Below are 144179 nucleotides of genomic sequence, written 5' to 3'. Positions count from 1 at the left end.
CTAACAGGTGCCGTGATGAAGAGAATCAGTGTTATTCACTTCACCTGTCAGGGCTCATAATGTTATGCCTGATCTGTGTATATGAGATGACACATATACTTCGCAAAGATCTCGTTTTGATATGCACATTTTCAACTGGAACATGTATTTTTGCATTTGCACATCAGCAATGCTTTCCTAAAATGTTTCCAGCCAGATGTTAAATAGACATTTGGAAAACGTCTTTAAAGTCGGTATGAATTGGAAGTTGTGATAGTCTTTTCTTCCCTATTGTGACGTATATATGAGTGAAACGGCTTCTCGAGTAGTAAGAACTTGATTTTGTCTGTGGGGAATTGATTGGATGGTGGTGGTTTGCTATTGGTGGATCTCATGTGAGTGACAGGTTGTCCCGCCCTCACGCCACCAGTAAACATGCCATCAGAGAAGAGAAGATATAAGATGTAAATAGCAACCGCGTTATGGAGAATGATCAGATATTTCTTTTTAATTTTATGGACTTGTGTTTACGTCATTCAAATGGCACTCTTGAGAAACTGGTAGCCAGGCAGCAGACAAGTGACCAATCCTGAGTGACGACGTCACTTCATGCATACACCAACCGTAGCCAACTGTGCTAATAATAGAACAGTTTGTGATTGTGTGTGTATATGTGTGTGTGTGTATGTGTGTGTATGTATGTGTGTGTGTGTGTATATATATGTGTGTGTGTATATATATATATATATATATATATATATATATATATATATATATATATATATATATATATATATATATATATATATATATATATATATATATATATATATATATATATAAAATCTTTTTTTTTTTTTTTTTTTTTTTTTTTGATGCTAGGTAAAGGTTGTGATACTTGGCCAGGACCCGTATCATGGGCCAAACCAGGCTCATGGGCTTTGCTTCAGCGTTCAGAGACCTGTGCCACCTCCACCAAGGTATTGTCTTACAGTCGTCAAGTCAGGGTTTTTTTTTTTTTTTTTTTTTTTTTTATTGCACTTTTCACAATTCACATCATTTCAAAGCGGCTTTACAGATTACTATGTTGTGATGTGTATCAATTAGTAATTGATTTGTTTTGAACCATTTGTTTTAAACCATTGATTTTGATCCTGTGAACCATGAATCAGTGTCTAATTGGTTTTACCTGATCACTTTATAAATTTGTAGAAATGTTTTATGATTTTCCCAACACTACATATTTTCAAACTCTTCCTAATCAAATACACCTGATTCAACTCATCAGCTCATCAGTAGAGACTCCAAGGTCGGAAAGAGATGAGTCAAGGCTGGCCGCACACTTGAAGATTTTAAGCCCGATTCGCACCCCTGAACGATTGGAGGAGTGTGGCCAGTTTCAAGGCTTGTCACAAAAGATTTTTTTTGTCCAAAAAATGCTCTTGTGTGGTGTCAGTACGATTATTTAATTGCTCCCAATTGAGACAGAGCGTCCCCGATCTCAAATCGTAAATATCAAACGTTTAATATTTATGACTCCTGATCGGGCTGCCTCTGATGTGATACCCACGATAGCCAATGAGAGTGAGCGAGCGTCACCTATTGGATGTTGCGTGCTTCTTTAGCTGAAACTTGGCAGCCACAAACATTCCACGAAAATGGTGTATTGAGAAAGAAGATCGCCCATATTCTTTTTTTTTTTTTTTTTTTTTTTTTTTTTTTTTTTTTAACTGTAAAGCAGAATGTGTGGCAGGAGTGCCTGCTGACAACGTTGATTGTTCTCCATTTGTTTTTTGTTTTCTCTCAAGTCACGTTTGATCTCACGAGTCTCTGTGAGATCTCTCTCACTGTGAAAATATTACTACAATTCAATTGACCGGTGTGTGATTTAACTGTTCGGTCGAATCATCTAGTGTGTGCGTTCAGAAGATTATAATGCTAAAATCAGCTGAAACTGTCATTGGGCCCTATAATACACCCGGCGCAATGCGACGCAAGGCGCAGCGCAAGTGTGTTTGCTAGTTTGCGTCCGGCGCCGTTCGCGTTTTCCCGTTCAGCGCCACGTCCTTAAATTAGTAAATGCATTTGCGCCAGTTAGTGCTCCCATGGGCGTGCTGGTCTAAAAAAGAGGTGTGTTCAGGCGCATTGCCGGCGCATTGCTATTTTAAGGAGCTGAAAATAGACTGCGCCATAGACCAACTCAAACCTGGTCTAAAGTCTAAAGTCAATGGTGCAATATTTTTTTGTTAGAGCGCGTTGGTAGAAACTGCGCCTCTGGGCGCGTCCACAGTGCGCGTTGACTTTGCTTATTACACACAGGGATGCGCATCACACAAACATGCCAAATATTAAAAACAAAAGGATTACAGTGTAAAAGAATATTATTGTGTAGGCTACATAAATATAAAAATGTAATGATGAATAGTCATTGCGCGTATTAGAATTAGGCTACCTATTTTCAATTCAGCCTATTACTACTTATAATGATGAACGAAATTGATTGGCTAATTAATTGAACAATCGTGCCAATACACACACATATATATATTAACTGACTCATCGCGTGTACGCCATGTAAATAGCAATCCGCCATGGCGCGAGCGCATCTTGCTCTTAAAGGGAATGGGAGATGACTCTCTGATTGGTTTATTGAATGTTACGCCCATTACTCATTAAGAGAATAGGGACAACCCATTTCAAAAATGCGCCCCGGCGCACGGACCGTTTTTCCGTCGTTAAAATAGCAAAAGTGGATTTGGACACGCCCTGAGTGCACCTGCTCCGTGCGCTTTACATAGGGCCGTTATGTCTGTAGTCTCCCACAGTTTTAAAATTGGTTAAGATTGAAAATCTTCTAGTGTGTCCCAGGCCTTAGGGAGACATCCAAAATGTGCATGTTGGTGTCCCTCCAGGAACAGGGTTGGGAAACACTGTATTAGATAATTTTTTAATTGCAATTAATAGATTTCACTTTCAATAGAACATTTGTAAATGGTGTTTTATATATGCTTATACTGAGCTTTCATTGCATTTACACTGTACTGATCAGCTGATGTCACCAGCGTGTGGCATTTCAAGCACTTTGTTCATTTTTTTGAAGCAATTTGTTCAATTGATTCAAAGTTTCAAAAGGCTCCCATCACTAGGTGAAACTACACTGGGCAACCAGTCCTCTTTTGGTCAGTGGTGTCCATTCCTGCACCTGGAAGTCCAATATCCTAAATTGTTTTGCTCCATCCTGCTCCTACACACTTGCCTGGAAGTTTCTGGTAATCCTGAAGACCTTTATTAGCTGGTTCAGGTGTGTTTCATTAGGGTTAGAGCTAAACTCTGAAGGACAGTGGCCCTCTGGAAGCAGAGCAAGATATGTTACTGTATTGTTCTTCCTCTAAGAAGTAAGCGTTTCTGAATTTTGTTCCGGATTTACAGATGAGTATATGCAGGTTTAGGTTTGGAAAATCCGTCTGGATCAAGGCAGGCCTGGTGCCCTCGATAAGAACCTTAAAGTTATGTTTATACGACAATGATGTACTAAAAATGAAAAAGTTTAACCTTTTAACCATTATCAAAATGATCCCCATTCACACGAATCAGTGAAAACGACTAAAAATGCTGTATTCTATTTCTATACCACCAGGCCAGAAGCTGTCCCTTTGTAAAGAAACACTACGTGCCTATAGACTAAACGCGTAATATACGTGCGCGTGACGTCACCGTTTTCACAAATTTGTGATTAGGTAGTTTACATGGAGATGATTACGGTGTCGTTTTCAAAAATGCACTTTGAAATCCGTTTTCAAAAGATGGCAATTTCAGGCCCCCAAAAAGCTGTTTTCCATTTTTAGTTGAAAATGGTGTTGTGTAAACATCCCCTAAGAAAGGTAGTCAAAAGACACATTCCTATCAGACATAACACTCAGGTTCTTAACTGTAGAAGGCAATTTAACAAGACACTGTTTGACAAATTATATTCTGGCAGCTTATGTTTAATTTAAACCTGTTATTTTGAATGTCATTGAACATATAAGCACAAGAATGTTGCACATTATTATAAGAGCTAGATGATTCTTTGTTTTTGGATGCATTGATTTTATGACACTTTTGCTGTTCGCAGCTTGGTGAACATATTCAAAGAACTGGCTTCAGACATTGATGGCTTTGAGCAACCCGGTCATGGAGATCTTACTGGATGGGCAAATCAAGGTGTGCTTCCCCTGCTTTCTCCTTTTTATGGCGTACACTGTAATGATGACACTGCAAAATATGTCAAGAAAGAGTCTTATGACCAGTGCTGTCAGTGCAGATTTTGGTTTAGAAATTACACTTTTTGTCTGCAATAACCACATTTCATTGCACAATAATCAGTAAGAAAAACATTACATGGTGAAAGGCAAATTGTGAAAAGTCATAAAATCCAACAGACTGTCAGCCATATTGTTGTAGGTGATGTTGTAAAATATGATGCATTAGCGCTTCTGGTGACGCAGTTCGAGTTCTGTGGCTGGTTGCATAAACTGCTTGGACTTGTCTTACAAGTTAGTCATTCATTTTTTCTTTAAGATTCCCCGCCATTGATGAGTTATTTCTGTGTTTTCGCTGTTATAACTTCTGAAATAGTATAGTATCTCCGGATCCAAAAACAAGCAAACAAGAATGGGTAAACCAAAAGGAGTGGATAGAAGCTTCTAAATTCTTGCGCACAAGTAAGCTAACGTAATCATCAAACATTCAACAACATATAAATCAAAACTGTGAGAAAAATTGTCGAAACCACAAAGAGGCATATGAATGGACTCGATCTACTCATTCTGAATTAGTTCTGACAAAGTCTTTGACAAAAACACGATTTTCTCAGCTGTTTTCTAAATAAATAAATGAGTGAAGCTAGAATAAAATGTTTTGCTCTGTTCTCTCTTTTGATAATACTATTTACATATTCATACAACAAGATATTCTGGGGACCATGAAAGTTATGTGAATGTGATCAAGATGCTGGTGCTGGCTGGCAACTTTTTTTTTTAGCAAACGCTGGCAGGGAATGAGTTAAGACCGTCTTAACCTAGAAGCTATGTTCATGCAACTGGCCCCACTGGCTCAAGGTCCTTTCCTGATCCCGTTGTCCTCCCTCTTCTCCCTTTCCTTCCTGTCTTCTCTCACTCTGAAAATATAAGTTAAAAAATTCAAAAGAATATATAAAAGAAATAGACGACAGGAGCTAATGCCGCGTTCCAGGCAACCCGTAAACCGTGTTTTTCCAACCTTCTACCCGTGAAAGTGCACTGGAACAGCAGTCCAAGCCATGACTTCCCATCCGTGAACTCGTACTAGATCGATGTACCCGTTTTCCTCCTCTGTTTCCCTCAAATAAGCAAGGAGTAAGCACCTTTGGCGATAGAAATAATTGTTAATTCACGTTACCAGTTGTTTTGCAATTCACATTAATTTATCTATTATCCAGCAGTTAGTCTCTATGTGGTCATTTTATAAGTCAGGACAAATGTCTGATCTATCCATTATTTTAAATTTTAAAGTGAGGAAGCAAAATGGCACCTTTACCTGTTATAATTATTATTGGGTGCTACAATTTATTGGGCGCAAATCATAAGAAAATGTTGGCCAGTCCCTCAAAAATACTTTCCTCCCATCTGACCTAGTGTTCCCTTTTACAAAGTCTTGATTTGGCTCTACTAGAACAGGTTTTCATGCTTGAAAGTTATAAAAAAAAAAAAAAAAAAAAACTTTTTTACACATTTTACATTGTTGCAGCACCTCTCTTCCAAGTCTGTCTGTAACAGGGCTGCATTTCTCAAAAGCATCGTAAGCTTAAGTAGATCATAGAACCATTGGCACCCAGTAGCCGCTTTTCCACTGTCGGGCCAGTGCGAGCCAGGGCTAACAGCGTGCCGGGCTGGGCCTATGGCCGCAGACCTTAGGCACCGAGGCCAAAATCAAATTGCGTTTCCACTGTCGGTCCGCTAGCTCCGCAGCGCTGATCTAAAAACTGCCCTTAAACACACCTCCCTTGATCAAACGTCACACAACCCAACCCATTTCAGCGTGTAGACCATCACCTGACTACGATTAGCTCCGCCTTTCACCTCGACCGCGCCTCAAGCCCCAGCTGGCCCGCTTTGGACCAAGGTTTTCGGCCCGAAGAGGCACGATCAAGCCCTGGAAGTGACAGTGGAAACGTGACCGGTGTTATGAAATATTCGGTGTCTGAGATTTTCGGTGACACTGGGCGGAGCTTACATGAATATTTACGAGTTTCCTGTTTTGAGTTAAAGCGCCACTGAAAATGTTAGTGGACTGTCCTTGGATCACAGAACTGTTTTCTGTAACGTGATTGTGTTTCCGCGTCGAATGAATTTATGATTCTTTTTTTATTAATAACGTTTATGTATATGCTCAATAGTTTGTAGGTTACATTTTGTCGTGAGATATACTTTAGTAGTGATTACGGCCACTGGTGGTCTATCGTTAGGGAATTAGCCAACATCGAGTTTGTTTGTTTTAGTAGGCTACAACTGTTTTGATTTGATTTTAGTTCGTTTGAGAAGATAACTTGTATAAATGTAGGCTATCTGTGGTTGCATAATAAAAGTTTCAGTTGTGATTGTGTCATTCCCTATTGCTTTCTCAGATAGCCTGCGTAACTTTAACCAGACATTATTATTTTTAAAACACATTGAGAGTTAGATATGTTCCGTTTTGTTTTTGACTTGCATTAATTAATGTAAACCTTCTTTATCCTTTTTCTGCAAAACACACAATGCTCTCTATGAATAGAAACATGAGACAGTGATATTAGCTTCCCTGCAGCACTTTCACAAGGTTTTATTTTAATGCGCTTTCCACAACAATTAAAATGTTAAAATTGAATTACAAGTGGTTAAATTGATCAGCTACAAAACCAAAAGTTACTAATGCAGGTTTTATTTAAAAATATTTAGGCTATATGGAGAAGACAATTGTATGAGGAGTATGAGGAATATTATTGTTATGTGGATAGTCAGACATATATACATACCATTGTGATTGTTCTGTCATTTCTTAATTGCTTGCTCAGTTGGTAAATATTTTTAAAGAGACTTTATTAAATCCTAAAGTTAAGTGTTATTTTTTTCATATTATTAGGAAACATTCTCAATCTTTTTTCCCACAAAATGATGCATTTCATTGACAAAAAAAAATTTAATGTGGAAAAAACATGAAGCACTGTGAATCAGGATTCAGTTTAACACAGTGTTGATATGAAACTATATGGAACTAAAAGATCAAACCTGCAGTATATTCACAATGAAATGTATTAGTTCTATTCTACAAGCTTTCCATAACAATTAAAATGTTATTTATGTTAAATTAGCTGCTAAAATAATAGACCATGTAGTAATTTGCATATCTGTAATATCAAAGATGAAAGTAAATAATGAGAGTAGTTTCACTTTGAATAAAAAAAAGAGCAACTGATTCTGTGTTGGTATTTTATTCACAAATGAGAAGAAGTCACGACATATGACATATTTAATTAGCAAAAACACTTGTATTTAAACACACTTTACAAAGGGTCTTGGGATCCCAGACAAATAAAAGTTTGGTCTGCTCTTGTGATACCAGCCTTTGCTACTGACACATTCAATCTGAAATATATAATAAAATGACATTACAACAAACATGTATTATTAAAATTTTTAATACACTGTTATGTTCAAAACAAAGTGAAAAATAAAAGTGTCTGCTTTATCTGGTGTACAGGGATATTTATTGGCAAAAGTCCTATTTGGGAATGAAAGAATATTGGCTATAGATATTATATTAGTTATCACATGCGTAATTCACTGTGGCCTATTTGGATAATAAATAAACTATATATAAAGTACATTAACATGTTTTCTAGCATGTGTGCAATTTTTGAAACACATTTCATATAGAAATTCAAGTCTACCCAGATTAGAAGTGCTTCTGCAAACTAGGAAAATTTACTGCTGCCTTCACCACAGGAGTTTACAATTAATATTATTATGCTACCATACATTTTGGCAAACTTTCAAAACTATATGTTTAAAAGACTCAAGGTAATACACAAATAGGCTACTTAAAACGCTATTGGCTCGTTTAGCGAATCCTAATGACACCCCTGGCGAATCCTTGGCTGTGTTCGTATCAAACATAGCTAACACATGACACGATATAACACAATATAGCTTATATATAAAACCGTGTGCATCAATAACAGTTAGAATATAAGCTTGACTTCGTTTAACGCTGAAACATATGCTAATTACCTTTAATGTAAGCCGAAGAGCGTGCACTAACATTTTCAGTGGCGCTTTAACTCAAAACAGGAAACTCTTGAATATTCATGTAAGCTCCGCCCAGTGTCACCGAAAATCTCAGACACCGAATATTTCATAACACCGGTCACGTTTCCACTGTCACTTCCAGGGCTTGATCGAATATTTCATAACACCGGCCCTGGCACGCACTAGCACGCCCGCCTTTGGCGCGGCAGTGGAAACGCGGCTATTGTGTCTAAGATCAACATCCCTTATGATGCTTTTGCAAAACGCTGCCCTGTTTAGTTCTTGTCTCTATGAAGCCCCTCCTTCCGAAAACCACAGTGTGCTCTGATTGGTCGGCTGGACCAGTGTGTTGTGATTGGTCATCTGCTTCAAGCATGTTTGGGAAATGTTACGCTCCTTACCATAACCTCAAGTTTCAACACGCTACTAAAGCAACTCAACCAGGACCCGCCCCTTTATATTTTCATATGCCTTGGGCAGGAATTATTTAAATGAGGATCATTGAGACATGTTCGTTTCCGCCTCTACTTCAATGGAGGCATTTCAGGGAGTTCAGAAACAATAACACTGATATAGAGAAGAAATCCCGCTGGAGGGACTTTGTGCTTTGTAACTTTGTAGAGCATTTTTATTTTATTTTTAAGGGTTAGTTCACTCAAAAATGAAAATTATCCCATGATTTACTCACTCTCAACCCAACTGGGGTGTATATGACTTTCTTCTTTCAGTCAAACACAATCTGAGTTATATTAAAAAATATCCTGGCTCTTCCAAGCTTTATAATGGGAGTAAATGGTACCCTAGATTTTGAAGCCCAAAAAAAGTGCATCCATCCACCATAAAAGTAATCCATAATCGACTTCAGGGGGTTAATAAAGGCCTTCTAAAGTGCATAAAAATGGATGCATAAAAGTAATCAAAATCTAGGGCACCATTCACTACCATTATAAAGCTTGGAAGAGCCAGAATATTTTTTAATATAACTCTGATTGTGTTCATCTGAAAGAAGATTGTCATATACACCTAGGATGGCTTGAGGGTGAGTAAATTATGGGATAATTTTAAATTTTGGGGTGAAGTAACCCTTCAAACAGCAAGTTTACACAAAAGAAATTTGAAAAATAAAAAAGCATAATAGGACCCCTCTAATTTAGGCTAATTCTGTTGTCTACTGTTGTTATATTGCATAGCCATACAAGCTAACTCGTGCATGTAATGTTTAATGACAACCCCTTAATAAATGTCTGTTGTAGGAGTTCTGTTGCTGAATGCTGTGCTGACTGTGCGTGCACACCAGGCCAACTCTCACAAAGACAAGGGCTGGGAGATTTTCACAGATGCTGTGGTACACTGGCTCAGCACTAACATGGAGGGTCTTGTTTTTCTTCTCTGGGGCTCTTATGCTCAAAAGAAAGGGGCTGCAATTAACAAGGTATGTTGGAAACCTAGAACTTGATGTGTCTGATTGTTTCAGTTCATAACTGAACATCTACAGGTGCTGGTCATATAATTAGAATATCGTGAAAAAGTTCTTCTTTTTTTTTTAATTTTTTTTTTTATTGTAAATTATTTTAAAAAATGAAACTTTCATTTATACTAGATTCCCTACATGTAAAATAAAACATTTCAAAAGTTTTTTTTTTTTATTTATTTTTTTTTAATTTGTTGATTAGAGCGTACAGCTAATGAAAGTCCAAAATCCAGTATCTCAAAATATTAGAATATTTACATTTGAGTTTCATTAAATGACCATCCCTACAGTATAAATTACGGGTATCTCTTGTTCTTTGAAACCACATTAATGGGGAAGACTGCTGACTTGGCAATGGTCCAGGAGACAATCATTGACACCCAAAGAGAGTAAGTCACAGAAGGTCATTACTGAATGGGGTGGCTGTTTACAGAGTGAAATATCAAAGCATATTAAATGCAAAGTTGACTAGAAGGAAGAAATTGGGTAGGCAAAGGTGCACAAGCAACAGGGATGACCACAAGCTTGAGAATACTGTCAAGTAAAGCCGATTCAAACACTTGGGAGAGCTGCACAATGAGTCAAATGAAGCCGGAGTCAGTGCATCAAGAGTCACCACACTCGGACATCTTCAGGAAAAGGACTACCAAGCCACTCTGAAACAAAAACAACGTCAGAAGCATCTTACCTGGGCTAAGGAGAAAAAGAACTGGACAGTGAACAGTGGTCGAAAGTCCTCTTTCAGATAAAAGTAAATTTTGCATTTCATGTTGAAATCATGGTCCCAGAGTCTGAAGGAAGACTGGAGAGGCAAAGAATCCAAGCTGCTTGAAGTCTAGTGTGATTGATGATTTGGGGGGGCCGTGACGTCTGCTGGTGTTGGTCCATTGTGTTTTATCAAGTGCAAAGTCAATGCAGCCATCTTCCAGGAGATTTTGGAGCACTTTATGCTTCCATCTGCTGACAAGCTTTATGGAGATGCTGATTTCCTTTCCAGCAGGACTTTAGCACCTGCCCACAGTGCAAAAACCACTTCCAAGTGGTTTGCTGACCATGATATTACTGTGCTTTATTGGCCAGCCAACATGCCTGATCCCTGAATCTATGGGATATTTTCAAGAGAAAGATGAGAAACAGTCGATCCAACAATATACAGATGATCTGAAGGCTCAATAGTGCCTCAGCAGTGCCACAGGCTGATCACTTCCATGCCACACTTCACTGATGCTGTAATTTGTGCTAGGAACAAGTCATTTGCTGTCATATGTGCTGCCAACCAAGTATTGAGTGTACTTTAAAGAACTTTGAACTTTTCTGTTTTGAAAATCCATTTTTTGATTGATCTTAGGAAATATTCTAATATTTTGAGATACTGGATTTTGGACTTTCATGAGCTGTACGCTCTAATCATCAAAATTTAAAAAAAAAAAAAAAAAAAAAAAAAACTTTTGAAATGTTTTACTTTACATGTAGGGAATCTAGAATATATGAAAGTTTCATTTTTAAAAATAATTTACAATAAAAAAAAAAAAGAACTTTTTCACGATATTCTAATTATATGACCAGCACCTGTAGAATTTCCAGCTTAAATATGTGAAAATATACGCCAGTAGATCTGATAAATATTCCAAAACAGTTAAACATTGTTATCTGATTGTTGACTGGTAGAAACGACACCATGTTCTGCAAGCTGTCCATCCCTCGCCACTATCTGCTCACCGTGGCTTCTTCGGATGTAAACATTTCTCAAAGACCAATGAACTGCTAAAGAAGTCAGGAAAGAAGCCCATAGACTGGAGCGCTTTGTGATGGTTTCCCTCTCTTGTAGATGGAATGCTGTTTGTCCTGTTTCAAAAGTAACCTGTTTGTTTTTATTTCATTTCCTGCAAAAAGTGATCAGTGTGTTGGTTCTGAATACATATATATATTTTCCTATTCCAATAAATGTTTTCCATACCCGAAGAGTAGGTAAATAGTTTATTTTAATTACTTTTACTTTATTGCTGTTCATTTCCATCTACTTTTCTGCATTTATCCCTTTGATGTAGTCAAATGTACAACACTAACAACAGTGAATGTTTTCGTGTTTATGTTTGTTAACACAATAAACTATTTTTCTACTGAATGTTATGTGCCCTTGCTTTGTCAATCTAAATTTGTGTGTTTATAGAGCAGTGTTGGGGAAAGTAACTTTTAAAAGTAATGCATTACAATGTTGCATTACTCCCTAAAAAAAGTAACTAATTGCATTACTCAGTTACTTTTTATGGAAAGTAATGCGACGTGGACAGGAGAGCTGTCAGTCAATAAATTGGAAAACAAAGTAACTTGCGTTACTTATTTGAAAAAGTAACTCTGATATTTTGTTGTAAATTTAAAAGTAATGCATTACTTCACTAGTTACTTGAAAAGAGTAATCTGATCACATAACTTGCGTTACTTGTTATGCGTCATCCCCAAGACTCTGATAGACTATTAGTGCTTCAAATCCAGATTGTAATATCGCGAAGCGGCTTTTTCAGCAAAGAATATCACTGCCCGGTTTCACAGACAGGGCTTAGATTAAGCCAGGATTAGGCCTTAGTTTTTTAGACATTTCAGTAGCTTTTTAAAACGTGCCTTAGAAATAAAACATTACTGATGTGCATCTTGAGACAAAAAAATGGCACTGACATATTTTAAGATGTCAGTGCAAGTTGCTTTCAGTTAAAACACCTCAAACATGCATTTTAGTTTGGGACTAGATTTAAAGGGTTAGTTCACTCAAAAATTAAAATTATCCCATGATTTACTCACCCCCAAGCCATCCTATGTGTATATATGTATCTACTTTCAGACGAACACATTTGGAGATATATTTAAAAATATCCTTGCTCCTTGAAGCTTTATAATGGTTGTGAATGGGGGGGCCACATTTTGAAGCAAAAATAAAATGCATCCATCCATAATCAAAGTAATCCATATGGCTCCAATAGGTTAATAAAGGCCTTCTAAAGTGAAACAATGAGTCCAATATTTAAAACTTAAAGGATTAGTTCACTTTCAAATAAAAATGTTTCTGATAATTTACTCACCCCCATGTCATCCAAGATGTTCATGTCTTTCTTTCTTCAGTTGAAAAGAAATTAAGGGTTTTGATGAAAATATTCCAGGATTATTCTCCTTATGGTGGACTTTACTGGACTCAATTTTGTAATTTTGAAGGTCAAAATTACAGTTTCAGTGCAGCTTCAAAGGGCTTTAAATGATACCAGACAAGGAATAAGGGTCTTGTCTAGTGAAACTATTGGTCATTCTCGAAAAAACTGTAAATGAATATACTTTATAAACACAAATGAATGCCTTCCAAGTGGTTCCGCCAAAACCGTATTTTCGTATTCTTCAAAAAGCTTACGCTGTATGTCCTACGCCTTCCCTATTCAACTTATGGAAAAAATGGAACTGGTGCTGTGTTTGTTCCGTAAGTTGAATAGGGAAGGCGTAGGACATTCAGCGTAAAGGCCCCGGTATACTTCAAATAAAGTTCTTTTTCGTTCTTTGTTTAGGAGTAAAACGAAGTTCGAAATTCGTGACCAGCGATATACTGGAAACGAACATCTGACACCGCCCACACTGCTGAGAGCGACGGTTAGATGAATATGTAATTATGTATGTATAGTATAATGTAATGTAAGTCGCTTTGGATAAAAGCGTCTGCCAAATGCGTAAATGTAAATGTAAATGTGATGTACACTTTCTTCTCAGTAACAAAATAAACACAACAAAAATTAGAAAACAGCAAGCATTTATTATAGAAAGCATAAGAAAAGCGTCTGATCATAACAGCATGGGAATTTTAACACAAGCTCTGCAAATTAGCACTCTAGTCACGTCACGTTACGTTATCATCACGGACCAATGGTAGACCGAAGGTGTTTTGCAGCTGGAGCGAACTTTTCCTGAGAGTTCACTTTGGCAAGCCATTTCGAACTTCCAAAAAGAACACAAAACGACCTTCGTTTTTGGCCTGATTTTGTTCTAAATGACGTCACATCAGTTTGTTCTTCGATTTTGTTTGAAGTATACAGGGGCCTTAAGCGTTTTGAAGAATGCGGAAACCGGAAGTACGTTCAAAGCGATAATTTGTGTTTATAAAGCATATACAGTTGTATTTTTTTTCTAAAACGACTGATCGTTTCCCTGTAAAAGACCCTTATTCCTCGTCTGGTATCATTTAAAGCCCTTTGAAGCTGCACTGAAACTGTAATTTTGACCTTGAACTGTTTGGGTTCCATTGAAGTCCACTATAAGGAGAATAATCCTGGAATGTTTTCATCAAAAACCTTCGAATGAAGAAAGAAAGACATGAACATCTTGGATGACATGGGCGGTGAGTAAATTATCAGGAAAATTTAATTTGAAAGCGAACTAATCCTTTAACTATAATATCACATGACGCATTGATGAACGCGGAAGCTCAAAAGGATAGAGTAGCACCGGAAGCTAGTTATTTGAATTCATAAAGTTTTAAATATGGATATTTTTTCCTTACAAAAATGCATCGCTTCGCTTCAAAAGGCCTTCATCCAGAACACACCAAGCCGACGAACTAGTGGAGACGAAAGCAGACTGCAGGGTTTGCTCACGTCGGCAGCGTCTGTGTCCAAAGTTGCCCTGCCACACCAAACCGACGCAGCACGTCAGTTCTGCTCCTGCGTGATATGAAATGCCTTTCCGAAACAGCAGGCGGCAGTAGCTGAACAGCCAATCAGAATGATCAGATGGCCCGACGAGCTCCAACGCCGATTCAACATTTCGAATCGGCCGAAAAAAGGCAGACGAGGACCAACTTCAGCCAACTGTGCGGAATACACTGAGAAAACTTACGCCGCCTTTCCACTGCACACGACATTCGCATCCGATTGTCGCATTTCGCCCCCTAGCGGCAGTCGCACGGAACTTTGAAATTGGTGTGTTCCAGCCTTTACCCTCGGCTTATTCCAACCCAGCAACCACCATGGTAAACTGAACGATTTTAATGCATGCATGAATATATCCATACAAAGCAAATGACCCTCAATACATCTGAAATAAAAACAAACTAGTAGATTTTATAGAGCTTCAACGTAAAAAATTATTTAATAATAAAATATCTTTTTTTTTTACATAATTATTGATAACCACCATTTTAAATAAATAGTGTTTATATAATAACGTTAAAGTGTTAAAATATTGGTAATTCTAACTTCGTGCTCATCGTTTTGACTAGAATACATCATATCCGGTCGGCTGGTCGCATACGGTCTAGCCGCAAAAGTTCAAATATTTCAACGCATCCGAAGCTCAAATCGGATCCGAAATTTCCGCATTCGCATATGATCGGAACTCCACGCAGCCCCCGTACTACTCTCCATTGGAAATGAATGACTTCCGGTCCAACGGCTGTCGTTTGTCGTGTGCAGTGGAAAGGCGGATTTAGTCGGCCAACGACGAAAAACTGCCCGACGGCCGACCGTCGGCTTGGTGTGTTCCTGCCTTTAACCTACTGTAGCCGTATGGATTACTTTGATTATGGATGGATGCATTTTATTTTTGCTTCAAAATGTGGCCCCCATTCACAACCATTATAAAGCTTCGAAGAGCAAGGATATTTTTTAAATATATCTCCAATTGTGTTTATCTGAAAGAAGATACACATATACACATAGGATGGCTTGGGGGTGAGTAAATCATGGGATAACTTTCATTTTTGGCTGAACTATCCCTTTAACAAAAGTTTTGATTGACTTGCACAGTTGTTGCCCTCATAGTGTTTCCCAGCGTTAGTGGGTGTGCTTTCGAGCCAACCAATCGCGATTGATTCTGTCATCGCGACGCAACGACCGTCTTGAGTTCACCAAACCCCTTCAAGTTACAACAAGAGATAGCATGCTGGCTAATGTTGAGGGCGTGCAGCGAAGTCGGGACATTTAAATAGTTTAAAACAATATAAATTAACCCAATATCAATGGATGAAGAACGTGGCATAATGTGAAGTATCGCCAGTGCAACAATTTCAGCAAAAGTCGAAGCGCCCTCTTTTAACATGGCTACTCGAGAGGCACGGCAGTACCGAAGGGCTGCTATCAAGCAGGAGCAGGACGACGACTCTGACGCAGAGGAACCGACTATTTCGTTAAAGAAAACTGACGGACGAGAGTCGCAAATCATCCACAGCGGTCATTTTATGGTGTCTTCTCCTCATACCGACCACCCCCCGAAGAAAGGTTACGACTTCGACACTGTAAATAAACAAACCTGCCAGACGTATCATTTTGGAAAGACTAGCACGTCGCATCTCTCTATTGATGCTTCCCTGACGAAGCTGTTTGAGTGCATGACCCTTGCGTACAGGTGGGTTGGTTAGTGAACAAAAAAGCAATTTACAAGCTCTTTAAGCGAAGGCTTTAGTTTATGTTATTCCATCATTCCCATAAAGATATTAGCGCACTGCTAGCTGGGCCAAAAGCATGCAGAGAAACTAGCACGGTTAGGCATTTAATTTCTTCTTAGTCACACAGGAGCTGGAAACATTCATCTGTTGAGGTCTTGAGTGTAGTCTGAGGTGTTGTTTGTGTTTTAGCAAGCTGTTTGACAGCCGTCAATTGCTAGTTTTTTTCTTTGTTGTTGTGGTTAGGCACAAATACAATTGTATTAGCCATTTAAAGCGACAGTTCACCCCAAAATAATAATGATAAAACAAAAAAAAGTCATCATTTACTCAACCACAAGTTGTTCCAAATCTGTATGAAGATCTTCTGCTGAGCACAAAAGAAGATATTTTCAAGAATGTTGGTAACCAAACAGTTGATGGTCCCCATTGACTTCCATAATATAAAATAAATATTATGGAAGTCAATGGGGACCATCAACTTTTTGGTTACCCAAATTGCTCAAAATATCGTCTTTTGTGTTCAACAGGACAAAGAAACTCATACAGGTTTAGAAACACTTGAGGGTGAGTAAATGTTTCATTTTTGGGTAAACTATCCCTTCAAGTTTGTATTTTTACTTTGGATAAAACAGCGTTGACTTTGATCATAGTGAGGACATATACCTATAATTCTAATATAGTGAACCTGTTTACAACATTAGATGACACTTTTGTCAGGAAGTGTTGAACATTTCCCCCTCCCAACCTTAGCAACCAACTACACAAACAGATAGTTAAAACGTTTGCATTTTAGAAGGAAATGTGAAGAGTGACTACAGAAATACAGGTCAATGACATGACGCTCATTTTCAGATCTGTTAATTTATTTAGAAATGCATTCTAAATTCATACATGCAATCATTGACTTCGATTTTTCTATTTTTCAGCAAAATTACTAGTATGTGAAAACATTCTTTGCAACAAAACTTGCTTCATGATTAAACATATAGATATGTTCTGATCATTATCGTGCTGTTTTATCATGCTATATACAACTATATAATGTTGACTTTGTATTTAAGAAATTTCTTATATGCTTTTAGTAAAGTACCTTTTACAGATTTTAGCTTTGGAAATAAGCTCAAAATGATTTATCAAGATTAGTACTTGCCCAGAATACACTAAATTATGATGAGTGATAATATGGATAGAATGTAAAACCGTTTAATAGTATGTAATTACTATGCAAGTATGTTTCATTGGTTACACTTTATTTTAAGGTGTCCTTGTTACAGTGTAATTATAGTACTGAGTAATAATAAACTACATGTACTTACTGTAGGGTTTGGGTTAATTGCATGTAATTATGCATAATTTATAGTTATTACTACAGTAACAACATGTAAGGTGTAACAATGACACTGTAAAATAAAGTGTTACTGTTTCATGCGTAATTTTTTGTCTTTCATCTTTAATAGCTGAATTTTAGCTTTAGAGAATAAAAAACCCTCAACAGACTTAAATCTGACATCAAGTGATTTAACTGTGCTATTAATTGTCATTTCAAGGGTTGTTCCTTGTTTTCTTTTGGTGTAGGGTTTTCATGTTATGTGAACAGTGCAAGTCTGTTGTGCTATTAAATTTAGTATGATAGCAAAACAGTCCAAGTTTAAACAGTCACTTTAGAAATCCTCAGAAATGCTTCTGTCCTAAATATCCTTTTTCCAGCATTGCTGTTGGTGGATGTTTCATTACCAATCTCGGTCCAACAACAAACTCTTGTTTTCAGTCAATTATGCTTTCACCAGCATCTGTTCAAGTCAAAGTGGCACATTTAAATTGACACCTAAATTCTGTGGTTGGTTATCTTTTTTCCTTTTTAGATTTCTGTCTTCATATTTAGAATTTCACAATTCAGACCCAAATTTCACAATTTTTTTCTGCCCTGTGGAAATCACATGACCCCGCTATCTTATTCAGATCTTGCTCTCATATAGTTTTGTCAGAATTAAGTTGTGTAGTTGCATGGACTAAAATGTCAGTTTTTTTTCCTTGTTTGGTTGTATAGCAACATAAAGCTTATGGCAAAAAAATAAATAAAAAAAATCCATAATTGTTGTTCTTTTCATTTGTTACTGTAATCATAATTATTATTATTAATTTGAATAATAGAATTTACATAAATATTTTTTTTGGGGAAAAAAAGTAGTTACTTTATGCTGTATACTGTATGTATAAATGCTACATATCCAAAACAAGTGGAACACTTAAGTGTTCCTTATTTACATTATTGCTCAATCAAGGCTTTGACTTTAAGGTAAACTTTTATTTTAACAAATAAGGTTACAGGGTTAGTTCACCCAAAAATGAAAATGATGTCATTAATGACTCACCCTCATGTTGTTCCAAACCCGTAAGACCTCCGTTCATCTTCGGAACACAGTTTAAGATATTTTAGATTTAGTCCGAGAGCTTTCTGTCCCTCCATTGAAAATGTATGTACGGTATACTGTCCATGTCCAGAAAGGTAATAAAAACATCATCAAAGTAGTCCATGTGACATCAGTGGGTTAGTTAGAATTTGTTGAAGCATCGAAAGTACATTTTGGTCCAAAAATAACAAAAACTACGACTTTATTCAGCATTGTCTTCTCTTCCGGAATTCTTAATTCAATATGTAATAATAGAGAATAGATCATTGCATTATTTGAAATGACTGCTTCCTGAGGTGCTATGACCACAGTGCAATGCGATCCTCTCATGAGGATTAACTCCAAGTTTGCTCCAGCTGCTCGTGTTTCTTTTAACCAGATTAGTCACATTTGACTGATATGTAAAGGCCTATATGGCACAAATATTAAACACAACATTAAATAAAACAAGACAACAGACTCAAACCAAGTCCTTGGCGATTTATGATGATAATCATTTGAAAATTGAGATAACTGGGATTATTGTGCACTTCAAAATGCTCCGGTTTTACCGGGGGCGGAGATGGGTAGGTTTAGGGATATGTAAAGTGGGAGGAGTTGGATCCAGATCCAGGGGGTGGAGATGGGTACGTTTAGGGATATGTAAAGTGGGAGGAGTTGGATCCAGATCCAGGGGGTGGAGATGGGTAGGTTTAGGGATATGTAAAGTGGGAGGAGTTGGATCCAGATCCAGGGGGTGGAGATGGGTAGGTTTAGGGATATGTAAAGTGGGAGGAGTTGGATCCAGATCCAGGGGGCGGAGATGGGTAGGTTTAGGGATATGTAAAGTGGGAGGAGTTGGATCCAGATCCAGGGGGCGGAGATGGGAAGGTTTAGGGATATGTAAAGTGGGAGGAGTTGGATCCAGATCCAGGGGGTGGAGATGGGAAGGTTTAGGGGTATGTAAAGTGGGTGGAGTTTAATCTGGATCCAGCCTCGACCCCTGGTTGTCGTGTTCTCCAGTGAGGACCATCTCAAATTTTTTGGGCTTTAATAGGTCAGACCATAATAATGCATGAAGTTTAATTTAGGTCAGAAATATTTTATTATTGCCACAGTTTTATAGTATTCATAACAGCAACACCAACAAATATAATAATGTTCACACCTTATATTAGCTGGTGGCCTTTATCATTTGACACAATTTACTTATGTACATACATTTTGGTGCATCGTAATGATATTTAAAGTATTTGCATTTGATTAACATTTGTAACTGTAACCCAACCATTACCAATAATTACTCCCTATAATCCCAACCCTTCCTTTACTCCTAAACCTAACCATACCTCAAACTCATTAGCAGTAAATGTGGGAATTTTCCCGAATATGTAGATACGCAGTAAATTCATAGTCTTGTAGATATTTAATCTTAGTACATAGTAATTAAAGGGTTAGTTCCCCCAAAAAATATCCCATGATTTACTCACCCTCAAACCATCCTAGGTGTAAATGACTTTCTTCTTTCAGACGAACACAATCAGAGTTATATTAAAAAATATCTGTATTCCCCCAAGCTCGATGATGGTAGTGAATGGGGCTCAAGATTTTGAAGCCCAAAAAAGTGCATCCATCCATCATAAAAATAATCCATATACGGCTCCAGGGAGTTAATAAAGTGAAGCAATGTGTTTTTGTAAGAAAATATCCATATTTACTTATAAACTTTATAAACTATAATAACTACCTTCCGGCAGACGGCCGGAATTTTCATTTTTGGGTGAAATATCTCTTCAAGGCCACCTAATTTAAAGTGTGATCATCATAATAAATTCAGGTTGACTGGGTTCCAAAAGTATAAGTGTGAATAGTGGAGTAAAGTGGATACAAAAGCAAAATATTCAAAAAATTTAGGCTTATTCTATCCCTTTGCAATATTTGTGTATCTATGTACAATATATGTATTAAGCTTAGACTGTAAGTGACATGAACAGACAATTAAATGATTAATTGCAAGTATTTGTATCACCACCCCAAAATGTCATGATCTGATTGGCCTAACAAACACATATTTGTTCTGTGTCCATAAGTGGAAGGTTGGTGTCACCAAAATGGAAGAACTTCAAAGGCCTCAAGCTGCTGTGGAGGGACAAGATTCGCCTCAACAATGCTATTTGGAGAGCCTGGTATATGCAATGTAAGACCAATAATATAACATGCATACTGCTGAGAAATGTTAAAATGCAGGACTTTGTTGATTTCTGTTTGCAATGCCTATGTTTTTTTCTGAAGATGTAGAGAAGAGACAGAACCCTGTTTGCCATTTTGTTACACCTTTGGATGGCAATATGGATTCGGGAGTACATCGCCCAACAGAGGTGAGCATGTCTGGAGTGTCGTTTGACTACACGTTTTTTGATCTATAGATCTGAAGGGCTAAAAACATCCACACCTGTTTTTTTCCTTGAAAAATTTGCACAGTTCATTTCTTGAGTTAGATCACTTTCTCTTGGTACCGCGTTCTTCTGTTTCCTAGGCAATAGCAACAGAAGGCAAGTACTGGAAAAGGAGGATTGAAATCGTCATCAGGGAATATCATAAATGGAGAACATATTTCAAGAAAAGAGTATGTTTATGTTCCCCTTACATTGAACTTACTTACAATACTGTGAAACTTAGATGTTATGTATAAATGTCTTATATTTACAACATCAATACACCAGTTAATAAGATTTCATTAATAGCACTCACAAATTTGAATTTAAAGTTACAGAAGCACAAGGATGAAGACCTGTCCAGCCTTCTCAAGGTAATTTCTAGAATGTTCTCCACAATTGTTGATAAAGCTTTGTTTCAAAGTAATTTTGCATCAAAGTATAAAGTGTGTACATGCATGCTGTTATTGCAATTGTTTTCTTTTATTAGTCACATGAGCTTTGTTGTTCATTTTTAATTAATTCATATGAAGAGATCAGCACTGCCTAATAGTTTAGTCAGGGTAGATTAATTTAACACAAATGCAAACAAGACTGTGAGGTGAAAGACATTAAGTTTGTTTAATAGGTTGAGCCCTATTCGGACGGGATTAGTTTTACATGGAGAGGTGGGGTAAAGTAATTATTACCAGAGCTTCTCAGTGATTTTAGTCTCGTCTGAATGTGCCATCTCAGTAATTATAACAGACAGTATCAGTAAAGATTACAGCGACTTTTACTGTCTGTAAAAAGGTCTGGGAAAATGACCTCAGGTAATACTAATCCCGTCCGAATGTGAATGTCTGTGATTGCTGATGTTTTATTATTATAATGCTTCTCCTCTTGTGTTTTTTGACCTACCTGAGCTACCGTTTGCACACCAATCCTTAGCATGTTTTCATTTCATTTCAGTATGGATGATATCTAATGAAAAAATAAAATGATAAAATTAATAATAAATAAATCATTTTAATATCAGTGTCAGGTAAGAGTAAGATGCTTGTCTAGGTTTCGTTGCTCACGTATGCAAGTTTATTATAAACAACCACTTCTATAAACTTGTGAAGTTTGCTTTAATAGTTTTTTTTTTTATTTTTTTATTTAAATTATATTAACAAGTAATAAATGAAAAGCCATACAGTACAGTCCAAAAGTTTGGAACCACTAAGATTTTTAATGTTTTTAAAAGAAGTTTCGTCTGCTCACCAAGGCTACATTTATTTAATTATAAATACAGTAAAAAACAGTAATATTGTGAAATATTATTACAATTTAAAATAACTGTTTTCTATTTGAATATATTTCACAAAGTAATTTATTCCTGTGATGCAAAGCTGAATTTTCAGCATCATTACTCCAGTCTTCAGTGTCACATGATCCTTCAGAAATCATTCTAACATGCTGATCTGCTGCTCAAGAAACATTTAATGTGTACAATTGTACAAAATATTTGTGTACAATATTTTTTTTCAGGATTATTTGATGAATAGAAAGTTCAAAAGAACAGTGTTTATCTGAAATCTAATCTTTTGTAACATTATAAATGTCTTTACTGCCACTTTTGATTGATTTAATGCGTCCTTGCTGAATAAAAGTATTCATTTCTTTAATTTCTTTAAAAAAAAATAAAAATTCTTACTGACCCCAAACTTTTGAACGGTAGTGTATAATGCTACAGAAGCTTTGTATTTCAGATAAATGCTGTTCTTTTGAACTTTCTATTCATCAAGGAATCCTGAAAAAAAAAGTACACAACTGTTTTCAACATTGAAAATAATCATAAATGTTTATTGAGCAGCAAATCAGCATATTAGAATGATTTCTGAAGGATCATGTGACACTGAAGACTGGAGTAATGATGCTGAAAATTCAGCTTTGCATCACAGGAATAAATTACTTTGTCAAATATATTCAAATAGAAAACAGTTATTTTAAATTGTAATAATATTTCACAATATTACTGTTTTTTGCTGTATTTTTAATTAAATAAATGTAGCCTTGGTGAGCAGATGAAACTTCTTTTAAAAACATTAAAAATCTTAGTGGTTCCAAACTTTTGGACTGTACTGTATATGTCATACGTTACCCTCTCTAATACCCACATCTAGAGCTAGAAAACACACTCCCACCTCTGGAATAAACACAGAGATGTTAGTCCCGTCTGAATCAGTACATGAAATCACAGACGTCGAGTGAAAAAAAAAACATAGTTTGGAAAATGAATCCTATCCGAATAGGTCTTTAATATCTTTAATAATTTTACAGTGTTTCAATGGTTCAAATATACATACATTTTCATTTTTACATACATGCATACATACATACATTATATACATTATACATACTTATATTATGTATGTATGTAAGAAACTTACAAATATAGAGTTTTTATAACACTATTCATCCAAACGAGAATGCAGTATGTTAGAAAGTGCTGCAATAAAAATGTCCAAAATTATTAGAAGTTAGAAATATATATATATATATATATATATATATATATATATATATATATATATATATATATAATATAATTATATATTATATAATTAGAAATTAGCAGAAATCTATAGGCGACAGAGCAACAGTGGAGTAAAACAAACTTTTTTGAATATAGTTATGTATTACTATATAGAATATATATTTAAGTTTAGTTTGAAGCCACTAAATGGACACATTGATGGAAAAAAAATTGAGATGGGAGAAAAAATGATCTTTCAATGCTTTTGCATTCACTCGCAAAATTTTTGCATTTTGTTGCAAAAAAAAGTATTGTTTTCTCGTAAAAGTATTGCATTCCCACAAGAAGCTTCAAGTTTGCTTGCAAAACATTTGCGTTCCCACAAGAAACTTTGCAAAATATAGTTTTTCTCCCACCTAATGTCAATCACACAAGTTTTGTGGGCAAAAGCATGTTTTGCAGTAGTATTTACATGAAGAGAGGAGATGTATATAATATAGGAGAAGGTAAAGTTGACTGTCTTCAGGTCTCAGTCAGTGAGGAACATGGTTGGTTGGCTGGTGATGACTGGAATGAAGTTGGTTTTAATTAAAGCCAAATGGAAATTCCAAAAGGCTAAGTCAATGACAAGAATGTGCTGAAGGCATTTACCAAGAACTGGAAGAACCATGAACATGTGATTTGTCTTTATTTTTATTGAATTATTAATTCAAAATCTCAGGGATTTCTTCAAGTAAATATTTTATGATAAAGGGGTTCGGCTGACAGAAATATTTTGGGAACCTCTGGTTTAACCTTTAGAGAAACAAAGTCAGTTGTGTCCTAACTTTTGACTGGTAGTGCATATGCTGCTAATACACATTCTTGATGCTTGCATTTTACTCTGCATGAACCTCAAGTGTGTCTGTTGACCTTGCCTGCTTGTTGCATTTTGGCCTCCCAAAGGGTGCGGAGGAACAGTTTTCACTCTTTGGGGAAGTGTGTCCAGACACCTACCGTGTCCTCTTCTGCCAGGATGAGGATATCAGTGTGGGAGGTCGTCGTAGGTCCCGCAAGAGTCGCGATTCACCTGTTCCAATGGAGATGGACTCCCTTTTTGACATGGACGTGCTCATGTCTGAATTCTCAGACACGCTCTTTTCCACACTGGCCTCTCATCAGCCTGTAGCATGGCCCAATCCGAGGGAGATTGGTGAGAAATGACAGTCGAGTTGTCCTTGTTAATGTATTTTATCCTTGAGTAAGATGAACTGACTCCAAGCCCTCCTGTCTTCTTAGCCCATGCAGGTAATGCAGACATGATCCAGCCCGGCCTCATCCCACTGCAGCCCAATCTGGACTTCATGGACACTTTTGAGCCTCTGCAAGGTGTGAGCACAATTCCTTTTGTTAACTTACAGATTAATGATTGACTTGTTGACAGAATGACTAGTTGATGAAGAAATGTTGTTTGTGCAGGTATGGCCTTACGTCTACTAGGGCTGAGTATTGACACACATTTCACAATTCGATTCTGTTTCGATTCACTAGCTTGCAATTCATTTCCAATCTCAATCTCATTTAGATTCAATATCGATTAATTTGGATATTTATCAGGTACAGTACATATCAATTTTTCTCAAGGTAAATCTCTTAAATAGTGTTGTAAACTAATAGAGTGCAACAGTGCCAGAAGTATTTTTTCATTCATTTCTCCCATAAAGATTTCAAAAACCGTGAACCAAGAATGAATCACAACATTACAAACTTTGATTTGTAGCAAAAAAATATTCGAAAATTGGTAGCATTTTGATAGCGTAGGGAGACCTGACTCAATTACATCGTGCTTCATGGGAGTGGGCGGAGCTAAAGAGATATTTTGCCACATTTTTCTTGTTTCAACTCTCTGGTGGATTTTTGTACAGCATTATGGGTAATGTAGTTTTTCACCACAAACGGAAATTTTAAAAATATTAACTCTCTAGAGTTAATATTTCTAACTAACTATCAAGCTATGGACATTGAATGGCTTTAAAATGTAATGTTACATGACGTTAGGGCTGTCAAAATATTAATCGCATACAAAATAAAAGTTTGAGTTTGCCTAATATATGTGTGAGTACTGTGTGTAATTATTATGTATATATAAATACAAACACATTCATGTATATAGTTAAGAGTGTTATAGACTGAGCTATGGTTTATTGACCTGTAGGGGGCAATCTATTATATATCTTATTTATGAACAAAATATTTTAATTTATATATAAATAAATAAATAAATACATATACTTGTAAATATTTCTTAAATATATACATGAATGTGTTTGTATTTATATATACATAATAATTACACACAGTACTCACACATATGTTAGGCAAACTCAAACTTTTATTTTGTATGCGATTAATTGCAATTAATCGTTTGACAGCCCTACATGACGTAGTTTACAAGTTGATTTATTGATGTAATTTCTTAGTCATTTGAAACTGAGTAATTACACGAGACATGATATATTTCAGTAAGCTGCACTGTATCTTTCAACATTCATGTTTATTTCATGCTATAACTAGTAGTAAAGAGGAAGAGATGATCGGTTCATGTGCTGCTTGAACTGAAGCACTACAGAGATCTGTCATGCCACATTATGCCAAAATGGTATTTGTTTTAATTTCATGATAAAATTGACATTTTTTTCATATTAATAGTAACAAAGCACAAAGTTTATAGTGATTGATTTAATTAAATTATGATTAATTTAAATTAAAATTTGAGAAATCTATATGCAACCCAGTCCTAACATCTACTGGTGAGATCTGGTTTTGTGACTAAATCACTCTTTTAGCTGTTAATTTTGAATTCATGAATCAATCATATAATTTTGTGGAACATTCTTCATCAAAGTCAGAAATCAGTCAGAAATTCAACGAATTTACAACAAATTCACTCAGTCTATTCACTGAGTTAACCCACTGGATCAAAAGTCTTTTTTTCCCCCCCACTAGATTTGTTTCACACCCTGCGTCAGCCAGTCTTCCCCTCCACTTCCCCCACTGCCCCACCAGTCACCCCCCTAACCAGCAGCAGCTCCCAAACACAGGTAACAATCCTGAACATGCATACACAGATTTGTAGGGCTCTAAGCTCTTCCTGTTTTGTATGCACTTCCTGTCCTCCACCGCAGATGCACAGTTGCTTCATGTTAATTACAAACTCTTTACAATTGACAGTAGGGATGGGCTGTATATGGCTTCAAAATAGCTTATTGAGGGCAGTACTAATTTAAAAAAACATGCTATTTTTTGTTTTACATTTTGTTAAAGGTGTCCTAGAATTAAAAATTGAATTTACCGCGGCATAGTTAAATAACAAGAGTTCAGTACATGGAAATGACATACAGTGAGTCTCAAACTCCATTGTTTCCTCCTCCTTATATAAATCTCATTTGTTTAAAAGACCTCCGAAGAACAGACTGTTACGTAACAGTCGGGATCATTAATATGTACACCCCCAATATTTGCATATGCCAGCCCATGTTTAAGGCATTAGACAAGGGCAGCCGGCATTAGACAAGGGCAGCCAGTATTAACGTCTGGATCTGTGCACAGCTGAATCATCAGACTAGGTAAGCAAGCAAGAACAATAGCGAAAAATGGCAGATGGAGCAATAATAACTGACATGATCCATGATAACATGACATTTTTAGTGATATTTGTAAACTGTCTTTCTAAATGTTTCGTTAGCATGTTGCTAATGTACTGTTAAATGTGGTTAAAGTTACCATTGTTTCTTACTGTATTCACGGAGACAAGAGCCGTCGTTATTTTCATTTTTAAACACTTGCAGTCTGTATAATGCATAAACACAACTTCATTCTTTATAAATCTCTCCAACAGTATAGCATTAGCCGTTAGCCACAGATCACAGCCTCAAATTCATTCAGAATCAAATGTAAACATGCAAATAAATACAATACTCACATAATCCGATGTATGCATGCAGCATGAATGACGAACACTTTGTAAAGATCCATTTTGAGGGTTATATTAGCTGTGTGAACTTTGTTTATGCAATGATAGAGTCGAGAGCTCGGGAGGGGGCGGAGAGCGTGAGCAATTAAAGGGGCCGCAGCCTGAATCGGCGCATTTCTAATTATGCCCCAAAATAGGCAGTTAAAAAAATGAATTAAAAAAAATCTATTTGGTATTTTGAGCTGAAACTTCACAGACACATTCAGGGGACACCTTAGACTTATATTACATCTTGTAAAAAAAAAAAAAAAAAAAAAAAACGTTTGATGGCACCTTTAAAGTTATTAACACTTCACAGATTCTGTCACAACTGACCCAGACTTTATATTTTTAACTAAAACATTTTATAGTGAGGACTTCCATAAACAATTTTGACACACGTGTGGTTCAAATTGTAGACACTATTAAAATATGTCTGTAACTCTGTCATGCTTGCAAGTTGTGACATAAAAAGGGGCCTTAAAATTAACATACTGGCATGAGCTATTGTTCAAATAAAAAGTGCATTAAATCCAACATAGGCTCATTGAATAATCTGCCTCTATCTACATTTTTGCAAAACTCCAAAAAGGTACCTGTGTGTAAAATTCATTGTGTTTTACATTGACCAGGTTAACTCTTAGGTATGAAAGGTCATATTTCTCTGCTTCCAATAAAGCATACAGCAAGCTCTATGAAAACACTCTCAGGTCAATCTGAAGTAACATGGATTACCTCGTTTTGCACAAATGTGTGTCAAAATATTGGATCCATGTATTAGGTCTGGCAGTTTGAATGGAGTATAATATCTGCAAATACCTATTGCTGATTTTTTTGTGTGTTGTTAATATTAATTTAAAGAACAATAATTACCAAAAATGAAGAAACCACTCACTGCTCTTTTAGCTTTAATGAGTATTATATGTTCTACCACATTTGCAAAGTAATAGCAAAATTATTGCAAATATTTACTATATGGTCTATCCCTACTTGTTAGGTTTAGTACTTTTTTTTTTTTTCTCAAACAATGATATGCACTTGTATGCATTGTGCTGATATTCATATCTGTTGTTTGCTAGAATCCCTTGCTGTCATCCATGCCGCTCTCCTCAGAGCTTCCCTCAATGCCACTGGACTACCGCCTCCTCCCGTCTTCTCCACTGTCCAGCCATCTTTCCGTCGCCAACCAGGACAATGGTAATGCTGCTGGCACATCCTACCAACAATCCTACATGCGTCTTTTCACCGAGCAAGTGACCCCCTCCGTCCCATCTCTCCTGCCACCACCAGCTCCACCTCTCCCACCAGCCCCACAACCTCTCCAGTGTGGAGGTGTTTCTACAGTCACTACAGTCCCTCAGCCCACCCCAAGCCTCACATCTCCTTCTGTAATAACGCACTCCGCCCCTTCCACAGTAACTCCCACTGACGCAGCCACTACTTTCAGTCGCAGGTCAAGCTTTGAGCTGCCTGCCGCACAATCTCCACAGCCTGCGGCCTCAACCTCTGCCTCACTGAACTCACAGCCAGCCAACTTTGCCTTGCCCAAATCCATTCTGCCTCCTGTTTCTAGCAAAAAAGCCAGACACCCACAGAGAGCGATTGTCCCGGCCAATCCACTGCCGCCATCTCAACTCATACTCACAGGTTTGTGTCTCTCCTCAAAGCAGATTTTGTAACATGCTTACTAACACAAAAAATAATGTTAAATTTGACTTTACAGTAGAAAGTACAACTAGGGCTGGATGATATGATCTAAAATCAAAATATCGATTAATTGAACATTTTACCTTGATTATAATTATTTTGTTTTTGCTTCCCACCCCCTCATAGTTCACTGACAAGGTTTGTACTGTAAATATGCCTGACTATTAAAAGTGGGATATTTGAAAAATTAAAAGTGCTCCGACATAACAGCTCACTTTCAGCAGTTATTTTATCTATGGTTCGTAACATTTCTTACAGATTTCTGCTCATTGTAAATCAGATACAGATAAAATAGCACAGTACCAGTTCATATTTGAATGCATTAATGAGAGAGCGATTGCGTGTGTGAATTAGTCATACCGTCTCTCTATTAATTGTGAAGCTGTGGGATGTAAGTAGTTACTTCAAAAGTAGAAAATATATGCTATAACCTCTGAGTTTCTAAGCTACTTTAGTGATAAATCACAGGACAGCGTTGACAACGTGTTTCTGCGCTCCTTTCTCTGTGAGCGATCTTCACGTGATGTGCAGCTACTGTCTGTATGAGTGTTCGTGTGCCGCAATGCATCAGCACAGTAGTTCAATATACTGATACACATTTGATGGTTTAAAATCACTTGAATTTCCAAACTGGCATGCCTTAAAACACATACAATTGACAAACTTTCATGAGGACGCATCATCTCACTTCGGGGATCGCGCACTGTCTTTGTGTTGACTCCATTGTTGCTTCCATGCCGCTGACTGGATGGGGCGGAGTCACGTGACTACACACACAGTAGTATGTTTGGTCCCACTTTATATTAAGTGGCCTTAACTACTATGTACTTACATTTAAATTAATCATTTGATACAATGCACTTATTGTGTACATACATGTTTTTACATTGTACTTATATTTTAAAAACACCTGCATGTAATTACATCTGTAATTAATTTCTGTTATTACATTTATAATTACACTGTTGACCCATCCCTTACACCATACCCCCACCCTTAAACCTACCCATACCACCAAAGCTTTCCCTAACCTTACCAGTATCCCACCTCAATAGCAGCACAAGTGTTTTGCAATTCAATATGAACCCAATAAGTACATTGTACTTATTTTTTGATGAAAGTACATAGTAGTTAAGGCCACTTAATATAAAGTGGGACCGTATGTTTTTAAGGGGAAAGTATTGGGAAAGTTATGTCGATTAGAGGTTCTAAATTACGGCTTCGATTACTTTTTGATTAATTGTCCAGCCCTAGTCGCAAAATTTTAAATTTTACAGATTGAACTTAAATTTACAGAAAAATATTACCATAAAATGTATATGTCATTGACTAAAATGGTTAATATACTATAATCTTTTTTTTTTTTAACTTTTAAAATATACTGATATCCACTTGATTCAAAGTTCAAAGTAAATACTAATATATATATAGAAGGTGCACAGTAAAGCGCACACAAATACAAAACACCATCATGGTAACACACAACACTAAAATAATACAATTAATTTAAAACATAAGCTGTAACAAAACCCTAATGTACATAACTGACAAAAAAAAAAAAAAAACTAACAAGAAACAAGGTTTTCATTGAATAACGATCAAATGTGAGCTGTCACACAAAGAATTCTGTGAATGTCAGTTTACTTTTTTTAACTGTAAATTATAAGATGCCTTGTTCTTTTTCACTTTCAAGAACTGTACATTTAACTGTATTTCATTATAAAATTACATAAAATGTCTTTTTAGATCTATAAGTTTTGGACCGTATAAAGTAAGGGAACTTACTGTTAAAGTGCCCCTATTATGCTATTTTAAAGGTTCTTAATTTTGTTTTGGAGATTTCCTATAACAGGTTTACATGCATCAAGAGTAAAAAATCACTTACGTTTAAGGCTGTCAAACGATTAATCGCGATTAATCACGATTAATCGCATACAAAATAAAAGTTTGAGTTTGCCTAATATATGTGGGTGTACTGTGTGTAATTATTATGTATATATAAATACAAACACATCCATGTATATATTTGAGAAATATATATATATATATATATTTCTCAAATATATACATGGATGTGTTTGTATTTATATATACATAATAATTACACACAGTACACCCACATATATTAGGCAAACTCAAACTTTTATTTTGTATGCGATTAATCGTTTGACAGCCCTGCTTATGTTGCACATCACCACATTTTTCATTGATTCTCAAAAGACTCATCCAATGCTTCAGTCTCTCTAAATCTCTCCTTTCTGTGAGCCTGCTTTGCTCTGATTGGCCAGACAGTCCAGTCTGTTGTGATTGGTCTACCGCTTGCACAGCATGCGGAAACTAACACCCATTAACATAACTAATTCAGTTCCGGAGGCTTCCGGAGCTCAGCAGTTGTACACACTGTAAAGACAGTAACGATGGCGTCGATTTTACCATATCAATCCGAGCATGAATCCGATGATGAAACTAGTTATTCAACCTGAACCTCCATTGCAAGAACGTCTTGAGCAGGACATTTCTCAGTTATGCACTACTCAGTTTGACGTTCATCGTGAGATGTTGCAACTGTAATTCCTCTACATCGGCATTAACAAGTGTGTGTCCATCAAACTGATGTGTATATTTCTAATTTATTGCGGTGCACATGTGGGAACTTGTGGGAACGTTAGCCAAGCACCAACGTGAATGACTGATGTAACATTAAAGTTTGTAAAGCAAATCTTGCTCCATCCTTTATTATTACTCAGAGTAGTAAGAACAACAGACAATCTGCATCAGTGGACACAATTTTAGATTATAGTGGACCACTGCTGATTTGTATTTCAGTAAGACAGTAATAACATGAATTTGCCGGTTAGCTGGAGGCCTAGCACAATATAAATCACAAAACTACATATTTTGAACACCCAGTGAAAATACATATACATCAATAATGAATCATACTTACAGGCTGTGATTCTGAGAACAAATTGGTCCAAATAAAGTGACTATTGTCCTTATTTTAATTGTGTTTTGTAATGTAATTCTGCTGTTGTATCGCTGTGGTAATTTTAACCACTGACTCTTTACATCCTCATCCTTTGGGAGTGTTTACAAAAAGAATTTGATTTTGCTGAGCAGAAAGAAGCATCTTGTCGACATGTATACAACAGGAACCAGCTACAGCGTTTGAGGGCAGGACAAAGTAGACATTGTTCGCAAGCAGCCAATGAAGATCATAAGCAGGCATTAGGCAAATTTGTTACCCAGTGACGTGTAGCCGTCACGGAAGTGGGATTCGAATTCCTAACGTCTCGTTCAGGCTGTTCAGAGTCGATTCTTTCTTTTAAGAGACAATAACTTTATTTATCGTGCACTTTCGGCTTTCACAACTTTGCAGATTGTTTACATTCACAGACAGCTACATTACACATTGCATGAAAGGTAATATTCAAAAAAGCATAATAGGGACACTTTAACCAATGAACAGGTTTTAACTGTAGCATTTTACAATCTTTTGCCATTATCACTGTATGACACAGAGAATGGTAGTCATTTTAGACATTTTCACTTATTAGTAATTGATGGAGAAAACCTCTTCCTGTTGGTAATTAAGATTAATTGTGACTGAATATTTCAACCTGTCTGGCGGTTCTAATTAAAACACACATTTACTTCAAACATTGCAGAAGCTGTTGATCCGCCACAAAGGTACAATGGTAAAAATTCACACTTTTTAGCGTGTTCATCTACTGATGGATCATCGAATGGATCCCCAAAAATCATCCAGAAAACTGATAGTAGGCTAAATATCAACAACATTGTCAATGCTGAAATTTGTTCTCATCATGTACATATCCCATCATAACCATTCCCAGGTTCCACCCACGCTGTCCTTGTTACTCCTGCCCCTCTCAACACTGATGTTGTCCCCACCACTGGTATGGTCATTCCCTCCTCCAGAATTCCTTGTGTAAGCTTTTCACCCTTCATGTCCTATCATGTTTGCAATTGGGTAGTCTATATAACAGGGTTGTGTATCTTTCAAAATTGATTTAAAGAAACCTTTTCATTTTGAATTGAGGTTGCAAGCAGGATGCAGAATTATAATTCAAATTTGAATGTAAGAAAATAGAATTGAAATTGGATGAAATTTAAAGAACTGCATGAAATGGCTGTTAGTAATTTTTATACAATTTTCAGTGTATATTAATCAAACATTATCATGCATGCAACATGTGTATATACACTAGCCTACAGGTCAAAAGTTTGGGTTTGGTAATATTTAGTTTTTTAAATGTTTTTGAAACATTTTTAAGTATTTTCTGCTCAACAAGGCTGCATTTATTTGATCAAAAATACAGTAAAACAGTAATATTGTGAAATATTATTACAATATAAAATAACTGTTTTATATATTTTACATTTATTTTTGTAATAAATGTCATTTATTCCTGTGATGCAAAGCCAAATTTCAGCGTCACATGATCCTTACGAAATCATTCTAATATTCTGATTTAAAACAGTTGTGCTGCTTTTTCAGGGTTCTTTGATGAATAGAAAGTTCAAAAGAACATCTTTTTTTTTTAATAGAACAGCATCTTTTTTAAATAGAAATACATTTTGTAACACTATAAATGTTATCAATTTATCAATTTATGATAAGATTTTTTAATCATATCAATTTAATGCATCCTTGTTATATAAAAGTATTAATTTAATTTAAACAAAATCTTACTGACCCCAAACTTTTGAATGGTAATACATGTGTTTTGTTAAGAATCAGCTCATGCACATATATATAGTTAGTATTTCTCTTCCATGAAATCAGACCAAAATGATTTATCTGCACTCATGGATGCGTTCAAGTGTTTTCTTTCTAGAGTTATACAACTCTCTCACCTTAAAGGTTTAGTTCACCCAAAAATTAAAATTCTGTCATCATTTACTCACCCTTATGTCGTTCCACACCCGTAAAACTTTTGTTCATCTTTAGAACACAAATGAAGATCTTTTTGGTGAAATCTGAGAGCTTTCTATCCCTCCATTGAAAGCTCTTTATGAACTTTCAAAAAGTTCATAAAGAGACTAATCCATTGGAATTGAGTGGTTTAGTCCAATTTCTTTTGAAGAAATTCGATCATTTTATATGATGAACAGATTAAATTTAGGCTTTTTTTTACAAGCTCAACTGAACCTGATTGATGCGTGGAAGCTCAAACGTGCTGCGTAACATGAGAATGAACCTCATTGGTTCTTGCTGAAGCTCAAACGTGATGCGTAACACGAGAATGAACCTCATTGGTTCTTGCTGAAGCTCAAACGCGCTGTGTAACACGAGAATGAACCTCATTGGTTCTTTCTGAAGCTCAAACGTGATGCGTAGCATGAGAATGAACCTCATTGGTTCTTGGTGAAGATAGAATTTAATTTTTTTGGTGAACTAACACTTTAATAACACTTGTCTCTGACTAGCAATAATAAGTAGCAAAGGATGCACAGCTGTGATGTAAATTAAAGGACAATTTTTATAAACGTAGACATTTTTTTTTGTGGTTTTTTTTGTTTATAAATGCCCTGTCCCAACTTGCTAATTCAATAGGGTTAGGAGAAAATTGTGCTTAAACAGTTTCTTGGGAATTTTTAAACAGAAAAGTTATAATTTCTTGTCCATTTTTCTGTAGTGTGACTTAAATTTCTTCGTATTTCAATTCACTAAATTTATCTTCCTATCATTCTATTTCTGATTTATGAATTGAAACGAGAGCCAATTCTTAATTTTGAATTCCACCCAACCCTAGTAAAGAATAATTTCATCCCCAAGCAATGCATAATTACAATAAAAAATTAAACACTGCTTTGCAGGTTTCTGCTGGTTTTCATATTCTCCCTCAGACACAGAAGTCTCCCCAACCAATCGTACCCAAAGAGGAAACTGCCACAACTGTATCCAACAACAAGACATCAGTACAGTCAACAAGTACAGGTTAGATTCAGCCTAGTCTCCTTCAATTTATGCTGAAATTGCTTTGTGTTTTGTTGTTTTGTTTGTGAATTTAGGTTTCTGAGCAAGCTTTTTTCATTTTTCTTTAGCACACGATGGGCGGGTCTCAGGTCAAGGGTCACCATTGGGACCAGAACAGGTACCAAGCCCCCAGTCACCTCTCAACACCAGTGCAGGCATGGGCAAAAATGAAGCCTGTAAGGTACGATTCATGAAATTGCACTCTACTAATGTTGTCCAACTGTACATTGATGCAATGTATCCTGCAATTCAAAATGTTAATTTACATTACTAACAACTCTCTTAATTGGCCAGTTGAGCATAATTGCCATAAATTTTGATGTTGAAATATCCATATCTCTACCATTTTCTCAGCCTGTCCCTGTTTGTAAATTTTTTGTCGTTTGCTTTGACAGAGTCGGAGAGTTACTCACATATCTGCTGAGCAGAAGAGGCGATTTACCATAAATGTCTGCTTCAAGACATTGTGTAATCTTGTGCCGACTCTCAAGTCTCAATCAAATGTAAATCTGCATTCATCTTTCTTACTTGATTTTCAAAATCCACATTAATTTTTTTTTTTTTTTTTTTTTGTAGATCATGTAATTTGCTTGAAGTTGTCTCTGCACAACTGTAATAGGAGAAAGTATTTTAAAAGAGGCTGTATGATGTTCATTTAAAAGGTCATTATTTTGTTTATTGGGTTTACTAGAACAGATTAAAGGATTAGTTCTTATTAGTAATTATCCCAAGATTTGTTCACCCTCAAGTCATCCTAATTGTATATGACTTTCTTCTTTCTGATGAACACAATCGGAGTTATATTAATAAATATCCTGACGCGTCCAAGCTTTATAATGGAAGTGAGCGATACCAGCGAGTATGAGCTGAAGAAAGTGCATCCATCCATCATAAACGTACTCCACACGGCTCCAGGGGGTTAATAAAGACATTCTGAAGTGAAGCGTTGCGTTTGTGTTAGAAAAATATCCATATTTAAAGGGAGAGTTCATCTAAAAATGAAAATTTGATGTTTATCTGCTTACCCGCCCGGGCATCCAAGATGTAGGTGACTTCATTTCTTCAGTAGAACACAAATGATGATTTTTAACTCCAACTGTCAGTCGTATAATGCATGGCAATGGTAACAAAATCTATAAGAGTAAAAAAAAAACATGCACAGACAAATCCAAATTAAACCCTGCGGCTCATGACAACACATTGATGTCCTAAGACATGAAACGATCAGTTTGTGTGAGAAACCAAACAGTATTTATATAATGTTTTTACCTCTAATACACGACTATGTCCAACTATCTTGAGCGCGCACACAGCATCCGGTGCGTGAGGTGTTTGTGCGACTGGCGTAGTTTAAACATGGTGCCTGTAGTTCAACAGTTGTTATACAAGTGGAAGTAAACCACTAAAAAACATGGTTTTATTACATCAAAACTTCATTTTATTTTGTCACTTTTCATAAGGGCAGCTTTACAAATAAAAAGGACACATACAAAGATCTTGTTCACATACCTCAGTTGGATGTGGAAAAACCATAGGCACAGCTGATGAAAAACCATAGGCACAGCTGATAAACATCAAATTCAAACTATCCCTTTAACAAGTTATAAAGTAAAATATCTAGCTTCCACCAGACCGCCTTCCGTTTTTGTAAGCTGAATAGGGAAGGTGTTTTGGTGGAAGCTAGATATTTTAATTTATCACTTGTTAAATATAGATATTTTTCTAACACAAACGCATCGTTTCACTTCAGAAGCCCCCAGAGCCGTGTGGAGTACTTTTATAATGGATAGAGACACTTTCTTCAGCTCATACTTGTTGGTCCTGTTCACTGCCATTATAAAGCTTGGACGCATCAGGATATTCATAAATATAACTCTGATTGTGTTCATCAGAAAGAAGAAAGTCCTATACATCTAGGATGGCTTGAGGGTGAGTAAAGCTTGGGGTAATTTTCATTTTAAAGTGAACTAATCCTTTAACATGCTTTAAAGGTCCCGTTCTTCGTGATCCCATGTTTCAAACTTTAGTTAGTGTGTAATGTTGTTGTTAGAGTATAAATAAAATCTGTAAAATTTTAAAGCTCAAAGTTCAATGCCAAGCGAGATATTTTATTTAACAGAAGTCGCCTACATCGAACGACCAGTTTGGACTACATCCCTCTACTTCCTTCTTTAATGACGTCACTAAAACAGTTTTTTGACTAACCTCCACCCACAGGAATACACAAGAGTTGCGTTTGTAGAGTGTGTTTGTCGCCATGTCGTCGAAACGCTGTTATTTTCATCCCGCAGTCCAATCACCGGGTCTGATTCCGGCTCAAATTGATAGGGTAAAATTACAGACATGTTTACAAAAACACTGAGCGCGTGCATCTCCACGTTATGGTAAGAGGCGTGACCTTTCCGGGCAAGGTTCGCTAAGCTGCTGTCGAATCACAACACAGGAACCGCTGGCACAATCAGACCTCGTTACGTATTTCTGAAGGAGGGACTTCATAGAACAAGGAAGTCATTTTTTATGACAGTGGAAACAGCGGTATACAGATAAGTAAATTATGTGAAAAATACTGTGTTTTTTTACACGCGAAACATGAACACATGTTATATTGCACACTATAAACACAATCAAAGCTTCAAAAAACCACGCACAACGGGACCTTTAATGTAAAAAGAAAAAATCACATACTGTACATTATTGCAGCACCTCTATTCCTAGTCTATTTGAAACACTCTGATTTCTACAAAGCCCCTTGTTCCAAAAAAGCCCAGAGTGCTCTGATTGGTCAACTGACCCAGTGCGTTGTTATTGGCCTTTACCATAATCGTGTGTGTTGGAAATGTAACGCCCCTTACCATAATCGCAAGCTTTAGCTTTTAAGGCTTCTAAAGCAATTGTAAACACAAACAGTTAATAATGTCTTTGGATTTTGCCAAATCAGTTCGAGTTAAATTCTGAAAATGCAGATCGATCAGAAACAACTTTTCAAGCACGGCTAGAGCAGAACCAATCAGAGTGCATATGGCTTTGGCTGGGCAATTTGCTAATATTAGACATTGTGACGTAGACATTTGCAGAAGTAATCTGCACTTCGATCAAGGTCGTTTTAGGCAAGTGTTCTCTGTTAGAATACATTTTAGAAACACTATGAGCTTTGCAACTTTGCAGATCTTACACATGCAAAAAGACACTTTGCACACTGAAGGAAAAGGAAAGCATTAAAAAGCATCATATGACCTCTTTAATATTGAACAATAATGTAATTACTGTTTAATTTTGGCCCTTAAACGGCATCATACACTAGTGATGTAACTTTATTTTTTGTCACCCATATCTGGGTTTTCAGATCAGTAATGCTGCAACACTTCAAAAGACGGTTGACTACATTGGCAAACTACAACTCGAGAGACAACAGATGCAGGAAGAGACCAAGAGATTACGAGAGGAGATTGAGGAGCTTAATACATCTATAAGGTACGTTTATTGTGATCAAGTGTTCATTAAAAGTAAATATTGGGAACTAATTTCTTTTTTCTATTTACTATTTGAACGTATTACATTTGGAAATTCTTTCTTCTTTGAAAGTGAACTATAAAAGATGCCCACTATTTATTGCAGCTTGTGCCAGGAACAGCTTCCTGATACAGGGGTTCCTGTCGCACGTCATCGCTTTGACCACATGAGGGAGAAGTTTGAGGACTATGTGAAGAACAGAACTCTTCAGAACTGGAAATTCTGGATAGTATCCTTAAGCCTGAAAATAGTGAACTGAATAGTCAGAATGTTTGTACTGGATTGGACTCCTCCACAAGCTTATTATTTTCTTTAATACTCCTCTCTCAGTTTAGCGTCATTATTCAACCTCTTTTTGAGTCCTTCAATGGGACAGTGTCTACCACCAACAACACAGAGCTGTGTGAAACCACCATGCAGTGGCTGGATCGTTACTGTGCCCTCCCTGTCCTCCGACCTAGTAAGTTGACTGGAGAGTAGTAGTCTTGCGTAGCCAGACCTTCAGACTGAGGGCAGAAGGTCTGGACTCCATAGCAGCTTTCATTGGCCGCCCAAGAGGCCGCCTGACCAACATGTAAAGCAACCAATCACAGTTTGTTTTGTTCAGCTTCATGTTTGGGGGCATGAAAATGTAAAGTCGATGTCCCTACAATAACAGACAAGTTTGTGCAAATTTACTTCCACAATGCCGCCACGAACTTCACATACTTTTGAGAATCCAGCGTTTAGTTGATCCTGATAAGCGCTCATTAGCTTTCCATCCATCTATTTTTATGAGCATTTTGGGATATGCATTAAAAAACACTGGATGTAAACGCCATGAATATATAAATTCTAAAAATTAGCATTAAAAAAACGAACATATGCACATAAATTATGATGGAAACAGTTTTACCGAATAAATTCCTTGATGCATATCAAAAAATGACTATGCGATGGGATAGCATAACTGGACCAACCAGTAGACACAGCATCTGAAATGTTGTTTTGGTCATTCTGTAATGCCTGAGCAAAGTCTGTTGTTAAAGTGTTTCGGTTTAATTCTCTCCCAGAAGCGCCTCACACGTTCGCGTTCACAAACACCAGGCATCTGAATGCAAGATAACATGACAGCGTTTATTGCGTTTCGTCTGCGTTCTCTGAGGCGCAAGTCATTTATTAAATACGAAAATTATTATATACAGTGGCAGCTATTGCTGCAACTTCCCATTTTTCTTAGTGATATTTAGCGGCAGTTTATCAGGAAGTGACTATTTTGTTCTCTTCGACTTACTGGATGGAAACGGTGCTTTATTCGCAAATGTTTTATGCAAATTTGTGCACAAGTTAAATTCTCAACTTTGGATATTGTCACAGTTGTAAATATGACAGCAAGGTGAATGTTGAGACAGAACAGTCCACTAGGTGGCAATACGCACAGTTGTGATGTACCTTGCAGTAGTCAGAAAAGAGTGCGTTAAGAGTAGGGCTGCACGATTAACCCAAATGAATCTAAAATTTTGAATATGAAACTGTGAAGGCTGCGATATCGCAGTAAATGCTGCTCCGCTCTTGCAGAGAAGCGCTGTGAGTTTGTTTGAGTCACATATTAGGGCTGCACGATTTGGAGAAAAAATCTAATTGCGATTTTTCTGGTTAAAATTGCGATTTGCCATTTAAAATGTGATTTTATAAAACAAATGATAACACAATACATGGTTTATATGTTTTCTTCAAGCCTTCTTGGGTACTTCCATAATAATGAAGTATATTTATAATCCAATGCTAATAAAAATGCTATTTCAAACACTCAACTGATGTTATGAAGTGAGTTTGGAGTAAAAACACATTAAACGTTGTCTTTTGTCAGAAAAGAAGTTCATAAAGGCTTCTCATGTTTGTAAAGTTTGTATATTTGACGCGTGTTGCTTTTTCTAATGCAGTGCTCTCAGATGGAGCGTCATTTACTACTGATCACAGAGCAGCTCTTCACTAACACGCTGTGTACATATTTATATCATTAAAAATCGCAGCCTTTGCGATGTCATAATCGCACTAAGCCAAATCGCGATTTCGATTCAATTACGATTAATCGTGCAGCCCTATCACATGTAATGTGCATTTGCAACAGCAAAATGCGCCAAACATCTTTACAAACTTGTAATGAGAACGGTTACAAACCTGTTGTCCAAAAAAAGGGAACATTTAATGACGTGTTTACTCCAAACTTACTATATAACGTCAGCTGAGTTTTTGAAATAACTTCCTTTTGAGATCTGACGTGGCTTCATTTCACAGAATATGGCTATGTCGATTAGCATTGCATTATAAATATACTTTATTCTTATGAAAAAACCTGAGAACACAGATAGACCATATATTGTCACAATCGTATATTTATTGTCTCCATGTTTTATCAGTCAAAAAATGTCTCTATCTGCATTTTATTTTGATACAGCAATAGCTGGATACCTTTGTCCATATAAGGGATTTCCTGGGATTTCATAAGCTTTATAACTTCTATGCGTCTCACCTGTGGACTTTCTGCTCGAGGGTGCCCTCCGGCTTCCAGTATGAATGAAACACATTACATTACATGTGTGTACTCATTAAAGCCGCGCACACACTTAACGATTGTGAGGCCAATTATGAATGTAAATTGATACTTATGACTGATCGCGCTCAAACGCGTCCAGTCAGAGCCAGTTGCATTCAGTCTGTGATTACAGTCGTTGTTCAAATTCCATGTGTAAGTATTTAAATCTGCTTCAGTCGCAGGAAGCAATACCTGTATGTTGAGCACAGTCTTAGAATGTTTTAGTTAAATGTGTGCCCAGCTTTAAAGGTTAGTTCACCCAAATTTTTCATTAAGTACTCACCTTCATGTCCTTCCAAACACATAAGACCTTCGTTCATCTTCAGAATACAAATTACTATATTTTTGATCCCATACAAAGCAATGAAATTATAACATTCAAGGTCCAGAGATGTAGTAAAAACATTGTTAAAATAGTCTGCAGTGGTTCAACTTTAATGTTATGAAGTGACGAGAATACTTTTTGTGTGCAAAAACAAAAAAATAACTTCTTCATTCAACAATTTTTCCTCTTCCTTGTCAGTCTGCTACGCAGTTGACGTAGTGAATGCAGTGCAGTGCAGAGCTTCCCTGTTTTGCGTCAGTATGCCGTCTCTTTATTCGCAACTCAAATCGCAACTCCATTTTCTCCCCAAATCGTGCAGCCCACATAAAGAGCGATACAAAACAGTAAAACAGTTTTTGTTTTGCTTCTTGTTCTAAACTTTGCATGCAATGGCGGATCCGCTAATTTTCTTCTTCTATCCTTCCAAGCGAATGTCCTGAAAATGACACGACTCAGTACTGCTCTCTGAGCTTAGAAATTTTGGTAATAGTGTATTGGTGGTCTGAAATGTAAAATTTTTTTTGTTGTTGTTGTAACCTGCTGCTTTCTATTTCTATATTTCCTCATTTTGTTGTAGTGTCTTGTATATCTGTGTATTATGTTCACTGTTTTCTCTCATCGTCTTTGTGTGTGTTTTTTCTGTATCCTACAGTGGTACTCAGGACATTACGACAACTCTGTACCAGCACATCCATCTTAAGCGATCCTGCACTTTTACCTGAGGAAGCCAAAAAAGCTGTTCTCAACCCAAAAAAACATTCCTCATGATCTTAGTTTTAACCCTCCAACATCTAAAATGTGATTTTGAGAATTTTTATCCAGGCGTATCAGTCTTTGGGAGCCTTGAAAACAATACCTTGTTTTGCCTGTGGTGAGATCTTTGCTTTGTTGTTACTCATTTAGCTTGAACTCCATTCAAAGTGGTGGAAATGCAAGACTGCTTGATTTGTCTTAAATATGTTCATAGAAGTGTTATGGACAAAATGGAGAACTCCACGTACATGGTCAAATCCCTTTTGTATACTTCTCTTATGTACAGGAAGATACAAATGGACGCTCAGTCATGAAAAGAATAAGCTTCCCCCTTTTTTTTCTTTTTTTTAGATTTTAAGGCAAGAAATGACAAACCAAAGTCCATCTCTCTTGTTTACGTTTATCATCTTGAGAGGCATACAGCTGGCATGTCTCCAAATTCTTTGTGTTTCTCTGACTGTTTTGTTTTATTAGAGCTGTTGCCTTGAGACTTTTTGGACTTTACCTCTCAGGGTGTTTTTTTGTTTTGTTTTGTTTTGTTTTGTTTTGTTTTTTCATATGTTTGGGTGTCTTCCATGTTTGATGCTGTTATTCTGATTATTTAGTGCCCTTTTGGAAATCGATCCTTTGTTCACCCAAAAACTGCAGCACCATTGAACAAATACAGGATATTTGAAGCATTTAAGTGCATAGACAGATGCACGGGCCTGTAAAACTATCTGCGAAAATGACAAATAGAAGTACAGACACAAATATTTATATTCATATAAGTGTGAGGTGCATTTGTTATTTCATGAGATGAACATGTAAAAGACCATTTAATAGCATTTGATTGGCTGATTAGTGTGTTTTCTCTCGGGGAGGACGTCATAATATCAGACACCTGATTCAGCAGTTGATATTAAACGGCCCACAGGTCTAAAATGTAAGGACGTAGCATCTATTATTACATATTAAAAGTTATTTTTCACTGTGTGCTCTGAATGCTGATTTACTCAACATTTTGTTTCTGCATTTACTTGGTGAATAAAACAAACAAACAAACAAATTAACCTTTCCAACTGTGGACTGTTCCCAATAAAAATGTAAGATTTTGCATTCATTTACATGCAAGGCGTTTAACTACATGTCATTTTAATGGAAAGTTGGAGGTTATTTTCACTAATCTGAGCAAAGCAGGTCAAGATAGAATTAACTTATTTACAGTACAAACAGTGCTGTCTTCTATTAGTTCAGGCTTCACTTTCACAGAGTGAAACCACATCATTTAAAGTGTTAGTTTACCCAAAAATGAAAATTCTGTCATTTATTACTCACCCTCATGTCATTCCAAACTCATAAGACTTTCGTTCATCTTTGGAACACAAATGAAGATCTTTTAGATGAAACTTCAAAAAGTTTAGAGATTGTAAAACTATTCCATATAAATTGAGTGGCTTGATGCGCAAGAACAAACCTCTTGTGGAAACTCAAAAGTGATGCGTAACACGAGAATGAACCTCATTGGTTCTTGCTGAAGCTCAAAAGTGATGCGTAACACAAGAATAAACCTCATTGGTTCTTGCTGAAGCTCAAAAGTGATGCGTAACACGAGAATGAACCTCATTGGTTCTTGCGGAAGCTCAAACGTGATGCGTAACACGAGAATGAACCTCATTGGTTCTTGCGGAAGCTCAAACGTGCTGCGTAACACGAGAATGAACCTCATTGGTTCTTGCGGAAGCTCAATGTGATGCGTAACACGAGAATGAACCTCATTGGTTCTTGCGGAAGCTCAAATGTGATGCGTAACACGAGAATGAACCTCATTGGTTCTTGCTGAAGCTCAAACGTGATGCGTAACACGAGAATGAACCTCATTGGTTCTTGCGGAAGCTCAAACGTGATGCGTAACACGAGAATGAACCTCATTGGTTCTTGCGGAAGGTCAAAAGTGATGCGTAACACGAGAATGAACCTCATTGGTTCTTGCGGAAGGTCAAAAGTGATGCGTAACACGAGAATGAACCTCATTGGTTCTTGCGGAAGGTCAAAAGTGATGCGTAACACGAGAATGAACCTCATTGGTTCTTGCGGAAGCTCAAACGTGATGCGTAACACGAGAATGAACCTCATTGGTTCTTGCGGAAGCTCAAAAGTGATGCGTAACACGAGAATGAACCTCATTGGTTCTTGCTGAAGCTCAATGTGATGCGTAACACGAGAATGAACCTCATTGGTTCTTGCGGAAGCTCAAACGTGATGCGTAACACGAGAATGAACCTCATTGGTTCTTGCTGAAGCTCAAACGTGATGCGTAACACGAGAATGAACCTCATTGGTTCTTGCGGAAGCTCAAAAGTGATGCGTAACACGAGAATGAACCTCATTGGTTCTTGCTGAAGCTCAATGTGATGCGTAACACGAGAATGAACCTCATTGGTTCTTGCTGAAGCTCAAACGTGATGCGTAACACGAGAATGAACCTCATTGGTTCTTGCTGAAGCTCAAACGTGATGCGTAACACGAGAATGAACCTCATTGGTTCTTGCTGAAGCTCAATGTGATGCGTAACACGAGAATGAACCTCATTGGTTCTTGCGGAAGCTCAAACGTGATGCGTAACACGAGAATGAACCTCATTGGTTCTTGCTGAAGCTCAAACGTGATGCGTAACACGAGAATGAACCTCATTGGTTCTTGCGGAAGCTCAAACGTGCTGCGTAACACGAGAATGAACCTCATTGGTTCTTGCTGAAGCTCAAACGTGATGCGTAACACGAGAATAAACCTCAATGGTTCTTGCGGAAGCTCAAACGTGATGCGTAACACGAGAATAAACCTCATTGGTTCTTGCTGAAGCTCAAACATGATGCGTAACACGAGAATGAACCTCATTGGTTCTTGCTGAAGCTCAAACGTGATGCGTAACACGAGAATGAACCTCATTGGTTCTTGCTGAAGCTCAATGTGATGCGTAACACGAGAATAAACCTCATTGGTTCTTGCTGAAGCTCAATGTGATGCGTAACACGAGAATGAACCTCATTGGTTCTTGCTGAAGCTCAAACGTGATGCGTAACACGAGAATGAACCTCATTGGTTCTTGCTGAAGCTCAATGTGATGCGTAACACGAGAATGAACCTCATTGGTTCTTGCTGAAGCTCAAACGTGATGCGTAACACGAGAATGAACCTCATTGGTTCTTGCTGAAGCTCAATGTGATGCGTAACACGAGAATGAACCTCATTGGTTCTTGCTGAAGCTCAAACGTGATGCGTAACACGAGAATAAACCTCATTGGTTCTTGCTGAAGCTCAATGTGATGCGTAACACGAGAATAAACCTCATTGGTTCTTGCTGAAGCTCAAACGTGATGCGTAACACGAGAATAAACCTCAATGGTTCTTGCGGAAGCTCAAACGTGATGCGTAACACGAGAATAAACCTCATTGGTTCTTGCTGAAGCTCAATGTGATGCGTAACACGAGAATGAACCTCATTGGTTCTTGCTGAAGCTCAAACGTGATGCGTAACACGAGAATGAACCTCATTGGTTCTTGCTGAAGCTCAAACGTGCTGCGTAACACGAGAATGAACCTCGTTGGTTCTTGCTGAAGCTCAAAAGTGATGCGTAACACGAGAATAAACCTCATTGGTTCTTGCAGAAGCTCAAAAGTGATGCGTAACACGAGAATGAACCTCATTGGTTCATCAGGCAGACATGCTTGAGCTTGTTTACCACACCTGATGTGAGAGTTGATGAATGTTTATATGTGAATAAAAGCCTAAATTCAAACTCTTCATCATATAAAGTGAATGTCTCTCTTCAAAATTGTGACTAAACCACTCAATTCATATTTTAAAATCTCTTTATTAACTTTTTGAAGCATCAAAGTGTCAGTAGCTGTCAATGGAGGGACAGAAAGCTCTCAGATTTCATTAAAAAGATCTTCATTCGTGGTCTGAAGATGAATGAAAGTCTTACAGGATTGGAACGACATGAGGATGAGTAATTAATGACAGAATTTTAAACCTTCGGTTTTAAAATGTTTGACAAACACACTATGGAGGATTTCTACTTTTTGTTTTTGAGTGAGTTCATAAAAACTGTTAAAGGCCGTGTTCTTGCCTTACCCCAACCCTTCATAGTAGACCTACAGTAATGTATTCAGAGCAGTCAGGTTGGATTTGGTGGCAGTTGAAAAAGTCACCGCTCACAACTGCAAAGGTACAATATGATGTTGTATTTTTCTTTTGTGAATCTGCACAGAACTAATCACCGGTTAGAAATGTGTCCCAGTGTGGTCTGACTTTCTCTGAATGTCAAAAAACTCAAGGCGCCGTACCAGACAGTGCAGTTACTCTCCCCGGCCGCACTGACTAAAGGTATGATGGTGACTTGCTGACGACACATCTTAATGCTTATTGGTTTAGACAACCGTGATGTTATCTGTTTTAAAGTGTTTGACTTTTGAATCTGATATCATGTTTAATGTGTATAAATTCTCTGTGTATATTCCCAAACACTGATAGTGCATTCTCTTTAGGCATGAGTTATCATAGAAAAAAAAAAAAAAGCCTGAAATACGTCTTCTTTTTTTTTTCTTTTTTTTTTTTTTTATAAAAACAAATGGGAAAAAACGTCATAATAATCAAACTTTGGGTGTCTTGTTCATTTTTATTTTCATTAAAAAAGCAACAAAATTTTAAATTATATCCAGTGTAGAGAGTGATGCAGGGATGACGTAATTTTGTGGGCTGGAAACTAGTCAGCATTTTAACACCTCCGGTTCCATTGTCCTGAAATCAGTGGGGGTTTTTTTGAGTGGGATTTTGTTTGAAAGCCTGAAATGAGATAGTAGAGGTATTTTCACGTTTTATTCTATGGCATGAAACACACCAGTATACCCCACTCATGATATTTTAAAGCTTTTACTTGTCTTGAAAAAGGTTTTTGCTATAACAAGTGTCAAAACGGGACTACAGAGGTTGTCGAGTCATCAAACATCGACCCACTAGTCACTTTCACAGCCTTGTTGTGTGTATAATCATGCCTTTGCAATACTTTCATGGATTTTTTTTTTAATAAAGACTGAAAGAGTTTACTGAAGCCGAAGTCTCTTTCTAGGAAAGTCTGTTCTCTCGAAAATAGGGTAACACTTTCTATGAAGACCGTGCTTATAATGATTTATAGGCCCATTTATAAGTAAGTATTACTATTCTATAAATATATCTATAATTATACTGCATTATAAGAACAGTTATAGATACATTTATATTATTTTTAATAGTTACTTATAAGCCATGCATTTGCTTTTTTAATGTGCATGCTCATAATCCATTATACACTGATTTATAAATGATCATATATAAAATAGTTCTTGTTTGCTGTACCAATTAGTTATTTATTATGTCTTTAATGGCTAATGTTTGCATTAGAGGTCCTGAATTTTATCTCCTCAGCCAAATGCATGGTATTGCTAATAGCAGTTTGGAATTATACTTTAAAAATATTGTTGCAGTGTTTTGCAAGTATGTAACATTAAAAAAGATTTTTTTTTTTTTTTTTTTTTTTTTTTTTTTTCCCCCAACTATTTGTATTAATGATTTCTTTTTTTTTTTTTCTTTTTTTTTAATTATTATTATTGTTATTGTTATTATTATAACAGGAATTATTGTTCATTAGTTACATTTACAAGTAAGCAACCTAAAATGTATAATGAGCACATCTTCATAATTTCTTAACATTTTCTTTAGGAAAATTGCTTCCTGTGTTTTCACTGTTTGGTTTAAAAGCCAACAACGATGCATTTATAGAGAGTAGTAACTATTATTACTCACAATGAGTATTGATAAGAACAAAACACGGCTATTAATAACAAGATATTCACTTATTTGACACAAATAAATCTGAATTACTAATAACTATAATATAATAACATTATAGCAATGCAGGTTGCATCTTCATAAATCTTTATGAGCATGAGCATTGAAAAAGCAAATGATTTAATGACTTTATAATAATAATAATTAATAAGAATAATTAATTATATAAATGATATAAATGTAACTGTTCTTATAATGTGGTATAGGTCTTAATAAGTCTTTATAAACTTAGCTATAATTCATTATAAGCATGGTCTTCATAGAAAGTGTTACCGAAAATAGTATTTGATTAACAAATTATACTTTTAAGATTATTTAAAATTGTAAAAAGTACTTCTTTTTTTTTTGTTAAATTTATTACAAAATATTTGAGAATGGAGAAATTATACTGATTAATTTTGAGAACTACCATTATTGCAATTAACTAGTCGGAAATCTGGGTTTTTTTTCCAGCATGCTTTGACAAGGACTGTTTATTGTGGAGTTTTGTGTTTTTGAACAAAATAAATTTAAGAGGAGATCTGTTAGTTTTCAGTTATGTTGGATTTTACAGGGTTTCTGCTATGTTGCTGCCCTGTAAACCTGAATAAGTTGGCAAAACTAAAAAAAATTGAGGTAATCAATTACATTAATTTATTTATTTTTTTTTTTTTTTTTTTTTTAAATAAGAAATTCAACGTTTAAGTATGCAGAACTGGCAGATTTCAATTTTGTACTCATACATTTTAATTGCTCTTAACTTGAATTTTTTTAGTAAGTTAACTAATACATTTAACTTAAAATAGTCATGTAATCTCAACTTATATTTTTAGTAGTGGAAATTTAGCTAGCTATAACTAGCTAATTCAGCAGGTAACACAATGCTTTGATAAAACTGAAAGAGTACAGCAATATAGAAAATATATCATATACCTTTGATTAAACTAAGCTCATGCTCCACTCGTCACCATAACGGTAACCCTCAAAAAACCCACATAACAGAAACTCTTCTAAATTGGGAAAGCAAAGCATTAAACCCTACTAAATCCCCCACTTATCATTAATCTTGCACACGCAAAACATTCTCCCTTTCGTGTGTCATGGCAAAACATGCTGGGGAATAGAAATCCCAGCACAGTTTCAGGTCAATTTAAGTTTGTCTAAAGTAAAAGAAATAAGTTCATTAAACTCAAAACAATGATACATAAAATGTGTCAGTTTACTGAGAAGAAAAAGAAAGTTCTAAATACTCATAAACGTTAATTTAATTGAGCTAATTTGTTTAATTTGAGTTTGCCCTACTCAAACCAATAAATTATTTTGCGCGTTACGGTTTACAGTGTGTTTTAGGGGGTTACCGTTGTGATGAAGAGGGACGGGTCAAGAGATTATGATTAAGACCATAAAGAAACTGCATGTTGCTGTGTGTGTGTGTGTGTGTGTGTGTGTGTGTGTGTGTGTGTGTGTGTGTGTGTGTGTGTGTGTGTGTGTGTGTACGCACCATTGCAGTGATACTCTCTAGTAATGTTAGCACAAACCACAGACTGCGATTTCAATGAAAGAGGAGTAATTTAATTCCAAATAATAATCAGATGATGTATGCACTGTCTATTCCCATGTTCAAATGTTCAGATATCATATTCAGCATGATTTCACGTGACATTGTCTGAGAGTGTACAAAAGTGGAATAGCTTGAAAACAAGCATGATCTCAAACCTTTAAACATTACAGGCCTCTTTCCGTGGCATACAGAAATGTTGCTACAAAGCATTATTGAATAAATAAATAAATAAATAAATAAATAAATAAAACACAATAAATAAAACAAAAATAAATAATTTCAACAAATAATTGAACCAGCAAAGACATTTAGCAGTTGTCTTTGACAATCCATTTTACAAAAAGCGCAAGTATGCTTCTCACCTTTTCTATAATGTTGTAATGTTTCTCAGCTTTTTGGAAGACTACCTCAGAAGTGTATGTGACATTTGTGACATTATTGCTGCAGTGTGTAATTCTTAGATCCTCAACACGATGTCTCATATCTTTCAGCTTCTTGCGTAGCTCGTTGTCTATTACGTCAGATGCGAGATCAGATGCTGCTTTTAAGTAAGAGCTGAATGTGCCGATTAGAGTGCAGTTGAGGCATTCATCCCCATTCGGCTCCGTAATGGATCCAACCGAGTAGGGCTCTTCGGATTCCTTCAGGGCTGGTCCAGCCTTATTCTCCTTGGGGGAAAAAGGGCAACCAGTCACTTTTTAAAGCAACTCAAGTTATTCTCTAAAATCTGTGCAACGCCATCATATAAACTAAACTGTCGAGAAGCCAGAAGAGTAACTGTTTTATTTCATTTCCTGGTTCACAGCCAGCAATGCTTCTTATCTATGCCCTAGATAATGTTCCTTATCAACCCAATAGTAGATGATGGTTGCTCAACCAGTTAAAAAAAAAAAAAAAGTTTATGCAACAGAAACAAGTTTTTAAAAAAACTCACCAGATGTGCCAGCGCATCTTCACCCAAGCGTTTCATTATATTCATAGCCACAATAGATGCAGATTGATTGGTTTGTAGTAAAGACAGCAGCAGGAGTAAACCTACAAATCCAAGAGAAACATTCAAATCACACAATTTAAAACATTTTTACTGCTGTTTCATTCTGTTGAAGTTACAAATGAACACTCTGATGCTGAGACAATAATGTATGTGATATATGAACTTGACTTCATCTTGTGCAACAACTTTTAACTGCGCCTCTTTCCTTGCGAAATTAAGTGTAACAACTTACAGACAAAGTTCTGTCTCTGACTTACCAGCGGTACAAAGTTCTTTTCTGTAAGCCATGTCGAGACTGTTTGTTAATGTGTGTAGATGTGTTTAGCCATATTTATGCTGTCAAATTCTTATCTTATCTACAGTTTGGGTTTTTTTTACATGATGCATAGTGTTGATTCATATTTTTTCCCCTCCAACGTTTAATTAACGTTTCCAAACTAATTGGAAACTAATTTTTCAGTATAAATCTCTTTCAATTTTTAGTATAATTCTGTTTTTGTCATTTCATATATATATATATATATATATATATATATATATATATATATATATCCTATGATGAGAGGATATTTGCACTTAAGAGCACACAGAGATAGATACTATTTACCAAATATCTGTATTTAGCTGTTTTTATTACAATATTCATAAAAAACAATATTTTATTTTGCACTAAGTGTAACTAGTAGTCAGATGTTAGAGCAAATTAGATACTATTTGAACCTCAATGTATTGTAGTGGGCTACATTGAAAAAAACAGTGCGCAATAATAATTTATTGTTACATAATTGCCTTTTGGGACCTTACTTGTCCTTGTCCCTCTAAAGCCCACCCCTACACTCACCTCTAACCCAAACAGTACTTAAACTGCTTATCAGTAAAAGTGTCCTTAAAGTAGCAGGAATGAAGTTGCAATTTTAAGTGTAGTAACACTTGCAACATCAGATTTCATTTATAGGCCTATTAATAACCTGTTAGGCACTTTTTTCCCAAAATATTTTATTTATTTTATTTAAGATAAACACCTTTCCGAGCTGATTGCAAAAGTAAGAAGAATTGGTTCGGGGTTGGTCACATCAAAAGCTAAATCCACTGTCCTTACTCTCCTGTTACTGTTACCAGAAAGGTTTCTTTTTTTTGTCACTTAGTGCAAATAGACACGACAAATATTGTACCATGGCATTGTACCTTTTTTTACAATGTACGATACTCATTTTGTACAACTTCAAACATTTACCTGAGAAGAACAGCCATTACCTACCATGTGCAGCCATGTGCTCCACACCCTCCTACCTCCACTCTCTCTGACGAGTCTACGTCCCCTCTGGAACCTGTGTTCGGTTTGTGAGCGTACCTCATGGTACCATCACAGAGAGGCACAAAATCACTTTCCAGAATGTTTTCGTTCACTGTTCCTTGCTGGTGGAATGATCTTGCAAAAAAAAATCTGAACACCTAAATCCCTTACAATATTTCAAGAAACATCTGAAAACTCGTCTGTTCCAGCTTGAACTATTCTAGACATGCAATGTTTTGGGTAACACATTACAAGCAAGTGCAGTTCTTGGCAGCTATAGAAGGGTGGGCTGCCAGATATCCAGGGTGTTTTTTTTTTGTTGTCGTTTGTTTTTTTACAGTAGATGGACGGACAGATAGATATCTTAGTTATTCTTAAAAACTGTATATTTATACTGAACATTTTATATGACAGCTCTCCATGATATTTTTTTATAATATCATGGATATATATATATATATATATATATATATATATATATATATATATATATATATATATATATATATATATATATATATATATATATATATATATATATATATATTTTAAGCAGGTGCAGTTCTTGGCAGCTATAGAAGGGTGGGCTGGCAGATATCTTGGGTGTTTTTTTTTGTCCAGACAGACAGACAGACATCTTAAAGGGTTAGTTCACCCAAAAATGAAAATGATGTCATTAATGACTCACCCTCATGTCGTTCCAAACCCGTAAGACCTCCGTTCATCTTCGGAACACAGTTTAAGATATTTTAGATTTAGTCCGAGAGCTTTCTGTCCCTCCATTGAAAGTGTATGTACGGTATACTGTCCATGTCCAGAAAGGTAATAAAAACATCATCAAAGTAGTCCATGTGACATCAGTGGGTTAGTTAGAATTTTTTGAAGCATCGAAAATACATTTTGGTCCAAAAATAACGTCTCGGTTACAAAGGTAACCCTCGTTCCCTGAAGGAGGGAATGGAGACGTACGTCGGACAGACCGACGAATAGGAATCTCGCCAGAGAGGCCAATCTACTTCGAGTGTAACTAAAACGAGCCAATGCACATTGGCATGCAATCATATGCATCAGCTGCTCGCCTCGCAGCGCGGGTATATAATGAGCAGCAGGTGCGTTACATCTTCAGGTTTTCGCTGAGGAGCCGAACTAAGCAGGCGGCAGCATCAGCAGGACAACGACTGTGGTGACGGGACGTACGTCTCCGTTCCCTCCTTCAGGGAACGAGGGTTACCTTTGTAACCGAGATGTTCCCATTCAGTCGGTCACGTTCGACGTACGTCAGACAGACCGACGAATAGGAATCCCTACCAAAGCGCCACAGGAGCTGCCCTCCTCCTACGCTCTGTTGTAAGCCACCTGAACCCCCTTGCCTGCGGACGGTGGGACAGGGCTAACACACAGAGAGGGTCGATCACTGTTGTTCCCAAACCCATTCAGTGAGATTGTTGGATAACGCTGGGAAAGTGTAACCTTTCGTTAGAAAAGGAACGCTGCGGAAGCCACATCCTTCCCCGAAGGAGTTATGTGGAGAAGTACATATGGACTAACCCTGCAGGGCTGTGCAACATATGGAAGGACTGGGGTGACTCCAACTCGGTTAGAGATGGGTTCTCCCAGAGGGAAAGACACGGGCTTCGTTTAGGAGCAACTGTGGAGAAAACCATATGGGATCCCCGTAGGGTCACACATATGGAACCCAGCCTAAATCCGGTTCTCAGGGATGCAACGGAGTATAGGCCTGGCGCCGGACGCTCCGCCACGTCGGCTGCCAAAGGGTAACCGGAGGACTCAACAGGGTCTGCCCGTAGGGACTCTCTGGAGCAAAGAAGCGCATGCAGCGCAGCAAGCCGACACTAAGCCGGGGCCTCTCCGTGCCTCTGACCTGAGGCGAGAACACGGGAGGAGGCCGGCTCAACACGAAGGCTATAGTATCTAGCGAACGTGTTAGGTGTCGCCCAGCCCGCAGCTCTACAAATGTCTGTTAGCGTGGCGCCACGAGCCAGCACCCAGGAGGATGCTACACCTCTCGTGGAGTGAGCATGCAACCTGAGAACCAGCCCTTGCCACCCCGAGATACCAATTGCCGCTTGTTGGTGGCCCTGGAAAGCATAGCCATCATTTCCGAGTCCGAATCAGGCATAGTTGTCACTCCCGAAGGAGGCAGCTGCGCCGAATCGTCATCCCCAGAAACGTTAGGCTCACCCTCCGATGCAGCGATCGACATCCGGTCGTCTTGGGGAGCTCCGAAGGATACGGATGGTACACACCTCTGGGGCGGTCCACCGCGCTCCCCCGGCAGCTCTACTGGCTGCGGAGTGCAGGAGGGGTGAGGGTTCCTAGGGGGTTGGTTCCCCGAAGGAAACGCGCTCACCGTAATCCTCAAGTCACCAGCGCCACCGCCCGACGCAACCCTCTGGGGAGGATTGGAAAGAGGCAGCGGCACCGGGACTCCGCCCCTTTGCAGGAACTGGAGCCTAGACCGCAACTCCGCAACGGTCATCTTCCCACAATGGGTGCATGATTCGTCCACAAACACCGCCTCAGCGTGCCTTAAGCCCAAGCACGCGGTACAGCGTTGGTGACCATCCCGAGGCGCCAGGCAACGGCCGCATCCAGCAGCACACAAGTAGAACGACATCTTTAAAAAGACGCGAACTACTCGTGTAAGCTCTTTCAGGGACTAACTCTTTTAGGTGCCGAAGCACGCAGGGGAAAAGCCGCTGCAACACAGACAGGGAATGTGCAGCCTGTCGTGTGCACTCTCCTTATAGACGCTGCCTCTTACCAGCTGTAAAAACAGCTTTTTAAGCGCTCTTAAGCGCACCGTTACCAGCCGTCAAAACGGCTTTCACAGCTGGGAACAGCTTTCTTTGCTCAAAGAAAAAGGCAAAAGAAAAAAGTAAAGAAAAGGAGAAACGAAATCGGCCCCGCTGCTGTGCTGTCCTCCTGCACCGGACGAAAAAGATCAGTCACAAGAGAGAGCTGACTCGTTGAAGTCCGTCTTCAAACACTCGCTTGTAGATACCACTGTGTTTGCAGTAGTTCGGCTCCAAAGCAAAAAGCTGAAGATGCAACGCACCTGCTGCTCATTATATACCCGCGCTGCGAGGCGAGCAGCTGATGCATATGATTGCATGCCAATGTGCATTGGCTCGTTTTAGTTACACTCAAAGTAGATTGGCCTCTCTGGCGAGATTCCTATTCATCGGTCTGTCCGATGTACGTCGAATGTGACCGACTGAATGGGAACAAAAACTACGACTTTATTCAGCATTGTCTTCTCTTCCGGGTCTGTTGTCAATCCGCGCTGGCGAGATGCCTCTATCTATGGGCACAGTGCAACCTTGGCTCCTTGAGGGTGGTGCACGTGCCATGCTGGGAGATCTTCAGGAAGGCAGAGGTAGACCTCTTTGCCTCAGAAGACAACTCTCATTTCCCAACATACTTCTCGAAGGAACAAGGCATGGCGGCACACAAAAGACCAAAGGCTTGACTGTACGCCCCCAATTGCTCTGCTTCCTCAGGTCATCAGATGAATCAGGGAGACCAGATGCTCAGTTCTACTGGTGGCTCGTGGTCCCCTGAACTGATACATCTGTCATTGGCATTTCATTGGCCGATTCCGCTGAGTAAAGGCCTTCTCTCTCAAGTGAGAGTTTCCCTGTGGCATCCGCAACACGAGTTGTGGAGCCTACATTTGTGGCCCCTCGACAGGGGCCATTGCAACTCCCCTGTGAAGGTAGCCAACATTAATGCGGAGGCCAGAGCTCCGTCTACAAGGTGCCTCTATGCCCTCAATTGGTATGGTGTGTAGTCCGAAACAAAGACCCATCCTCTCGTGAGGTATCGACCATTCTCATTTTACAAAAGCTACTGGATAAATGGCACACTCCTTCCACACTCAAAGTATACATGGCGGCTATCGCGATGAAACACCCTCATGGCCAGCCAATCTGTAGGAAGAAACGACTTAGGCCTGGGCTTTGTCCAGTGGAGCTTCCATTGGGGATATTTGTGAGGCAGCCGGCTGGTCATCGCCATCTACCTTTGCTAGGTTTTATAACCTGGATGTCCCTGCCCTTCAGGCACGGATCCTGTCCGCTTAATTGTCTTGTACCAATATTCAATGGTCTAGACTATCTTGACTGAGTGCTCCGGTCAGTGGCCTAAGCCTCACTAGTTAGCCTATGTTTCCTTGGTTCACTGAGATAACGGGAACGAATGTTGCATGCCCTGCCATGCTATACAGCTGCACGTAAGTTGATGCTCCCGCTTCTTAGTTGAAAGATTCTGATAAAATGGTATTCAGCGCAGACGTTTATAGACAGTTGTTTTGGCGGGCTGAAATGCCACAGCTCCACAAACATTAACAAATCAGGCTTCAGTATTTGGAGGAAAACAGAGTTTCCCCCAAGCGTGATTCAACGCAACGCTCGTTCCTACTATTTCAGGGAACCAAGGTTATGTCAGTAACCGAACCGTTTTAACCGCAAAATGCATTCTGCATACATGGCCCATAACTAATCAAAAGATAGTGTTGTCATTTAAGCAGACAGTTCTTGCTCCATCCATGTAATAAATGGACAATGTTAAATGAGCAAGGTTTTCTAGAGTATTTAAACCACAAACTTTTACTACAAATGTCATTTACAAGTAAAAATGAACATATTCATGAAGATACATTAAACGTCTGCAAGGCAGACGTTTGGGTGGGCTCCGATGTGAGTTACGTAATCAGACTACTTTTTCAAGTAGGCCTAAGAATTTAAGCAATGCATTACTTTTAAATTTACAACAAAATATCAAGAGTTACTTTTTCAAATTAGTAACGTAAGTTACTTTGTTTTCCCATTATTTAATGTTACCTTTCCTGGCCTTTATATTTGCCAAAAATAGATTTTTTTTTACACTCAGGAAAATAGGTACAAAAGGTTTTTTTGTGTCATGAAAAAGTATGTAGGTGCCTCCCTGCTTGTAAAAGACAGTAAAGAGACTGAATGAGGCTTTGATGGTGGGTAAACGTGCCCTTTATTAACAGCTGTGGTACAGATGAGGGGATGTAAGGAGTGTGGAGTGTTCTAACATACAGTGGAAAGCTGTTAAGGAGCCATGGTCATCATCACTGCCCGGGACAATGAGTACATTAGAGGACCTTTGGGTCCCCCATTCTGGGACAACATTCCCAGTTGTTCAGTCCACCTATAAGTAAACATACTTACTCAATATCTTCTGTTAACACACACACACACACACACACACACACACACACACACACACACACACACAAAAGTAAAACCTTTTTTAAACCTTTTATATTTTAGTTTTGTGTCTTTTTCTGTGACAGAGTTATTTTAGTATGACTGATATAGTATTTTGTTAATATTTTGAATTAGATTTTATATTTTCTATATAATTTCATTAGAAACTAATTTTAGTTAAAGTTTTAGTTTGTTTTGTTTTGTGTCTGAATTTTGTTTTATTTTTTGGTTCATTTGTTTTTATTAGTGTTTTTTAATATGTCTATTTAGTTCATTTAGTTTTAGTTATTTTATACTTCAACTTAAACTAAACAAAAATGAGAAATGTTGCATTGGCAACTAGCTGAAATAAAAATAAGTTTAATTTAAAAATATATGTATATTTTTTTATTATTCAGTTAATTTTTATTTTATTTCAAGTTAATGATAATAACTCTGCTCTGTGTTTGCCTCCATAATTGTCCAAATTTATGACAAACAAACAAGCTCAGGTATCTCAGTAAAGGGGGATACTACTACTACTTATATAGTCGTTTATGTGCTAAGCTTAATTTCTTCATTTCTATTTCTTCATCATCGCTGGTCTCAGCCAGCATAGAATCTGAATCTGCATCCTTCATCCATCTGTTATCAGTGGTCCTGCCCAACCTCCCTCTCCCACCTCTACTATCTAGTACTGCCAGTCCTCCAGCCCAGTCTCAGCTGTCCTCCTGCAGCCCTTCGTCTTCCCCTGTGTTACCCTGCAGTACGGTGAAGCCTCAGGACTTGCACTCAGTAGTCTCGCTAACTGTGCTCTGGGTCTGCAACATCCGGCCATTCCTCCTGTCATCGCCCCCTTGGATGCTCCCACCATCTGTTCCTCCGTGTCTCTGCCTGTCTGCCTGCCTGTTAGTACTAGCCATTCGCCTGCTCCTCTTCACTAGTTTCTTTGTCTGTACTTGTTGGATTTACCTTCTGAGTTTGTTATTAAAGACTTTTATCCTAATCTTCTTCGTCGTCGTCTGCTGAAAGTTATCCCATGATTTACTCACCCTAAAGCCATCCTAGGTGTAACTATCTTCTTTCAGACGAACACAATTGGAGATATATTTAAAAATATCCTTAGTTCTCCAAGGTTTATAATGGTTGTAAATGGGGGGACAAACAAAAAAGTAATCCATGAACAAACAAACAAAAAAGTAATCCATACGGCTCCAGAGAGCTAATAAAGTGAGGTGATGGGTTTTTGTAAGACAAATATCCATAGCCTATTCAAAACTTTATAAATTCAAATAACTAGATTCCAGCAGATGACCGTATACATACTGCAAAACTCAACTTGTGCCAAATGAGTAACCCCTGACGTGATGTATGACGCAGGATGTATGAGTATTGTAAGCTTTGACGCTTCTCACGATTTAAACAAATACAAATGCAACAAACTGAAGCTTCTCTTGTCTTATATTAGAAATCCTCCAACATTTCTCTTTAAAATTTCTCGTTTTAGACTTATAATTCATAACCAGTGTTTTGTTTTGCTCTCTCCTCTGTACCTCCACGTTCATCATTGTGTTCGGGTTCAGGAGTTTGCTCTTCCACAGTATGTGTACGGTCATCTGCTGGAAGCTAGTTATTTGAATTTATAAAGTTTTAAATATTTCTTAAAACTTGTTCTTACAAAAATGCATCAATTCACTTCAAAAGGCCTTTATTAACCCACTGGAGCCATATGGATTACTTTGATTATGGATCATTTTTATTTGTTCAAAATGTGTGCCCCATTCACTGCCATTATAAACCTTGGATGACTAAGGATATTTTAAAATATATCTCAGATTGTGTTCGTCTAAAAAGAAGATAGTCAAATACACCTAGGATGGCTTGAGTGTGAGTAAATCATTATTGGGGGAACTATCCCTTTAATTTCAGCATAAAAGAACATTAACCACTAACAGATCTCCCACGATATTAATCTTGAGCAAAAACACTTCTTCAACAGTCGGAAGCAAAGCATGCTGGGAATTAGAAATCTGATGTAAATCATTCAGTTTGAGTTCTGCTTAATATAATCAGTTACTGGGTTCACATAGCTTTTCTCTATTAAATACAATAACAATATTTGCATTAACTGAACTTGTTTCATTCAGTGAATTTGACTGTTAGGTTTTACAATTGTCGATTATTGATGATAAAGGCAAAAGAATTGTATTGTACATGAATCGGAATGTAATTTATTCAGAGACTTTCAAAGTATTTCTGACGCTCCAAATTGTCCATTTCATCAATTCATAATGCTTCCATCCATCGTTACACAAGGTACAGTTAATAGATCATGGAGAAATTGTTAACTGGAAACTACTAGAAAGCTTGATGATTGTACAGTTTGTGACTCATCTACATATTCAAAGCCTCCACTGTAAAAGACCTAAACCGCTGATGTAATTTGAACGCTCTTATCCTAATATCATGAGTAGTTGCAAAATCTAAATGTCAGCCAAAGCTATGGGTTTTCCTAAGATGACTTCAGGTTTTCTTCTCTCGGTCTAGTGGAATTATTTGATTATTTGATATTCCCCACAAATTTGGTACACTGTTAAACTCTAAGATTAAGAACTACATTTAATTACATTTAATTGGTGCCTTAAAGTTCAAGTAATATTAAAGTGTTGCCAAACTTCCAGCAATAAGTTCATTGCTTTCCATCAAAACTTTCCATTTTTAAACAGCTTCCTACACTGAAATTAAAAATTGTCTAGGATTCACTTTGAAATATTTTTCACTCAGAAATAATTACAAAGAAACAGCAAGCAGCACATTGAATTAAATATGAAATTTTGAAGTAGAAATACTGAATAGTATTTTCTTCTAAAATACTCCAATAATCTAACTTTAAAAAAAAAAAAAAAAAAAAAAAAATATATATATATATATATATATATATATATATATATATATATATATATAAATATTTATATATATATATATATATATATATATATATATATATATATATATATATATATATATAAACTTTTTTTTTTTTTTTTTTTTTTTTTTTACAGTGTAAGAGGACCTGATAAGATTTAATAAGACACTTTCTTTAATTCTTTCTTTCTGAAGAATTATTACTTTAGCTTAATGCAACAGGAAGTCTATCGCATTGATATCTTTTTATCATTGCTGTTTGCATTAATACACATAACTGCACATAGTGACAGAATTAGGGATTTCCCTTCTGAATGTATAATCTTGATCTGAGTATAATCGGGAAAGACCTTCGTCATTTTAAAGTGGAGAATTTTGCAATCCCTTTGCTGACACAAGATTTTCACAAGGTCACTCATTGTCTTACTACTTCAATTGTAGTTTTATTAGGCTTATTCTGTAATCACATAAAAAAAAAAAAAAAAAGCAGAAGCATAATTGCAGAAATATTAATAAAAGTCCTGATGCATCCAAGCTTTATAATGGCAGAGACAGGGATCATTGATCATGAAGTATGAGCTGAAGAAAGTGCTTCCATCCACATCCATCCATCATAAATATGTGCTCCACATGGCTCCGGGGGTTAATATAGGCCTTCTGAAGTGAAGCGATGCGTTTGTGTAAAAAAAATATCCATATTCAAACAAGTTATGAAGTAAAATATCTAGCTTCTGCCAGACTGCCTTCCGCATTGAAGTTACGAAGAAGGTGTAAGCTGGTGTCAGTTGAATAGGGAAGGCGTAGGACGTAGCGTAAGCTTTGTGAACTGCAAGAGTTTTACACTTTCCGCATACATTGAATACGGAAGGCGGTCTGGCAGAAGATAGATATTTTACTTCATAACTTATATGGATATATGGATTTTTTTTTTTACACAAATGCTTCACTTCGCTTCAGAAGGCCTTTATTAACCCATTAACCCAACACATTTTTATACAGAAAAATTACTGTATTATTATACAGTATTTTTCTGTTTCCTTAAATTACATACAAATGTATGTAAAATTTCAAAAATAATCTGTAATTAATACAATAACAAAACAGATAGATGATAAAATGGTCAAATGACTGGCAGCAATAGCTACCAAACCAAAATCATAAAATTAAAGTAAAATCGCGTTATTTAAATAACCTGAAAACACTGTCACATGACTGGCCACAACAGAACATTAAACTAACACTAACAGATCTGCCTAGATCTCATCATCTTCACTTATTACAGTCCAGTTTGACTATTTCTTTCATTCCAAACTTTTGGATGTTGATGTTTTATTAAAAATAATAAAGTTTGAAACCATTATGATCAGTGTTTGCTTTAGTTGGGCTCTTGATCCTTGACTTTTCAGCATCTGTTTTTCTCTGACTTCTGTAACTGTGTGTTTCTGAAGCACATTTGCTATAGCGAAAGTTGCAAGAGAAATTCTGGTCAGATGAAGTTGATTATTTATTGATGATTCAGTCATCATGAGGTTGCCTGATTCGCTGATCTCATCCAGAATCTGATCTCTAAGTTCTCTATTAGAGAAGTTCTCTGATCTCTATTAGCTGTTAGTTTTGCAGCTTTACAGCAGCGCTGTGATATGAAATTGTCAGATAAAAAAAATCAGATATTCTGAGTTTTTTGATTATATAGAATCTAGTGTTTTCAGCTTTGTCTTTTAGACTCACAAAAACATCAATTATGAACCTCAACAATGGTGACAATTAACAAAAATATGAATATTTTGTATTAATATTAATATTGAGTCAGATGATTCGTTCCCATATTTCGGGGCACCAGTCAGGATTCTCACCTTGACAATAAAGAACAATCATGAAAGATTGTTAACTGAATTAGAATTTTATAAATTGGAGGAAGTTCATCATCTGACCAATCTGAAGGATTTAGTGAGATTCGGGCGAGCTTGTAGAGCCTCTGATTATCAATACAAGAATGACAGTTTGCAATAAAGTGAATTTATTAACAAAAAGATATACAAGAATAAAATATCACACCCACTCAATACTATGAAGGAAAAAGACTAAACTACTAAGTGTAACGAGGCGGGACTCAGGCAGAGATCCATTTGCAAGCTTTATTTAAAGTAAGCGTGGTCGTACAGGCAGGGGCAAACAGGAACAGCAAGGGCTAGGCAGAATCGTGGTCAGGATACAGGCAGTAGATCAGGGCAGGCAGATATCGTTCACAGTCCAGATAACAAGACCTCGCAATGAGGTGGTGTGTGAGTGAATCTTAAATAGTCCAGATAACGTGCTTCAGCTGTATGTGAGGTGCAAAGGACGGCCCTGGCAATTCAGAGGCCATCGGTGTGGAGTGTGTGCATGTGACTGGCAGGGAGGATTATGGGAATTGGAGGCCGGAATGAACGGGAACATGACACTAAGGAAAATTGACACAAAACTATTAAGAAAATTGAATCAGTAATCAAACAGAAACTACAAACTACAACACAAATGGATGTTAACAAAACTGAATGCCAAGTAGATGAGCAACGGACTGGTTGAAGCAATGAATGGGTAATTAACAGTCTATGAAGGAGTCAATTGTGGTCTTTCTGGATGCTGGTATTAAAAATAATATATAAGCATTTACTATGAATACAGATAACGTGTCTAATGTATCTATCTGTGTACGCTGACCCTAGATAAACTGTCTCTACACAAATAGCAATCTCATTTAGCAACAACCTAATGCCAAGGCCTTTGGGAAAAGGATGGGTAAGCTTATATTTACGTTTCACTTGGTTGGGTGATCAGTCACCCAAAAATGTCATTCCAAATCCATAAGATTTTCGTTTATCTTCAGAACACAAATGAAGATCTTTGTAATGAAATCTGGGAGCTTTCTGTACCTCCATTGACAGTCTACGCAACTACCATTTTAAGAGTGATTAATGACTTTGGGTGGACTTACCCTTTAAGGGTTAATTTATCTGTTCTGCCGTACAGTGATTGCTTTAGTTTAACTCTTTTTATTGATGCTTTTCAACAAAGATAAAAAAGGGAAAAGACAGTAAATCAGCTTATGATGGAAACACAAGACTGCAGCCTAGCACAAAGTTAAAGGATCCTTTGAAGAATTCTAGCTCTGAATCCTCATGTTCACATCAGAACTTCTTCCTTCTCTCCATTGATCTTTTAAAGCATGAAGATATCACACCCCCAGGAGTGAGTGAGCCGGTTTTGGGAATGTTTGATCCTTTGTTTCTGTTACAACCACCTGGCTCTGGGTGACGTAACATTACCAAAAAGAGGAGGCCGCACAGAAGACTAAGTTTAACAAATAACATTTAATCAAGAATAAATCAAATGATACAAAAATTAAGTATAAGTATAAAGAAAGTAATAAACAAAAAGAAAACAGTCCAGGACTGGAGAGGGAAGATGAATGGCGGCCCAGTCCAGACAATCCACTGCTCTCTGAATCTCTGTGTATTAAACCAAAACGCAAATCGCAGGTGACACTCCACACCAGTACCTGATGCTCAGTCTGAAAGAGCAAAACCACGGAACAACTCCACCTAGTGGACAAATATAAAAGAACACTCTGGGCCATAACAGTCTTCTAGGGTGTGTGTGATGAATAAAACCCGAATTCTGGAAATGTTCAGACATTTTTTAAATTTGAATAAAATGAAAACTAAAAGACTTTCAAATCACATGAGCCAATATTTTATCCACAACAGAACATAGATAATATAACAAATGTTTAAACTGAGTACAATTTACAATTTTATGCACAAAATGAGGTCATTTCAAATTTGATAAGGTCTCAAAATAGTTTGTTTACCATGGTGTAGCATCTCTTCTTTTCAAAACAGGTTGAAGACGTCTGGGCATTTAGGTTATGAGTTTCTGGAGTTTTGGTGTTGGAATTTTGACCCATTCTTGCCTGATGCAGGTCTCCAGCTGCTAAAGAGTTCATGGTCATCTTTGATGTATTTTTCATTTAATGATGCACCAAATGTTCTCTATAGGTGAAAGATCTGGACTGCAGGCAGGCCAATTCACTACTGGACTCTTCTACGATGAAGCCATGTTGTTGTAATAGCTGCAGTATGTGGTTTTGCATTGTCCTGCTGAAATACACAAGGCCTTCCCTGAAATAGACGTCGTCTGGAGGAGAGCATATGTTGCTCTAAAACCTTTATAGACCTTTCAGCATTCATAGTGCCTTCCAAAACATGCAAGCTGCCCATACCGTATGCACTTATGCACCCCCATACCATCAGAGATGCTGGCTTTTGAACTTAACGCTGATAACACCTGGAAGGTCTCCCTCCTCTTTAACCCGGAAGACACAGCATTCGTGATTTCCAACAATAATGTCAAATATGGACTCGTCTGACCAAAAAAAACACTTTTCCACTTTTAAACAGTCTATTTTAAATGAGCCTCGGTCCACAGGACACAACGGCACTTCTGGACCATGTTCACATATGGCTTCCTTTTTGCATGACAGAGCTTTAGTTGGCATCTGCAGATGGCACGGTAGATTGTGTTTACCGACAGTGGTTTTTGGAAGTATTCCTGGGCCCATTTAGTAATGTCATTGACAAAATTTATTGCTTTTTCAGCCATTTGTTGCCCCTGAGCCAACTTTTTTGAGACCTGTAGCAGGCATCAAATTTGAAATCAGCTCATTTAATGGATAAAAGTGTAAAATTTCTCTCTAACATCTATGTTATGTTATCTATGTTCTATTGTGAACAAAATATTGGCTCATGTGATTTGAAAGTCATTTAGTTTTCATTTTATTCAAGTTTAAATGAAATGAAATTGGATTGGGTGTTGAGAGAATCAAAATTATGATACTAATAGGTAACAGAGTTAGCTGAATATAATGTAAATGAACAGGGCAGCATTTCCCAAAAGCATCGTAAGCTTAAGTTGATCGTAGCTCCATTGAAACAAATATGCACTATAAACCCCCATAGGGTTGCGCGATTGACCACATGTTTCCAGGGATATCGTCAAAAACATCAGCTATGGATATCAAGAGGATTTAGCATTTCCTGCGTAACGGATGCGCTGCGAGGATAACACATGATAGATTAAATCATTTTCAGTGAGGAGTAAGCTAAAGATATTGACAATAAACATATACAATGAATTAGGCTATAGGCCTACAATTAAAATTATTAAAGCAGAACTAAGTAACTTTTTTACCTTCATAAATAGTTTTCTAAGTCCTTACGATGGTTAATTGACTTGTAGTGGTGTGTTTGAGCACTAACCCCCTCTGGCACGTCTACGCCAGAATACAGCACTTGCAAGTTGAGCTGCACCGACCCGACACAATCTCGTCTCATGTTCAAGTTCACGCGAGAGTGACAAAATGCTTTACGGTAATTCAAAAACGATGTATATATTATGACTTTATAAGACAATTTCAAAAATTACCATAGAGATTTCTTGTACTGTATTTGCAAAACTACTGCGCTGGTGAGCGTTGTAGTCGTTGTAGTCCAGATCTGCGCTTGGAGCATTTACGACAATGTGATTCACTGCAGGAACCTGTAGGGGGAGCTTCGCAAATCTTAGTGAGTTCCGCTTTAACAGTCTATAATGTATCCGAAAACATGATAATCAGTTAATGAAAAGCAGCTTTATTTTAAAAAACAACTCGTTTAACACGAAATACTTCTCATTTTTTTTATCACTACGTACAGTATATGGACCACAAGAGAAATATTAAGAAAATAAATTAAGACATAGCCTGCCGTTATCAGCATGTTTAAGTAGGATTTATATTTATATTCACTTATTGCCAGATGATGGACAACAGTTCACATTTCCTGTGATAATAAAATTAAGTATTAAATAGCCTAAATGAGTAAATAGAAAGTGAAAAGTGAAACAAGTAAATTAATAATCAAATTAGGCCTAATACAAGAGGCGCCAGTGTATATGCAGTAGGTTAGCTATGTACATGCAAGTGGGAAGAAGTGGGCAACAGCCTGTTTATTCATAATGCAACACAAAAGGGAGGTAAGCAACATTTTTCTAAATTGCAGCTAGTTTGATAGCTACAGAACTTAAAGATCTCCCTCTTTTCTTTTCTTTTTTATGGCTGCATTAATGAAATGGTTTAATTTCTGTTTTTGCGCAGGTGCAGTGAGGGAAAAAACACAGGGTTTAGGGCAATCAGTTCGTAGCTCTGACATGCCAGAAATTCATCCAACCATCCGATTGCTGATCAGGAGAGGTTTATCGCCTCTCGTTTCGCCATGTACACTGCACAAACGCTGCAAGACAAAAGACGAAAATGGGCCCAACACAAAAAAGTGTCGCAAGAGTAAGGATTTGTCTCAAAATCGGATGAAAATCTCAATGTATGCCCAGCTTTAGAGAGGGTCCTGTCATAAATTGGTTTCTGGAATACCATCTTAACTGTTGTTCACCACATTTGCCACATTAATCACAGTTCAATGGGACAAATTCAACTTACGGATTGAACTTACGGATTGAACGTGGCACCAGTTTAGTTTTTTTTCGTAAGTAGAATAGGTAAGGCGTAGGACATACAGCGTAAGCGTTTTGAAGAATGCGGAAACGGAAAGTACGTTCAAGGTTATATTTTGTTTATAAAGCATATACAGTTGTATTTTTTTCCAAAATGACCGATTGTTTCGCTGATAAGACCCTTATTCCTCGTCTGGTACCTTTAAGCCCTTTGAAGCTGCACTGAAACTGCACCTTCAACCTGTTGGTAGCCATTGAAATCCACTTTATGGTGAATAATCCTGGAATGTTTTCCTCAAAAACCTTAATTTCTTTTCGACCGACGAAAGAAAGACATGAACATATTGGATGTATGCGTATTTGGCGTGTTGTCCGAGAGGAGGGCTCTGAGCCCGTAATTTTGGCTTGACACAGAGTAGTCCCCCCGTATCTCTGATTTGGATAGTAACCAGTTGAGTGTGAGGAGACGTGGTGGTGGAGAGATGCAGAAAACTGTCGAAGAACATAAGTTAGTTGGCTATGTACAGAATATATATACTATAGCCCTTATTTCTTGCTGATTGTATAGGCAATTTGAATGTGTTCCTCCCGAACTTTGTTAATAAAACATCATAAAAAGAGGTTTAGCATAAGATATCAACCCCTTGTTACCAAAGTGCTTTAATTTTAAATGACTGAACCAAACAATCATAGATTCATATGAAATGCACATACAATAATTCATGACAAAGAGTGTGTGCTTGTGTATGACCTTTAAAACCTTTTTTCTCAAAATGTTAGAAAGATGGACTTTATTTGATGTGTTGTAGGTCTCATCAAGCATCCCATATACAGTATCTCACAGAAGTAAGTACACCCCTCACATTTTTGTAAATATTTTATTATATCTTTTCATTTGACAACACTGAAGAAATGACACTTTGCTACAATGTAAAGTAGTGAGTGTACAGCTTGTATAACAGCATAAATTTGCTGTCCCCTCAAAATAACTCAACACACAGCCATTAATGTCTAAACCGCTGGCCACAAAAGTAAGTACACCCCTAAGTAAAAATGTCCAAATAGAGGGTATGCACGTGACGTCACCGTCGACCGCTACGACTGCGGTCACGGCCACTGAGTGACAAAAGACTGAAGGGGCTCGCACACCGGACGCGAAGCTCAGTGCCTCGCCACGTCTTTAAAATTTGAATGCATTGTTTTAGAACTTCAACTTTTGAATCTAGGGCACCTTTAATTGATGAGTTGTCAAACTAATATATAACAATACAATATATACGGTATGATTTTACCTCAAAATCCAACAATTTGACACAAAATTATAACTAAAACATGTTTCTCTGCCTGGAGTCGAGCTGTTTCTGTGAATTGCAGTGATCCATTTGCTTTTTTCCCTGTTGCTTTCTGCAGTTTTTAAATATATACCTCAGGGTTTGTGTCAAAGCTATTTGTACAGTCAATCAAAAGCTCTTTCACGTTTTGGATGTGTTTTGTGTGTTTTTCGCGACATTCACGCCGAAAACCAGTGCTGCTGCTCAAGGGGCTCGCACGCCAGATGCGAAGCTCAGTGCCACGATCACGTCTTTCAAATTCGAACGCATTGTTTTATATTTTTTTCTGAGTCGTAGCTGGGCGCCGCGGATAGGCGCCGAATGTCGCCGCCGGTGTGAGTGCCTCGGCATAGTTAAATAACAAGAGTTCAGTACATGGAAAAGACATACAGTGAGTCTCAAACTCCATTGTTTCCTCCTTATATAAATCTTATTTGTTTAAAAGACCTCCGAAGAACAGGCGAATCTCAACATAACACTGACTGTTACGTAACAGTCGGGGTGTATGCCCCCAATATTTGCATATGTCAGCACATGTTCCCAACATTATGAAAGGCATTAGACAAGGGCAGAACGTCTGGATGTGCACAGCTGAATCAACAGACTAGGTAAGCAAGCAAGGACAATAGCAAAAAATGGCAGATGGAGCAATAATAACTGACATGATCCATGATAACATGATATTTTTAGTGATATTTGTAAATTGTCTTTCTAAATGTTTCGTTAGCATGTTGCTAATGTACTGTTACATGTGGTTAACTCCCTTGGGTCGGCGGTCACGCCGGCGTGACCACCTCGGTTTTTTTCTTTCCAGTGTGAAAGAGACTCAAAATACTCTGTTAGTGTTGCACATACATTTAAGAGCTATACACCATTTTAATCTGTGGAATATCTTCTTTTATTTGTGTACACTCAGAGTAAAAACAAAATGTTGTGCTTTTTGCAAAATAAAGAAAACTAACATGATGCGTGATCTCTCGTCTCCCTCTGAAGGAACTCCAATCTGATAGTTCTCAGAAAATGAACTGTAACTTAGTGAATACTAATCACAAAAAAATGAGACTTCTGTCTAAAAAAACGTTGAAATGTCAGGTTTTAAATTGTGTAAGTCAAATCGAAAACAAAAATTCTGTGTTTATGTAATCTGTATGAAAAGAGAGCCATGTCAGAAGTCCGTGATTCAGCTCATTACCCGCTAATGCGGCCACGCCCACGGAGCGAGCGCTATTCAGATGCAAATTCAGAGGCAATACATGCATACATCGTCTCAATCGTGTATTTATTGTCTTGAAAAGTGTTTATCTGGATGTTATAGCGATCTCTGGCCTCTGTTTGTTCCTGGTGAGTCACATGGTTGTTCTTCTTTAGATGAATTTGTGGACTAAAGGTGTACAGAGCGCCCTCCGGCTGCAAGTATGAATTGAAAACAGTATCCAGCGCTCACAGTGATGACAATAAATATTGAATAAATATTAGCCTACTCCTCTGTATAGAAAATTGACATAAACATATGAGAATCCATCAATATTTCTCCAAATGTGCATGCTTTTAAGATAAAAGGCTATATGAAATGCCATAGAGGTAGCATAATTATTCAGACACTTTACATCACAGAAATACATTATATTTTAAAGTATATAATAGAATACCATTATTTTAAATTGTAATAATATTTCGCAGTATTGCTGTTTTTTCTTTATGTTTGATTTACACCATGATTGCTTGAGACATGATCAACAAAGGGCTTTTTCACAGCCTACCTGACTGAAAGAGCTCATTATTATGCAAGTCATTTCAGGTCATTATTATGCGATTCTTTTGTCTTCTCAGGTGTAAATCACCCATTATACATGATGATTCATGCCTCCACGCATACTATGTTTCTTGAAAAAAAGTGTCTTACAAAATTTAAATCTCTATTGTTTTATATGAAGGAGTAGGCAGCATAATTTTTACATAATTCTGAAGCAAAAACTCTAGTCTACAACCTCCAATAGCCAGAAGTCTTGTGAACACAGATTTAATATATATTTTTTGGCTTTATTTCAGTGACTTAAGTTTTTTGTTTTTTCAATAACCACGCATAAATGTTATTCCTTCAAAAACACAAACATGTACATACATGTTCCTCACATATTATTGTAGCCTAGTTTGTGCTGAATACAGTGTAATGACACTTTTGTCATTTATATGTTTATGAACAACTGAAAAAAGCACAAATGTCAGGGCATGTCAAAACTTCTCCAGGGCCCCGAAAATCCTCAGACCCCAGAGGGTTAAAGTTACCATCGTTTCTTACTGTATTCACGGAGACAAGAGCCATCGCTATTTTCATTTTTAAACACTTGCCGTCTGTATAATGCATAAACACAACTTCATTCTTTACAAATCTCTCCAACAGTGTAGCATTAGCCATTAGCCACGGAGCATAGCCTCAAACTCATTCAGAATCAATGTAAACATCAAAATAAACACTGTACGATTAGACATGCTGCATGACGAACACTTTGTAAAGATCCATTTTGAGGGTTATATTAGCTGTTTGAACTTTTTTTTATGTTGTTTAAGGCAAGCGCAAGCTCTTGGGTCGTGGAGCACGAGATTTAAAGGGCCACACACCCTGAATCGGCTCATTTCTAATTGTGCCCCAAAATAGGCAGTTAAAAAAATGAATTAAAAAAAATCTATGGGGTATTATGAGCTGAAACTTCACAGACATATTCAGGGGACACCTTAGACTTATATTACATCTTTTAAAAAAAAAGTTCTAGGGCACCTTTAATTATTTGACAAAAACTATATATGTTTTAGGGCTGGACAATATGATGATATAACATTGATATAAGTGATTATGCGGATTTAAACCTACCGATATTGTAGTTATATAAAATATTCACAGGCAGATTTGCTTTATGTGTCTCCCCGCCGTCGAAATCAGGCACATATAAATGTCAGGAAACACGACTCCAGGCTGCATGTCAATATCCATGGATTAGGTTTTTTTGACAAGTTGTAAGGAACACATTCAATTCCAACCTTTAGTGTAATTCGTTAGTTTTACTCGCATTTTCGCAGTTTCCCCTGTTAAATCCAGTCACGCAGCAGGTTCTTTTGCCACTCAGTCCAGCTGAGGGAGCGCGTTTTCGGCGGGAAAGTGACGTCGATGCATACCCTCTATTGGGCCCAATTAGCCATTTTCTCTCCCCAGTGTCATATGACTCATTAGTGTTACAAGGTCTCAGGTGAGAATGGGGAGCAGGTGTGTTAAATTTGGTGTTATAGCTCTCACTCTCTCATACTGGTCACTGGAAGTTCAACATGATAACGACCCCAAACACACCTCCAAGACGACCACTGCCTTGCTAAAGAAGCTGAGGGTAAAGCATGTCTCCAGACCTAAACCCTATTGAGCATCCGTGGGGCATCCTCAAACGGGAGGTGGAAGAGCGCAAGGTCTCTAACATCCACCAGCTCCGTGATGTCGTCATGGAAGAGTGGAAGAGGACTCCAGTGGCAACCTGTGAAGCTCTGGTGAACTCCATGCCCAAGAGGGTTAAGGCAGTGCTAGAAAATAATGGTGGCCACACAAAATATTGACACTTTGGACCCAATTTGGACATTTTCACTTAGGGGTGTACTCACGCTTGTGGCCAGCAGTTTAGACATTAATGGCTGTGTGTTGAGTTATTTTGAGGGGACAGCAAATTTACACTGTTATACAAGCTGTACACTCACTACTTTACATTGTAGTAAAGTGTCATTTCTTCAGTGTTGTCACATGAAAAGATATAATAAAATATTTACAAAAATGTGAGGGGTGTACTCACTTCATTTGAGTATGTCTAGACCACAGCTTGGAGGACACCATGTTTATTCTTACTTTTTTTCTTTTTTCTTTTTGAAATCTTATTAAAACCAAAAAAGATATTTAGTGTTCCATTCATTGACAACCATATAATCATTCACTGTGCTATCTAGCTTACTGACAGTTCTGGAACATTCTGGAATCAGGGGCGTAGGAGCCATTATACGTGGGGGGGACACGTCCCCCCCACATTTCAAAATCTAAGTTTTGTCCCCCTCACTATTTCCCAATGTCAGATTTTGTTTTGCATTGCCTGCCTATCTCTGCCGATTTCAGAGTCTCCAAATTAATCCATTCTGCAACTTTTAAATGCATAATTAAATTTTTAAAAACGAAATTATAGGCTTAAGTGCAGGTTCCGAAAGTTGGTCGTTTTGTCGCTATGGTTACACACACACACACGCGCGCGCGCGCGCACGCACGCACCGTAAATTGCGCTCTTTTATATGGCAAAAGTGGGAGACATAGAGCAAAATAAGTAGACTAGCACCAATTAAGTTTTCGTGCACTATGTTCAAAGTCATCTGAAGCCATTCCATAGCTTCATGTGAGGGACAGAAGAAATATACATTGATAAGTTCACGGTCATAAACTCCTTTTCCCTCCTCTACAGCTGTCAATCATTCAGCATTTAAACAGCGCGTCGCGTTCGGTAACGACAGTCAGCACGGTAAAACTCTCCAATATGATATATTCCCATTATAATACTTGATATGTAGATAAAGAGCTGTGGATTTGCATAAAATGACTTTATCTTGCTGGAGTTTATTGCTGTTTCTGAACGATGTCATCATACTGGCTACAGGATGTCTGTTAGATCGGACTATGAATTCGTGTCACACGCACAATAACTGGAATTTAAAAATGAAAGAAACATATGATTAATAAACTGTTAGATACAGTCAGATATACACAGGGATTCTCTTTGTACCGTGAACTTTTCAATGCGCAGCACAACTGCGCGCTCTGACTCGATATTGCTTCAAGCGCATCATTCTGCACCCGGGATGTGCATTAGCGGTTTTTTGCTGTTGTTTTGAAGCGTTTCATATTTTCATGGTTTTGCACACTGAAAGATTATTAATAGCCTATTTTGTTCTGTCGTATCTATAGCTTGTTGCCCCATTAAAAAGCTGCACAATACATTTAAAATAAGCGTCTTTTAATGTTACATTAATATAAATACATATAATTATTCACATATAAATCTAATTTCATAATACAAATAGTAATTTTAAACTTTTTTTTAACATTCTTTAACATTTGGATTTATAAAATTACTGTGCAAAGTTTTTAGGCTAGAATATTTTTTGCTGCTGAATTATATACTCGCCTAGTTTACTTATTTATTTATTGGTCAGCTTATGAATATATTTTTATTCATTTGTTATTTAATGAGATGTTGTGTTTAGTGCATTCTGGATTGATTAACAAATCAAAGATACAGGCTCCCACTAATAAATTAATTCAACAAAGGTAACCTCTTTTGCTACATATTTTTAATGGTTTAAATGTGTACTCTACATGTTTGACCACTTATGAACTATCATTTAGCCTACTATATGTTGTGTACATGACTAATGTGCCCTACCATCACCAATAAATAGATACTATTAGAGCACAAAATTGTTTACAAGAGAACAAATTTCTTTATTGATCTAGTCACGTAATTTTGCTCTCAGAATACACCAGATATATGCATTTAAATTTAAAATGTACAAAATTTTCCTCCGGGGGGGCATGCCCCCGGACCCCCCTAGAGGAACCAATGTCCACCCACCACAGTCTCACAAAATCCTGTCGGAAACACTGCAATCCGTTCCCAAAAGTCATTAGAAATTAGCATTTAAGTGCTTATATAACATATATATATCGCTCCTACGCCCCTGTCTGGAATACAGGTTTTTCACCATGTATAAAATATACAATACACTTTAAATGATTATTCATGTAGCCTATGCACTAATTTGACAACAAGACGAGGCGATGTAGCTGTTGTGGAAAAAACTGATAAAGAATAGCAGTCAAAGCAACAATCTGTCACAGAGCCCTTGTCTCCCGGACTCCATTTCCCATCATCCTCCTGTTTCCACACCTGCACTCACTTCCCTCGTCTTCTCCCCATCATCACGGATCACCTGCACCTGGACTTCCTCATCTGCACTACCTTTATAATGGTCTCACTCCCTTCACTCCCTGTCCGTTCTCTGTTAGGCTGCTTTCACATTAGCACTTTTGGTGCGCACCCGGGTTCGATTGACGTCAGAGTTCGGTACGTTTTTGGATGATGTGAACGCGGTCTTCTGAACTCGGGTGCGCACCCGCGAACCGTACCCGAGTCCGCTTAAAAAGGGTGGTCTGGGGTGCGGTTCAAGTGAACTCCGGTACGGTTCGCTTCTGATATGAATGCAAACATACCAAATTGCGGAAGTGAACCGCTATTAATGCCGTATAATTTGTTAAAAATGTGTGTTTGTGTGTGTGTTTCACTCACTTTCCCGACGAACGTGACTGACGTGCTGCAAACAGAGAGCTGTAGCGTAGCTTTTCTCATTTCTGCTCGCCTTCAGCATTCTACATTCGCGGCAGATAGACGCAAGAGCCGTTATGAACAAAACCAACGGTTCAAAAACAAAAATATGAAAGTGAGGAGAGCAACGTTATGCATTTTGCCGCCTTCTCCTGTGCCATCGTTACTAAGCAACGGAGTAAACAGCTGCTGGTTTGATGACGCAAACGAACCGCGGGTCGGACCCAAATAATATAATGTGAACACAGTCCAGTGGGGGCAGGGGGAGGGGGGAGCAATCGAACTCGGGTTCGGTCCAGGCAATCGAACCAAGTGTGAAAGCACCCCTACTGTTATGTTGATGTGCCTTGTGTGCTACTTTGTATTATTCTCCTGGATTATCATTAAAACCCTGTCGTTTGTGGATCTCCGTGTTTGCCTCATCTCTCCTGCGCACACCACACGTAACACAATCGTTCTCCCCTCCACCATGTTTAAATTTATGGGCTGCCCAACTCTGGAACTTGGGTATCAAAATTATTTCTATTTATTTTCCTTACTTATTTTCAGTCCTAGAGCATATGCACATTAGGTAACCACTCGTTTTTTTTTTGTTTGTTTTTCTCCCTAGATGTCAGTTATATTTTGATTGAGTTTGAATAAAGAATTATATTGTGTATACAAGCCTGCTGTAATACTCAAATTCAGAACTGATGCAATTCAAACACAATAAATAAATAAATAAATCTTGTGTTTGTCATGGTCTGCCTGTTTTTGTCATGGAATGCTCCGAGACTTGTTAAAGATCCAATTGCAGGTTAATAGGAAGACCCAGAATCAACATCAGAAGCCAGGCAAAAGGTCAAAAAAACATGCACCCGGTGTAAGTCCTACAGTTCATTGTCCAGTATTGTTTGTGCTTTGCACACTATTTAGGATCACCTGAGTTTACTTTATTTTGAGACCTTTTGGCTATACCTTTATCATCTTTGGACTAAACTTTACAGAGAAATCTCATAGAGAATGCTTGAAAAAAATATATAATATTATAAATCGTGCTGCCAATAATGATTAAATCTAACAATAGCTTAGATTGGATCATGCCAAACCGTCCAAATTATTATTACTGTTATACTTTGTTCTGAAAATGTTAATGTTTACAACATCAGCATTGCGTGACAATGTGTATTTAGTGTGTATTAGCGTTACTTGTATATTTAAATTTCTGTAGCCACTCCACTGTCTGAAGTCTTTTGCTTTTGACTACCACCCCCTTTTTCACACAGACATGAAAATCCAAACTTAAATTGTTGTAATTCAAGAATACTTTGGAATATAGACCTAAGATCGGTCTTGTTTTAAAGAAGACACTTGTCAGATTATTTAAGTAAAATAAATTAGGAAAGTGAAACAAACAAAAAAAAAATAGTTATAAATTTAAGTTTATGAAAATGTAAAAATATAATTATATTTTATAATAATACATTACAAAACATGTTTTACTCTTAAACTGCAAGAAAATAAAAGCCAAAAATGTCAACATTCCAAATTGTAGGTTGATATATTTCAAAAATGAGATTTCAGTAAGAATTTGTTTGGGCGCAGTACCAAACTTTTTCACTGGATGACATCCAAGCTCCATTACTTACCATGTAAGGGTGCCTCCATTTATTTGAGTGATCTGATCCATATTTCCATTCATTTTACGAAATAGACATCCTATACAGAAGTAGTATGGGCAGTTTGGCAGTATTTGATTTTAATTCAACCTCTAATAAACACATAAGTAGAACATGTGTGTCCATTGCTCTGCATGTCTTTCACACATATCTCTCAATATTTATCTGCCCTGTCAGCAGTGCAGCTGGGTGGAACCATTATAGAGAATAAGCAGAAGTGTGAGAGAGACCGATACGGATGTGCGTATATGTTTATATTTGACTGTGATCTGATACAACTGTTTTTTGAATATTCGTGAGACTGAAGTCAAACCATCATCATCACCATCATCATAACTCAGGTCAGTTCTTTACTGGTCTGTCTGGGTCAAATAACATATTATATTTTATGTCCTAGCAAATGAACTTCTGTTTGGCAGATCAGATACTTTGTTTCAAAGTGACTATACACTGGAGGGAGTGCATGAACTTGAATTAGAAAAGTCTAATGATCAGAGAGTCATAAGAAATTTTACAAAAGAAAGCATTGTTTAACACTGTCAGGTGTATGTTCAATCTGTTAGCAAATGTTATCAAAATTATTCCAGTTCGCATAGAAATCTGTTGACAAATGACAAATCTGATATTATTTTAAACTCCAATCTGTTGTTTAGCAGTTTAGATAGTAAGTGAAGCATTAAAGAACTATCAGAAGACATTAAATTCCATTTAATGAATTTCTGTTGAGAAACCATGGAAAAAAGGTTAATAAAGACTGAGAGGAAGAACCTGAACATGAAAAATTATTTCAAGAAATGTACAACATTTGAAGTGGCTCGTCTATTTATCTCGTGTTCTGTGAGAGTGTTCACTGTCAAACCACAAAATTATTTAAATTTTAGTTTGTCATGTATATTTTTTTATTTAAATCAGATAACATGTTTAGCTGTCATATGGTCATGTTACAACCACCTATGGGGGCATGATGTCACATTTCACTTCCCTTCTTTTGGGGTGAATAAAGAAAAAAAGTATACACTGTATTAATGAAACAAAGCCACATATTTGTACCAGACAGACATGTGTGAAATTAATGTGGAACAAAAGAATTTCTCTGAACCCTAAGTAGATTTACACAAACTGAGAAAGCCAAAAAGCATTAGGTTGTGCCCTGCTCTCCCCTATTTAAGACTGTTCTTGCTGTATTGCTGCATCATGCATCATTACTGTAACACTACCTGTTTTTATGTCATTGTTTTACAGCCTTTGCTAGTGTTATCGAAGAATCACTTGATTTAGGACATGTACTGTTTTGGTAGTGCATTTTGAATGTGAATTTAACAAACTGAAAGTTGGTTAGAACTGTGTGAAGAGGGTTTTTTTAAGTGACCTTAGTATTGAGAAATGAGTCCTTGTTATCATGTAAAAAAAACAGGGCCGCAAGCAGATAACTGCTCAGAGACACGCAAACATGCAGCTGGTAAACACAAAATGTATATGCTTATATAATTGAAAAATAAATGAATGTATCCAAATGTTCCACAATAGTTTGACCCTGTTAATTAATAATAAATAACTTTGATAAAAAAAAATGCAGATTCATAATTTAGTACAATTGCAGTTGTTTTTACAATTGCTATAGGACACATTTCTCAGTACTTTAGGTCACTTTTTCAAAACTGGACGGTGCTAACCAATTTTCTTCTAGCAGAACAGCAGTTATTTTCACATTCAAAATGCACTAAAACTGCCAAAACTTTTCATAAATGCCTCAAATCAACTCATCCTTCCTTAACTCTATAGTTGAGACTCTGTCACAGTGATTTTGCCAAGTAAGTTTGTTGATCCGGGAACAACATCCCTGTCCAAAAATTTAGTCCTACCCCTAAACCTAACCCTATCCATAACTTCCCTTACGAAAAACTATACGTCATGTTCATTTTAGAAAGTATACTTAAGTAATGTTTAAGTATATTTTTAAGTATACTTCATGTAGTAAGTATACTAATATCAATTTACTAGTAGTAAACTTGTAAGTGTATTATTTTAATACTGCTTGGTACTAAATTGGCCCACTTTTAGTATTTAAAAGTATACATTTAAGTGTACTAGAAGTATAACAGTAGTAAACTTTAAGTGCACAGCTCATAATTACTTTTCTCATTACTGCAAGTGAACTCATGAGTATACTAGTGGTAGACTATTTTATTACTAGTTGTAAATGTTGAAATTAACATGAACAAAGGTGTGCAGTTCATTGTTAGGGGGGAGAGCTGGGCACAAAGTAACACTTTTTCACTTTCTCAGTTTGCATAAATTAACTTGGGGTATTTATTTTTTCCCACATGAATTTCTCACATGTCCAGAACAATTATGTGGTTTTGTTTCATTAATACAGTGTATACTTTTTTCTTGATTTACCCTGAAGCAATGGAAATGAAATGTGACATCATGCCCCATAGGTGGGGCACATTGTAACATGTGATGGGGCATGTTGTATCATGACCATACAACAGCTTAAAATGTTATCTGATCTAATCATAAAAATATGCAAGACAAACTAAAATATTTTGTCAATAAAATACAATTATTAACTTTTTCATATAAAATAATAGCATTTTTAAAAAATAAACAATAATAATTTTTTTAAATAATTTTTTAAAAGTAAACAAATTTTTGCATTTGACAACAAACACAGCAAAACACAGCTATACAGCATATCAATTCATAATTTCTGAACATCGACTCTCAGTCTTTATTCACCTTTTTCTCATGGTTTCTCAAAAGAATTCATAAAAGTATAGAATAGAATAGCATAGTTCTAGTTCTAATTGTAACGCAGTTTTACAACATGCCCTGGCTAGTGTCTTCTGCTGGTTAGATCAGCATTAAAGAACTATCTCAACTGTTAAATAACAGATATACAGGTGCTGGTCATATAATTAGAATATCGTGAAAAAGTTCATTTTTTTATTGTAAATTATTTTAAAAAAATGAAACTTTCATTTATTCTAGATTCCCTACATGTAAAGTAAAACATTTCAAAAGTTTTTTTTTTTTTTTTTAATTGTTGATTAGAGCATATAGCTAATGAAAGTCCAAAATCCAATATCTCAAAATATTAGAATATTTACATTTGAGTTTCATTAAATGACCATCCTTACAGTATAAATTCCGGGTATCTCTTGTTCTTTGAAAACACACTAATGGGGAGGATTGCTGACTTGTCAATGGTCCAGGAGATAATCATTGACACCCTCCACAAAGAGAGTAAGTCACAGAAGGTCATTACTGAATGGGGTGGCTGTTTACAGAGTGAAGTATCAAAGCATATTAAATGCAAAGTTGACTGGAAGGAAGAAATTGGGTAGGCAAAGGTGCATAAGCAACAGGGATGACCACAAGCTTGAGAATACTGTCAAGTAAAGCCAATTCAGACACTTGGGAGATCTTCACAATGAGTCAAATGAAGCCGGAGTCAGCGCATCAAGAGTCACCACATTAGACATCACCAAGCCACTTCTGAAACAGAAACAACATCAGAAGCATCTTACCTGGGCTAAGGAGAAAAAGAACTGGACCGTGAACAGTGGTCAAAAGTCCTCTTTTTGGATAAAAGTAAATTTTGCATTTCATGTTGAAATCATGGTCCCAGAGTCTGAAGGAAGACTGGAGAGGCACAGAATCCAAGCTGCTTGAAGTCTAGTGGGAAGTTTCTGAAGTTAGTAATGATTTGGGGGGCCGTGATTTCTGCTGGTGTTGGTCCATTGTGTTTTATCAAGTGCAAAGTCGATGCAGCCATCTTCCAGGAGATTTTGGAGCACTTTATGCTTCCATCTGCTGACAAGCTTTATGGAGATGCTGATTTCCTTTTCCAGCAGGACTTTAGCACCTGCCCACAGTGCAAAAACCACTTCCAAGTGGTTTGCTGACTATGATATTACTGTGCTTTATTGGCCAGCCAACATGCCTGACCCCTGAATCTATGGGATATTTTCAAGAGAAAGATGAGAAACAGTCGATCCAACAATATACAGATGATCTGAAGGCTCAATAGTGCCTCAGCAGTGCCACAGGCTGATCACTTCCATGCCACACTTCACTGATGCTGTAATTTGTGCTAGGAGCAAGTCATTTGCTGTAATATGAGCTGCCGACCAAGTATTGAGTGTACAAATGAACATACTTTAAATAACTTGAACTTTTCTGTTTTGAAAATCCATTTTTTGATTGATCTTAGGAAATATTCTAATATTTTGAGATGCTGGATTTTGGACTTTCATGAGCTGTACGCTCTAATCATCAAAATTTAAAAAATAAACTTTTGAAATGTTTTACTTTACATGTAGGGAATCTAGAATATATGAAAGTTTCATTTTTAAAAATAATTTACAATAAAAAAATGAACTTTGTCACGATATTCTAATTACAGGTCCTTCTCAAAAAATTAGCATATTGTGATAAAGTTCATTATTTTCCATAATGTAATGATAAAAATTAAACTTTCATATATTTTAGATTCATTGCACACCAACTGAAATATTTCAGGTCTTTTATTGTTTTAATACTGATGATTTTGGCATACAGCTCATGAAAACCCAAAATTCCTATCTCAAAAAATTAGCATATCCTGAAAAGGTTCTCTAAACGAGCTATTAACCTAATCATCTGAATCAACTAATTAACTCTAAACACCTGCAAAAGATTCCTGAGGCCTTTAAAAACTCCCAGGCTGGTTCATTACTCAAAACCGCAATCATGGGTAAGACTGCCGACCAGAAGGCCATCATTGACACCCTCAAGCGAGAGGGTAAGACACAGAAAGAAATTTCTGAACGAATAGGCTGTTCCCAGAGTGCTGTATCAAGGCACCTCAGTGGGAAGTCTGTGGGAAGGAAAAAGTGTGGCAAAAAACGCTGCACAACGAGAAGAGGTGACCGGACCCTGAGGAAGATTGTGGAGAAGGACTGATTCCAGACCTTGGGGGACCTGCGGAAGCAGTGGACTGAGTCTGGAGTAGAAACATCCAGAGCCACCGTGCACAGGCGTGTGCAGGAAATGGGCTACAGGTGCCGCATTCCCCAGGTCAAGCCACTTTTGAACCAGAAACAGCGGCAGAAGCGCCTGACCTGGGCTACAGAGAAGCAGCACTGGACTGTTGCTCAGTGGTCCAAAGTACTTTTTTCGGATGAAAGCAAATTTTGCATGTCATTCGGAAATCAAGGTGCCAGAGTCTGGAGGAAGACTGGGGAGAAGGAAATGCCAAAATGTCTGAAGTCCAGTGTCAAGTACCCACAGTCAGTGATGGTCTGGGGTGCCATGTCAGCTGCTGGTGTTGATCCACTGTGTTTTATCAAGGGCAGGGTCAATGCAGCTAGCTATCAGGAGATTTTGGAGCACTTCATGCTTCCATCTGCTGAAAAGCTTTATGGAGATGAAGATTTCGTTTTTTCAGCACGACCTGGCATCTGCTCACAGTGCCAAAACCACTGGTAAATGGTTTACTGACCATGGTATTACTGTGCTCAATTGGCCTGCCAACTCTCCTGACCTGAACCCCATAGAGAATCTGTGGGATATTGTGAAGAGAAAGTTGAGAGACGCAAGACCCAACACTCTGGATGAGCTTAAGGCCGCTATCGAAGCATCCTGGGCCTCCATAACACCTCAGCAGTGCCACAGGCTGATTGCCTCCATGCCACGCCGCATTGAAGCAGTCATTTCTGCAAAAGGATTCCCGACCAAGTATTGAGTGCATAACTGAACATAATTATTTGAAGGTTGACTTTTTTTGTATTAAAAACACTTTTCTTTTATTGGTCGGATGAAATATGCTAATTTTTTGAGATTTTGGGTTTTCATGAGGTGTATGCCAAAATCATCAGTATTAAAACAATAAAAGACCTGAAATATTTCAGTTGGTGTGCAATGAATCTAAAATATATGAAAGTTTAATTTTTATCATTACATTATGGAAAATAATGAACTTTATCACAATATGCTAATTTTTTGAGAAGGACCTGTATATGACCAGCACCTGTAAAATAATATCAGATTTGTCTAATTTAAAAAAAAAAAAAAAAAAAAAAAAAAAAAGAGAGAGAGAGAGAGATGAAAAATTAGAAAGAAACAGTTTTGCTATGGTTAAAAAAAATGTTCAGTGATATCATCCAAAATTTTTTAATTTTGGCACAATTTTTTCTCAATATAGTGTTGATATGGCAACTACTAAATAGACTAAATAAGTTTCGTCATGCTGGCAAATGTAGTTTTAAAATGTGTGTTACAACTAACCCTGTGTACTTTGTGCCCCATGTTCCCTAGTTCATGTTAACTATTGTAGTTAATTAATGTTAACTAATGAACCTTGTTGTAAAGTGTTACCGTTTACTGTTTATATTTTATTTTTGACCTTTACATATATTACTATATTCCTAGTTAGGAATTAATTTGTTATACTTGAAATATACCTTTAACTCTTTCCATTTTATTTTAGCTTCATACGTCCTTTTTTAGCAAAACTTGAATGTGGGCAAGTTTCATTAAAAAAAAGAAGCAACATTTAAAAGCTGAGAAAATCGCATTTTTGTCAAAGACTATACATCCAGAAGGGATTCAGAACGATGATCAAAACACAGATGGAGTACATCGAATCTGTTATATGCTTGTTTCTTATTGTTTATCACTTTTAATAAAGAATCTCACAACCGCATGCTTCAGTGATTCCGCATCTCAATGACATCACATACACAGGACTCACAAGTCAACCATACATCTGTCTGTCACATCCTGCTGTCCATAAATATAACATATTGTAACAGAGTCCATCAACACCCCCAAAGCTTTACAATCCTATAGCACATCCTGGGTCGACATTTCATTCAGTAACATTTGGCAGTTTGGATTTACATGCTGTTTAATGTTTGATGATCACGTTATTTTACATTTTATGTGAGCGATCTTACTTGTTTCTGCTTCTTTTTCTCCTGTGTTTTGATCCGGATTCAGGACTCTTTCAGAAGATGTATAACAGCGCCCACTACTGTATAACAGTGATAACACTGGTATCCTGAAAATTCAGTCAGTATCGGGGAAAGAGTAAAGAAGATTTGAAGTAAATGTACAGTGGACTAGCCTACTCAAAAATTCAGATACTCAGAATTAAGAAACATGTCTGTTTTCTTCATAAACCAATATTTTCTAACAAACTATAGCTAAATCTATTTAAAATACATTTATTTCATACTAAGTATACTTCAAATCCATTAATATATTTATTGACATGCCACTTAAGATTTAGGCCTACTGATATAAATGAAACTTTATTTGGAGTATTTCTTTATTGCACATTGCACATTTCTTAATATTAAGTTTTAATATCACTCACTATTAATAAGGATTGTGTGATCTTTGTGTAATATCAATCTTTAAAGTATACCTAAAGTATACTTGCAATAGTTGCACTTTAGCAAAATCAAATATGCTTAAAGGATTAGTTCACTTTCAAATTAAAATTTCCTGATAATTTACTCACCCTCATGTCATCCAAGATGTTCATGTCTTTCTTTCTTCAGACAAAAAGAAATTAAGGTTTTTGATGAAAACATTCCAGGATTTTTCTCCATATAGTGGACTTCAATGGCCTCCAGACAGTTGAAGGTCAAAATTACAGTTTCAGTGCAGCTTCAAAGCTTTCTACACGATCCCAGACGAGGAATAAGGGTCTTATCCATGGCAAACCATCGCTCATTTTCTAAAAACAAAATTAAAATTTATACATTTTAACCATAAAAATGCTCATCTTGAACTAGCTCTCTTCCTCTTCTTCTCTAAGTAATACACTGCTAAGTGTATTACTGCCCTCCACAGGTCAAAGTTTGAACTAATTGTTATATACTTGCACTAGCATTTTATATATGACAATTTAGTTCAAACTTTGACCTGTGGAGGGCAGTAATACACTTAGCAGTGTCTACACTGCTGGAATTCTAATAGAGAAGAAAAAGACAGCTAGTTCAAGATGAGCATTTATGGTTAAAACGTATATAATTTTAATTTTTTTTGCAAAAAAAAAAAAAAATGAGCGATGGTTTCTCTAGATAAGACCCTTATTTCTTGTCTGGGATCACGTAGAACGCTTTGAAGCTGCACTGAAACTGTAATTTTGACCTTCAACTGTTTGGAGGCCATTGAAGTTCACTATATGGTGAAAAATCCTGGAATGTTTTCATCAAAAACCTTAATTTCTTTTCGACTGAAGAAAGGAAGACATGAACATCTTGGATGACATGGGGGTGAGTAAATTATAAGGAAATTTTAATTTGACAGTGAACTAATCCTTTAAGTATATCTTTAGTTGGACCTCAGCACTACTTACACACAATTAAAGTGCATTAAGTACAAAGATTTGTTATTCCAATTTAGCAGACTTTAAGTATACCAATAGTACAGTTGCATGATATTTTTATGAATTTTTAGTATATATTTTTTCAAAACTATATGAAAAAGCATTTAATAGGCTACTCAATCAAAAGAGTAAACAAGCCAAGTATACTTAAAAATACTTAATAATACTTTTAAGTAAATCTCAATCAGAACATTGAGTACAAGTATAGGCCAAATATACTTAGACTTTCTGTCAGTATAAGTCAAGTATACTTAAGTGCAATTTTAAGTATATTTCTGAGAAGTATATAAAAAGTAGACTGAAAATATACTTTCTTATTTTCAGTTTAAAAGAAGTATACTAATAACACACTTGAACAAACGTACTTTTATAAGGGCACTGTGTGAAGAGTTTTGAAGAAGTGAACAAAGTATTTAGAACCTGGTCCTAGCTATTTCTTCTTCTTCTTCTTTTTTTCTTCTCTTTTTTTTCTTCTCTTTTTTTTTTTTTTTTTTTATAAATGTGTGATACAATAACAAGTGGACATCTTTACAGAGAGATATACACAGAAGAGGAACTGAAAGTTTCTCAGTTGTAATTTCCCACACCACAATTACAGTATTTTTTCCAGTAATGATAGACCAATATATCCACCCAAACCAGTAAATCTGCAAACATTTAGCATATTTGAGTTTGGCGACTAATAACTGTGCCCGTTTAGCCAATTACAGATATTTATTTTTTCAATTGCTAACAAGCATCAGTCAGTACTGAAGCCACATATTCAAAACCTATATTCCATACATTTTCCAAAGCGCTTGTCCTGTAGGGTCGTGGGGAGGCTGGAGTCTTGCAGTGTCTTGGGTTAGGCAGGAAAAAATCCCTGGACAGATGGCTCAGATGGACAGATCCATCACAGGGATGTCATACACATTCATATTCACACATACCTACAGGCAAACTTACAGTCTCCATACAGTCTCCAATTGACTTATCCTGTATGTCTTTGGATTGTGGGGGAAACCCAGAGGAAACCAACATTAACACAGAGGGAACATACAAACTCCACACAGAAAGACTCATGCACAGCTGGGACTCCAATACTGCACATACCGGATTATCCTATACATGTTTTTGATGCTTGTTTGTTTGTTTGTTTTATAATATTGCTTCAGGAATTGTTGTTGTTGTTTCAACTTTTTATTTTTCGCAAGTAAATTACTATATGAGGACTTCAGATGCAAAAGCCTCTAAGTGCCGTCTGAAATGTTCTTCTAAAATGAGCATTTTTATCAAGCTTGTATGTTTAGGTTCAGTTATTTCACTTTAATGGCAATGAAAATGACCTATTAATTGCCATTAAAGTGAAATTACTGAACATAAACATACAAGCTTGATAAAAATGCTCATTTTAGAAGAAAATTTCAGATGGCACTTAGAGGCTTTTACATCTGATATCTTCATATGTAGCCCAAGCTCATTAGAAAAACATATATGTGTCAGCATTTTTGCAAAATACGTTGCGCAGTGCACATTTCGTGACAGTTTCAAAGTGAAATGTCCAGTGAGTGGCGCTAAAAGCCTGTTTAGTTTTTTCCGGAACAGATTTTTTTTCATATGCATGTTGAACATTAACAAAAAGGCAATCATAATTGAAAGATTTACAAACAAGGACTGAGTTTACAATCAATTGTTACATCTCACTCTACATATTCCCAACGATATAAGGATATAAGGAAAGTAAGTTAAAGACAAAGGAAAGAGCTGTTAACGTGAATAGATGCATTCATATATGCGTGAGTTAACGTTAACAAACAACAACTAATGTTAACTAATACAACCTTATTGTAAAGTGTTACCAGAACTTTAAATAGAATACAAAATTAACAAAAAGTAAGGATGTAGTTTGTTACCGACGTGTAATAGAAAGCAGAGTCCCTTTTCTCTATCAATCTACCTCACCCCATTTCAATGAGAAACAGTCAATAACCTCTTAACAGATAAGTTTACCCTCGATGTATCCAAATGGGCCTCTAAAGCCAGCTGCTTTGCCTTTCTTTCTAGCTTGCTCAATTCTTGGCCATAATTCACATCTCAAAAGTCTACCTTCCTTCATTGAATCTTCCGCAAAACAGATGCCAGCTTCTTTGCTCACCGAAGATGCCTTGGTTCTTTTTACCACTTCATCACGCACCAGTCTGCGAGTGAAGAGAATGATCACCTCTCTCGGACGCCTTCCTTCCCATCCGATGCATGACATCCACAGCCTCCGTCATATGGTAGAAGCAAACTCAGGCGTTATCTTGCCAAGAAGTTGAATCACATCCTCTCTTATGCGTTTATTGGAGTTCTCCTTGAGACCCTTTATACGGAGACACCATCTTCTTTTGTACCTTTCTTCATCCAACACCCGAACTTTCAGATCATTGTTGACTTCATTCAGTGTTTCAGTTTGCTTCTCCATCATTAGGGCCAGAGCACCGATGGTGTGAGGACCCTACTGTAATTGCTCAGTCAATTATTCTTCTTCTCAGAAATGAATCGTATTTTTGAGGGCCTAAATGAATTCAGAATTAGGTGTGGCAAAATGGCTAATTCACCTACAAAATTTCAATCAAGCACCCTTCGCTCTATGTTTCACATACAGGTATGAAATTAGGTAGACACGTGTAACAGCCCAATTTAACTTCAAAAAAGTCCATGGGAGCCAAATCTGAAAACCCAACAGGAAGTGAGATATTTTGAATTTTCTATGCAAAATTTTTGCAGTTTTTTCAAGACGTTGTACTTTAACAAACACCTCCCAGAGATTTTATCAGATCAACATCATATTTGGTCAGTCTAATCTAAAGGCTCTGGAGATGTTAAATTGTGAAGATCTTACATTTTCGCTGAAGTGTCTGTGGCGGCATGAAGCAGGAAGTTGTTGTAAGTCAGGCATATAGTGTCCGATCTGCCCCAAACTTCATGTTTTATTAGAGTCCTAAAGACATCTACATGCCAAAATTTATTTATAGTCATAGCACCACCAGCAGGTAGCAGGAAGTGTGGCAAATACAAATGACTGACAAAGTCCTCCTATATTTATATACTTAAATGCATATTACTTACCATGCTCTGTTTTCCTAAAGCCCCTGTGGGACGGGTGTGAGGGCCCTTTTATCGCTGCTTGCAGCTTTAATTCTGATTTTGTCTTTGCATTCTTTTAACACAGCAACTCCAACTTTTGGGGTTTACACAGTGTGGGTGGATCAGATTCAGCTCCTCGCTCCCTTTTGCTTGAACCTACGGTTATTTCCATAGCGTATCCAAGATCCTCCATATCTAGCATGATATTCAATCACTCGGTGTATGTTTCGCTTACAAAATTATCAGGTGGAGGACGCGGAATATAACTTGTCAAATTAATCGAACTTGGGATTTATGTGAGCGCTCATAACAACTTGACTACTCAGTCCGCCATCTTGCCGGAACCCCTCAAACAGATGAACGTGATTATAGGTGCGTCCCAATTCGCGTACTTATGCACTATTCTATGACGTTTTGAAGTATAAATACTGTGAGTAATGCGTTCACACTGAAAATTCCAAAAAGAGAAAGTACACTTTAAATTTAGGATGATGCACTAAATTAACGGAAAAGTGTGGAATGTTGGACACTTCATGCACTCAACTGTCACAGCTTTAGTGGAGGGGAAGGGGCTGTCAGACTTCAATGTTAAATGACAAAATAAACGTATACAATTCACGCACTACATTGGATGAGTACATAGTGCATAAGTACATAGTGTATAAGTGCATAAGTGCATAGTGCAAAAGTACATAGTATATAAGTGCATAGTGCACAGTGCATAAGTGCATAGTGCAAAAGTACATAGTATATAAGTGCATAGTGCACAGTGCATAAGTGCATAGTGCATAAGTGCATAGTGCATAAGTGCATAGTGCATGAGTGCATAGTGCAAAAGTACATAGTGCATAAGTGCATAAGTGCATAGTGCAAAAGTACATAGTATATAAGTGCATAGTGCACAGTGCATAAGTGCATAGTGCAAAAGTACATAGTATATAAGTGCATAGTGCACAGTGCATAAGTGCATAGTGCATAGTGCATAGTGCATAGTGCATAAGTGCATAGTGTATAAGTGCATAGTGCAAAAGTACATAGTGTAAAAGTGCATACTGTATAGTGCGTGGCAACATTTTATTATATTGGAGTTTGTACGTATCACTGTAGTCCTGAATTGAAATGTCCGGTGAGGGGCATTAAAAGCTTAATCTCCATCACGTTTAATATGTTTAATAACGTAGCTACACCTAAACCATAAACCTACCCGATAGTGATAACAAATGCAAATGTCACATAAAAACACAATTGTCACTGTGGCATTTTAGCTTGTTTTTGAACTCTTGTCTTTGTGCTCTTTTATCATAAATTGTCTTTCACAGGATTTGTACCAGAGCTCTTTGCATCGCATGTAAAATTCTGTACCAGCTGAGCTGCCGAGCAAGCTTGTTACATCAGTAAAACTGAACATCTGGAGCTGGGTAAGTCAGGCAAACTCCAAAATATATTTGTTTACAAATCATGCACTATGGTAAAAAGTGTTTTGAGGTCATTACACTACTGTGCAAGGAGACGTGTGAAAACAAGTCTTTATTAATCCATAATCTGGCCCTGTAATCATAATTGTGTGTGAAAATGATTAAAAGTGCTTGCTGTTTTACTGCCTCTAGTATTCGTTTCTGTTAGAAACTGCAGTGATATGTATGTATTTTGCGTTTTGCAAAAAATGTTGACACATGTACACTTTTCCAATGAGCCTGTTGACTATATATAAAGATATAGGGGGGAAAAGGCTGATATAATGAAATACTGATTTATGTGAAAAATCTTTCAAAGATAAAAGTTCATTATTTATGTAATGCTTCCTGTAAATAATGTTTTTAGGTCAGTGTGTTTTGAATGACTTGTATGTTTTCAGAATGAGAATTGTTGCCAGTGTTGTGGTGGAACGAACTGATTTTGAGACACATATGAAGTGTTTTGTTGGTCTGAGTGAGATTTAAAGGGTTAGTTCATGGGTTTTCCATTTTGGCCTAGTTTTTGTTAAATAAATGATGACACAGTGTGATATGCCATATGTTGCTATTCATCTGAGATTTTATTTTCCAAATTTTAAGACCTGCCAAGGACCAAATGATATTTGATACAGAAAACCATAATTCAATAGGATGTCCTAACTTTTTCACATAAATGTATATAATAATAATGTTATATTGGCGTAGCCATTATTTAAACAATCGCTCCAGCGGCCTCGTTCAGCTCTCACAACACTCGCTCCTGCTCTCCTTCATACTACAGTAACGTTAATAATCGCATCCATGAACATGATTTCTTCCCGAGTCCTATCCCGATTCTTTTCCACCAGCCGTTGAGGTGAAGACCACATGTCCCAAGATTCCACCCTCAAACTTGGCATCATCAAGCTACGCCTTTGTTTTGAATAGGCCTCTAGCGACCTCTAGTGGGCAGAGATCTTACATATTGCAACTTTAAAGGGCCCATTCACACCAAGAACGATAACTATATAAAGATAACTTTAACAATATATTTAGCATCCACACCAGCGAACAATATTCTGTTTATTCTAAGCACGTGCTCGTCTGACACTTTAAATGCTTGAACTTGTTACAGCAGGATGAATTCTGATTGACTGTCGATGTTTTTTTTATTGTTCATCAGCTGGAAAAAATCATTCTGAAAGCGATTCCAATGATATCTCTGTGCAGTTTTCGTTAGAGTTGTGGTGTGGACTCTGCAATTTTTTTAATATTGAGAATGACTTTTAGAACTATATCTTTAACGTTGTCTTTATAGTTATCGTCTGTGGTGTGAATGGGCCTTAAGAGTCTATGACTGCATCATTATTGCAGTGATTATAATGTTTCTAGCATGTTATATCTTTTGCAACAGTTCTTCTAACTGATTGATGGAATGTATAGCTTTTCATTTTTTTTTTTTTTTTCCAGTTACCAGAAATAAAAAAGGTTTCTTTGTCATTTCACTGGTCAAACAAATCAACTTAAACCAATTCTTTTGTGTGTGTGTGTGTGTGTGTGTGTGTGTCTTTCAGGAATTCAAAATGCAGCAGCAAAATCAGACCATGGACACCGACTATATCTACAGCGATTATAACTACAGTGATTTCATCATCCCTACCCCACCTACTGATATAGTTTATGAAGTTCAAATAATCAGACTGTTAATCTTCTCCATCAGTGCTATGTGTGTGGGGGTGCCGTGTCTGATTTGGGCTTTTTATTGTGTGCACCTTCAGAGAAAGACCAGAGGCCAGATCTCAGCCTTCATCATCCTCCTCCTCCTCATTGACCTGCTGCAACTGCTCATATATATACCATGTTTCATATCCAATTTCTTTGGCACAGGGCTTGGATATTGTTTTCTGAAAGTCTGTGGCCTTCACCTGCATCAGCTGGTGGCTCTGGAGGGGGTTCTGACACTGAAATATCCAATGGTTTCTGCTCATATTTCCTCAAAACCCAGTTACGTAATAATCTCCATCATTATACTTCTTTTTCCTTTAGTATGTGGATTATTGGTGGCTTTTATTGGTCCTGTGGGTGTGTATCTTGGTTTTGGCTCAATTCTGGCACCTGTGTGTTTATTGGTTGTCACAGGCATAATCACCTACAAAGCCCCACCCACTGCTTCCAGAACACCTGTGACTGACAACAGACCAGGTGCATCTGTGTTTCTTGTTACCATGGTTACCTTGGTTGTGCTCTATTTACCATGTGTTTTGGTTTTTTGTGTTAGAATCTTCCAATATATACCAGTATCTTGGAATGTGATGTCTTTTTGCTTGTTGAATTTAACAGTGATTTCAGAGCCTCTCTTGTGTGTGCTGGTCTGTAGAGAGAATCTCAGCACTCAGACAAAACAACCACACATAGAGCTCAACTCTGAACAGACATCAGTCTGAACTGAATATCCAGCAGAGGCTTATTTCAGTTCAAATTTATGCAAGAAATATAAAATCACAAATACGTAATTCTTTTTTTCCCCTTGCAAAATGGCTTAAAATGGCTTATGACACCTTTACACACACACACACACACACACACACACACACACACACACACACACACACACACACACACACACTTATATTGTTTTTATATACAGCTAGTAAAAAATACTTTATTTTTATAAATAAGTAAAAAAAATTACAAATGATGATATCCCCGAAAGGAGGCCATATTTCACACCGACACAATTTATATATTAAATGTAATATGAATATAACAGTTTTTGGTGTAACGTTTTATGACAGCTAATAATGCCTGCTTTGATTTGTCACGAATTGCTTTGATTTGAATTTGCTATTGGATCTACAAACCTATGCATTACATGTTTAATCGTCTATATAACAAGTTAAATGCACTGATGAATGATTATCAAAACAATTTAATATACTAAAACGTTTCTCAGCCTTGAATCTGTGTGGTCCATGTGAATTTACTTCTTTTAAAGAATTTACTTCTTTTAGCAGTATTGATAGGCGCTACCATAAGTTTAAAAAAAAAAATGAGTAAAAAGAAACTAGCATCCGCTGTAATACCTCTAATGTCAAAATATATACTGATAATATACAACAATGCCAAGGTCTCTCAAAGCAGTTTGGTTAAGTGAAATTTACATTCCACATGGTTGAGTGAGCAGTGTGATGGCAGAGACCAGAGGTGGGTAGAGTAGCTAAAAATTGTACTTAAGTAAAACTACTTCTAAAAAGTAGTGGCTCCTGACCTTAAATATAGGGCAGATTCTGGGTCTTAGCGCTAATTTATGATAAACATTTTGTAAATTTATATTCTAATCGCTGAACACATGCAGACACACTTTTAGCAGAGTTTGTGTTATTCAGACTCAGTGTGGCGCTCTAAATGTTGATTTGACAGGCACGCATAGAATGCTATCTTATTATTGCCTTAAAGGGTTAGTTCACCCAAAAATGAAAATAATGTCACTAATTACTCACCCTCATGTCGTTCCACACCTGTAAGACCTTCATTCATCTTAAGAACACAAATGAAGATATTTTTGATAAAATCCGATGGCTCAGTGAGGCCTGCATTGACAGCAAGATAATTAACACTTTCAGATGCCCAGAAAGCTACTAAAGACGTATTTAAAACAGTTCATGTGACTACAGTGGTTCAACCTTAATGTTATGAAGTGCACTGTAAAAATGAATGTGATTTTAACGGTAAAATATTGTAAAAACGCTATGGAATTTTTTTTTAAATAGGTTAACAGTAAGTTCCCGCGTATTATATACAGGGAAAAACTGTAAAAGCTCTAACCAGACATTCATGCAAATTTCACAGTAAAATGCTGTAAATTTTATGATTTTTATAAGTAAAAAAGACAAAATCAATGTGTCATTTACAGTCAAAACCTGTAAACTGATGTTCCCACAATTCCCTGTGTGACACTCCAGATTTGAAAGTATTTTGTTTCAATAATCATGTTAATCATGTTTTCTTAAATTACAGTTTTATACTGTAAAATTTACAGTTTGTTCTGTAAATGTGTTTACGTTTTTTCTGTATTTTTTACAAAATTATTCTGGCAACCACAGCTGCCAAAATTATTTTGTAAAAACTACGGAATTTTTTGATACGGAATCTTTTGTTTTGAATCAGTGCCTTCTTGAATAAAATGTTCTTATTGTTCCAAATAAAACATCTATGTGGTGAAAAGTTATGTTTATAAATTAGAGCCCAAGCTAAGAGTACCTGTCGATGAAAGTTGGAAAGTTTGATAGGGAGTTTGGATATATAATAATTACACAATAAGAGAAAGTGAATGCTGCCAAGTTGTGAAAAAACAAGCTGAGGAAAAACATTCCAAATAGTAGATGGTTTGGCTAGATATAGGCTACATTTATTTTGGTCACTCAGAAGCTTTGGAACGATATTGCTGTGTTTGTCAAGTGTAAGATTTTGCCAGGATTCTCAGTACATATGAGAAATATTATATTTGGGTATTATGACTCAGACCCCACAAATGAAAATATCTGTTTTGCTATCAGTTTAATTTTTTTCCTAAGCAAATTTCACATTCACAAATGCAAATTTTCTAACTGTAAAACTGTCTTCTCTGTCTTCCTAAAAGAAATGGAAAATTATTTAAATGTAATTTTTAGTATCTACTAATACGAAAGCTATAAGGACTGTTATTGGCTCTGCCTTTGATCTCTTTATGTGATCATGTTTAGATGATGGCCCTCTTATTATTACTATTATATATATATATATATATATATATATAATTTTTTGTGCTTTGTTTACTTTGTATTTTTTGTGGTTGTGATGTATGCTTATTCTTCTGTTCTGTATGTTCTGTGCGTTCTATGCAATAATAATAAAAAAGAATACATATAATGCACTATGAAAAAGAATACATATAATGCACTATGAAAGTCGTGCACCAAATGAATTCCCGCGTCTTGCTAGAAGATGGCGCCCGCAGCTGAATCATCCATCCCGTAATATGTAACTAAATTAGTGTTGATATATTTTTTTACATTTTGCGTGCTTTCACAAAAAAACGAGTATCGTGGGGATGATGGAGGGGCACAAGAGGAATCTGTGAAAAGTCCCCCTAGACCCGGCCCTTAGGTATGGAAGACCGTTTCAGCCACTAAAAGAAAAAAAAAGATTAATTGCAACTTTTTATCTCAGAATTCTGACTTTTTAACTCGCAGTTGCGAGTTTATATCTCACAATTGCGTGATATAAAGTCGCAATTAATCTTTTTTTGTTTTTTGTTTTTTAGTGGCGTTTTTTTTTTTTTTTTTAGTGGCGGAAACGGTCTTCCATACTATGGTGACAGAACTTCTGCAAAAAATAAAAATAAAATATTTTCTTAATTGAAAGAAAATTACATTTATACTCATGAAACAGAAGTTTTGATAGTCTTTTCTTCCCTATGTGATTTATTTAAAGGATTAGTTCACTTTCAAATAAAATTTTCCTGATAATTTACTCACCCCCATGTCATCCAAGATGTTCATGTCTTTCTTTCTTCAGTTGAAAAGAAATTAAGGTTTTTGATGAAAACATTCCAGGATTATTCTCCTTATAGTGGACTTCAATGGAGCCCAAATGGTCAAAATGACAGTTTCAGTGCAGCTTCAAAGAGCTTTAAACGATACCAGATGAGGAATAAGGGTCTTATCTAGAGAAACGATCTGTCATTTTCTAAAAAAATAAATAAAAATAAAAAATTATATACATTTTAACAATAAATGCTGATCTTGAACTAGCTCTCTTCTTCTCTATTTGAATTCCAGCAGTATAGACACTGCTAAGTGTATTACTGCCATCCACAGGTCAAAGTTTGAACTAATTGTTATATACTTGCACTAGCATATTGATGTCTTTAAGACCCTTATTCCTCGTCTGGTATCGTTTAAAGCCCTTTGAAGCTGCACTGAAACTGTAATTTTGACCTTCAACCATTTGGAGTCCATTGAAGTCCACTATAAGGAGAATAATCCTGGAATGTTTTCATCAAAAACCTTAATTTCTTTTCGACTGAAGAAAGAAAGACATGAGCATCTTGGATGACATGGGTAAATTATCAGGAAAATTTTAATTTGAAAGTGAACTAATCCTTTAAGGCTGCATTCACACGGGGCGCCGGCGTTAACGCTTCTCGTTTACTTTGAATGGGTGACGTCATGCGTTGCCGAACTGAATTGTGGGTTCCGTCGCGTCGCTTCACTCGCGTTGCAAGCGGCAGAAGTTGAAGATTTCTCAACTTTTCAAGCGCCAACGCAGGCGTCATCCAATCAGATCGCCCTATGCAAATACCCTAAAGCAGTCGCAGCCAACTGCGTTCGTGCAACACCGGAAAGTAATGTGATTGGCTGTAATCACTATAACGGTCGCGTCAGCACAAGCTTCAGACACGCCCTCCGTCAAGCGTTGACGCTGACGCCCCGTGTGAATGCAGCGTAAGAGTGAAACAGCTCCTGGACTTGATTTTGTTCCATAGGGAGGGATTGGATGGTTGTGGTTTGCTATTGGTGGATCTCATGTGAGTGACAGGTTGCCCCGCCCTCACGCCAGTAAACACATCATCAGAGAGATTGCTGCAAGAGGGAGGGGAAATGATTATGATTAAAGATTACGAGGGCATATGACTTTGAATGAATGAATAAATAAATAATGATGATGTGCACGAATAAATCATACATTATTAATACTGCAATATTACATGCCAATTTTTATTTCATGGTGACTTTAAAAATATATATATTTTTAAGTAATTAGATTCAAAATAAATATAATTTAGATAATGTTGACTAACATTTTTTAATTATTATTTTGAACTTGAGACCCACACACTTCAAAAACAAACACTGCAAAAACTGTAATTTGAAGCGTGCACAAAATATTTTATATATAATATTTGATAATAATAATATTTAAGATTATAAATTCTTTCCTTAATGGATAAAATAGGGGTTTTGTGCTACCAGGACAGGCACATTTTCAAAACTCTTGCCACAATACTCCAAACAAGCCACACATAACACTGACTCACACCTGATAATGTGCTTACATTAATGTTGTAAATATTTTACTCTAGCAATGCGTCAATCACCATATATTTTGATGAGAACATGCAGTCGGGTTTCATCACCAAAAGCCTGGAGTCAGAAGCTCCAGCGGCAGAGCGGCGCTCTGCATTTGCAGCTTTCTGCGAATATCCGGGGGAGAAGAAGAAGAAGAACATCCGGGTATTGTTCCACCGCTAAAGCAACGGATGATAGAAGAGGCTTAACGAATTTTGCTGCTAACTACAGGAATACAACCAATTCGTCTCTTTATTCGTTAACATGGCGGCAAGTACATTTGTTTGATTATTGTTTTGGGCAAGATCATGTTCGACAGAAGCACATAATGAAACAGTAATTGATGGGTTGCATCTTGTACTCGGAAAATGGCGGATAGCCGAGTCTAAGCTGAATAGAAAAGATTGAATCGTTCAAAACAAAGCTGTGAACTAAAATGGCAACCCATTTTGTTTAAAATTAGTGTATTTGAGATGACGAAGGTATTTATTTTTGTTTGTTAGTATTTGCTATCCAGCACGCAAACAGGCTAATTCGACTCTCAGTTCTTAGTAGTGGCTAACACTTCAATTGTATAAAGTAATGTGAATGTTCATTATCGAGTGGTTTAATGTTTTTGTATTCTTTACATTTTTAACAAAACAGTGAAGCTCGATTTTTATATTTATATTTGTGATTTATCAGGCAAATGACGACGAGTTCGGCTTGGAAACCTGCAAAACATCCCGGAGCTCGAAGCATTGTTCACGGTCCAGATCGCGCTCAGTGGAGCGAAAGCGCAAGTCAGGTAAACCAAGGCCCGGTTCCACAGACAGGGCTTTCAGCCTGAGCCAGGATTAGGCCTTAGTTCATTTTAAGGTGTTTAAGTAGCTTTTATAAACGCTCACTGCGAAAAAACAACATTATTGGTGTGCATCTTGAGACAAAACAGTGGCACTGACATATTTTAAGATGGTTCACTACAAGGTGCTTTCAGTTAAAACAGCTCAAACATGCATTTTAAGCCTCTGTGAAACCTGGGGCACATGTATTAATGGTGAATTTGATTTCACCAAGTATGACATGTTCCTGGATCAACATCTTTGTTGATCCTGGAACAGCATTCCAATCAACCAATCAGATTTGAGGAACAAGTTTACATTTATGTTAAGTTTAGGCTTGCAACCAGGGTTAGGTGCTTCTACATCAGTGTTATTCACCTATGATTTCCCTCTGATTTTAGGGATAAGTTATGGGTAGATTAGGTTTAGGGGTAGGAATATGGTTAAGACTAAATTTTCGGACAGGGATGTTCCAGGATCATCAAAATATGTTTATCTAGGAATATGTCTTACTTGGCAAAATCATGGTGACCATGTATTAAAAATGTCACGTTGCAATCATTCTCATTAAAACAACCCCCATAAACTGTAATAAACATCAAACAGGATGAATTCATACCCCTATTATTCTCTGCAGTCTAGGGCTGCTTGATTAATAATAATAAAAAAAAAAAATTATGACTTTTATGGGTATTTTTTTTTTTTTTTTCCCCACTATATATATATATATATATATATATATATATATATATATATGAGTATTTTCTTGGAAATAAAGTTGCTATGATATCAACATTTTAGATACCAGAGAAATTTCACATTTTTTGACACCAATTTCAGCATTACAGCAGAAATACTAGGCTAAATAATTAAAGTAAAAAGTCCTCAAACAAGTCCTCAATTGATAAAGTAAAAAACGAAGAAAATTACAAACAAAAGGACAAATGCTACAGGAAAAAGATACAAATGAAATAATGTTATGTTTTTCCTGTAACACTATTGTGTTCAGCTGTAATACTAGGGGTGGGAATCTTTAGTCACCTCACGATCCGATCCGATTCCAAAACGATTTTTGATCTACTTTTTTTTTTTTTTTTTTTTTTATTAATTAATTAATTAATTAGTTTACCAACTTCAAAACCTTAAAATCCTTACATTTACATATCCGTACATAAGTAATTATAAGTAGGCCTACTTTTTAAAATAATTACAGATTGAAAAAAAATTAAAACAATTTTATGATAAAAGTGTTAGTTCACCCAAAAAAGAAAATTCTATCATTAATTACTCACCCTCATGTCGTTCCACACCCATAAGTCTTCGGAATGCAAATTAAGATATTTTTGTTGAAATCTGAAGGCTCAGTGAGGCCTGCATAGGGAACAATGACATTTCCTCTCTCAAGATCCATTAATGTACTAAAAACATATTTAAATCAGTTCATGTGAGTACAGTGGTTCAGTATTAATATTATAAAGCGATGAGAATATTTTTGGTGCACCAGAAAAACAAAATAACGACTTCTATAGTGATGGCCGATTTCAAAACGCTGCTTCAGGAAGCTTCGGAGCGTTATGAATCAGCGTGTCGAATCAGTGGTTCGGAGCGCCAAAGTCACGTGATTTCAGCAGTTTGGCGGTTTGACACGTGATCCGAATCATAAAGATGAACAAAGGTCTTACAGGTGTGGAACGGCATGAGGGTGAGTAATAAATGACAGTTTCATTTTTGAGTGAACTAACCCTTTAAGAATTTTAAACTAATATAACTTCAAAACATACAAGAAAGTAGCAAATAATTAAATAGGAGCAATGGAACATATTACAAGCAATAAACAAAGAGCGAGACCGCGCACAGCAACATCAAACAAAGCACGCCTCTCTCACAGCGCATCCTGCAGTGTGCAGTGAAGCCCTCGAATGTCGTAATTCGCTTCAACCTTTCCAAACTTTATGAAACATTATTTTACGGAAGGTTTGAGTGGTGTGTGTGTTAAGAATAGACCCCTTTGGAGCAGACGTCACTTGCAGTTGCGCGTGCATAGTGGTTGCAGAAAAATAGCGGTAGCAGTTGGAGGAAAATGTGCAAAATCCACAGAATAAGAGAAAAATGTTTTGTTGTGCCTATAGTCTTATAGTCATATAGTCTTCATTTTTAAAGAAAACCATCGTTGAAAACGTCCTTTGAAGCTAAACAGAGACGTTTCACAGACTGGACTGATGACACCTGCAAGGATTAGTCTACTATTAAAGCAGGAATTTGATGTAAACAGTAAGTCTACATAATATTCACATATGCAGTTCAGAGGACATACATACATAGCAGTTACAGCATGAAATAATATTTAAACCCATTACATTTTACATAGATAACTTTTAAACGGTCTATAAAATTTTTATTTCACAATTCTGACTTTTTTTCTTGCATTTGCATGTTTATTACTCCCAGTTCGGACTTTATAACTCGCAATTGTGTTTATTTCACAATTCTGAGGGGAAAAAAAATCTGAATTGCGGGATAAATTGCAATTCAGAAAAGACATAATAACGAGTATATCTCACAATTCTGTTTTTCTAATGTAAGAAATGTGAGATATAAACTCAGATTTGCGAGTAATAAAAGACAGAACTGTGAGATATAAACTCGAAATTAACTTTTTTTATTCTTTTATTTCGTGGCTTCCATAGACTGCTACTGCTTAACTGTCATTTTCTGCAACCAGGTAGGCTCCGCCCACAAAAAACGTCATCGCTGTTTGCAAACACCAAATTGGTCTATTGGAAGCAAGCAGAATCCGGGTGTTTCTAAAGCACACTCAGCGTCATCTCTTCTGAATAAAAACTACGCTCAGAATCGATCCAGAGTCGTTGAAGAGAGAATCTTGCAATGGCAATGTTCTTTTGATAAATGGAGTAGTTGGCAGTGTGCCACCATTAAAAAGAGGCTGCAAAGATTAAAAAATAACTGTGGCAAAAGGAATGGGGATGGACAAAATAGCTGGAAAGTACCTATATGTACACTCATTTTTCCGAACAGGTTAGAACTGTATAAAAGAGAGAGCTGCGATTGAGATTGTTAGGTGTACAGCTGGCGTCTCAGCTTTGTTGACTGGAATAGTAAAGTCTGATCTTTGACATCTGGAACTTCTTGACTTGGGAGATTTCTTGCAAAGACAGAACACTTTTTCTTCAACATTGGTAAGGTGATATTTAATTTGACAGTATAGGTCAAAATGGCCCATCCTCATATCTCTACGATCTTCTTGTGTCTGGTTATGACTTGTTCAGGTTGTTAGGCTCTTCTAAATTGTTGGCTAGGCAGTTGCAAGGGTAAAACCTAAAAGTTGGTATATCATTATTTATTGGCTGCTTGCTAGGAATGACTAACACAGCCATTATTTTTAAGAGTTTCTCCTAAATCTGCAAGTTTGGAGCTACTTTTAGCCTTAAGATGTTTTGTGAATACGGCTCCAGATCTTTTGTATGTGCTTCTTTAAATGTAGAGCTGTTTTACTCAAGATGTCTACAAAGGAGACACCAAAGATGAGCAGAACCAATGTCCATCGCATAGTTCTTTATTTTTATTTTTCTTCTCACTAACATTTGGATATTAAAATTAAACGGCAGCATTTGAGATGATAATAATAATAATATTGATGCTGTGCTTTGTTAGCACCACTAATAAATGGTGCTATTATTTCTCCATAAGTCACTAATCTTCACTTGCCTTATTGAAGGTCCTACCTCTATCATGAGAGATGGCCAGTCATACATCAAACTTTTCGGGTGGCCAATGACATTTTAGGTCACTACATGGATACTCCACTGGCTACATTACGCCCAAACACATGAATTATGATCAAAATCGCAGTGTCTCTCCGTACCTTGACAGGAATCAAATCCCAGCTTCTGTCCATCTAAATACTGCTACATAAACATTTAAATGGTCTTTCACTTTCTCCCTTAATTATAAATCTGTCACTGATCAAATGCTGTAGTGGTAAGAAGATAAGCAAATTAGGCCTCTCAGTAACGATTATTTGGTAATTGAGTGATCAGTTGATTATTTTGATGATTAATCAGGTAATCAGATATTTTTGTGGTAATAAAAATAGACCTAAGCAAAAAATAGCCTTTGAAATGACTTAAAATAGTCAGAGCTCTCCTGAAGTGCCAGTGTCTTGCTGAGTTTAACAACTTTTTATTTTTAAAGTTTGTGAAAATTAATTTTTTTTTTCCCTTTTTGATCAAAGATATGAAAATGACTTCCAACTTAAACTGTTAAAAATCTTGAATACTTCAGAGCACAGACTTAAGTTCGGTATCTTTTTAAAGAAAACACTTCACAGATTATTGTAAAAGTATATAATTATAGAAGTTTATGAAAATGTAAAATATATAAAATAGATTTTTTTTTTTTATGTTATATAAAATATTTTTTTTACAAAACATGTTCAACTCTAAAACTTTAAAAAAAGAAAATCAAAGCTGAATATCTGAACAAGCTCTGTACCAAATTTTAGGTTGATATTTCAAAAAAAGAACTTTCAGTAATATTTTTTTTTGTGCGCAGTACCAAACTTTTCCACTAGATGACATCAAGACTCCACCGTGACCATATAAGGACTTAAATAAATATTTGATTTCCTTATATGGTTTGAGTGATCTGAACCATATTTTTCCATACTTTTCAAAATATTTATGAAGTAGACATCATATTCAGAAGAATTTTGGGCAGTAATGTTAATATTTGATTTGAACTAAATCCCTAAAAAACAGAAAGAACCAGAGAGTGTCTGATAGTTTGGCACCACATCACAAATGAAGAATCTATTTATCTTTTGCTCATTCATTTCTTTTGAAAAATCGGTCATCAAATATGAAAACTAGAGTCTGAAAGCTTTCAAATGATATAAGATTTAAGATTATTTTAGGTTTATGGCAAGAGTCCCACAGGTATGGGGAGGGGCAATCTTAAAAGTAGTGGTTAAAAACATTTTATTGAATCCAATTAGGGTCAATTTGATCCGGACCATACAGGCTGTAACCAGAAATCAAACGGTGCATGAGGGTTAAACTATTTCATTTTTAAAAAGTTACATGTAATTTAAATCCGCCAGTGTCCTTCAAACAATAATTATTTGTATCTTTTTTTGTCTTTTAGGAGACAAGAGGCACAGACGAAGCCACAGCAGAAGCAAAGAGGTAACTAATTTTAGTCCATTGATGTCATGTAGACCTAAATTAAACTGGTCACATCATCAGTAGTTTTACAGCTGGCATTTCTAGTTTTAGCCCGTGGTAAGTATGCAGCTTAGACAGAAAGGAATGAAATGCCAGACTGAGAAGAAAAGCACTTACTTAATCACAAGTGCATGTAATCTTAATTTATATTAATTTTGATAACAGATGGAGAGAAATGTCTGTTTGGGAGCTTTTTTAACGTCCTGTATTTTAGATCATATGATAACATTTGTATAATAAATTACACTCAGCGTGCTAATGCACGAAGAGACACTCTGAACAGAAGACGCTGCTGACAGATAGCAAAATTATATGCCTACTACCTGGACAGGTAACTATCAGTCATTTAAACTTATTTGACTATAAAAAGATCTCTTTTTGTCTCACAACCCTTTTTTTTGTAGATAACAGCTCAGAATTGCAATTTAAAAAATGAGTGGCCATTCCCCATGTGAATGCATGCAGATTTGCACAATTTTATAATTCGTTTTAAAACAAGTTGCGCACACCGAAATTATTTTTCTGATGAATTTGGTCATAATTGGCTTTTTACGCTGTACACTGTGACGTAAGTTAGTTTTCAATGGGAGAGCAGGGCAGGCTGTAGGACAGGCTCATTCTCGTGAATCATGCCACTTTGTTGTGTACAACCGCAGCTGCTGAGATTATTTTATTCAAATTAAATTATATTTAATATTTAGTTAACCTATTCTGCCCTACAAAGCCTAAACACGGGGATTAAACATTATTTTTCTTTGGTTGAGTGTGAAAACTGCAGTACAGTGTTATTTTAGTTTTATTAATTGAATTAGCTTTTATTTTAATATTTTTTGTTTTCATGTTAATTTTAGTTACATTTTTAGTAATTTCGTGTTCATGTGCTTTTGTCATTTTATTATTTTTAGTTGTTTTTAAATATTGCTCTTTAGGTTTCATTTATTTCAATTTCTGTTTTTAATTATTTATTTCCAGTTAATAATTTTAGTGCCGCAACAAACTTATTTCAGTTTAAGTTTTTCAACTAATATTTATATTTTATTTTAGCTTTATTTTGGTAACATTTTTACAGTAAGGTTTCATTAGTTAATGTTAATTAACTACTAAAATGAACTGCACTTCTACAGCATTTATTAATCTTAATGTTAATTTCAACATTTACTTGTACATTATTAATATCAAAAGTTGCAATGTGAACTTACATGAACAAACAATAAATGACTTTTTTATTAACTAATATTAACAAAGATTAATAAATACCATAACAAATATATTGCTCATTGTTAGTTAATATATTAACAGTAACTAATGTTAACGAATAAGGCCTTATTGTAAAGTGTTACCTTTATTTCAATTGACCAGAAATATAGTTTTAGTTCATAATAACCCTGCTGCAGTAAATATAAGATCCACTCTAATCCAAACTTTAAAACCATTTTTTACTTGCCATTGTTACTTAGTTTTGCCTTTTTATATGGCAGCATTATCTTCGCATTTCATAAATGAACACCCACACATTTTATGGAGAAATAAATGCCATTACACCTAAAAATTAATAAATACATGTAGTGTTTTATTGGCTCACTTGTGTGCAACATCATGCAATATTTAATCTGTAATCAGAAATAGGATTTTTTTTATTCACTTGCACAAGCGGCATCATTCATTATAATTGCGTTTTTCATATTTTACATTGCTTATTGTATGCACGGCAATGTGCCTGTACACATAAGAGGTGGCAAGATTGCAATACGTTTTTCTCGTATCATCTAAAATGCCCTTTAAAGTCAACATGAAACTGCATTCCCAACCCAATTTACTTTCATAATGTGACATATTTCTAAATCGAGTATTCTGAATCAAAATGACTTTTATTCCTCTTGAATTGACACAATTGGGGCCAAATCTGAGTTTGTGGTCAGATATGTGATGTACGGTGGAAATGATAAAAATGTATATTTAGACCATATTTTGAGACTCCCTGCTGGGAGACAAGACATTGGCTAGCTCAAATTCTCAACAAATCTCAAAGCTAAAATGTGTACACTGTGACTGGTAAGATTTTTCTGATTTTCTTCTGAGACAGCAGAGAGTAGCCAGTCAAGCAATGAGATTTCTTTAAGATAAATTAAGAAATTATTATATTTGAAAATATAAATTATTTTCAAAATCATGAATCGTTCTGGAAAAAAAACCAAAAAAAAAATGATTTAATTTGTTTGCCATTATCGCCCAGCCCTATCAGGAACATGCAAGTAAATGGGGTTCATTTTGATTTCATGTTGACTTTAAGAGGAAAAAAAAGAAAAGAGAATGTCAGTTCAAATGAATGAAATCTGTCGAATTCTCACAATGAAGTCGTTGCCCTCTGGTACACAAAGATCTCCCGTTTTTTTTTTTTTTTTTTTTTTGTACTGAACTAGGTGTAAATGTGCTGGTTAAATACACTCATTTGTGTTAAATGTAACTGTACATGCTGCACTCGGATGGTGGTGGAAGGGCTTTTGTAGTTTAAAAAGTGTTTTTCTTGTCAGAATTATTTTGGCAAGTTGTTCTTAAACCAACTTACTAACTCTCTTTATTGCACTATTTTCCTGAAAGAGACCAATTCTTCTTAAAACAGGCACGGAAGAAAGACTCTGAGAAAGCTCTGAAATGTCAGAGTGGATCAGAGGAGCAGATGGAGCCGTCGGATAAAGGCCGTGACAGGCTGTCTGAAGACGTGGAGGAGCGACATCGCAGAAAAGACAAGAAGTCCTCCAGGCCAAGAAGCCTATCAAGATCCCGTTCAAAGGAAAGGTACTTTCATCTGACGTTTGTCATTTTGATTCGATTTAATTCATGCAACAAGTGAATGTGTTGAGGCTCAGTGTGCTTAGATGTGAATTAATGTTTTCCTGAAGACGACATCATAGTCGAAACTGGGACAAAAGAAGATCTCGCTCACGCAGTGGTGAAAGGCGATCGAGGAGTCGCGACAAGAAGAGACGGGCCAGGTCTCGATCAAACTCCAGAAGCAAACACAAACATCGCAGCAGGAGCCGTAGCAAGAGCAGGTGGACAAAGATTTTATGTTTGGGATTTTTTTCGTGAATGAAAATGCTGATTTGTGCTTAAACCGTGAGATGGTCCGATTTTATCTAGGGAGAAGAAGAAGAGGACAGAGAAAGCGCGGAGAAAAAGTCGCAGTCGGTCAGTTAGCCCTGTGACCTTCAGGGGTAGAAACACAGCCATGGATGCTCAGGAAGCATTGGCTAGAAGGTAGAGTGGCATCTGTGTCCTGGAAGCACAAAATAATCTATTTGGGTTTTATACACAGAATATAACAGAAGTGAGTACACACCTGTGCGATATCACTTAAAGTCTTTAAAAATTAAAAATTCATATGCCCTTTTAAAAATCTTTAAAATAATTTCCCCTCCCTCTTCCAGTGACGACATCTCTTCTCTTTGATGTGTTTACTGCCGGAGGGCGTGACAACCTGTCACTCACATGAGATCCACCAATAGCGAACCGTGACCATCCAATCAATTCCCAATAGACAAAATCAAGTTCTGCCCTACGTTTTTTTTTCTTGTCCGAGAAGCCATTTCACACAATATACGTCACTATAAGGAAGAAAAGACAGTCGCATCTTCTGTTTCATATCGACTTGTATCACCTTACAGTAATTGTATTACTTGTAAGTTGAACAGGTGTCCTCACTTTCGTTGCGTTGAGATTGTCTTGCTAAGGTGTTTGTTTTCGATCGTTCATAAGAGGAAATACTCTATTTGTCAAATTTGAATTAAAGCGGGTTTACTCACTTTTGTTGTATGCTGTGTGTATGTGTATATATATATATACTCCCAGGCCCTGTTTACACCTGGTATTAAGATGCATTTTGGTCGATTGGATCACAAGTAGAAGAGAGGGAGACACATTACCGTTTACACCTGGTGTTTTAATTCATCTCTTTTGTCCACTTTCAACCACTTTTGTCCTGATTTCTTCAAGGGGAGGGTCTATGAGTGGGTAAAAGTATGGGTTTATTCAAGTCTTTCGATCTAATGGACGAAATAAGCTTACTCAATGTATACGTGAACGCGACCGGAGATGACAGAAAATCATAAGGAGAGCAGGAGATTTTGTTTCTGCTCTGACAGCCGCAAGACCTGCCGAACGCAGTGAAATGGTGAGAATGGTGAGAGAACATTGTGCTTGGTACATTTTTCATCTTCAAACCAAACTTGTGTCTTCAGCCGGCAAAGTTGAAATCCCGTCTGGCTGCTGCACTTCTCGTAATGTTTACGCATGAGGTCAGTAGGCAGAGAATGGCTGTTCAAACTCATTCGACCACATGAGTGTTTCCACTACAAAATCAATCCGGTCAAAAGTGGACGGGTTCAAAACATTTTAGACCCCGTTTACACCTGTATTTAGCGTCATCCATTTATGATCCGATCAACCAAAACACATCTTAAAACCAGGTGTAACCTGCGCCCAAGAAAAGGTTACAACTGTTTTATTAGAAATACAACAATCGGTTGTATTTCTACCTATTTACTAAATCAGTTTATTTAAACAACATATAAGCAACTTACTGTCTCAACAACAACTTATAAACCTGTGGTCTCTGCACACTGTGATCACTGCTAACAGCAGCCAGTAATTGCTTTGACGTTTGTTGAAGTACAAAACACAAGTTTTCTGAGAGGGTTTAAACAGGCTTTCACACTGGCAGTTTAGTCTGATAAAGAGCACGGTTTGCATGACGTGAATGCTGACATGCAGACTGTGTTCTTAAACTTGAGACTACAGCTATGTTTCCATCCAAAGTTGCGAATTTAACTTGTGCGCAAAATTGGCATATCGCATAAAACATTTGCGAATAAAGCACCATCCCATGTGTTCAAGAGAACAAAACTGTCACTTCCTGGGAAGTCGGCGGAAAACGTCTGTAATAAAAATGGAAGTTGCTGCAATCGGGGAAGCCAATGTGGCGCTCTTTTTCATACATCGTAAGTTACTGGCAGCTCAGAGCACACAGACGCAACAGTAAAACGCTGTTGTTTTATCTTGCGTTTGGATGCCTGGTGTTTGAGAACACAATCATGTGAGACACTTCTGGGAGGTCAATGTGTCAAATGACAGGCTTTGACCAAAATAACAATTAAGATGCTGTGCAGTGAAACTGATCTGCTGGTTAGTCCAGTTATCCAATCACATTTTTATTTATTTTTTTTATTTTTTTTTTTTTTTGCCCATCAAGGGATTTATTCAGTAAATGTGTTTCCATTGTAGTTTATGTGCATGTCTTCGATTTGAGTGCAAATGTTTTTTTTGTGTGTATTTTAATAATTTATGCATATCCTGCCATTTCCTTCCAGTGTTGTTTTTTAATACAGTATCCCAAAATTCACAAACAATTATGGAAATGGCTTATGTGATTAATGTAAATGACTCAGGTGTGCTCGTTACTTGGTAACATAACTTGCACATGCATTTTAGCTAACAATGACATCATCAAACATGCGTAGGGGATGACTTCACCATGGATACGAGCATGCAAATGTAATCAGAGTTGCTAATGTATTGCTCACAATCAGCATAAAGCCACCTTCCCCCAGGTGTCAGATGAATTACGTCTTGTCTCACATTGATGCAAGTGGCGTTTACTCTGTTGCTCATAATAGAACCAAATTAATAAAACGCATAGCGTCCTGCATTGTGCACACCATTGCCGTTTGTAATGCAAAATGAATGGAAATGCACCACTGTTCTAGAATCCAACGTGTCTGAAAGCAGACCAACACTGCGGTGATGCCGAGAATAATCACACTCCGTTTCGGACCGCAGCAAACGTGCCCAGTGTGAAAACCACCTGAAGTATCCAACTAGGTGATTTAGTGAAGTTTTAACTGCTTTCTGGTTTTCATGTTCCTTAAACACATTCACTTCACACTCTTAGGTTGGAGAGAGCAAAGAAGCTTCAAGAACAGAAAGAAAAGGAGTTGTTGGAAAAACGGCAACAAGAGCAAGCAGCAGGTGAGTAACTGCCACAAGTCACATGGCTATCGGTGTAATGGCTTCACATCTGACCCACTGCAGCAGAGGTCAGCACTGTCTCCATCTGATGGTTTGTTGGTTGTTCCCCAACAGCAGCTGCTCCACTGTTGTGTGATACGGTCACCGCCGCACCCGGTCCAGCCCTGAACGTCGCAGCACTGCTGGCCTCTGGCACACAGGTCACGCCCCAGATCGCAATGGCTGCTCAGATGGCAGCGCTTCAGGCCAAGACGCTGGCAGAGACTGGCATTGCTGTGCCAAGCTACTACAATCCCTCAGCGGTCAACCCAATGAAGTTTGCGGAGCAGGAGAAGAAGAGGAAGATGTTGTGGCAGGGGAAGAAAGAAGGGGTGAGGACAAGAGTTGCTGTTATATAGATTTTAATAGGGTTGTTGCCAAGTTATATCATGCAATATAAAATGAACAAACACAGCTGCCTGTGACCGAACACCTGAAATGTAACTTTTCCCCCCAGTAAAATCGATGTAATACATTTTTGTTCAATAATATTTTTTATTTTGTGTTTTGAGAGAATTTCATGGTATTAATTAACATTTATGCAATAATTATGATACATTTTTTTTTATACAATTTTTTTTTAATTAAAGCAGTGTTTCATATTAAAATAGAGACCATGCCTTTAAAATCAGATTTTTGAAGGCAGATTAGTGCCATCTGGTGGGAGTAAAAAAGCCTGTTTTCTCTGTGATCATTGATCAGTCTCTTAAATGGGCACAACTAACATACAACCAACAATTGAAACAGTGATGTTTGAATGTAAAAACACAGCCTAACATGAAGTGTTGGAGAGAAGCAATTAAACGTCATAGGACATGTAGGCCTGGTTTCACAGACAGAGTTTAGATTGAGCCAGGATTAGGCCTTAGTTCAGTTAGGTCATTTAAGTAGTTTTTATAAACGTACCTTAGAAAAAAACATTACTGGTGTGCATCTTGAGACAAAACAATGGCACTGACATATTTTAAGATACACCAGTGCAAGATGCTTTTAGTTAAAACAGCTCAAACACGCATTTTAGTCTAGGACTAGCTTCAGCCTTGTTTGTGAAACTGGGGGGGTAGTTTAACATTCATAATCTTGTCTCCTAACAGTGGTCTTTATAAATGGCAGTAGTTGGGAGACGATTAAGAATGCTGAATTTTGTAAATGCAGTTTTGAGCTTGGTCAGTATTTTCATTAAAGGTGCCCTAGAACTTTTTTAAAAAAGATGTAATATAAGTCTAAGGTGTCCCCTGAATGTGTCTGTGAAGTTTCAGCTCAAAATACCCCATAGATTTTTTTTAAATTCATTTTTTAACTGCCTATTTTGGGGCATAATTAGAAACGAGCCGATTTCAGGTTGCGGTCCCTTTAAATGCTCACGCTCTCCGCCCCCTCCCGAGCTCTCGACTCTACCACAGCATAAACACAAGTTCACACAGCTAATATAACCCTCAAAATGGATCTTTACAAAGTGTTCGTCATGCATACTGAATGCATGCGTCGGATTATGTGAGTATTGTATTTATTTGGGTGTTTACATTTGATATTGAATGAGTTTGAGGCTATGGTCTAACATTTAACACTCGGCTAACATTACACTCTGTTGGAGAGATTTATAAAGAATGAAGTTGTGTTTATGCATTATACAGACTGCAAGTGTTTAAAAATGAAAATAGCGACGGCTCTTGTCTCCGTGAATACAGTAAGAAACGATGGTAACTTTAACCTCATTTAACAGTACATTAGCAACATGCTAACGAAACATTTAGAAAGACAATTCACAAATATCACTAAAAATATCATGTTATCATGGATCATGTCAGTGATTATTGCTCCATCTGCCATTTTTCGCTGTTTTCCTTGCTTGCTTACCTAGTCTGATGATTCAGCTGTGCACAGATCCAGACGTTCTGCCCTTGTGTAATACTAACTCCCCTTGTGTAATGCCTCAATCATGGGCTGGCATATGCAAATATTGGGGGCGTACATATTAATGATCCCGACTGTTATGTAACAGTCAGTGTTATGTTGAGATTCACCTGTTTTTCGGAGGTCTTTTAAACAAATGAGATTTATATAAGGAGGAAACAATGGAGTTTGAAACTCAATGTATGTCTTTTTCATGTACTGAACTCTTGTTATTTAACTATGCCAACATAAATTCAATTTTTAATTCTAGGGCACCTTTAAGTAATTTAGTAGTACTATGAGAATGAGTTTTTCAGAGCATTTCAGACATCGAAGCATTTGTCCAGTATTAATATATGTTTATGTTGTAGGACAAGTCACAGACAGCTGAGCTGTGGGAGAAGCTGAATTTTGGCAATAAAGACCAAAATGTGAAGTTTCGCAAGCTTATGGGAATTAAAGTAAGTGGTTGCCTGTATTAAATATTATATTATCTATTTAAAATGTTCTTAATGCGTGAAACGGAGAAATCTCATATTTTAAAATGGTCCTATTATGCTGTTTTACATGTTCGACTTTCTTTAGTCTGTATTATTGGTGTTTGAGCATGAAAAAGGTGTGCAAAGGAACCAACACATGACAATATTCCTCATTTAAAGTGGCCTTATTATGCCTTTTTTTAAGGTTCCTAATATTGTTTTGGGAGTCTCCTATAACAGGTTTAAATGCATGCAAGGTCAAAAAGCACTTTCGTTTTCTCATAATATACATTTAATTTCAACTGAGCTTTCAATCTTTTGTAAATGACTCGCAATTCAGAGAATAAGTCTCTCTAAACCCCTCCTCTCCATGAACCTACACTTCTCTGATTGGTCAGATGGCCCAATCCTTAGTGATTGGTCTACTGCGTGCACCGCGCGCCCATTGCTATAACCAAATGACAGCAATCAATTCGCAAGACATTTTGAACGCAATGTATGGACAGAAAAGATAGCCAGAAACTGATTCGCAATCACGACTGGAGTACAACGTTTTCTATATGGTAAGTGTCACCTTAGTTTTTATAAGACGTGATAGTAGCGTCACTGTTATACTTTATGTCAGTGCTATTTCAGAATGCCAAGCAAAGCTGAAAACCTCTAACATAAGATATACATTTAGGCCAGACTTTTTCGTCATAACTATTAATCAAGAAAAATGGCTTGATCAAAATCATTTTGACATTACAATGGGTGTTTACTGTTTACAGAGAGAATACGTCAACTAGTTAGTGCGGACTAGCATCTTAACATCCTATTACAATACAGATAGAGCTCCACTCTACTGTAATAAAAATGCAGAGGAAAAAAGTTTTTGTATGTTGTAAACTCCCACGTTAGCCAAGCACAAACGTGAATAGCTGATAATGCATTAGACTTTGTGGAAAAAAAAGTCATGCTCCATCCTTGATCATTACTCCAAGTAATAAGATAGACAAGCTGCATTAATCGAAACATTTTTAGACCATATTGGACCCACATCTGAATAGCAGAACTACAGAAACACGAGTTATCCGGTTAGCAGGAGACATACAGACTAGCGTGTATGTTACACGTGAATTTTGAATGATCGCTAGAAAATGTAAACATCATTTATTAATCATACTTACAGGTTGAGATTCAGAGGAGCAAGCTGGTCCAAATAAACTGGGCATTGATCCATATTTTAAGACCAAGCATTTTGTGAATCCTGCATTAAACTCCCTGAGGTTTGAGAAGCAGTGGTCAGTAAAATGATGGGAACACAACAAAAGATTGTACTGCTGTGGTATTGAGAAAATTAATTTTCCCTGGAGTCTGCGTGCAATAAGTGGGTGGGCAATATGCTAATGTTTCGTTGTGACATCACAACAAAATGGCTTGGGATTCGTTTTACAAACGACTCATTTAATTGACTACTTTTGAGAGACAATAACTTTATATACGGTGCACTTTCAGATTTACAACTTTGCAGGATGTTTTCATTCGCTTAGAGCTATGTTACACACTACATGAAAGGTAATTTTCAAAAATCCATAATAGGGGCACTTTAAATAATTCCTACCCAAGGCATACTCAAAAAAGGGGGATGAGGCCTGGTTGTGTCGTGATAGTGTTGCAACTCACCATTATGGTAAGGGGCAACATTTCTCAAAGCGGTTGCCCAATCACAACACACTAGTCCAGCCGACCAATCAGAGCACCTTGGGGGCTTTCGCACCAAATAGTTCAAGGAACTCAGTTATAGGAACTAGCCTCTAGGATAGTTCCCCAAGAACTAATTTCTCCCCCGGGCCATGTTCCTGGTTGCATTCGGAAATAGGAACTTTAAAGTGGCCAACAGCGGCGTCTTTAAGCGTGGCATTTACAAACGCTGTGTTGTGGGTTTCGTGATAACGGAGATGGAATGTAAACAATTTATGCGACTGAAAGAGCAAAAAGTGGGGCTAAGAGATGAAATCTCCTATGACAACTTTCAGCATTACATATTATTGGGGCCGAGAAAAGAACACAACCCTGCAGACAACGGGTAAATGCACTTATCGCTGTTTTCCATGTTCGTGAAGTGAATATGTTTACACAGCTTTTTAAAAATGATGGGTGCCGGTGTTTGACAACCCTAGTCTGAAGTAGGAGTTAATTTAGTTCCCCCAAAAGGAGTTCCTAGAACAAAAATCCTTAGAGTTCCTAGATCCTTTGGTGCGAACACTGCAAAATCCAGGTACTTCAGCCAATAGTTCTAGGAACTATGAAAAGGCTCCTCCAGTGCGCAAGCTCCCTCAGAAGGAGGGGCTTCATGGAGATGGGAATTAAACAGAGCGTTACTGACATACACAAATGTATAATATGTGAAATGTTTTTTGAACAATCAAGCATGAAAACCTGTTCTAGTAGAGGCAAAAACAAAACCAAGACAATGCATAACATGGCCTCTTTATTATAGAAATGTTCTGATTGTTGTGTTCCCCCTAGGGTGAAGAGGAAGGCAGTTCATCAGGAACTGTTGACGAAGAAGGTCTTAAAACCTTGCAGCAGCAGGAAGAGATGTTCCGCAACCTGGACGTCCAGTACGAGATGGCCCGCTCACAGACGCACACGCAGAGGGGAATGGGCCTCGGCTTCTCCTCCTCTTTTTCATCAAGGGGCATGGATGCCGTCTGAACATTCTGTACTTGTGCTTCTCGTCTCTGTAAATTCTGGCCGATGTTGCCGCTGTAAAGCTGGTTTGTACGTGCTTGTAGAGAATGCTGGTGCATTAGCTTGCATGTATAATTCATCAGATCTGTCGTTTTATTCATTTTGCAAAATTCACATGTAAATACAGTTGATTGCTCAAACATATAGCGTTGCTTGGTCTCTAAAAAGTGTTTAATATTGTAAAGCTGTCGTTTGGATTTTGGGTGGGGAATGTGATTGTATATTTCACTGTGTTTGTATTGAAACTCTCTGAAGCTAGCGATTCCTGAAATATCAACGACCAAGGGGTGTGAATTCGTTTCTGCCTTGGGTACTAGGGGCGATGCTATATTGTGAATGCTTTGCTTTTAATAAAATGGTTACTACATAAATATATTAAGAACACAAAATAACATGGCAGACATTTTATTAGTTTGAGTTGAGATGCAACAAAAATGAACCAACACGTTTTGCACTTAAAGAAATGTAGATCAAACATTTTTGATATTTGGCTTATTACACTGAGAGAAATTGAAACAGCTGAAACCCTGACTTTTAACATAGCATTTGTACTATTGCGATGTTACTTGTGATTTTTAATAAGCAAATTAAACCTCAATATGCAAACTACATAATAAGAAGTAGCTGCTTGGTGTGTTCCAGCTGAAGGTCAGCAACGCACCAAATTTGCACTCGTTTAGTGTGGTCATTAGGGAGTGCTTGAATAAAAGTTTCCTAACTTTTACATTTTGGCTGATGTAATCTGATGCTCAAAAAGACCAGCCTGTTAAGTTAAAAAGATGAACACAACCATAATAATTGATACTAGATGTAATAATGGCTTAAATGCAATTTTTGCTCAACATGAGTGTAATTCTCTGAAATACAAAGTAATAATGGGTGAATTGACTGATAATTAACAATGTGATATACCTTGTTAGATTTCAGCGAACGCATTCAGTATTTTTTCCTCACAATGTTTATTAAACACCTTTAGTTCCTATCAAAATCCAAAATCAAATTGACATTTTTTTTTCAATATCCTCTTCAAACTGAAGTGCCTCATTTAACTATGAATATACATTATTATTAAAAGTGTATAATACTAATAATAAATCAGTTTAGTACACTTTGTGGGAAATTATAATTATGGATTATAAAAATGTCTTTTTTTTTCCTTCTAAAATTACTTCATGACAAAGGGAGTTCATTATGCATTTCTCATCAAATAAAAAAAAAAAACTGCATTCACAATTTTATTACATTTTTGAGAAAATTACATTATGAAAATTTGTTGACTTACATTATGTGCAGTTATTACATTTTCAGTTGCTACATGCAGGCAGCTGCACTTCTGTTACCTCTAGTAAATCAAACAAACTTATTCATTTCTGGTTTAATGGATATGGTTTTGCTTTTGGATTGCCTATTCTCTGTATTGTTGGAACATCCCTAATCTTCCTTGTGACAGAAACACCTCCTGGTGAGTGAACAAACTATTCAGCTTCAAGGGCAAAAACTAATCTTTTTATTTATTTATTTTTTTGAGAGGTGTCAAATTGCACATCTTCTGGAGACTGTCTAATATGGAGCACATGAAGTTATGCAGAAACTGGGTTAGGCACGTTTATAACTCTTCTTACAAGATGGACCCAGGAATGCAACTGGTGTATACAGTTTTTAGAGCATTACAAGGTTATGTATACAAACATGCATATGTTACTACATGTATCAAAATAAAGCCTAACAAAATGGAGATATCTCCCATATTAGGTTCCTTCTGAAAAAAGAGTGAAATTCCATCAGACTACAGTTTCCTTTTCAGGTTTGTTACATGTGCTTTCAGCGCTCCTCTTCTTCCCCTTGTTTAGTTGGTCTGTTTGGTGGGCCAGTTGCAACTCTATTTGGATTTTGCCTGTTTTCGTTGCTGTTTTTTACACTTTGCCAGCGATACTGTCTCTGAAGCCCTGGTATACATTGTTTACGCGTACACTAACACAGCCTTGCAAACTATACTTCACTTGACTCGTACGCGTACACAGGCGTTTGACGCATGCGCAGTTTTGAGCAATCTCTCGCCACGAGTTACAACCCATGTAAACATTATATTTTTTCATGCTAGAGTCAAAACCAATTTAATGTGATTTCTTACGCTTAACTGTTAATTAATAAATAATATAATGGCCTATTAAGTGAATAATTGAACATCACTAATTTTTTTTTATTTATAACTGAAATATTTGGATTTTGACACTTAATTTAACACAATTAAATTAAGGATGACTGTAAATACATGTAGGGTAAGTGCAAATGTGTGTATAAACTAAGGAATCAGGCTAATCGGCTATCTGTAAGCTATGCTAGTACATAAGCTAACTAATAGCCTATAGCCATAAATCATTATAACGTAGTTGAAACAGTGTTTAACATAATTTTGTAGGAATTGTAAACAGGCACTAAAGAGAGTTCCTATTAAAAGCCTTTTGAACCAATGGGATTGCATGAGGTCCTAATGGAGACCTGATTTCGGGAGTCACTAGACCAGTCTGTTCTGTTTATGCAGTTTTTCTTTACTACCTTGTGAATCAACAAAGTATGCACGGTTACAAAAATCCTAAAAGCTACCAAAAGCTGGCAAAAAGGATGTGAAGCTATATCTTCAAGTGAAAAATATTAAAGGTGCCCTAGAACCCTTTTTCAAAATTTGTAATATAAGTCTAAAGTGTCCCCTGAGCATGTCTGTAAAGTTTCAGCTCAAAATACCCCAAAGAGTTTTTTAAATACATTTTCTTAACTGCCTATTTTGGGGCATCATTAACTATGCACTGATTCAGCGCACGGCCCCTTTAAATCTCCCGCTCCCCCGCGGCCTCTCTCCGCCTTAAACAGCAAACGCAAAGTTCACACAGCTAATATAACCCTCAAAATGGATCTTTATAAAGTGTTCGTCATTCATACATCGATTCCTGTGAGTATAGTATTTATTTGGATGTTTACATTTTAATCTGAATGAATTTAAGGCTATGCTCCGTGGCTAAAGCTAACATTACACACTGTTGGAGAGATTTATAAAGAATGAAGTTGTGTTTATGAATTATAGAGACTGCAAGTGTTAAAAAATGAAAATAGCGACAGCTCTTGTCTCTGTGAATACAGTAAGAAATGATGGTAACTTTAACCACTTTTAACAGTACATTAGCAACATGCTAACGAAACATTTAGAAAGACAATTCACAAATATCACTAAAAATATCATGTTATCATGGATCATTTATTATTGCTCCATCTGCCATTTTTTGCTATTATCCTTGCTTGCTTACCTAGTCTGATGATTCAGCTGTGCAGATCCAGACGTTAATACTGGCTGCCCTTGTGTAATGCTTTGAATATGGGCTGGCATATGCAAATATTGGGGGCGTGCATATCAATGATCCCGACTGTTACGTAACAGTCAGTGTTATGTTGAGATTCGCCTGTTCTTCGGAGGTCTTTTAAACAAATGAGATTTATATAAGAAGGAGGAAACAATGGTGTTTGAGACTCACTGCATGTCATTTCCATGTACTGAACTCTTGTTATTCCTCTATGCCAAGGTAAATTGAATTTTTCATTCGATGGCACCTTTAAGATATTTACTATGAGAGATTTTCCTTTAAAATTCTTAATAGTTTGGCCAAAAATCACAAGACTGCTCTCTTCTTATTCCTTTCATAACCAAATGTTACATTTGCGCCCTCAACATGTGTGGAAAAGACAAACATTTGACTTTTAATGGTAAACTATTTATTTGGAATAATCTTAAGGCTATACAGCTATAAAAATGCCACCTCGTGACATATAATGTATAACTGACATACATGATATGCATAATATGCAAATAACTATACTTATTTGCATATTAGACTGGAATACAATACATGGGCCACTCCAGTGATAAGATTGTGATTGGCAAATTCTAGGATAAGCAATAAAATGGGGTATTCGCTGTGTCGTTTCCAGTTTTCTGCCTCGTCACTCAGTCCCATCCAGTGTGCCAGAAGGTTCCGCATTGCCTCTGGGAAAAGTTCAGTTGCCAGCTCCTCTGGAGGTGGCAAGTTCGTAATGTGTTCAATGTGTTGGGCCTTAAAACCTTCAACCCGGTGGCTTATGGTGCTGTTGGCTGCATTGAACTGCTGGCCAAGCCAACCTGCCACTGCCTTTAGCAGACTGCTTGAGTAGATGGAGTAGCTCTTAAAATGAGTTTGAAACATGGCCATCACGGCATCTGTCAGTCTTTCCTCTTCAATCGTCCCGGTAATAGAGTATTCAACATAGTCCAAGACCTTTGTGGTAGTGTTTAATTGTTCTGCTTCAATATTTGTAAGTAACTTCACTTTTTCTGCTAGGCTGTGAAGTTTCTCGGCAAGTAAAGCAGACGAGCTTGAGTTTGTTTGCTCTGTTGAGGAACAGTAGTCATGGTCTGTAGATGATGAAACATCTGACTGAACTGTGGTTACTGGAAAGATGTCCATTCCCCCTCCGTCAGCGTGTCGATGGCTTTGGTATGATGGACATGTTTTATTATTTGCCAAAATTGTTTGCGCCTCTTGATCATTTTGGGGTTGAACGTGCTGGGCACCAAGATGATAGGTCATGTTTAAATTGTTGTCATTTATTCGTGATTTCCATAGATCCTTATGAACAAAATTATTTAAAAAAAAATATCAAACAAACAAAAAAAACAACTTATTAGAAATGGTGAAGATACAAAGACATAAAATTATAAAATGACAAACTCGAATTACCTGAAACGACTCCATGATTGAGAGCTGGTCTTGTTTGTTATACAGTTCAAATGCCACTCGAAAAACCCCTTGAACACTATAGAACCACAGACTGTTGCTGGAACAAGGAAGTCGCAGCCCTTGGAATCTGAAGTCTACAGAGCAAAAAGTTAAATATTAACCTTTAATAGTTCATAAAAATTATCTTTTATCATCTAATGCCCAGGCCAAAAAAAAAGATCATCACAAACCTGATGAGAAAACCAGTTTAGTTGCCAATCCTCGTTTAGCAAATTTGGCATGGTATCTGGGTTGGTTTTCACTGCGAACGTCTGTGTCTGAGAACAGATCAGCTCCAAGAAAGAGAGGGATCATCTCATCCTTCAAAATAAAATCAATAAACAGAATATATGAGGAACTATACAAAATAAATTGACATAGATTAATAAATTAAACATTACATTTTTTTTCAAAACTTTACTGCAAAAAGCAGGTATCTAGTGGAAACTTGTTTCTCGCAATTCAGACTCTTTCTCGCAATAGCAAGTTTATATCTCGCAATTCTGCGGTACATGAGATCCAGGATCCATTGGGTGGAGATGGGTAGGTTTGGGGATATGCAAAGTGGGAGGAGTTGGATCCAGATCCAGGGGGTGGAGACGGGTAGGTTTAAGGATCAGGGGGTGGAGACGGATAGGTTTAGTGATATGTAAAGTGGGAGGAGTTGGATCTGGATCTCGTGTTCTGCAATGAGGACCATCTCGGAGTTTGATTGACACTGACAGGTGATCCAACCAATCATAACGCCAAATCTGCCATTTTGTCCGACAAAGCAGTCAGGGGAGTTAGCAGATTAACATAGGTGGACTTAAACTTAAAGGTGCCCTAGATTCAAAAATTGAATTTACCTCAGCATAGTTAAATAACAAGAGTTCAGTACATGGAAAAGACATACATTGAGTCTCAAACTCCATTGTTTCCTCCTTCTTATATAAATCTCATTTGTTTAAACGACTTCCGAAGAACAGGCGAAACTCAACATAACACCGACTGTTACGTAACAGTCGGGGTGAACGCCCCAATATTTGCATAATGCCAGCCCATGTTCCCAACATTATAAAAGGCATTAGACAAGGGCAGCCAGTAAACGTCTGGATCTGTGCACAGCTGAATCAACAGACTAGGTAAGCAAGCAAGGACAACAGCAAAAAATGGCAGATGGAGCATTAATAACTGACATGATCCATGATAACATGATATTTTTAGTGATATTTGTAAATTGTCTTTCTAAATATTTCGTTAGCATGTTGCTAATGTACTGTTAAATGTGGTTAAAGTTACCATAGTTTCTTACTGTATTCACGGAGACAAGAGCCGTCGCTATTTTCATTTTTAAACACTTGCAGTCTATATAATTCATAAACACAACTTCATTCTTTATAAATCTCTCCAACAGTGTAGCATTAGCCGTTAGCCACAGAGCATATAGCCTCAAATTTACTCAGAATAAAACGTTAACATCCAAATAAATACTTTACTCACATAATTCGAAGCATGCATGCAGCATGCATGACGAACATCTTGTAAAGATCCATTTGAGGGTTATATTAGCTGTGTGATCTTTGTAAATGCGCTGTAATATAGTCGACAGCTCGTGTGGCAGGGAGCACGCAAATTAAAGGGGCGGCGCTGCCTAAATCAGTGCGTTGTTAATGATGCCCCAAAATAGGCAGTTAAAAAAATTAATTTAAAAAAATCTATGGGGTATTTTGAGCTGAAACTTCACAGACACATTCAGGAGACACCTTAGACTTATATTACATCTTGTAAAAAAGAATTCTTGGGCACCTTTAAAAATGGCGTGTATTGACGTCTTTCTGCGTTTAAAACAAGATTCCTTCTGATGTTCATTCATGTTTATTTGATGCTCTGAACTAGTAGGAAGAGATGATCGGTTCACGAGCCGCATGATCTGAGGCACTACAGTGATCTGTCACGACACATTAAAGAGCCACAAAATGGTATATATTGTTTAAATTTCTTTAAAAATGACAAAATTTGAAATTCGAGACTTTGTTTCATATCAAAAGTAACCTGCTCTGTCTTGTCTGTCGACGCGTTATCAGTGTCCTCCTTGCTCACTGCGTGAGAACATGATGTGTGGCGTGAGATCGGCATGGCTTGTCGGACATAGCAACAGTAACTAAAGGGGGCGGGTAAATTCAATTCAATTCACATTTATTTGTATAGCGCTTTTCGCAATACATATCGTTTCAAAGCAGATTTACAGAGAATGCATGTCAACATTACAATTTAAAGAATGCAGCTAGCAAATAATGTAATAATTTAGGCAATTAATTAACAAACACTGTTGGCAATTTACTTGAAGGTAGAAGCAATGAGCTCCTGGAAAAATGAATTACATATTAACAATAATTAGGATATATAGAATTTTGGAATGTGCATGTTGATCCAGATGTTGCATCTTCTAAAGTCCTCGCAATCTTTGCGAACGGTTAATTGCGAGTCAATTCTGACTTTTTTCTTGTTATTCTGACTTTTTTCTCGCAATTGCAAGTTTATATCTCACAATTCTGACTGAGAAAAAAGATGTCTGAAACACTGTAAAAAATTATTGTTGGTTTAACTTAAAAAAAAAAAAAAAAACTTAAATTTTTGAGTTCATTGAAATTAAAAATTTGAGTTAATACAATAAAGGCGATTGGTTTAATCACCAGAAACTCAAAATATTATGTTATCTGAACTACATTAATTATCTAAGTTGATTTGACAAAAGAAAAAATGCTATGATAACAAATCATGAATGTAATTTTTTACAGTGTAGGTATCTACACTTTATTTAAAATGGATTATAAACAACTTTAAACTGATATGAATTAAAGATATTTGTAAACGTATTTAATTTATCAATAATCAACAAAAGGGGGAACACTCACTGGAAAAATGAGAACACACAGTGAAAACCCAGCTGAAAAAACATCTAAAACCTTCTTAAAGGATTAGTCCACTTGTAAATAAACTTTTCCTGATAATTTACTGACCCCCATGTCATCCAAGACGTTCATGTCTTTCTTTCGTCAGTCGAAAAGAAATGAAGGTTTTTGAGGAAAACATTCCAGGATTATTCTCCATATAGTGGACTTCAATGGACTCCAAACGGTTGAAGGTCAAAATTACAGTTTCAGTGCAGCTTCAAAGGGTTTAAATGATACCAGACGAGGAATAAGAGTCTTATCTAGAGAAACGATCGCTCATTTTCGGAAAAAATACAACTGTAAATGCTTTATAAACACAAAAGATCGCCTTGAACATACATCCCGTTTCCGTATTCTTCAAAACGCTTATGCTTCTACACCTTCCCTATTCTACTTACGGATCGAATGCGGCACCAGTTTAGTTTTTTTCCGTGCGTAGAAAAGGCATAAGCGTTTTGAAGAATATGGAAAGCGGAAGCACGTGCAACTTAAGGCGATATTTTGTGTTTATAAAGCATAAACGGTTGTATTTTTTTTTTTTTTGGAAAATGAGCGATCGTTTCTCTAGATAAGACCCTTATTCCTCGTCTGGTATCGTTTAAAGCCCTTTGAAACTGCACTGCAACTGTAATTTTGACCTTCAACCGTTTGGAGTCCATTGAAGTCCACTATAAGGAGAAAAATCCTGGAATGTTTTCATCAAAAACCTTAATTTCTTTTCGACTGACGAAAGAAAGACATGAACATATTGGATGACATGGGGGTGAGTAAATTATCAGGAAAAGTTTATTTAAAAGTGGACTAATCCTTTAAGCTGACTGGTTTTAGTTGGTCTTGTTTTGCAGGCTGGTTTTAGAGGGGTTTGACCATTTCTTTAGCTGGTCAGGCTGCGAGACCAACTGACCATCCACCTTAAACCAGCTAAAACCAGTCTATGTTTTGGTTTAGTCTATGGTTTTAGCTGGTTTAAGATGGATGGTCAGCTGTTTTTTTCAGCAGGGAAAGCATCACTTTACCATGATGGTAAGTAAAGGACGATGCAGTTCATGTTTTCTTTCCATGCAGATAAATTTTCCATGCCTAGACTGGTTGACGGCTTCTTCCAGCCTGGCCAAGCTGGTGTCCCAGTCCAATCAGCTAGCTAAAAAAGTGGTCAAAATCCCTCTAAAACCAGCCTACTAAATCAGATATGATCAGGTTTCAGTAGTTTTTCAGCAGGGTTTGTATACATGTCCAAAAATCAACAGTATTATGGTATTTTTACACTTACCTCATTAGTGCTCGGTTTAGTCACATTAAACGAGTTATTGTTTGTAAGATATAAGAATCGTATCCTCCTCTTCCCACTCTCCCAATATGACATATTGATGAGAGAAACTCCTACAGATGTCATGATGATGATTGAGGAAAATTTAAAATAGTGAAGAAATGAAGTGTTTTATCGCAAACGCTCTGACATGCCAGGTATAATCTTTACCGTGGTTACAGGGGAGCATTGTAAAACCGAAAATAACTTCTAGTATGAAGAATTCCCTAGACGGCGTGTTGTTTGCAGGCGTGAGTGTATATTTACTTCCTGATTCTGGTCTCTAGCCAATCAACAGTCACGCGTCAGAGAGTTGTAGGATTTGCCCTTCGAACCGGACGCGCATTGTGGTCATCAAACATGGCTGCGGTGGATTTTGGAGATTCAGAATTGTTCGACCAATTCGAGGAGAAAGCGCCAGCGCACAATCGTCTGACAGATGAAGGTGATGATGAGGAGGGTGAGAGTTCAGATCGACTCCGGGAGCTTCGGCAGACATTAGAAGTGTGCGAGGAAACAATAGAGCGTCTGAACGCAGAGAATATCCTTCATCCAGTGAGCGCGCTGGCTTTCTCATTAATTTCTGCTGAAATATATCTGACTCGCTTGTTGAATATAGTTGTATTACTGAATATAGCTGTATCTATTATTGTACTTCTGATTGTGTTCATCAGACGTTAAAAGGCAATGTAGAGTGGGAAAATGTGGACATTTGTGTAGATCAGTTATGTTTAGTTCAGTTACGATGAAAATATGATTAAGTTAGTAGATTTTTATTTTGTTATGGCCGATAATCGATATTATAACTGTGCTATTTTGATTTTTTTTCTTCTTAGAAAAAGCACACTAAAACTCCTAAATCTATCATTTCACAGTCTGCAAGTGACATAAGGCATGTTTAGTAACTTTTTCTGTAATATAGGACTTCAGTCAAGAATTAAAGGATTAGTTCACCCAAAAAGTAGAATTTTGTCATCGTTACAAACATTCATCTTCAGAACACAAATGAAGATCTTTTTAATGAAATCTGAGAGCGTTCTGTCCCTCCATTGATGCAACTACCACTTTCAAGCCCCAGAAAGGTAGTAAAGACATCATTAAAGTAATCCATGTGACTCCAGTGGATTAACCTCAATTTTATGAAGCAATGCCAGTGCTTTGCTCGTGCAAAAAAACATGATTTACCACTTTATTTACAAAATATTAATCTCCAACACTTGTTCATGAGAGCACCACAATGCATACGTGTTGTGTTGATGCGAGAGCAGACGTTGTAGCGTGTTGGAGATTAATATTTTGTAAATAAAGTGGTTAATTGGGTTTTTTTTCCCCGCAAACAAAGCACTCGCATTGCTTCATAAAATTGAGGTTAAAGCGTTAGTTCACCCAAAAATGAAAATTCTGTCATTTATTACTTGCCCTCATGCCGTTCCTCACCCGTAAGATCTTCGGAACACAAATTAAGATATTTTTGATGAAATCTGATGGCTCAGTGAGGCCTGCATAGGCAGCAATGACATTTCCTCTCTCAAGATCCATTAATGTACTAAAAACATGTTTAAATCAGTTCATGTGAGTGCAGTGGTTCAATATTAATATTATAAAGCGTTTATAAATATTATAAATGACTTGTAAATGACTTGATGGCCGATTTCAAAACACTGCTTCAGGAAGCTTCGGAGCGTTATGAATCTTTTGTGTCGAATGATGATTCGGATCGCGTGTCAAACTGCCAAATTGTTGAAATCACGTGACTTTGGCGCTCCGAACCGCTGATTTGACACGCTGATTCATTATGCTCCGAAGCTTCATGAAGCAGTGTTTTGAAAATTTTGGTCGCTTTATAATATTAATGTTGAACCACTGTACTCACATGAACTGATTTAAATATGTTTTTAGTACATTAATGGATCTTGAGAGAGGAAATGTCATTGCTGGCTATGCAGGCCTCACTGAGCCATCGGATTTCAATAAAAATATCTTAATTTGTGTTCCGAAGATTAACGAAGGTCTTACGGGTGTGGAACGGCATGAGGGTGAGTAATAAATTACATTATTTTCATTTTTGGTTGAACTAACCCTTCAAACCACTGGAGTCACATGGGTTACTTTAATGATGTCTTTATTGCCTTTCTGAGGCTTGAAAGTGGTAGTTGCATCAATGGAGGGACAGAAAACTCTCAGGTTTCATTAAAAAGATCTTAATTTGTGTTCCTAAGATGAATGAATGTCTTACGGGTGTGGAACGACATGAGGGTGAGTAATTAATGACAGAAATTTCAAGACAGAAAAATGGTTCACTGGAGTGAATAAACTCTTGTGTTATCGAACTTCAAAATTGGCCTAATCAAACAGATGAAAAATGCTAATTCTGACTGATAATATGCTGATACTATTTTGTACCAATACTATCTGCTATCTTTGATTTGATCTTTTTTCACTGCTTGTTGTCTGTCTTTATATTGAGTGTTGAATTTTGCACCTTAACGATGATCCACATGAGGAACTGAAGAGAAAGTTGACCATATTAAGTCGTCCTACGTGAGTGAATAATAATTATTTGAACTCTTATTTCAATACACAGTTTAACTGGGCATTTGCAGTTATTGATTTATTGATTCAATGGTCGTTTTTATTCCAGAGGTATAAAAATAGCAGATTCCAAAACCGATGGGCCACTTTGTCAGGTTAATTATGGAAACAGCATCATTTCCAAGTAGGTACTTTCTGCATCATCTTTCAATTTAATGTTTGATTTTTTTTCAAATGGTAGTTTTGTTGAGAGATGCTCTTTGTGTGTGTGTTTAGGCAGTGTCGGAAAGAAATTGAAGACTTCATCTACGGTCTTGTCCAGAAACGCCTACATGAGTGTAACAATGATAAAGAAGGCTCTGCTCTTCATGTCAACCCACATGTACATCTCTAATATCACTGGACAAGGAATTTAATACAATAGTCTCCATCAGAGAGCATTAATTCTGTTTTTTCCTTGTTTGTAGCTTTCAAGTTTCATCATGGAGGAGAGCTATAAAGCGAAGACTACCAGTGACTCTAAACATATAAAAAATGCTTTCAGTGTGAGTCCTACAAACCAGTGTCACCGCATACATCACTCATATTCACTTAGTAGACTACTGAAGCCTCTACAAATCAACCTTGTTTTTGGTTTGTAGATAATAGGGAGCGTTTTATACTTCGCCAACTTCTGTGTTGATAAACTTGGCCAGCCGCTGCTGAATGAAAACCCCCAGCTGACTGACGGATGGGAAGTTCCCAAGTATCCTAAAAGTTAATACTTGCTGTGCTTTTTGTAATTTAGATAATGCTTTTACTCTATTTTACACGTCTGTGTACATCCTGAATGATTTTTTGCAAAGATACCAGCAGGTCTTTGGCCAGATCATTGCCCTCGAGGGCCAAGAGGTGCAGATAAAGGAGAAAAGGTATGGCAAGAGTTTTCAATCACAGCTTTTGGATATTGATATTTTTATGGGATTGCAAGACTGATGCCGTGCAAATCAGTATTGTTTTAGATTAGCATCTGTATTTTTGTGTCTGATTTGCTTTTCTGGTTGAGGAATTGAAGTGTGTTTGTTGTCTTTCCAGACCTAAACCGTGCTGTTTTAACTGCTGCTCTGAGGGCCATCAACTGCGAGACTGTCCGGAGGTCTTTCTCTTTAATTACTGACAATATATCTGTACTATATTCATATTTACATTCATTACATTTACATCCATATTTTTATTTACTGTTTAAGCCCAAAGATATGGCTCGTATCAATGAAAAAAGAAAGGAGTTTTCACAGAACAGCAATCAGAGCAACCAACGTTACCATGCAGAAGAAGTTGAGGAGCGATTCGCAAAGTACAAGCCGGGAATAATGAGGTCAGCCAACTTATGAAGTGTCAGTTTTTGCATGTTTTTTTTTTTTTCTTCCTTTTTCTGTTTTTACAAATTTTTCAGTTTTCAAATAAGCCAAGTCTCCCTCTCTCTGCAGTCAACCATTTTAGGAAAATTAAATCTTTTAACATTTTTTTCCTGTGAAAATAATATCTTCATGCCTTAAAATAGCTTGAATGTAACTGTCTTCATTTAGTATACACAGGCTCATGAATATGCAAATTAGTCCCCGCCTCCACTCAATCACACCTGCTCGGACTGCTTGATCCGCTCTGTCAACTGTAGCAAACGCTACACAATGGCAAGTGGAAATGTTGGTTTAATTCAGCCATATATGTTTGAGCCAGAAAAGAAGTGTAAGTGTGAATTATACAGGCTCGTCTACAAGTCGATGTATCTGTTGAGCGGATTCTTAAACACCTCTGATTGGCCACTGTCTTCACTCGCTCAACAGATATGTCTGTGATTGGCTACAATGATCAACGCTTCAAAGACATGTTGTGAATAGACATCTTTGACGCTCTTCACCGAGATACACATGGGAGCATTTGAAAGCAGGCGTCTATCAGCATATATATTAGGGATTTCAAATGCCCCCGTGTGTATCTGTAAGCGCTCGATGAAGAGCAAAGATGTCTATTTACAACATGTTTCTGAAGCGTTGATCATTGTATCCAATCACAGACAAATCTGTTGAGCGAGTGAATACAGTGGCCAATTAGAGGTATTTAAGAATCCACTCAAAATGCTAGGGGGAAATACTTTTGGCAACCCTACAATTGACTCCTATACCGATAACATAAATGCATTCTGTCTTTCCACCCATATTTTTTTTCCCCCCAAATATAAATGTCATTTTTCTGAAAGTCAACTCAGATGATATGCAATTTATGTTGTCTTTGTTTAGTCAAGACCTCCTTGATGCTCTTGGGATTACCACAAACACCCTTCCTCCATTCATCTATCGCATGAGGGAGCTCGGTTACCCGCCTGGCTGGTTAAAAGAAGCAGAAATGGAAAACTCAGGCCTGATGCTCTATGATGGTAAGAGTGAGTTTGGTATCTTATTATGGCCAGTGTTAGCAACAAATTTCCTAGGTTAAGAAACCCCATAATTGTGTGGATATTTTGAGGGTTTTCTTACTTGAGGTGAGCTGACCACAGGAGCGAGGGCTTTACCTTTCTGAAGCGTGATTAAGGAAGGATAGTGTGTTTTAAGTAGAACTATACTGCCATTGATTTGTTAACTTTTCTTTGCAAGGATCAAATGATGGCGATGAAAATAACCCCAGCCAAAAGATCTCTTATGATGTCTCCAAGCTGGTTGACTTTCCTGGCTTCAATGTCTCTATACCGCCCAACGTAAGAGATGTAAGTGTACATACACTCTAATTGGACACAAAACAAACAAAAAACATGCTTGTGTTTCCACCACCTAAATTCTAAGTATTGACAAACTCACATAATATTTAATTCACATAATGTGCTTTGCAACCACCCACTACACACAAGCATAGAAGTCTAAATGTTCTCATATGCGGGAGTCGCGCTGTGAACTTGGTCAAAGTTCCCTTCAAGGAAAGTCTGTTCACTCTGCGGCCATATTTGCATTGCAGTGTCTCCTACTTGGGGCATTGAGGACCAAGTCCTATCTACTTGAATGGGGAATTCCTGAAATCCTAAAAACTGCTTGCCACACTTTCATTCAAATATCATATTTCAAACCATCTGACATGACCTTTCCATTCAATTTATTTTATATACACAAATAGCATTAAAAATGTATTTTTAGCTGGACCATCCAATACGCATTGGCTCAGTGTTCAGAAACGCAGTCAGCACTTGTCCCAAATGGGGCACGGTTCTGTGATCAGTAGTAAAAGCTGTTTTCCCTCTATCAGGTCTCCTGTTCTATTGAAATCCAACAAAACCTTGTTTTATTTCTCCCTCAATATACAGGATTACAGGTCATTCGGTTCCATTCCAATGCAACCTCAGCAATGGAAGCAAAATTTTGCTGCTTTTTTAAGCAGTACCTTTCCGGTAAAAACCCTTTTCAATATATTTTTGTATATGTGTGTGTATTTCTATTTTATTGCCTTTATTGATATTTCCCAAGGAATTAATAACCTCATATGTGCCCAGCAGGCCACCAGCTGCAGTAAGAGGCGTCATGAGTCTGAATCAACACCCCAGAAGACAAAGAAATGGAGATCTAATTCAGAGCAAACACACCAGGCGTCGGATATGGAGATAGAGTCAGGTACACGGCTTTGACTTTGCTAGACTCTGTAGGATTTATGAGTACAGATTGTTCTGGAATGCATACTTGACGTGGCATCTTTGCTGTAAAACTATTTACTTGTGTTTTTTGAAATGTGTTACGTATAGTATAATGATTTTTTTTAACAGAAACACAAAAATAGTTTAGATAAAATCACTTAATCTCATTTATTTAATAATCAACACTCAAGTGGAAATTAAGTTGTATATCTCATTTAATCATTTAAATTGCACATAAGGCAATTCTATATTAACTTTTTAATAATATAATTATGTGTGATGGCAGAGTTCAGGCTTATGAACCGCACTTATGAACAGAGCAATCGAACCAGAGTTCGTTTTAATCGAACCAAACCTGCCAAGTGTGAACACACCATAAAAATATAAGGAATATGAAATGCGTTTATAGACATTGAATGGTTTTCCTGAGGTAATACATTGTTTACAAGCTGTTTCATTGACGTCTTTCCACAGTAGAAACACTGATTGAGACTACATGAGACATGATACATTTCAGTTAACTGTACTGTATCTTTCAACATACCTTCTGATGTTCATTCATGTTTATTTCGTGCTGTAACAAGTAGTAAAGTGGAAGAGATGATCGGTTTATGTGCGCTCCGAGCTGCCCCTCCGATTGAACTGAGGTGCTACAGCAATCTGTCACCCTTTATTAAAGAGAATCAAAACAATATTAGTTGTTTGAATTTTGTTATAAAAAGACAGACTTTAAAAGAACAGATTTTCTTTCATATCAGAAGTAACAAAGCACAAAGCTTATTGCAATTATTGGATGGTAGGGATGCTACAAATAATATTTAGAGAAGTTCACGCATCAACGGAACAAAAAACATTGATTAAATAGAAATTTGGTTCATCAAAATATGAAAGCTTGTTTCTGCCACTAAATAAAAAAAATAAATAAAAAAGGTAATTCTGACTTTTTTATCTCACAATTCTGACTTTTTTTCCCCTCAGAATTTCAGTTCAATTCACATTTATTTGTATACCGCTTTTCACAATACATATCGTTTCAAAGCAGTTTTACAGGGAGTGCATGTCAACATTACAGTTTAGAGTAGTCTGTTATCAGAGTTGACTGTGTCCAAATTATGTAATTTCAGAAATGTACATATAATCACACAGATAGCTAACAATATAAATAATTTGGGCAATTTAATTTACAGTCACTGTTAGCAAATTAATTTAATTTAAGGTAGAAACAATGAGCTAATGGAAGTAATGAATACATGTTAACAATAATTAGGATATATAGCAATATTTGGAATGTGCATGTTGATCCAGAGTTTGCGTCATCTGAATTTCGAGATTTTTAAACTCGCAATTACGAGTTATAGAGTCAGAAGATATAAAGACGCAATTCTGAGTTTTTATCATGCAATTCTTCAATTACTTTTTTTCCCTCAAAATTGTGAGATATAAACACAGTTGCAAGCTATAAAATCAGAATTGCATGATATGAACTCGCAATTCTGACTTTTTTTCTTAGAAATGTGAGTGTATATCTCGCAATCCTGACTATAACATGCAATTGCAAGTTAAGTCAGAATTGTGGGATATAAACTCGCAATTCTGAGAAAAAGTATTTTTTCCCTCACAATTGGACATTATAACACACAATTGCTAGTTTATGTGTCAAAATTCTGAGAAAGAATTGTGAGGGGAAAAAGTCAGAATTGTGAGTTATAAAGTCTGAATTGCGAGTTATAAAGCAATTCTGACTTTTTCTCACAATTGTGAGTTTATATCACGCAATTCTGACTTTATAACTCACAATTCAGACTATAACTCACAATTTTGACTTTATAACTCACAATTCTGACTTTATATCTCTCACTTCTGAGAAAAAAAAGTCAGAATTATAAGATATAAACTCGCAATTGCACGGAAAATGTCAGAATTGTGAGAGAAATCGCAATTACCTATTATTTTTTTTATTTCATGGCAGAATCAAGCTTCCATAAAAGGAAGATCCATTAAATATGAGAAATCGATAATTGTCAACCCAGTTTAGTGTGTCATTTGGGACAAACATGCCATCAGAGAAGTTCTAATGAAATGTCACCATTTCTGCCAATGATTTTGTAGGGCAGAAATCATTGACCATAACAGTGACATTTCATTAGCACTTCTCTGATGGCACGTTTTAAATGTGTCAGGGTCTATAGTTTTGTCCAGAATACTTTATTATCGTGTAAGAAAATCATGACGATTTAGTTTTCGTCCTTCTACAGATCATGACGCACCTCAAATGAGACCTGATGGTTTCCAGTTCCACCCGCCACTCCCTCCTGGTACTTCGTCCATGAGCGTTCCTCCGCCTTTACCGCTGGGAACGCCTCCAACCACACCTCCAGTCCCTAAGGGAACTCCACCAGCAACTCCACCTACAAGTTATTCTCCATCCACCCAAGTGAGGGGGATGACGGAGGGGGAGGAGTCAGAAGATGGGCTGTCTCTGGAGGAACTAGAGGAGCAGCAAAGGCTTCTTTGGGCTGCCCTTGAGAAGGCAGATACTACAACCAACAGTGATTCTGAAGCTGGAGCTTCTGAGACCCCCGTCCCAAGTTCCCCCAGTGTCGTCACTTCGCTTAGGCTTGACACTGAGGAAGAAGGAGAAAAGATGGAGGACCTGAGTCATACATATGAAATCAAGAGCACACCATCTTCACCTGCTGATCCAGTAACTAACTGTGAGGATGAGACCATAGAAAAAACAACCTGTGAAGGACAGGAAAAACATTCGATTAATGAAAACACGATCGACTTGAGTGATATTATCGTCCTGGATGAAATTTACGAGGAAAACAGTAATCATGATGCAACAAATGGAACTTCAGCCTCTCCGCAGATAAGCACACAAGAGTCGAACGCTCAAGTGGCTGATGACACGGAGGAACCTGTCATAAATAAAGTCGCTTTCGTCCCACACCGTAGCAGATTTGCTGCGGGAATAATTCCTTTCGAGGACACTCCTGAGTTTACAGAGGTTGCTGAAGCAACGGGGGTTTACCTCAAAATTCGAGATTTACTAAAAGGCTCTCCAAGAAATCAGGCAAAAAATAAGAAATAATCGAAGTCGTCTGTTTTTACTGCTCACCTGTGGACAATAAGCATTGTTTTTTTTCCCTCTTACTACAGTCCTTTTGTATGTAGTTTTACTTTGGTGCTTTGGATCTTTTTACTGCTATCGTGTGAATTTTTTTTTTTTTTTTTTTTTTTAAACACATAAAGGTTACATTTGATTTGTACCTGAATATTAACTGATTGTGGGTACTTGATCTGTGCGCAGTTTTTTTTAATTGTTATTTTTCCTGTTCAGTTCTCTGTAATTTCAGTTGTTATTGCTACATCTCTTGGCATGCTCATTTGTATGCCCGCCATAGATTACCTGTGTAATTTATTGTGAATATCTTTTCAGCTTAAATTTCTTAAGAATTCTCACTCGATTAAAAGTTTTTAACTTGAACTTGGTAGTAAAATTAAATCATTGCACTTTAATTTTTACAGGTTTTTTAATGCAATTCTTTGTCTGTTCTACAATCTATTTTATTTTTCTTTATATTAGTGGTGTGGCAAAGTTTTGCCAGAATTTTGCTCCAACCCAAATCAAACACCTGAACAAGCTAGTCAAGGTCTGAAGGGATACTAGACAGGCAACAGGCAGGTGTTTTTATCAAGGTTGGAGCAAAACTCTGCAGGACTGTGGCTCTCCAAGACCGACGTTAGCCACCTCTGCTTTATACCATGGGCTGTCTGAACACTCGAATCCGATTGGTTGCAAGGTGTGTTCAAACCATGTAATGCACTGGTAGGTCAGTTTTATCACCGCTCTGTATTAATACGCTGCTTTCATTGAAACACACACACACGGGAACACTGCGCGCCGCGGTATGTGCGCGGACAGATATGAGCACAGATTATCAATGCTTCCCCGCGACTTTGCTACTAAGCAACTACATCATATTTCTCAGCAGCGAGGTGGTAACATCGCTGTTTTTGAAGTAGCCTAATTCTTACACTAACAGCTTCATCTTTAGTTAGTTGAGATGCTGCACTGACGTAATTCAAGTGCACAATCGTACATCTCTCTCTTTCTGTCTTTGTAATTCAGTCAAATAAAATCTTACCGCACTATTTTACCTCTGTGTCTGATTTAAAGTGTACCGAGTGCTAGGTTCTGAAGCTCTGGGTATACTTCGTTTTTTTTATGCATACATGCACAGCCGAACACACAACCTTACAAAGTATACTTCATTTCACTTGTGCACATACTCAGGCGTTCGATGCATGTGCAGTTTTGAGTAATCTCTCGCCACGAGTGACATGCCATGTAAACATCTTTGTATTCTTTCATGCTTTCATGTTGTACAAATAAGGGTACTTTCTAACCTCTTCAGACAATCTCATCTATGTAGGCCTCCATTGTCACTGTAGCTTGCATGTGTTCCGGTCTGTTTGTTTATGCAGGTTTTACTTTGAATACCTTGTGAATCGACGACCCCAGGGCACGGTTGCCACCATGTGGATAAACTAATTACTGCAAAAAAAATTAAATGCGCATGTGTGACGTGCACGTACAGAGTACGCGTGGTTACAAAAATCTGACGCGTATACAATTTTGATGATGAAATTCACATCACAGGCACTACGCTGATCCTCACGCACACACAAAAAGTGAAGTATACTTTGGGCTTTATGAGTTGTAGCTGACAAAAGTAAGTTATTTTTATGAACCCTTCCAGTCAAATTTTTCGCTGCTAACATCTAAGGTTGTCGCGACACCATAAACGCATTTTATGATACTATACCAGCTGAAGAATCTAGATACCAAGTAGTATCATGAGACATTGCAGTATTGTGGTAATTCATAATTGCAATTTACAAAATAGACAGAATTTTTTCATAAAGACGTGGATGTAACTGAAAACTACTAGACTAGATTCTCCTCTGAATAATTTGTTAATGAGAATAACTATTGTACCAAATAAAGTCAATGTGAACAAAATTGCATAAATGAGATTAACATTTTAAATATTAATTTCTCAATGTAGAAATATGAAATGTTGGTGGGAAAAAAAAATAAATAATAGGCCTACTTTTAAATGGAAAATTAAAACCGCCGTCACTGAATCATTCATTCAAACGATTCATTCAAAACGGCTGATTCATTCAGGGACGAAGCAGTTGACTGTTTTTATGAATGGCTCATTGAATCATTGACTCGTTGAATTGTTCAAAAACACGGATTCAGTCTTGAAGCGAACAGTGGCATCAGCAGTATTTTGAAGCTTTAGTATCGCGATACTACCCCAGTACGGGTATACCGTGTGACCCTACTAACATCACCAAAGCTTTAACTTGTCAGTATTGGCAAGTTACCATGGTAAGCTGGATAATCCATGGCTAGGTGTGCATTGCACGATTTTAATGCACGATGTGGAGGCAAAGAACCACCTGATGAGATGTACATTAAAATTGTGAAATGCACCTACTTATCGTGGTTGAATTTTACAATTTTGCACTAAAACATTTACGTGGGAGGTCTGTGGTGGGTAAAGGAATCTGCAGCGTTTTGGTTTTTATTAATATTCTTTGCTTTTTAAAACGTTTTAATTATTTCGTTTCTTTTTGTATGATGTGTGAGGCAGGTAAGTATTTTTTGTTTTATGGTTGTCATGTCTCTACATGCTTGAATACAATTTCTGTTAATATTTTATTACAACTATTCTTTTCACAAACTCTTCCAATCTAACATTAAAATAAATAAATATTCTCCTAATCACATGAAGTAGCATTTCAGTCCATTGAAATTCAAGAAGAGTACGTAACAAAAACAGGAAATTACATATTATATCCCAGCTTTATAATCCTCATCGATGTTTGTCAAGTAGTCTTTTAAAATCAGATAATTTGTCCTTTATGTGACGTGGCAAAGTTAGTTCAGTTTGTAAAATGTCAACTTCCAAAAAACTTGATGATTGATAATTCATTATATTTGTTAAAAAAAAAAAAAAAAAAAATTCAAGTTAAACTTTTCTTGAAAAAGCGAATGAGGTCATTTAGAACAAAATCGTGCCGTAACGAAGTTTGTTTGGGAATTCAAAATAGGAAAGATTCACACTAGCTGGTAAACACCTTCGAACTATTGGCTCTGCCTTCTTTGATGTGGAAATCTCTGGTTCATTTCTTCTGTTCAGTCCGTCGAGGTCAGAGGCACATTAAAACATGAACACACTAAAGAGCTGCTTTGTAGTAGAAATTGAAGTTGTACTTCTAATCAAAAGCGACATTGACACTTTTTTTGTGTTTAAAACTGTAAAGCGGCTTACTTTATATAGCATGTTTTGTATAACGTGCTAAATAAATAAATGTGACATGAATGTGCTGAAATGAAGAACTGGTCCAAACATATCCTCGTCGCTATGATCAGATGCTTTGTTAACTAATGTTTTCACACTATCATTTTTGTAATTGAGAGAAAAGCATGCAGTACATATTTATATTAATCTAAATGTCATGATGTTTGTATTTTTAATTTTTTTACCCCCTATTTGAAGAACGAAAAAGAACTTTGCTGTGAGTGTATCAGGGCCTTAAAGGGCCAAACTATTCTTTTTATTTATTTATTTATTTATATATATTTTTTTAAATACAAATGATGCTGTTGTTATGGAAATTGTCATTTTATAGCTTGCTTATTGTTTATTTTATCTTAATTTTTATTTTTGTATTTTTATTTTTTTGGTGGTGGTTGGGGGGGTGGGGTAGATTGGGGGTTCGGGGATGCAAGGAACGGGCAGCTGCGACAGGACCCTCTGGACAGGCCTCCATGATTTCCATTAGGTATTCTCCACATCTGTGACCTGAAACAAAAACAAAAAGCAAGTTTACTTTCTAAATACAACACAATTACAGTCCTACAGATTTGACTAGACAACTTGAACTTCAATCTGAATCAAAGTCTTCAAAATGTCGTACCTTAAACCAGTTGGGGCAGTTGTGGCCTAATGGTTAGAGAGTTGGACTTGTAACCCGAAGGTCACTGCTCCGGGTGTGTGTGTGTGTGTGTGTTCAGTACTCACCGCTCTGTGTGTGCACTTGGATTGGTGAAATGCAGCACACAAATTAAGAGTATAGGACACCATACTTTGGCTACACATCACTTTCAGTTACAGGGAATGGTCTTGTCCAGCTGAAGCCACTGCTTTGGGTCACCTTTTCAAAGGAAGATGAAATCTCAGCATTCTGTGCAGGAAGATGAAGCAGATGTCTGATTATTAATTTAAACTTTACATCTGCTCTCTTTAATGGAGAGTCAAATTGTGGCATGTTAATTGAGCCACTTGGCTCAATAAAGAATGAGAATTACAAAGAAACTTGATTGCTGTTATAAAAGTTTCACCTTGTGACAAGCTATCTTTGTTCCAAAGGGTCTTCTTGGGCATATACAGGTTGTGTCTGCTTGGATAGTACCCGTACATCAATGCAGGGTGTGCACTGGTGTATGGGGACAGAAGCCAATGAAATGGCAGTATTCTGTGGAGACAGATGGGAGAGGCACCTTAAACTTCATACCTGCTCTCTTTGACCATCTAATTACTGCATTATCTTTTGGTACTTTGTTCACTTTTGTATGATACATGATTACATGTAATCTTTGTGGAAATGAAGATCTTACCTTGGGATAAGGTATCTTTGTTCCAGAGGTTGTTCTCGGGCATCTGTAGGTTGTGACTGTCTGGATAGAACTTGTACATCAATGCAGGTTGCACACTGGTATGTGGAGACAGGGAGTTCTGGCGCTGGAGCGGCCCGTCCGGTCCTTGGGTGCTGATTTTTGCTTGCTAATAAATAAAGTACTTAAACCAGTTGTGAGCACTGACATTTTTCAATTCAATCCGCTGCTTTGGGTCAGTTTGCAGGAGAGAGCAAAGTAGTTCACAGCATTCTGTGCAGAAAGACAGGAGAGATTATTACTTTGTTCTGTTTTGTATGAATTAGAATTACAAGTGTTCTTAAAATGAAGATCTCACCTTGTGACAAGCCATCTTTGGTCCAGGTGTTTTCATCGAGCTCATCCAAGTCTTCTGACTTCGGAAACTTCCCGCACAGCAGAGCAAACATGAGTATCCCGAGGGACCAAACTGTCGCTGGTTCCCCGTGATACTCTCCGTTTATCTCATATTCTGGGGGGCAGTACACTTTTGTTCCTGGAAGAAAGAGATTAAATCCTGTTAACGGCCCCCAATTCATCACCAAATCTTGAGACCTACCTTATGGATTTGAGGGATATACATACCAGCAAAGGATGTGTATCCTGCATCAGTCAGGATTTCGCCACACCCAAAGTCAATTAGTTTGACGTCCAGGCTGTCGGGGTTAATTAGAAGGTTTTCTAATTTTATGTCGCGGTGCAGCACACCCCGTTGGCAGCATGTCTGAGCTGCCAGTGTTGCCTGCTTTATGATAACTGATGCTACGTCCTCTGTGATGGTGCCTTTGTGACGGTCTAGAAATTCAATCAAGTTCTCACAGTGTGGAGGCCGCTCAAGAACCATAACGTATTGTTCAGGCTCCTCCGCCCAGTCCAAGAGCTGGATGATTTGGGGAACCTTGGGGCCATTATTGGCCAGAATTAGCAGACCGATCTCCTGTGGAACGAGTTCAGGATAACCCTCCTAAAAGAAAGACAATTCTTATGATCTTATATGGAGAAAGGATGCAGTCCTAAACCACTGACAACAGCAGTTTGTCTACTGAAAAATTGACTGAGAGAAACAGAGTACGTACAATGTCCATCCATTCTATAGCCACACTGTCAGCGAATTTCAGCGCCACCTGATGAACAAAACAAAAAATGGATTTGTGTTAGAATTATTTACAATTATTAAGTGTGCAGAGTTCGTATTATTTCAGTCATTAACCGTGAACAAACATGATCAGTTTCATTAATTTAAATTCTAAGCATGTCCAGCATGTCTAACAATTTAAACAGATCTGAGAGGTAAAGTAGTGAACATAAGATACACTAAGAAAGCTTGAAACGAAGAGAGTGATTCGAGTATAAGACAGGGCAAGAACACTTTGATAAACAAATATTGTAAGTAAAATAAGTGATACCTCAAGGCCATCTGTCAAGCGAATCCCTGCATAAACGCTTCCAAAGCCTCCTTCACCGAGCTTCCCTCCAATTTCATAGCTGCATGAATTGATGTCTGTTAAAAGGAAAACAAGATGAGTTGACATGAAAACTGCTTTGCCTGAGTAAAGGCAGATATTGTATCAAACGAGTGTTTGTCTTGTTATGTTGGAGTTGTGACCGTAAACTTACCAATAATCTCCTTAACATCAGGCTGATAATTAAAGTACTGAAACCAGTTATGGAGACAGATGTTGTCCAATTCAAGCCGCTTCTCTGGGCTTCTTTGCAGGAGAGAGCAAAGTAATTCACAGCATTCTGTGAAGAAAGATAAGAGAAGTCCTATTATTACCTTAAACTTCACACCCGCTCTCTATGATTAAGAGTCTAAGCTGAAAGATCGAAATATTACTGCATTACCCACACAACTATTTTTTAATACTTTTGTTCTATTTTGTATGAATTAGAATTACAAGTGTTCTTAAAATGAAGATCTCACCTTGTGACAAGCCATCTTTGGTCCAGGTGTTTTCATCGAGCTCATCCAAGTCTTCTGACTTCGGAAACTTCCCGCACAGCAGAGCAAACATGAGTATCCCGAGGGACCAAACTGTCGCTGGTTCCCCGTGATACTCTCCGTTTATCTCATATTCTGGGGGGCAGTACTCTTTTGTTCCTGGAAGAAAGAGATTAGTCCTGTTAACAGCCCCCAATTCATCACCAAATCTTGAGACCTACCTTATGGATTTGAGGGATATACATACCAGCAAAGGACGTGTATCCTGCATCAGTCAGGATTTTGCCACACCCAAAGTCAATTAGTTTGACGTCCAGGCTGTCGGGGTTAATTAGAAGGTTTTCTAATTTTATGTCGCGGTGCAGCACACCCCGTTGGCAGCATGTCTGAGCTGCCAGTGTTACCTGCTTTATGATAACTGATGCTACGTTCTCTGTGATGGTGCCTTTGTGACGGTCTAGAAATTCAATCAAGTTCTCACAGTGTGGAGGCCGCTCAAGAACCATAACGTATTGTTCAGGCTCCTCCGCCCAGTCCAAGAGCTGGATGATTTGGGGAACCTTGGGGCCATTATTGGCCAGAATTAGCAGACCAATCTCCTGTGGAACGAGTTCAGGATAACCCTCCTAAAAGAAAGACAATTCTTATGATCTTATATGGAGAAAGGATGCAGTCCTAAACTACTGACAACAGCAGTTTATCTATTGACAAACTGACTGAGAGAAACAGAGTACGTACAATGTCCATCCATTCTATAGCCACACTGTCAGCGAATTTCAGCGCCACCTGATGAACAAAAAAAAAATGGATTGTAAATTCTAAGCATGTCCAGCATGTCTAATAATTTAAACAGATCTGAGAGGTCAAGTAGTGAACATAAGACAAGTGTAAACAGGGCAAAAATAGTTCATCAAAAAGATATTGCAAATAAAATAAGTACCTTAAGGCCATCTGTCAAGCGAATCCCTGCATAAACACATCCGAATCCTCCTTCACCGAGCTTCCTGACAACTTCATAGCTGCATGAATTGATGTCTATTAAGAGAAAAATAGGAGGAGTTGACATGAGTAAAGACAGATATTATATTAAAAGTTTGTCTGTGTTGTGTTATGTTGGAGTCATGACAGTTAACATACCAATAATCTCATAATCCTCCAGTTGATTTAACTTAGGTGATACAGTGTCCTCTGTCGGTCCGACTGACGCATGGGGAACATCACCTCTACAGTCTGATATCGCACAGACTGTAGCTTGAGGAACGCCCTCTCGACAGTCTGATATCGCACAGACTGTAGCTTGAGGAACGTCCTCTCTACAGTCTGATATCGCACAGACTGTAGCTTGAGGAACGCCCTCTCTACAGTCTGATATCGCACAGACTGTAGCTTGAGGAACGCCCTCTCGACAGTCTGATATCGCACAGACTGTAGCTTGAGGAACGCCCTCTCGACAGTCTGATATCGCACAGACTGTAGCTTGAGGAACGTCCTCTCTACAGTCTGATATCGCACAGACTGTAGCTTGAGGAACGCCCTCTCTACAGTCTGATATCGCACAGACTGTAGCTTGAGGAACGCCCTCTCTACAGTCTGATATCGCACAGACTGTAGCTTGAGGAACGCCCTCTCGACAGTCTGATATCGCACAGACTGTAGCTTGAGGAACGTCCTCTCTACAGTCTGATATCGCACAGACTGTAGCTTGAGGAACGCCCTCTCTACAGTCTGATATCGCACAGACTGTAGCTTGAGGAACGCCCTCTCGACAGTCTGATATCGCACAGACTGTAGCTTGAGGAACGCCCTCTCGACAGTCTGATATCGCACAGACTGTAGCTTGAGGGACGTCCACACAACAGTCAGCCACATCAAAGCCTGGAGCTGATGTGGTACTGACTGGACCTTGTGGGACATCGACTCTACAGTCTGAAATGGCACAGACTGGGACGCGGGGGACGTCCACAGTCCAGTCAGCCACTACACGGACTGGAACTCGAGGGACATTGGCTCTATAGTCACTGACTGTAGCTCGGGGGATGTCAACACTCAAGTCAGTCGCAACACAGACTGAAGTTTGGATGGTATTGTCATGAAAGGCTGAGAAGACACAGCTCAAAGCGTTGAGGACGTCAGTACTCCAATCGGACAAATCTCCGACTAGATCCTGGAAAACCTCATCACTCCACTCATCGTTGACTTCAGCACAACCAGGTTCCTCTGCAATGGGGAGGACTTCAGGTTCACTGGTGGCATGATGAGAAGTCTGATCTGAAGAGGAAAATGATATCAACCAAAAGATATTTTTAATGAAATACTATTAATAAAAGATTTCATAACCATATATATTACTGGATACACATATTACTGCAACTAAGCTTGCTGTAAATTATGAAGCGAGTTTTTGGGGCATTTACACGTCAAATTTGTGCATTACTCTTTCTCAGTTTCTCAACATGCATCTATGCTCAGCGTTGGGGAAAGTTACTTTTAAAAGTAATGCATTACAATATTGCATTACTCCCTAAAAAAGGAACTAATTGCGTTAGTTACTTTGTATGAAAAGTAATGCGTTACATTACTTTTGCTTTACTTTTTCGCACCTGGGCTGGGCTGGGCTGGGCTTGCTTGTTTGTTTTTTAATAACAACAACAAAAAAATCTATTTTTTGCAAATGTTAAAGCCCTTTCTCACCAAAAGTGAAATGAATAAGTCTTAGGCTGAAGGTGAACCTTTCAGCTGTAATGCCAAACTGGATTAAAGAAGAATAGGATACAGAAAAAGTTCAACACTCTTATTTCTAAATCTAATATGAAGTAATTTTTGCTTATTAGTATTGTTGAATTAGATCACTGAGAGTCAGCAGCAAAAACATTGCTTAATAAAGTGATATTAAATACATAAAGTATATTTGCGTAATTTAATACAGTTAATTATTACTTGTTTGCGTAATTCTTAGATTGCATTTCACTGTTTTTATTCATTTAGAGGAATACTGAATGTTTTCTTGCAAGTGAGATGAGTAAATGCATGTTCACATTTAGTCTAGAACTACAATAACCATCTTGTTCACACAGCGCACACAACACTTCTGCACTTTATTCCTATCAACATGGGGACTGGAGAGCTGTCAGTCAATAAATGTGAAAAAGTAACTTAGATATTTTGTTGTAAATTTAAAAAGTAATGTTACTTTAACAGTTACTTGAAAAAGAATCTGATTACGTAACTCAAGTTACTTATAATGCGTTACCCCCAACGCTGTCTATGAATACATTGTTAGCTATCTGTGTGATTTGCATATGTACATTTCTGAAATCCATTACACAGTAGTCACCACTGATGACAAATCACAATAAATTGTAATGTAGACACATGCATTTTCTGTAAAGTTGCGTTGAAAAGAGATATATATATATATATATATATATATATATATATATATATATATATATCGTAAAAGCGCTATACAAACATGAATTGAATTGAATGTGAATTGAATTGACGGTCAGTGTGCACATGCAGGAACGCTCTGTTCTCTGTTTAAGTGTCAAATTAAAAATAGTTAAACTTTTCAAAACATGCCCCAAGACCCCTACATTTTCATTCAGTTGTGTGTGTGAATATTAATTGGACCACCCATATGTTGCTTGGTAACCCTTTTAGCTAACCATACATGCTCAAATTCATTAATTTGCAATCTGATTATCACAGCTAACAACATCTTCATTTTCAGCCAGTGAATTTTGAATACTTGGCAAATGTCACACGGCATAATTATTATTCTTGAGCAATTTCACCTTGTTAGGACTTGTAAAGGCAGCTTACAAACTTCAATAAAAATCTTAGGTAATACATTTTAATATCTGTCTAAATGCATTTACTCTCCATTATAAGTCAATTATATTATGTTTCTGGATTCTGTAGTAAAGTTTTTAGTTCACAGTCGTTAAGAAAACTTAAAAAAAAAACGAACTTTGAAGTTTTCCCCCAGAAAACTTAATAAATAGTACGTCTGGTCCTCTTTCTCACCTTGATTTGAGCTGGTCTTATTGTTTTTTCCCTTCCTCTTGCCTTTCTCTTTTCTCCAGCCTTTCTTCTTTGGTGTACAGTTGTGTAAACTGTCAGAACCATCTACACATTTAACACAAGAAATGAGTGAACCCATTTTCAAATGCTAAATACGCTGCAAGAAATGCTAACTACGCTGCAATAAATGCCAGTAGAAAACATTCAGCAAACTAATCAAGAATGTGAAAAGTGTGCTTTAATAGACCAGAGTGCAATTGTGACGTCACGTTCTATAATGCATTCCAATGCTGGCTTCGTGAGTGGTCAGTGTCACTCTGTGGGCGGGGCTTCTGTGAGGCGCTCAACTCGTAGCGTCGAGTGCACGGAACCAATCAGAGCAAACTACTTCAGGTAAATTAACTGGGATGAACCGACATTTTGGCGAAAATATGTACGGAAACCGTTACTTGAATAGATGTGATAACTTAAAATTTGATGTGGATAAAACTGCGTTTACGGTGAAATTACCATCACCCAGATTTAATGTCTACCCGGATTTAATGTAAACTCTGTCGAACGATGGGATGGGGGGGCTTTAATAGCTGTGTCTATTAAATATTTGCTTTAATAGCTTTAATAGCTGTGTCTATTAAATATTTGACAAGTAATAAGCTATACGATCACATCGAAACATACATTTCTAATTCAGAGAGAGCAGCTGTCATGTAGGCCTCTCGGTATAAAACGGCTTCACAAACAGTCTTTTCATCCACACAGTATCATTATTTCTTTCTTACAATAATTCAAATTATCACAGAAGTACTTGGATAAAAGTTTATAGTTTAGATATTAACAATGATGTCTTTTGAACATAAATAAAGATTGATCAGTTACATCGTTATGCCATTAGGTGGCGACAAGTGACTTCTCGTATTTGTCATTGAATCATTTATTAAAGGTTCTCTAAGCAATCCTGGGTGGAGTAACTTCCTGTTGACGTTCGAAGTGTTGTCAAACAAAACAAAGGCTAGCTAGACCCTCCCTCCTCCTCCTCCTCCTCCCCTCCCATCCGTGCTTCCTGAAACAGTCATGAACACGCATTTAAAATCATTCTTGTCGGTTATTGGCTGGAGCATGTTTATTATGATTCGTGGTCCAGGCTGCACCAGTTTGTTTTTGTTGCCGTTTTTGGAGCTTGTGGCGACTACAGAGACCGCGTTTTTTTACAGTGTGTTCAGGGGACAGGCAGCTAGCGGATAGTGAGTTGATGTTTGCTGTATGTGACAAAAAATGTTTTGGCCTAAAAACGCGTGACATCGCTTAGAGGACCTTTAAAGGAACACTCCACTTTTTTTGAAAATAGGCTAATTTTCCAACTCCCCTAGAGTTAAACAGTTGATTTTTACTGTTTTCGAATCCATTCAGCTGATCTCCGGGTCTGGCTGTACCACTTTTAGCATAGCTTAGCATAGTTCATTGAATCTGATTAGACCGTTAGCATCTCGCTCAAAAATGACCAAAGAGTTTCGATATTTTTCCTAACTTGACTCTTCTGTAGTTACATCGTGTAAGACCATCGGAAAATGAAAAGTTGCTATTTTCTAGGCCGATATGGCTAGGAACTATACTCTCATTCCGGCGTAATAATCAAGGAACTTTGCTGCCGTCCCTGCTTGCACAGGGAGCGTACCTTGCAATCATGGAGACATTTGTGAGAGATGCTGTATCATCGTAATATCAAACCGAATAAAAAAAAATAAATCATTTAAATTAATTAAATATTTTTTTAAATAAACTGCAGCAACTAACATCTTGTCAGAAGCTCTAGTAAATACATTACATATTTATTTTGTTTAGTTGTCTATTCAG

At 37.0% G+C, this 144179-nt stretch overlaps 6 protein-coding genes and 1 long non-coding RNA gene across 19 annotated transcripts in view; 5 read left to right on the top strand and 2 right to left on the bottom strand.

Annotated features, from left to right (window-relative positions):
- unga (uracil DNA glycosylase a) overlaps positions 1-11878 on the top strand; it is a 14285-nt gene extending 2407 nt beyond the window's left edge. For both annotated transcript variants that reach the window (XM_048189709.1, XM_048189707.1), the window contains 4 exons: positions 862-959; positions 4094-4182; positions 9536-9714; positions 11422-11878. In XM_048189709.1, coding sequence (XP_048045666.1) covers positions 862-959; positions 4094-4182; positions 9536-9714; positions 11422-11562 — 507 coding nt within the window. In that variant the 3' untranslated portion in view covers positions 11563-11878. The remainder of the gene's footprint in view (positions 1-861; positions 960-4093; positions 4183-9535; positions 9715-11421) is intronic.
- A 3566-nt stretch (positions 11879-15444) lies between these two features.
- LOC125267768 (MLX interacting protein) lies at positions 15445-43457 on the top strand. 3 transcript variants are annotated; one of them, XM_048189705.1, is made up of 17 exons: positions 15445-16125; positions 20646-20752; positions 20848-20933; positions 21092-21181; positions 21329-21364; positions 24436-24682; positions 24769-24858; positions 26476-26570; positions 28561-29128; positions 33046-33140; positions 35033-35153; positions 35261-35373; positions 35588-35695; positions 38536-38663; positions 38808-38931; positions 39033-39162; positions 42255-43457. In XM_048189705.1, the coding sequence occupies exons 1-17, from the start codon at positions 15818-15820 to the stop codon at positions 42368-42370; spliced, it is 2562 nt and encodes an 853-aa protein (XP_048045662.1). In that variant the 5' UTR covers positions 15445-15817; the 3' UTR covers positions 42371-43457. The 3 variants fall into 3 exon arrangements, with proteins under 3 accessions (XP_048045662.1, XP_048045661.1, XP_048045663.1); XM_048189704.1 differs by having other exon boundaries at positions 15446-16125; positions 21323-21364; XM_048189706.1 differs by having other exon boundaries at positions 15448-16125; positions 21323-21364; positions 28561-28678.
- Positions 43458-76309: 32852 nt separating this feature from the next.
- On the top strand, positions 76310-92010 carry LOC125267766. Its single transcript, XR_007184718.1, has 3 exons — positions 76310-76464; positions 88937-89035; positions 90625-92010. It is a non-coding gene; the product is annotated as an uncharacterized LOC125267766 (long non-coding RNA).
- Positions 92011-96258: 4248 nt separating this feature from the next.
- rsrc2 (arginine/serine-rich coiled-coil 2) lies at positions 96259-113783 on the top strand. Of its 6 annotated transcripts, XM_048189702.1 has the most exons (11): positions 96265-96429; positions 96844-96946; positions 102144-102184; positions 102475-102554; positions 104822-105019; positions 105124-105276; positions 105365-105481; positions 108171-108247; positions 108362-108618; positions 110551-110640; positions 113170-113783. In XM_048189702.1, the coding sequence occupies exons 5-11, from the start codon at positions 104901-104903 to the stop codon at positions 113356-113358; spliced, it is 1002 nt and encodes a 333-aa protein (XP_048045659.1). In that variant the 5' UTR covers positions 96265-96429; positions 96844-96946; positions 102144-102184; positions 102475-102554; positions 104822-104900; the 3' UTR covers positions 113359-113783. The 6 variants fall into 6 exon arrangements, with proteins under 6 accessions (XP_048045658.1, XP_048045656.1, XP_048045657.1 ...); XM_048189699.1 differs by lacking the exon at positions 102475-102554 and having other exon boundaries at positions 96260-96429; positions 104844-105019; positions 108365-108618; XM_048189698.1 differs by lacking the exon at positions 102475-102554 and having other exon boundaries at positions 96264-96429; positions 104844-105019.
- A 3350-nt stretch (positions 113784-117133) lies between these two features.
- On the bottom strand, positions 117134-122823 carry si:ch211-110p13.9 (uncharacterized protein LOC562347 homolog). Of its 3 annotated transcripts, XM_048189693.1 has the most exons (5): positions 122610-122749; positions 122403-122512; positions 118388-118517; positions 118158-118291; positions 117134-118046 (listed from the first exon to the last, which is right to left on the bottom strand). In XM_048189693.1, the coding sequence occupies exons 1-5, from the start codon at positions 122626-122628 to the stop codon at positions 117261-117263; spliced, it is 1179 nt and encodes a 392-aa protein (XP_048045650.1). In that variant the 5' UTR covers positions 122629-122749; the 3' UTR covers positions 117134-117260. The 3 variants fall into 3 exon arrangements, with proteins under 3 accessions (XP_048045650.1, XP_048045652.1, XP_048045651.1); XM_048189695.1 differs by lacking the exon at positions 122403-122512 and having other exon boundaries at positions 122706-122823; XM_048189694.1 differs by having other exon boundaries at positions 122403-122699.
- Positions 122799-132112, top strand: zcchc8 (zinc finger, CCHC domain containing 8). Of its 2 annotated transcripts, none has more exons than XM_048189692.1 (14): positions 122799-122979; positions 124937-124979; positions 125080-125154; positions 125247-125352; positions 125438-125515; positions 125612-125715; positions 125816-125881; positions 126045-126105; positions 126197-126324; positions 127247-127383; positions 127601-127710; positions 128299-128382; positions 128488-128602; positions 130878-132112. In XM_048189692.1, the coding sequence occupies exons 1-14, from the start codon at positions 122799-122801 to the stop codon at positions 131714-131716; spliced, it is 2127 nt and encodes a 708-aa protein (XP_048045649.1). In that variant the 3' UTR covers positions 131717-132112. The 2 variants fall into 2 exon arrangements, with proteins under 2 accessions (XP_048045649.1, XP_048045648.1); XM_048189691.1 differs by having other exon boundaries at positions 128485-128602.
- A 1325-nt stretch (positions 132113-133437) lies between these two features.
- LOC125267761 lies at positions 133438-142572 on the bottom strand. Of its 2 annotated transcripts, XM_048189690.1 has the most exons (15): positions 142332-142572; positions 139440-140570; positions 139243-139337; positions 139041-139088; positions 138550-138928; positions 138285-138461; positions 137978-138103; positions 137767-137861; positions 137437-137484; positions 136946-137324; positions 136680-136856; positions 136325-136594; positions 136049-136182; positions 135729-135891; positions 133438-135509 (listed from the first exon to the last, which is right to left on the bottom strand). In XM_048189690.1, exons 1-12 carry the CDS (start codon positions 142465-142467, stop codon positions 136491-136493), a joined length of 2895 nt encoding a protein of 964 aa, XP_048045647.1. In that variant the 5' UTR covers positions 142468-142572; the 3' UTR covers positions 133438-135509; positions 135729-135891; positions 136049-136182; positions 136325-136490. The 2 variants fall into 2 exon arrangements, with proteins under 2 accessions (XP_048045647.1, XP_048045646.1); XM_048189689.1 differs by having other exon boundaries at positions 133438-135891.
- Between the last annotated feature and the right edge of the window lie 1607 nt (positions 142573-144179).

Source organism: Megalobrama amblycephala, linkage group LG4 (genome assembly GCF_018812025.1).
Source record: "Megalobrama amblycephala isolate DHTTF-2021 linkage group LG4, ASM1881202v1, whole genome shotgun sequence".
Classification (NCBI taxonomy): Eukaryota; Metazoa; Chordata; class Actinopteri; order Cypriniformes; family Xenocyprididae; genus Megalobrama; species Megalobrama amblycephala.
The sequence above is the reverse complement of the archived record's forward strand: the minus strand, read 5'-3'. Positions and strand labels throughout refer to the sequence as shown.

What these genes read in the sequence shown, in the direction of transcription:
- zcchc8 (XM_048189691.1), top strand. Translation starts at nt 122,799, where the DNA reads ATGGCTGCGGTGGATTTTGGAGATTCAGAATTGTTCGACCAATTCGAG. An exon ending in TACCGCCCAACGTAAGAGAT is followed by an intron (nt 127,711 to 128,298) that starts GTAAGTGTACAT and finishes CTCAATATACAG; the next exon opens with GATTACAGGTCATTCGGTTC. An exon ending in GGATATGGAGATAGAGTCAG is followed by an intron (nt 128,603 to 130,877) that starts GTACACGGCTTT and finishes GTCCTTCTACAG; the next exon opens with ATCATGACGCACCTCAAATG.
- rsrc2 (XM_048189698.1), top strand. An exon ending in AGGAGCCGTAGCAAGAGCAG is followed by an intron (nt 105,277 to 105,364) that starts GTGGACAAAGAT and finishes GATTTTATCTAG; the next exon opens with GGAGAAGAAGAAGAGGACAG. An exon ending in GGCAGGGGAAGAAAGAAGGG is followed by an intron (nt 108,619 to 110,550) that starts GTGAGGACAAGA and finishes TTTATGTTGTAG; the next exon opens with GACAAGTCACAGACAGCTGA.
- si:ch211-110p13.9 (XM_048189693.1), bottom strand. An exon ending in CTAAACCGAGCACTAATGAG is followed by an intron (nt 118,518 to 122,402) that starts GTAAGTGTAAAA and finishes TTTATTTTGAAG; the next exon opens with GATGAGATGATCCCTCTCTT. An exon ending in TAAACTGGTTTTCTCATCAG is followed by an intron (nt 118,292 to 118,387) that starts GTTTGTGATGAT and finishes TTTGCTCTGTAG; the next exon opens with ACTTCAGATTCCAAGGGCTG.
- LOC125267768 (XM_048189704.1), top strand. Translation starts at nt 15,818, where the DNA reads ATGGCTACTCGAGAGGCACGGCAGTACCGAAGGGCTGCTATCAAGCAG. An exon ending in GCAGCAGCTCCCAAACACAG is followed by an intron (nt 26,571 to 28,560) that starts GTAACAATCCTG and finishes GTTGTTTGCTAG; the next exon opens with AATCCCTTGCTGTCATCCAT. An exon ending in ATCTCAACTCATACTCACAG is followed by an intron (nt 29,129 to 33,045) that starts GTTTGTGTCTCT and finishes AACCATTCCCAG; the next exon opens with GTTCCACCCACGCTGTCCTT.
- LOC125267761 (XM_048189689.1), bottom strand. Translation starts at nt 142,467, where the DNA reads ATGGGTTCACTCATTTCTTGTGTTAAATGTGTAGATGGTTCTGACAGT. An exon ending in TAAGACCAGCTCAAATCAAG is followed by an intron (nt 140,571 to 142,331) that starts GTGAGAAAGAGG and finishes TTTCCTCTTCAG; the next exon opens with ATCAGACTTCTCATCATGCC. An exon ending in AGGATACACGTCCTTTGCTG is followed by an intron (nt 138,462 to 138,549) that starts GTATGTATATCC and finishes TCTTTCTTCCAG; the next exon opens with GAACAAAAGAGTACTGCCCC.